The 101,079-nt window shown below is 43.9% G+C and overlaps 1 protein-coding gene across 1 annotated transcript; it reads right to left on the bottom strand.

The window, feature by feature from the left end:
- Positions 1-716: 716 nt before the first annotated feature.
- Positions 717-58,587, bottom strand: LOC142663872 (ovostatin-like). Its single transcript, XM_075842705.1, has 37 exons — positions 58,523-58,587; positions 55,235-55,436; positions 53,163-53,319; positions 53,009-53,061; positions 52,568-52,588; positions 48,680-48,848; positions 46,806-46,890; positions 46,279-46,414; positions 45,677-45,788; positions 44,123-44,238; positions 42,263-42,421; positions 40,525-40,791; positions 39,013-39,070; positions 38,717-38,859; positions 37,450-37,599; positions 35,762-35,929; positions 34,745-34,847; positions 31,595-31,664; positions 30,090-30,321; positions 28,774-28,924; positions 28,428-28,546; positions 27,157-27,208; positions 26,380-26,463; positions 24,883-25,059; positions 24,120-24,198; positions 23,734-23,887; positions 22,809-22,886; positions 22,172-22,334; positions 19,828-20,057; positions 19,507-19,722; positions 18,249-18,373; positions 17,227-17,317; positions 13,916-13,984; positions 13,707-13,809; positions 7,972-8,021; positions 4,476-4,672; positions 717-1,056 (listed from the first exon to the last, which is right to left on the bottom strand). The coding sequence occupies exons 1-37, from the start codon at positions 58,585-58,587 to the stop codon at positions 717-719; spliced, it is 4,944 nt and encodes a 1,647-aa protein (XP_075698820.1).
- Between the last annotated feature and the right edge of the window lie 42,492 nt (positions 58,588-101,079).

The following is a 101,079-nucleotide window of genomic DNA, read 5'->3' as shown; positions in this document are numbered from 1 at the left end:
CCAGGTCCTGTAAAAAGAGTCATGGACCTGAGTACCGGCACATGAAGAGAACCTTATAAGAAAATTCCATAGAGAAAAATCTATGAACCCCTTCCCGCAAATTGACGTGTCTGGTACATCAGGATTGCAGGTAACTTACTGCAATCCGACATATCAGACACGTCCTGAAGATAAAGCGGGCACAGGAGCTATGCTCGCTTAATCTTTAGCGGGTGTAAGCTGTAATATGCAGCTGGCATCCTACTGCAACGGCAGCGACCACAGTTACTGCCGATCGCCGCCTTTTAACCCCTTCAATGCGGTAGTGAATGGCGTTGGCCGCATTGAAGTGGTTGCCAACAGACAACCATTTGTACCTCACCGCACCCCCTCTCTAAGGCAGGACCTAATAGGCTTAACTGTCAGTTGGAAAATAACTGTTACAATACACTGTACTACATAAGTACATACATAAGTAGTGCAGTGCATTGCACAGGGGATGAGAAGATCAGATCTTCAAGTCCCCAAATAAGTGTAAAAAAAAAAGTAAAAAATAAAAAAAGTTTAAGAAATATAAATGAATAAAAGTTTTAAGTCATAAAAACAATAAATCGCCTTGTTTCCCTGATCAAGTCCATTATAATTAAAAAAAGAAAAAAACGATACATAATAGATATCCTCACATTCGGAAAGGCCTGAACTATAAAAAATATCATGTTACTCAGACGTGATGATGCTCATATAAACCTCTTTACCCAATGACATTCGGCTAGCCCAACATCAAAAAAGGAACTCAACGCCGCGATCTGGACCTTCGGAGTACTGCGTCTAAGTAGTTTGTCTATACCCGCCTGTAGGAAATCTAGAATGACTGGTATGTTAGGATCTGTTAGAGGATCTTGTTCTGAACCGACAAACTTAGTAAAGGTCTTCCAAACTCTCAAGTAGATGTTAGATGTCACTTTCTTCTTACTGGCCAAGAGTGTGTCTACTACATTGTCTGAAAGACCCTTTCTAGAGAGAGTTAACCTCTCAAATTCCATGCCGTTTGCGGAGACGCGGATGGAAAAGGGAACCCTGAAAGAAGATCCTTCCCGATGGTAAGAACCCAAGTAGGAGCTACTGACAGGGACATGAGCCAAGTTTTACAAGAAGATACTTTAAAATTTAGAAAAATCATAATTTTTGCAAATTTTCTCTAAATTTTGGCGTTTTTCACAACCAAATTTTCCCACGTATATAAAGTACAATATGTCACGAGAAAACAGTCTCAGAATCACTTGGATAAGAAAAAGCATTCCCAAGTTATTACCACATAAATTAACACGTCAGATTTGAAAAAAAACCGGCTTAGTCCTTAAGGCCAAAACCGGCTCAGTTCGGAAGGGGTTAAAGGGGTGTTCCCATAATCAATATTCATCACCTAAATATCGGATCTCTGTGGGTCTGATTGCTGGGACCCCCACTGATCACGAGAATGGACTTACCTTGCCGTTCCTGGAATCCCCCCCCCCTCGTACTTCGTGCCACTTCACTAACCCCCCCCTCGTACTTCGTGCCACACTAACACACGAACACTAACCAGGGTTGCCAACCTCCACTTCAGAAATTTCTGGACAACTGAGCAAAAATTCACGGACAGACCAAACTTTTTACGGACACATTACAAAATCGTTGCCTGTGCAGTGTTCTAGGAGTGACTCACCAATCACAGCTCCACTTGTAGCTTTCCCCTGCTAACTTAGGTGATGTTTTCTCTGATTAGAGTCATTCACTTTCCCTTTTTTTCTTCATCCGGCCGCTGTGACGACTTATTCCAGCCACAACTCGTCTCTGCAGAATGTGACACAGACATGGCTTCTCGCTTTTCCAGCACCCTCCCCACCTATACCCCATCCTCTAAACAAACTCGTAATCCACAGTGACCCGGATGGTAATAATGATCCCTCAGTGTTCAACACAATAAAAGTGCCCCCTCAGTAACCGAGCCCCCTGCAGATAACACCACACACAGCTCCCCCTGCAGATAACACCACACACAGCCTGCCTTGTAAATAACACCGCATAGCCCCCCTTGTATATAGCGCCACACAGCCCCCCTTGTAAAGAACGCCACACAGCCCCCCTTGTAAATAACGCCACACAGCCCCCCCTGTAAATAACGCCACACAGCCCCCCTTGTAAATAACGCCACACAGCCCCGCTGTTTATAGCGCCACACACAGTCCCCCCTTTATATAGCGACACACAGCCCCCCCCGTCGATAGCGTTACACACAGCCCCCACCGTAGATAGCGCCACACATAGCCCCCCTAGATAGCGCCACACAGCCCCCATTGTAAAGAACGCCACACAGCCCCCCTTGTAAATAACGCCACACAGAGCCCCCCTGTAGATAGCGCCAGAGTCCCCCCTTTATATAGCGACACACACAGCCCCCCCCATATATAGCGCCACACACAACCTTCCCCTGTATATAGCTGCATAGCCCCCTTGTAAATAGCGCCACACAGCCCCCTTGTAAATAGCGCCACACAGCCCCCTTGTAAATAGCGCCACACAGCCCCACGTAGATAGCGCCACACACAGCCCCCATGTATATAGCGCCACACACAACCTTCCCCTATATATAGCGCCACACAGCCCCCCTGTATATAGCTGCACAGCCTCTTTGTAAATAGCGCCACACAGCCCCCTTGTAAATAGCGCCACACAGCCCCCTTGTAAATAGCGCCACACAACCCCCTTGTAAATACACACACAGCCCCCTGTAGATAGTGCCACACACAGCCCCCCCTGTATATAGCACGAAGACAGCCCCCATGTATATGGCGCCATACAGCCACCCTTGTAAATAGCCACACACAGCACCCCCCGTAGACAGCGCGACACACAGCCCCCCCCTGTAGACCGCGCCATACGCAGCCCCCTCCCCGTAGACAGCGCCACACACAGCCCCCCCATAGACAGCGCCACACACAGCCCCCCCCATAGACAGCGCCACACACAGCCCCCATGTATATAGCGCCACACACAACCCCCCTGTATATAGCTGCACAGCCCCTTTGTAAATAGCGCCGCGCAGCCCCCTTGTAAATAGCGCCACACAGCCCCCTTGTAAATAGCGCCACACAGCACCCTTGTAAATAGCGCCACACAGCCCCCTTGTAAATAGCGCCACACAGCCCCCTTGTAAATAGCGCCACACACAGCCCCCCCTGTATATAGCACCACACACAGCCCCCATGTATATGGCGCCATACAGCCCGCCCTTGTAGATAGCACCACACACAACCTTCCCCTGTATATAGCTGCACAGCCCCCCTTGTAAATAGCCACACCGTAGACCGCGCCACACGCAGCGCCCCCCCGTAGATAGCGCCACACGAAGCCCCCCATAGACAGACCCTTCTCCGTAGATAGCGCCGCACACAGCCCCCCCTCCGTAGATAGCGCCACACAGCCCCCCCGTAGATAGCGCCACACACAACCTTCCCCTCTATATAGCACCACACACAGCCCCCCTTGTAAATAGCGCCACACGCAGCCCCCCCTCCGTAGATAGCGCCACACAGCCCCCCCGTAGATAGCGCCACACACAACCTTCCCCTCTATATAGCACCACACACAGCCCCCCTTGTAAATAGCGCCACACGCAGCCCCCCCTTTATATAGCGCCACACGCAGCCCCCCTGTATATAGCGCCACACGCAGCCCCTCCTGTAGATAGCGCCACACAGCCCCCCCCTGTAGATAGCGCCACACACAGCCCCCCCCTGTAGATCGCGCCACAGCCACACCCTGTAGATCGCGGCACACACAACCCCCCCGTAGATCGCGCCACACCCAGCCTTCCCCTGTAGATCGCGCCACACCCAGCCCCCCTGTATATAGCACCACACACAGCACCCTTTGTAAATGGCGGCACACACAGCCCCCCTGTAGATAGCGGCACACACAGCCCCCCGCCCCTGTAGATAGCGGCACACACAGCCCCCCGCCCCTGTAGATAGCAGCACACACAGCTCCCCCCCTGTAGATAGCGGCACACAGCCCCCCGTATATAGCGCCAAACAAATGCCCCGCCTGCCCCTCCCTTAGCTACGCCCCTGCCCCACCGATCAGATATTTATTACCTATCCTATGGATAGCGGATAAATATTGATAGTGGGTGAACAGCTTGAAGCCTCATTCAGATAGGGATATATGATGCGGTTAGCTCAGGTCATTAGACTGATGGTTGAGTCAGGTCTCTAAAAGGCAATTTCATTACCTCTTTCTGAATGAGGCCTTAAAAAAAAAAAAAAAAAAAAAAAAAAAAGGGTTTTCCAGTTGTAATAAATTCATGGCCCATCCAGGATAAGCCATCGATATCTGATCATGGGGGTCCGACTCTCGACCCTGCTGTTTTGAGGGAGCCACATTATTTAATTTCATATTGGTACTCGTTTAGTGTCAGTTAGTAGTGTTCCTGTCCTCCATTTAGCTTTCCCTACCTGTTAACTTCAGGATTCTGACTTGGATCAGCCTGTTCCTGCTTTCTTATATGACCCTTTAGTACTGCATTGGGAAGTTCTGCGGCTGTCACCACAGCAAATGCCTTACCCCAATGATTTTTCCTGTCTCGATCCATAACGATATTTATCCAGAGAATTAACCCCTTCAGTACCACCTCACACCCAAGTCCTTGGGCCTGAAAAATATTAAGACCTAAATCGAAGTTGTGAGCAAAAAAGGACCTATAGGTGAAAGGTGGGATAGGGTTCTCTTTCAATAGTTCTTAAACCAAGAGCATTAATATCGTGAGATACACATTCAATAAAATTTGTGCATCAAGGGAAAAAATTTACACTAGTGGGCTAGACCCTCTAAAATGTATTGATTTTGGAAGTAAAGTGCTGCCCTTCATCATTCTACACCACCGAAAATCCTTGTCAGGGCTAGTTATGGCCATCTCATATCCAGTGGCGGATTAAGTAGACCATAGGCCCTGGGCTGTTCCCCAAACTTGGGCCCCCTTCACCACCACCACCACCCTGCCATGTGCTTGCATTGAAAAATAGGTGTTACTATTCCCCTGGTCAGGGGGCTGCGTCCCTAAAAAGGACCGTCTCCAACCATCGCTGACAGGATCATACTGTGTAGGGACACATCCTCCCGACAAGTGGAATGGTAACACCCATTTGTTTATTAGTCGGGGACTACACAGACTTTGTGGAATACAAGGATTCTCTATAAATCCAGTGACTCACAGTTGCCACTCAGATTCTAGTCATTCTTTTTCTATTTTCTTCTCCATCTGGTCTAGACCTCATAATGACTTCTCCTGGCCGCAACCCATTTCTTCAGAATATGCCACTCAGAGGTCTTCAGCGCCTCACTTTTCCTACATTTACACACCTCTAAACTAAGAAAAAATTCTCATGGTGCTACACACTATGTCCCTAAATATTCTAGAAGCACACACTACAACCCTGAATATAGGTACCATACACTACGCCCCTGAATAAAAATGTGTCAAACACTGTAAAGTAAAGCACCACACACACACACCATATAGAGGTACATAGCGGGCGTCCGAGTTCATAATACTCCATGTGCTGCTACGTACTTTATTCTAAGTTTGTTTAAATTATAATCAATATACACTAGTATTTCTGTAAACTTTCTGCATTATGGTGACCAATTTATCATGGTGCATAAAATAAATATCTCTGCTCCATCTGCAAATAGCATTTGACAACAAGTAAAAATAGACTCAGGAGTTCATAGCCTTTTTGCTGGCGAAGGCAAAAAAAAATTAAGTGGTGCCCCTGCCCATGTGTGGGATGGGAAAGTGTTGGAATGAACTTTATACATTCTCTGCCAAAACAGCGCCCCCTGCAGTCTGGAAAGTGTTATACACCAGGTAAAGTCCTCAGATCATCTTATGGATGGTGTTTCCTAAGCTAAAATAGAGGCTAAATAAATAAGGCTAAGTTCACATTACCGTTACTATAAGTTTACCGCTCTTCCGTCAGAGGAGAGGATCAATACATTAAAACGGAAAGCAGCGGTTCCGTTAGAATTACCATTGATTTCAATGTTCCAAATGGTAATTCTTTTGTCTCAGTTGCTTTCCGTTCGCGAGGTTTCTGTTTTTTTGAACGGAAACAAAAGTGCAGTCTGCAGAACTCTTTCCATTCAAAAAAACGGAAACCTAGCGAACGGAGACAAATGGAAAGCAACCAATACAAAAGAATTACAATTGAAATCAATGGTGGTTCTAACGGTACTGTTGCTTTCCGTTTAATGCATCAATCCCCTCTTCCTCGGACGGTAGGGAGGCAAACTGATCGTAACGCCAGTGTGAAAGAAGCCTAACCTTGTATTGGCATTGTAGATTTATTAGAAAGTGCAATTTCCCAACCCTTGAGAGAGCCCAACATTCCCATGTAGGTCCTGCTTATAACGTCTGACTAAGGAGGACTTCACATGTAGCATTTTTTGGAAACCACCGCATGTGTTTTTGTGGCATGAAACACTGTGGCCAGATATTAGCTGGAAGTCAATGCTGAAATATAGAACACACTACAGTGTGTTTTTAGGTGGCGTTTTATTTCGGCAGTCTTTATCTTTGGGCCGATTGGCAACTTTTTCAAAAACGCAGCAAGTGGTTGGATTGACTTTTCCCAGCACAAGTGTCGTTTCTTCAACCATAGACCATAGGATTTTTTCTCCTCTTTAAAAAACCGCATCAATGTTTGTGGCATTTTTTTTTTAATGCCTTTTTTTCCCTCAAAAAATAGTGTTGCAAAGAGTAATCTTTGAATCACATGATTTGCAATGTGAAAAACGCCACAAAAAAAAAAAGCAACAAAACACAACATTAAAAATAAAACGCATTTACCATCTTATTAAAAAATGTAAGTTCTGTTTAAATGCAGTTTTTTGCCCCCAAAAAAACCGCAACAAAGTGAAGGAGGCCTCATGGACATTTCCATGCATTACCTGAGATTTTTAAAGCCTATATTTGACACATTTGAAAAAAACGAGTTAAAACGCATGTCTGAAGACTGAAATGATTTCACTTTATTTCACAAATATCTGTTTAGGGTACATGCACACCAAGGACTGTCACAGAAAAGAAGTCTACGTGCTCATAGCAAGGAGGGCCAAATGAATTCCTTTGGAGAAAATCCACAGATACAACCGCATGATGAATGCTTTATTTGTTCTTGGTGTTCCAGGCTTATTTTAGGGACGGTCCCAGGTTCATCTCATCGGCTGGGTTCTTGTAGGATCTTTCAGTCTTGCAATCTTCAAACTAAGGTCTAGGGTAACACTACATTTTTCAAAATGCCTAATATTGAAGCCACGAAGGTTACTCCTGGAGTAAGAAATATAACCAGTTACCGTCAGATGATGGTATCTTATTCCACATTGCCCACATAGGTCTATCATATCCAATAAAAAAAAATAAAAAATACAGATCCCTTCCTGAAGACATTAGTACATTGTATAGTAATGCATTAGCAGCTCTATATATTTACTGTTCCGTAGGGAACAGATCTCAAACTTCATTCCTTCTGTATGTAACATGCACCATCTTACTGTTGAAACCTGTGACGTTCATGTGAACTGACCATATAGTTTGTAAATTGGTGATTCTTCCCATCAACCTGGTCTACACGACCAAAATGACAAGGCTTTATGGAGGGGTGCAGCCTACTGACATTGACACCTCAATAAAATGCCAATATCCCCCTTTAGAAAAGTTTTGGATGACATTTACAGAGGTTGGAAAGGGGCTGTATAGATAGTACAATACCTGCCAACTTTAAAAAATTAAAGTCCCTAAGTAAAGACTACAGGAGCAATTTATTATAAGTGAGGCACCAAGGGTCATGTTAGAAGGAAGGACATAAAAAAACAAACTAATAATAATTTAGTCATTTGCAGTACAGTTGGTAGAATTGGTCTTTTAATAACAAGATAGGCGGCATTTCTTACCACAGTGGAGGGTGAGCAGGGGTAGGAGAATTTTGCATAAGCTGAATCATCTGCAAGGAAAAAGGGTCCATGAATTATTTGAATACTGTGCAATGGCCTCAAACTTCGTGCCAGAAAAAAACATTTAGTCCATTAAGTGTATATTAAAATTCGAGAAACATTTTTCACGTCTTATTTTTGTGCCGAAATATCTTCGCTTAAAGTTAAAGGCCCAAAGCCTAAGGATGCACTACTGAATGATTTTGATAACATGTTCTCTTTTGATTTCTGTCCGGTGGAGTAATGTCATGGAGGCCAAATCACCAAATATATCCATCTCCCTTTATATAGACAACTCTTACCAGACTGGACTGGGGCTTCCTGGGCCCACCAGGGTAAAGGATTCTGATGGCCCTCTGTATCTCTACAGAACACGTCCACTTTTTTTTTTTTCAAATATATTTTTATTCAAAACCAGAACAGTTACAAGTATGCAATGTGTATCACACATACAATAATACATACACCAAATAACAATGTGTTCCAGCATCAAAATTATTTTTTCATTTTACTTGTCATCATTAAGTTACAAGGTATGCAGTAAAACAAAACACAACCAACAATTCCCTTCCCTCCCCCCAACTCTTCCCCATCTCGGTGAACATTTTCTTAACTAGCCACCAGCATGCCTAGCGTGCCCTGGATACTCTGTGAACTATACCATGATGTGTGTCGAAATGTGCGCATGAACATCCCTATCTCTGCTGTGGGATAATGTTGCTCTATGAATTTACGCCAAGTTTTAAAAAATTGTTCTGTAGACCTTTCTTTGTGTCTTTCTAGGTCCGTCTTATCATACCCCAATAAAGTCTTGAGAGTAATCACTACCTCCGCAATTTCCGGGACCGATGCCTGTAACCAGTGACGCAAGATGCACTTTTTGATAGCCAATAAAGCCATATGCACTCCTTTCCGGGCCACTAGAGGTGGTCCCTCCCCCCCTGGATCCAGAGGAATATAGTGAAACAACACTGTCTGTGGGCTTGCGTGCACCTCCTCCCCCCAGGTATCTTTAATAAATTGTAAAGCCCGATCCCAAAACGTGCGAATTTGTGGGCACAACCACATCCCATGAAGTAAATTGGCTTTATGTAAGTCGCATTTAGGACAATTACGCAGATAGTGTGCTGGAGCGTCCCTATAGGATAAATTAAAGGCGTATGTCGCTCTGTGCATAAGCCTGAAGTGCATCTCACGCCACTGTTCATTTACCATGACCTTCCTCACCCTCTCCCATCCATCTCGTATTTTGCTGGAGATGTCTGGATCCTCCAGCTCCAACTCCCACGTTCTAAAGCAGGAAGTACTAAAGGAATCAAGATGAGCATTCCGAAGTTTACCATATAAACTTGCAAGACTTCTCCCCGCACCACCCTGCGGCACCATCCCATCAAATGCTCCCCGTATCTCTACTCCATCAATATTGCGGACTTTGTTTTTACATAACCCTGTTATTTGAGCATATTGCAAATATTGATTTTCCCTCAAATTGTATTTGCTAGAGACCTCCTGCCACGTAAGCCATCTCCCCTCCTCAACATTCATGAGTTGGCCCAGGACCTTGATCCCTTCATCTTTCCACTGCGAAAACAATTTATTCTGACTCCCCTGTGGAAACATAGGGTTATCCCACAACGGCCAGAATTTAGAAAGACCATACGGAAGACCAAAAAGCTTCCGCACCGCCTTCCAGGCGCCGATTGTATCTTTCAGCAACAGACTTGCCTTAACATTATTAGGCAGTTGAGCATATGACATGTGTAGCAGGGCCTGCAGCGGAACCGATCCCGCCAATTCCTGCTCCAGCTGAACATTGGAGTACATATTAGTGTTATGTATCCAATCCCCTATATGTCTGCAGATGGCCGCTAAATTGTAGTATCGTATAAGTGGCAGCTGAATACCTCCATCCACTTTGGGCAGTGCCAATTTTTTATATGCAATCCTAGGTCTCTTCCTTTGCCACAAGAATTGTAAAAATGCTGTCTGTAATTTCTGGTTATCTAGGTGCTTGATCAATATGGGTATGGTCTGCATTGGATATAACAGTCGAGCAAAGCTTATCATTTTTAAAAGAGCAGCCCTCCCAAACAACGACAATGGCAATGACGCCCATCGATTTAGTTCCTTATGGATTTTTTCAAACAAGGGTGAATAATTTAGCTTATAGAGAGAAGAGGGAAATTTGCCTATTTTAATCCCCAGGTATGTAATATACGATCTAGCTATTTCCACCGTGTCCTGCAAGGGTGGTCTTGCCCCTGATTCCTTCAAGTAAAGTAATTGACTCTTTTGCGCATTGACTTTATATCCTGAGAAGGACCCGAAGTATTTTAGCTTCTCCAGCACCCCCCCCAAATGATCCCCAGGCGATTTCATAAACAACAAAAGATCATCAGCAAAACATGTTAGCTTGACCTCCTGGCTGCCAACCATAATCCCTTCAAAATCTCTGGATGACAAAAGATGTCTCGCTAGCGGTTCCAAAGCCAAGTCGAACAGCAACGGAGACAGGGGGCATCCCTGCCTTGTTCCCTTCTGTAAATGTATCGGTGCTGACAAAAAACCTGCAGTGAACACCCTAGCTATAGGTTCTGAATATAACGCTTCCAGGTAATTCCTGAACAATCCTTGTATCCCAAATCTATCTAGAACTATCCTCAGCCAATCCCAGTGTACATTATCGAAGGCCTTTTCGGCATCTAACGTTAAAAGTGCTGGCGAATCATGTCCCTCCATATTAGAATTCCTCATTGCGTCTTGAACCGCCAAAACCGTGCGTATGTTTTTGACCGCCGACCTCCCCTTGACAAAACCCACCTGGTGTGGCCCGATCAAATTAGGGAGAAACATAGCCAACCTATCTGCCAGTATCTTTGACAATATTTTAACATCCTGATTTATCAAAGAGATTGGTCGATAGGACCCCGGGTTAGCCGGGTCTTTCCCATCCTTGTACAATACTTTAATATAAGCTACATTGCCCGACTTCAAGAATTCCTTATTTAACAGCATACGATTATACACCGGCAATAAAATGGGCGTGACTTCCTCCCTCATAAGTTTGTAAAAATCACTAGAAAATCCATCTGGCCCTGGCGCTTTGTTATTCGTCAATGATTTAATGGTCGATATTATCTCTTGTTCCGTGATCAATGCGTTTAATGCTTCTCTATCAGAGTCCGAGAGTGATGGTAACGCTACGGATTCCAGAAACTCCCCCCCCTCATTCCTCTCCGAAATGTCCTGTGCATATAGCGCAGTGTAATAATCTCCCAGTATACCATTGACGACTTTTGGATCTTTCTGTACTTCCCCATTCCCATCTCTCAACCCCCCTATGTGAGTCGGGCGAAATTGTCCTTTCGCCATTTTAGCCAGCAGGGAACCTGATTTGTTCCCATATCTGAAAAAATGCGCAGTTGTTTGCTCTCTCTGGAACCTTTCTTTTTTATCCAGCCACCTTTCAAACTCTGCCTTTGCCATGAGCCAGTCCCCCCTAAGCGCTAATGTCGAGTTTGCCAAGTACGCTGTGTATTTCATGCGAAGATTTCTGCTAGACTCGTTATAATGTTTGTTGGTTTTTCGTTTAAGCGACGCAACATAAGAAATGACCCTCCCCCTCAGCACTGCCTTGGCTGTGTCCCAAAACAAGTGGCTGTTTTCTCTATGAGCTTGATTTTCCTGACTATATTCCCCTAACCAGCCCTTCAAGCAGGATTGAAAGGATTCATCAGTTGCCAGAAATGCCGGAAATTTCCACAATATATCCGACCCCCTTTTAAACGTATCTGCCAAGATCAAAGAAACCGGTGAATGGTCTGATATCACCAAGTCCTCTATTCGAGCACTGAGGATCCTAGAGAGGAGCACCGGAGAAGCCATAAAATAGTCAATACGCGACCATGCGGTATGCGCATGAGAAAAATGAGTGAATTCTCTACCTAATGGAAATTGTGTTCTCCATACATCTACCATGCCCGTGGAAGACATTAATGGGGCCAAGACTTTATCATGTGTTCTTTCAACCAACACCCTACCATCCCCCCTTAACACGTCCACTTTTAATTTTACCATAATATTTATTGCAATATATTACCCAAATCGACCCTAGCAGAAAATTGGCTTTAAATGGGGTTGTTATCTGCTGGGCCTTTTGGGCCCATTATTGTGCCAGAGCCTGGACCCACCAGAGGATCCGCTGGTTAATCTGGTGGTCCAGTGCCAGCCTGACTGCCATTATTTAATCCAGGTACATCACTATATGGCAAAAAATACAGCATGTGGACAATATAACACCTACTGTATGGACTTGTTGGACACGACATTCCAAAACAGTTTATATGGCGTTGGGCAAATTTTTTTCGGCTATAACAGACTCCACTATTCTAGGAAGTCTTTCCATAAGATTTTGGCGTGTATCTGGGCATTTGTGCCCATTTAGCCAGAAAAGCATTTGTGAGGTTGGCACAAATGTTGGGGGGGGGGGGGGGTCAGGTCTAAATCGCAAATCTGCATCCCAATTCATCCCAGAGGTGTTGGACTGCATGCAGCCACTTAAGTTCCCACACACCAAACGCCTCACACAATGTCTTTATGGAGCCCACTCTGCGCACAGAGGCACAGAGATGCTGGAACATGAAAGGGCCAAACCCCAAACTTACCACAAAGTCGCAAGTAACAATTTTGCAAAAGGTCTTTGTATACTGTAGTATTAACTTTACCCTTTACTGGAAATAAGGGACCAAACCCTGAAAAAACAGCCCTAGACTATTATCACTCCTTCACCAAGTGTTGCAGTAGGCACTATACATTCTTGTAGGTAGCGTTCTACCGGCATCCACCAAACCCAGATTCCTCCATCAGTGCCAGATAGTGAGACGAGATTCATCATTTTATGCTGCTCTAGAGTGGCGACATGCTTTACACCACTCCAGCTGAAGCTTGGCATTGTGCATGTTGACCTTAGGTTTGTGTGTAGCGCCCAATGAAAACCTATTTCACAAAGCTACAAAACGCAAGTTCTGGTACGGATGTTACTTCCAGAGGCAGTGTGGATCTCTGTAGTGAGTGGCACAACAGAGGATAGGTGATTATTACATGCCACGTGCCCTAGCACTTGGCAGACACTGTCTGTAAGTTTGTGTGGTATACTACTTCGTGGCTGAGCTGTTGCTACTATTAGATGCGTCCACTTCACGATAAGTACTCACAGGTGACTGGGGCAGATCAAGAAGATCATAACACTTACAGGTGACCAGGCCTCGCAGATCAAAAATTCCATGAATGGACTTGAGGCAAATGTGGCATCCGTTGACACCCATACTACTAACAATGTTTGTCTATGGAGGTGGCATGGCTGTGTGCTTGATGTTATGCACCGGTTTGTAATAGGTGTGGATAAAACACCGGATATTGGCCATATAGTGTATGTTGTTGTATTTAATAAATTGAAGATCCGATTCCTGGTTATAAGATATGATGAACTGTAGGATAACATCACTCATTATGTTTCTCTAGCAGCAGAGTCCATAGCTATTATGCTGGTACAGAGGCAGGGAAAGGACCATAGAGCTATCTGTATATCTATGATAAGGTATTTATTCTATAGATTTTGAAGCCTAACTGAGCTTCAGTCACCAAACACATGTCTTGATTTTGAATACATATATACAGTATTGGGTAAGACACATTACCTGTATAAAAATCACGTATGATAATAGAGCTGTCCTGATAGAGTAAGGCCCGTCTGTCTAGGAATGATGTGAGGGTAATGCAGACCTCAGCGTTAACAGCCATCTGTACAAAAAAGGTGATGGTTACACGTTATTCAGATGTGATCTCATTTATTGTGAACATAGAATACAAGGCAGAGGAGAGGCAACGTGTTATCTCGAATACTCACAGATGCTACATAAAGATGCACGTGATTGTCTTTGAAATCAACATCAGATATCGAGCCGGGTTGCAAGTTCTAAAAGAAGAACAAAACAGAATAGACCTTCAGCTGTGTTTATAGTGACCTACTTGTGACAACGCTTGTAGTAGGACCATAAGAAGAGCTCATCTCTAAGGGGCCTTCCTTAGGCTAGACCTTTAATGCGTGATCGGTGGGGTTCCACCCGTGGGACCTCCACAATCAGCAGAACAAAATCGTAACACTTCAGCTCTGCGCTGTGGTGCCTGGCAAATCAACGTCCATAACCATGGCTGGTATGGCAGTTCAGCCCCTTTCACTTGAATTAGACCACAATAAGGATTGAACACGACAGAAGGCCACTCGGGTCATTTTTCACGGCATCCGAGTGGCACCAGATAGTTTTCACTGACCCATTCACTTTAGTGGGTGAATAGGGTCAGTGAAAACTGACCAGACTGCCCCCGATCCATGGAAAGATAGGACACGTCCTATCTTTCCATGGAGTACGGACGGGACCTGGCCAGCACACGACGATCGTGCGCATTAGGCATAAGGGTGTTTTCTTCTAGAATGAATGCCACTCTCTACATCTCTACACACCATCCTACCCCACCAAAAAATGAACAACAACTTTCATCCTACCTTGTTACGACTCTCCCTTCTGTCTTTAAGAACTCTGTCCTGCACAGTCCTATATCTGATCTCTTATCTTTGTATGGAACATGAGGTGCAGGCTTGAACACACACATTGTAACCATACTTATTAGATTAAGATCAGCCGAACAAGCTGATTTCGGCACAATCGGCCGACCATCTAATGTGTGTGGGAGTGTCCTGACTCTTCCCCGACAGTAGATGTTAGCAGAGAAGGACCGGAGAGTTGGATTTCAACATGCCTGATCATTTGGCAACAGTTTCTCCCCTGAGAACAAGAGATATCCAGCAGCAGCTTATTCCCCTCTCCCCATTCAGAATACCAGTCCGTCTCAATTAATTAGAATATCAAAAAGTTAATTTCAGTAATTCAATTCAAAAAAAGCGTCTCTCATATTCTATAGATTCATTACACACAGTCATCTATTTCCAGCATTTTTTTCTTGTAATGTTGATGATTATGGCTAATCGTTAATGAAAACCCAAAATTTAGCCTCTCAGAAAATTTGATTATTATATAAGCCCAATTTAAGAAATTATTTTTAAATACCAAAATGTTGGCCTACTGAAAAGCATGTCCAGTATCTGCCCTCAATACTTGGTCGGGGTTCTTTTTGCATGAATTACTGCATCAATGCGGCGTGGCATGGAGGCGATCAGCCTGTGGCACTGCTGAGGGGTTATGGAAGCCCAGCTTGCTTTGATAGTAATTCATGCAAAAGGAGCCCCGACCAAGTATTGAGGGCAGATACTGGACATACTTTTCAGTAGGCCAACATTTTGGTATTAAAAATAATTTTTGAAATTGGGCTTCTATAATATTCTCATTTTCTAAGACACTAAATATTAGGTTTTCATTAACTTACCATAATCATCAACATTAAAAGAAAAAAAGTGCTGAAAATAGATCCCTCTGTGTGTAATGAATCTATAGAATCTATGAGTTTCACTTTTGGAATTAAATTACTGAAAAAATTTACTTTTTTGATATTCTAATTAATTGAGAGGGACCAGAATATGCACGGCTTGGTGAAGACAAGAGTGCATGTGTATTGGGGGGGGGGGGGGGAATCGGGAGGAATATTTGTCAGCCGAACAAGCAAGCGGATGACAGCTACCTAATGTGTATGGGCAGCCTAAGCCCCTGTAGGGAGTGAGTGGGGCAATTAGAGGAAAAAAAAAGTGTGCCCAGATCTGTGAGCCGGACAATCCAAATTACTATCAAATAAATATTTGCGCTTAGCACCCAAAAAATTCTAGACATACAGCAGCAAGGTGCACCGTTTTAGGCACAGTGTAATGGTTTTATGCAGTATCCAAATTATCAGTTTAATAAAAGTATAGATAAAATTCTAGGCCCTTTGGTGGTCTACTTTGGTGAAGGAGTGTATGATAATATATCTTTGGTGGTCTGGGTTATTTAAGGGGATAATTATAAAATGCCCTGCCTAGTGGTCGAAGGAAGTGAGGCTTATTGCAATAGCCCTGGAGTCCATGGCAGTGAAGGGGCTAATGCCAGCTTCCCTGGTGGTCTGGGGTACTAAAAGGGCTCAATGTCAAAATCCCTGGTGGTTTAGGGATTATTGCATCATACCTGGTAGTGTAGGGGTTAAAGCCAGTCTGTCAGTAGATTTTATGCTACCAAACATCTGACACCGCTAAGTAGCTATCGGTAATAGATTAGGGACAGGTCATGTGCCTTGCCTGCCAAACTAGTAAGTGCCCAGCATCTAGCGCTTCAACCCCTCCCCTGTCCTGGAGGTTTGGCGGGGAGGGCATTTGTCAGAATAAACTTATTTTCCCACTAAGGCAAGCAGTTGCCCGATAGCTTCCTAGCAATGTCAGCTATTTAGTAGCGTAACATCTACGGACAGACTCCCTTTAATGTCGATGCCCCTGGTGGTCTGGGGGCAGTGAAGGGTTTCATGACTGGTTAGTGGTCTAGCAGTTCACCCATCTCTATAGGCTCCAGCACTGAAGCGGTGGCAGGGAGTTCAACACTGATCATTCCGCTTCCTGTTCTAACCACAAACTCCTCAAAAGTCCCTGGAAAAGTTAAATTTTTTTTTAGGTACATATATCACAATTGGATCACAATTGTAGCACAGTCCTTGGCACCAATTCTTAAAGGCTATGTACAGCTTTGAAAATTGCACCAATTACACTGAAAAGTTATTTGAATTACATTTTATGAAATTTTTTTTACTTTGAGATACAGCTGCTTTGTATCCTGTATATAGAGCAGCTGTATCTCACGCTGAGACCTGAATCCGTCAGGTCAGTTATGAACTTAGATGTGATTGATAACAGCCTGATCCAGGGTGGGACACACTGGACCCGCGGTCACTAAACATGTCAGTCCCGCTGACCTGATAGATTCAGGTCTCATCGCTAGATACAGGATACAAAGCAGCTGTATCTCAAAAAGTAAAAAGAATCTTTAATAAAACGTAATTACAATGTTGCACAAATCAGATACATTTTTATTTAATAAAAACAAACCTTTTTTTTCCAAAAGGTGTACACAGCCTTTAATAAAGTGCATTAAAAAGATACATTTTATGGTCATTCCATGTCATTTATAGACACTTAAACTTAACGACTTCCATTACCGTCATTACACACAATCTACGGACACTCACCTGGTAGACTGATCCTCGGTCAATCGAATACCCAGTCAGTTCTTTAACGTCAATAAGTACCATATTAGTTTGATTTAGACTTCCTATGTAACTAAAAAGGAAAATAAAACGGAGACACGAAATAGGAGAATGATTATCTATTATTGACTTCACTAATATGACGTCTTAGGCCTGGGCTACAAGGCAATGAAAAATTGAGGTACAATTGCAGTTATAAAGCCTAAAACCAATTCTTACCTTGCTTTTCTCACCGCAGAGTTTCCACTAACAACACAGACCAGAGTCAAGAATACGACTATTCTAACCATGAACCTATATGTGCAACCCCCAATATGCCTAACCCAATGAGAATGAAGACGGGGGGGGGGGGGGGGGGTGACATAAGTTTTTGTGAATACAATGATTTTTTTTTTACAATGGATTTTTAAAGCAACCAGAGTGAAGTCTTTACACCTGGACAATATGAGATGGAGCTAGCAGAAATGAAATAGATGTGCAATGTATAGACAAATTTGCTGCCAAAATTGAACTCTATTTAGCAAATTCAGGGTCTGAAGAAGGGGGTTGATAAAAAATAATAATTCAGGAGCAAAAATACTAATCAGATATCCAAGATGGGACTTGGAGAACATACAGTCCCTATAGTGTCCTATTTCGAAGGTGTAAAAGGGGACATCTGGTTTGAATTTTTTTTCATTTTCAAATACCCTATTAGGGAATTCTGAGCTATAGGGGGGGGGGGGGAAGAGAGGCTACTGCTCAGGACTCATCTACTAGCCAGTGAAAAGTGGCTACAAAAAAAGCACCTCCTGCTCTGGAGGACCCAGCATGACCATAGATTACATAGGCAGGCTAATGACTGTAGTGTAATGCTTTATTTCTCCTGTGGTGGTGCTGCAGGGAAATATAAAATTTTCTGCCAGGTTACAGCAAATTAAAACCAGCTTACTTTTGGGGGACCCATCTAACAAAACAGGACTGTCCAAATATTCCAGAGTAGGGCAATAACTGCAGAAGTTTACCTGGCACAGATATCAGTGTAAATGACGTGAGCTACACCTTCAGTACAGGTATCAGCCCTTGTAGTAATATTCAGTAAGAAAGGAGCGTCTTCCTCGGTTACCTCCGTGTTGAATTTAGCTGTGAGCTAGAGAGAAACATATGGTCATTCTATGAATCTAGGAAACATTATTGGTGATTGACGCATTACATTTCTGATTATCGAGATTTGACAGCTAATAAATCTGTTAAGGATAAGAGAAAAAGCACAGAAATTGCAAACAGTTTTATTTCAATTGAATTGTTCATAATACAGGAAAATTACAGTAATATTACAAACATTCACCAAACATTAAGACCCATATAATGCTGCCCAATAACACCTAGTATAAAGAAAGTCTGTTTCTAGCATGGCAGTGCCGCCATCAGGGCGGAACAGGAGGTACTGCTATCAGGTGGCCTGCCTGCCAGCTCTCTCAGTAGAAGCCTCCACACATCCTGAATAAAAAAAAAGAAAAAAAAGAAGAGCTCCCCTAGTGGTGGCCTCAGGCAGCCAAAGTTTTCTCATTTGTGTGTGAAGGAAAGCTGGGGATTTGTAGCTCAGCAAACAAGCGCTAACACGGGTGCTCGTTCGCAGGATTAAAGGGCCTTAAAGGGGTGGTCCAGGCATGGACAACTGATGACTTATCCACAAGATAGGTCATCAGAATACGATCGGTGGGGATCTGACACCCAGAGCCCGCATCGATCAGCTGCGGCTGTCCATGCTGGAAGCAGATGGCTCCGGTCACGGAAAAGCGGCCGAGCTACAGTTCTGCAACTCTACTCGTATTCAAGTGAATAGGAGCAGAGTTGCTGTTCTGCAGCACGGCCGCTATGCAGTGTACGGAGCCATCTGCGTCAGATTTAGAATACTACATAACATACTGTGCTTGAAAGCAGCCAATCAGTGCGGGGTCTGGGTGTCAGACCCCCACCGATCATATACTGTTGACCTATCTCCTGTGGTCATCAGGGGTTGCCCATGCCTGGACAACCCCTTTAAGCACTGTGCCTCGTATTGCGGTCACCATTTTCTCTAGGGAAACCTGCAGGCAGCTAAAGGATGGCTTGGTTGTCCTCAGATAACACGGCCTGTCTAAGAAAAGACAGAAAAAGCGAACGGTGGTCAAAGTGGCAGTGTTCAGCCCCGACAATATAACTGTACGAAGCACTGAGATTTCTGTTAGGGTGCCCCTGTGGTGGGTCAATGGAAGTATAAACATACAATTGCAATCTTACCTGTACCAGGGGGTTGCCCGTCCCTGTACTGGACAGTTTATAAACCCCAAATACAACGGGCAGGGACAGTCTTTGAACCAGCATCCTATTATCTTTGTTTACAGTTATACACGCAACTTCATTATCTCCTAGATTCACAACTATCTCAACATTGGTGTCCTCGACGTAGACCACCCGACCATACTCCGTCATGGCTTCAATGGCCGCTGTTGTGTCCTAATGGAAAGATGACAGACACTTACTGTTCCAATTCCATTAGTCAGAGGAGTGAAAATGTACTCTTATCATATTCGAGGGGTCTATATGAAGCCCCCTGATTACCTGTGAGGATGAGTAACCCCCTCGTGAGTTCTGAGAGAAAGACAGCCATATTGCTATTTGGCCAAGCAAATCTATTTTATCTTGAGTTAATTCGGGGCCCTTCAAAATACCAAACATAACGTTTGCTGTGACGTCTATCTCTGCTGAAGAGGGCACAGTGGGCAAGAAATAAGAATAGGACTTTCCTGGAACTGGAGGCAAGTTGTCAGCCTGCCAGTGTACTGTACCATCTGTGGGCGAGACCATAGGAAATGTGAACAAAAAAGGTATTAACCAGTTCATTTTACCCCCATTCATCAGACAAGCGTAAATTAATTTCAAACACACAGCTCTTTATAAATGCCCTTTTCCAAATTACATTCCCATCATGCCACAGGATTGAGCACACATTTCATTCATAGATAGAGTTAAAGATAGATAGAGTTAAAGATAGATCGAGTTAAAGATAGATCGAGTTAAAGATAGATCGAGTTAAAGATAGATCGAGTTAAAGATAGAGTTAAAGATAGATAGATAGATAGGATAGATATGAGATAGATAGATAGGATAGAGTTAAAGATTGCGCACCCTACAGACAGGTAAAGCTGTTAGGGTGCCCATACACGCAGCGGCCCTGCTGCAGCATTATGGCGCTCTGCTAAGAACCGCACTTTGAAACAGCAAGTGGTTGCACTGCAAATTGCGGCGGTTTTCCTATGAGTTTTCAGTCGTGCAGCTCGTACAGGTAAAGCGCCATGAAACCATCTTCATAACCTGTACAAGCTGCGCAGATATAAACCGCATTGCAAAAAGCACAGCCATTTACAGTAAAACTGTCTAGGCACAGGAGAGCTGACTGATCCTCTATACTACACCACACAGGAGAGCTGACAGATCCTCTATACTACTCCACACAGGAGAGCTGACAGATCCTCTATACTACACCACACAGGAGAGCTGACAGATCCTCTATACTACACCACACAGGAGAGCTGACAGATCCTCTATACTACACCACACCGGAGAGCCGACAGCTCCTCTATACTACACCACACAGGAGAACTGACAGATCCTCTATACTACAACACAGAGGAGAGTTGACAGATCCTCTATACTACACCACACAGGAGAACTGACAGATCCTCTACACTACATCACACAGGAGAACTGACAGATCCTCTACACTACATCACACAGGAGAACTGACAGCTCCTCTATACTACACCACACAGGAGAGCTGACAGCTCCTCTATACTACACCACACAGGAGAACTGACAGATCCTCTACACTACACCACACAGGAGAGCTGACAAATCCTCTACACTACATCACACAGGAGAGCTGACAGCTCCTCTATACTACACCACACAGGAGAGCTGACAGATCCTCTATACTACATCACACAGGAGAGCTGACTGATCCTCTATACTACACCACACAGGAGAACTGACAGATCCTCTATACTACACCACACAGGAGAACTGACAGATCCTCTATACTACACCACACAGGAGAGCTGACAGCTCCTCTATACTACACCACACAGGAGAACTGACAGCTCCTCTATACTACACCACACAGGAGAGCTGACAGCTCCTCTATACTGCACCACACAGGAGAACTGACAGATCCTCTACACTACATCACACAGGAGAGCTGACAGCTCCTCTATATAACACCACACAGGAGAGCTGACAGATCCTCTATACTACATCACACAGGAGAACGGACAGATCCTCTACACTACACCACACAGGAGAGCTGACAGATCCTCTATACTACACCACACAGGAGAGCTGACAGATCCTCTATACTACACCACACAGGAGATCTGACAGCTCCTCTATACTACACCACACAGGAGAGCTGACAGCTCCTCTATACTACACCACACAGGAGAACTGACAGATCCTCTATACTACACCACACAGGAGAGCTGACAGATCCTCTACACTACATCACACAGGAGAGCTGACAGCTCCTCTATACTACACCACACAGGAGAGCTGACAGATCCTCTATACTACATCACACAGGAGAACGGACAGATCCTCTACACTACACCACACAGGAGAGCTGACAGATCCTCTATACTACACCACACAGGAGAGCTGACAGCTCCTATATACTACACCACACAGGAGAGCTGACAGATCCTCTATACTACACCACACAGGAGATCTGACAGCTCCTCTATACTATACCACACAGGAGAGCTGACAGATCCTCTTTGAAAACTAAATAGCTTAAGAGGTCATTTTAAATGAAACAAGCTGAAAGTCACATCATGGCTGACGTTAAAGTATAAATCATTTGTGTCGAATTTAGGACAACAGGAAAAAAAAATTCATAAGTCTACAATACCTTCATTAATGGCTCGTTCAGTCAGAATTGCATTCACAGTTTCCCAAATACTAAAGTTTTTAGCCAGAGCTACAGCACTAAATATGTAAGATAATGTATAAGTATCCAGAGTCCCGAAATCAGCAGCTTGGATACAGTTCAGACCACCTTCTATCAATGGTGCCTATAAGAAATATAAGATACAATATGAAACACAAGTTGACCATCTCTAACTTTGCAGCTAGTCGTCTATTGGCATTAAGACTGATCGGTTTATATTGGCGGTATGCTATAATTTTATGGTAACTATGTCTGGTACCGTATTTCATGAGCTCCATTCAGATCAATATCCCAGGCAAAAAAATAAAAAACACAGTATAGACAACTTTTTATCATAGCAGCCCCTAACTAATGGTCTATCAAACTGAATTTCCTGCTATGCTGGTGCGGTCCATGATTTTGGCCAACACACTATGTATCACTACCCACTACATGGATCTCATACCCACTTTAGTAAAAATGTTCGCCTTCTGAAAAAATAAAAACAAATTTAGGCCTCATAAAAACGATAAAATGACTTCCTTTTGCAATGTTAAAAACTTTCCTTCTAGGCCTTATTACATATTGTTTTGTGTCTTGGAGTCTAACATTTACTCACCGTAATGCTGTAGAAATCAGATTGCAGTAATCGTTTTACCACATAAGCTGTATAACGGAGATCATTATTCTCTTTATCCTATGAGAAGAACATTATGGTTATATCCACGAACCTCCAAATGTCAATGTACTGTAGCAGATCGGTTTTCCCTTTACTGGTGGTTTCAAATCTAAGTGCCATAAAATGGCTCTAAAACTAGCCAGGGCTGTATAACCAAAGCCGTAGAGTCCTATAACAAAATGAAAATAGGGCAACCCACTTGCTATTGGACCCTGACCATTGTTCAGACAAACTAATCCTCACATGGCCATCGTTGTGGGTCAGCTAAAGGAGTACTCACTCCTCTCTTTGTTCCAACCAGGTCACAGGCATTTGGCCAAAAACAGAGTTTGGACAAAAACCCCTTAACCCCGAGCAAATCGGTTCATATAAAACATCTTCTGGTCCCCCGATCAGTGGCCTGGCACATTGAGCTGATCTAGGAGTTGACGCAGATCATGCAAGGAGTATGAGCTATTAAATGTAATTTATAAACTCTTCATTTAAGGGGTTGCACAGGATTAGAAAAAAAAAATAGGTCTGCTTTTTCCAAAAATGGCACCACACCAGTCCACAGGTTGTGTGTGGTATTGCAGCTCAGCCCTGTTTAATTCCACAGAGATTAGCTGCAATACCAGACACAACCCATAGGTTGGCACCGATTTTGGAAGAAAGCGGCTATGTTTTTAAATAAGTACCAGAGTTTAGCTAGGTTGATTATTCCATTGCATCCCATATAATAGATAATCCTATAATAGATCGTCTAAGTTCATACATAAGACTCTATCTAGGATACCTTAAGTAACCATGACCAGTAAAAACCTATTTCGTCACTTAATGATACATATCGGAGTTGTCACATCTCACGTCAGATAGGGTCAGTTACCTGGGTGGTAAATAATGACCCAACAGGACGGAAGCAGCCAGTGTCCAAGTTTTGTTTTGCCCCCAGTAGTAACAGTGTCTGTTCTTGGATACTCTCGTCAATAAAAACAAATTCCTTCATCTGCTCAAACGTATAAAAGGTGTTTATATCCAACCTAAAACAAAGAACACCATTATTCCATAAATTTAAAAAAAAATAAAAAAATCCAACACAAGGGTCTTTACTTTAATGAAAATTTGTACGAATGAGACGTAGGACTTTACTGCTTCCAAATTGGTTTCATCTATAACTCAAATTTTTCCACTTTTTTTTTTTTTATCAATCTGGTCCTTACCCTTTTGTAGCAGCACACTGACATTAGGGTGAATGTATTACTCTGCCCTTACCAAGAATTCTGCACATACGAATTACGGAAGACAGAATACCGTCCACCCGTCGTTCTGCAAGCAAGTTGTCGACCATAACCTTTGAATAAAAACATAGCCAATGAAAACCGCTTCATTATTAATGTAACAATTTGCCTACACTGACAAAGTACTACGGATATCATCTTTATTATGGATATATTATAAAAGTGACGAACACATGAAAGCTGCAGCACGTTCACGTAGACTAGGGATCTACTCAGAGGAAAGGTTATAGTTAAACCAAGTCCTAAGCCTTCTTCCAGCTCAACTGAGAAATTATTTATATTGCCTTTAGGGAGGACTCTCTCGGTAACGGAGTCCAACGGAGCCTGTATGGTAATGCAAGGAGGTAGTACAAATCTGTACTAAATGTGCCAATGTGTATGAGCTCTAAAACTGGCCTTACACATGAAATAAGTCAGCTGAACTTGCAGATTTTTATAAGATCACCCGACGATCTCGTGCTTTTGGGGGTGTCCGGACTGTCTCTAATGTCAGATTTCAACATGCTGATCCTTGTTTATTTGGGAGAGTAGCCACCGCTTGGTGTTATAATAGGATTAGGGTGGTGGTCACTGGTGGAATGTTTGGTCAGGGATTCAGTTGATTGTTTCCTTGCCATCGGGAGTACTCCAACACCAAAGAAGTATGTAGACTTCTTTGACTATATCCAAATTTTCCTGTATTTATGCTGCGATTGTGTGGGCATCCTTGGCACAGCATGTTAGAAGGTCCTACTTACCAACACTCAGATAACTTTTTGCTTTTTCATAAAGTTCATCATCTAAACTTCCAATGAATTTGAAATATTTGAGCAAATATACAATAGGAAGCAGGCGTGCCAAGTTCTGTTCACAACATCCATCTGGCAGTGACAGCAGATTAGCAAGATTATCAGCCATAAGACCTACAGTGTCTCCTGCATGTGTAAAAATAAGATTTAATATATTAGTTAGGAGAGAAATAATTCTTAACATATTTCATCACGAATTAAAGCGAATGTATAAAATCGGAAAAGGCCAGATTTATAATGGGTTCTTCTTATACATTTTTGTTTTTTTTCTTGTGACTATCCATACAAAAAGAAAAAGAATCTTGAAATATTTCAGCTTGGTGCACACCAAATAGACTGACATTTATTTTTTTCTGCGACTCACTTGTCAGCTTTGCTGTGTAGAATGGATCAGAGTCAGTAGAGTCATCGCAAAATAATTATAGGGCAGGGTCAGCAGAGTAATTTCATCACCATTAAAGGGCAGGGAATTTAATACACACAAGTAGGGCTCTGCACGCAGTCTAAAATATTCTGTTAGCTACTAATAGCCAAACTGCACCGTATTTTTTCATGCTATTCGGGCTAATCGTGAAGCAGACCTGACCCCATACTATGCTGTCCTTAAACAACGAAGTATAGTATGGTGACAGATCTGTTTAGACAAGGTTGTCCGAGATTAGATTCTGCTTTATAGGGTCATTTTTTTTCCCCCCAGAAACAGTACAACTCATCTTTAGACCATGTCTTACATTGCAACTTTTCCACATTCATTTAAATGCTATAATACCAGACACAGGGGAGCATGGTGGGCTCAATTTGACTCGGGTCACATCAGCATGGAGTTTGTATGTTCTTCCTGTGTCAGGGTGTGTTCACACCCTCAGTAAAAAAACGTCTGAAAATTCGGAGTTGATTTCAAGGGAAAACCGCTCCTGATTTCCAGCCTTTTTTATCAACTCACGTTTTTTTTACGGATGTTTTTGGAGCTGTTTTTCTATAGTTAATGAAAAACTGCTCCAAAAACGGCTCAAGAAGTGACATGCACTTCTTTCTCGCTGGCGTGTTTTTTACGCGGTAGTTTTTCAAAATGGCCCGTCGGAACACAACACCGTATTTCCCATTGAAATCAATAGGAAGATGTTTGCAGGCGTTCTGCTTCTGATTTTTCTGCCATTTACGGCCTGAGAAACATCCGGAAATAAACTGTGTGAACATACCCTAAGGGTTAACCCCAAGTTGTTTGGTTCCCTTGAACACTCCTAAAACATACGCTCTACTGTAGCTCTAATCACAAAATTGTTCAAATTCTTGAGATGATGAAATCAGATTGTGGTGAAGGAAGAGATTAGTCTAAATTCGGGGTTCTGGAATATATTGGTGCTATATAAAGAACAGTAAAAACTTTATATGATAAACAATAGCCTTTTATCCTATTTTCTAAAATTATTAAAACCATTTACTCACCTACGACCGTTAAGTATAACTTAAATGAACCTTCCACCAAGTAATCTGGACTATCAATTGTAACTTCTCTTTCAATGGTTGAATCTTCAAAAAAAAAAATAAGTTACTTTTCTCACCATTAGAAGTGATGGCAATTTGCTAGGATATGCCATCCATTTCTGATTGGGGGAAGTTTAACTGCTTGGACCTCCAGCGATCCTCAGAATGAAGGGGCCGCAGATCCTTCAGATAAATGGGGTTTTGTTGCAAGACTTTAAAAGTACCAGTTCTCAATCTCGGCAGGTATCAGAGTTTGGACCCCCACGGATCATAATGTTATGGTACAAACTAGCCATATACCATTATATTTTCCCACATGGAACACGCCTTTAAAAGACCTTGTTGATGGAATTAAGAATAAAATATCAGTTTTCATGCACAGACTACTATGTAGAATGGGTAAAACTCAGCTTGATGGTAAAATATTATAGAAAGATCTCAACTAGTTGGCAGCCTTTTTCAGTTGAATAGGAGATTAAATGTGGTAAATTAGTACTCCTAGGCCGCGGTACTAGTTTGGCTGCGCATACATTAAATGGAATACAGCTGAAGATCATTTTAATCAGTACACCGAGCGCCTAATGTTATTCAGTTAAGATAATCAATGGCACTCAATGCCAATCAGCAGCTGCAAAAGTAAAAGCAATAATATAGTGCATAAAAAAAGACAGATTAAAAAAAAAGCATGAGAAACCTAATAATGCCCCTCCACAAAACCCATATTAGCCATGTTCTTACCTTTCACGATAGTCAGGTGACTGGATGTGAATTCTCTTTTTATTCCTTCAGCCTAAAAGAAGAATCAAAAGTGGAGACTCAAGAACTTAACTCAAATACATGCTAAATTTCCTAATAATCTGATCACCTCCATTTAGTGAGCTTGCACATTACAGCCGTTAAATAACGCAATTTCTATAGATAAATAAATTTTTGTGCCCTGCTAGATTTTCTGGGTCAACTTTACATCCTGTTGTGAAGTGGTCATATCTAGGAGCAACACCATCTGTAAGCTTGTAGGACCTGCTTTCAGACCCAGACTGCTGTTTGGGAAGCAGTAGGTCCTACAAAAGAGCTGGTCTTTGGGCGCTTCATGGATTGAGGTTCCATGGCTGAGCATTGGCACTCAAATATGAGATCACCATGGCCAAACATCAGCTTGGGTGGTATATAGTATATAATCTTTAGATTGCTCCAGGGAATGAATTCCCTCTGATCTAATGATCCAAACTTTACCCTATGACAGTCTGATGGTCAATCTGGCTTGATATAAGAGGGAAACTGTCCAACTGAGCGGAACCAACACTAAAACTTGGTGTAGGAGAAAAGGAGTCTGCTTTTAAATATTTGCTTCTTCATTCCAGTGAATGCTCTTTCTTATAACAAACCACACACCTGTGTCAACTGGACATCAGGATAGGTTTTAAGCTTCTGAATGTATTTTTCCATTCACTGACAGAAGAGATATTGAAAATGGTAAGAAATTGATAAACAGTAGATTAGAAAGTTACAGGACTTTCCCTACACATTAAATAAGCTTTATTATAAAACTCAAATTCCCCTTCATCTTATTGAGTTTCTAGTCTATGTTTTTTTTCCCCAAAAACGTAGTCTTTCTCCTTTTCTTCTGCAGGATTTCTCCCCATGCTTGTTGAGTGATAACGCTCCTCCTGGGAGGGGTCTCAGAGGTGTGCACTGACCAATCAGAAATCTTCCTCTGCTGATCCCTGTCCAGTTTATGCTATTTCACTGAAACTTTGCTTGAGAAACTACAGCTGCATCCCCCTCCTCCTGGTCTCCTATCCCCATCTAGTATACTAGATATTATTTTTGGTGACTGTAAAGGTTAAACTTCCTCAGAGAATCTGCAATTAGGAAAAGAAAATAGGATCCTGAAAGGTGACAGTATTAAGATATTCAATCCATCTAAACACTACGGATTATGCAAAACTAAAAAAATAAAAAAAATGTATATATCTATCTCAATTGCAACAGAAAAGTTGTACTCCTACCTCTACAATGATGACTTTTTGGACTGTGTCTTTACGTAAAGCCTCAGAAACGCCATTATCTCCATCACATGAATCGGAAAAGTGCGTTATCGAGGCAGATGCTGTGATGTTTATATCACCTTTAAATGACATATGAAGGGACCAATGACTTAGTGTGAATCAACCAAAAGAGAGAGTACAGTGCACAGGTCAAATAATAAAATCCATGCACAATACTCTCTGGGAGTTGTGCGGTTGTCATGGCATCTGTACTGCCCAGAGTACAAGCGCCTTTCTCCCTGCCCAATCAGTTTGGGTAGGAAAGTACAACTGGAAGCACACTTTAATTAATAAGCTAAATTCTTACCCAAAGAGATAAAATCCAGGCTCCACTGCTTAGAAATCCTTTCTCCATTACATATACAAACTTCATCATCGTCGTCATTGTCATCGTCGTCGTCGTCTTCACTTAGAGAATTCAACACAAAACCATCAGAAGATTCAATTGTAAAACGGACCTAAAAGAAAAGCAAAAAAGCACGGACAGTCATGTCTGGAGACTTGTGAATTTAAACAAAACATTTCACATAAAACTTTTATAGAGGATCTGTCAGCTCTCCTGTGTGGTGTAGTATAGAGGAGCTGTCAGCTTTCCTGTGTGGTGTAGTATAGAGGAGCTGTCAGCTCTCCTGTGTGGTGTAGTATAGAGGAGCTGTCAGCTCTCCTGTGTGGTGTAGTATAGAGGAGCCGTCAGCTCTCCTGTGTGGTGTAGTATAGAGGAGCCGTCAGCTCTCCTGTGTGGTGTAGTATAGAGGAGCCGTCAGCTCTCCTGTGTGGTGTAGTATAGAGGAGCCGTCAGCTCTCCTGTGTGGTGTAGTATAGAGGTGCCGTCAGCTTTCCTGTGTGGTGTAGTATAGAGGTGCTGTCAGCTTTCCTGTGTGGTGTAGTATAGAGGAGCTGTCAGCTCTCCTGTGTGGTGTAATATAGAGGAGCTGTCAGCTCTCCTGTGTGGTGTAATATAGAGGAGCTGTCAGCTCTCCTGTGTGGTGTAATATAGAGGAGCTGTCAGCTCTCCTGTGTGGTGTGGTATAGAGGAGCTGTCAGCTCTCCTGTGTGGTGTGGTACAGAGGAGCTGTCGGCTCTCCTGTGTGGTGTAGTATAGAGGATCTGTCAGTTCTCCTGTGTGGTGTAGTATAGAGGAGCTGTCAGCTCTCCTGTGTGGTGTGGTATAGAGGTGCGGTCAGCTCTCCTGTGTGGTGTAGTATAGAGGAGCTGTCAGTTCTGTGTGGTGTAATATAGAGGATCTGTCAGTTCTCCTGTGTGGTGTAGTATAGAGGAGCTGTCAGCTCTCCTGTGTGGTGTAGTATGGAGGATCTGTCAGCTCTCCTGTGTGGTGTAGTATAGAGGATAGGTCAGCTCTCCTGTGTGATGTAGTGAAGAGGATCTGTCAGCTCTCTTGTGTGGTGTAGTAGGAAGAATTGTGGCACACAGTCTATGATTCTATAGTATGGAGCCATTGTTACTCTGTGTCATCATACAAATGGCTCTCCGCTTCCGGAGACCTAAGCCTATATTTCAGTTGAGAACATTTTCCCATCCCCTTCTGAACAACCAACTAAGTCACACGCTGGATGTTCACATTTAGAAGCAGCTACACCTGAGATGGTGTAGAGAGTAACTCACCTTGATGCACCTGTCTAGATAGTTTGCTGCAGTTGTGTCTACTATGATCTTTTCTCCTCTGGTACTATATTGAGGTAATGTGAGCTCCAGAAAGAAAGGTAAAAATGTGGTAATTTTTGCAGTCTGATTGGTCAGACCCACGCCTTCTGCTTCCGAGATGCAAAACATGTCGCTATTCCACTCTGTGATAGTGTCCGGGATGGTGGATATTGCAGTTCCTGTCCCATCAGACCTGAAAGTGATAGAGAAATTCAATGCTATAGTGATGATCTAGTCAAGTTAATGCTGTCTGTACTTAATGAAGAAGAGACGGCAGAGGGAGAAGAGCAACACGACTGAAGGATCAGACTACACACAGTTGGTTTGTAGTCTGTAACTATGGAGACATAAGTTTGTAGATGTGCTGTATACACAAAACCAAGATTGCTTTGATTTTAGATTCATTGGAGTAATGCAAAAGTGTACATATCCTTTCATTCGTAAATATTTTGGGGGTACAGCTACAAGTTTTCCTTTCAAAGAAAGAGCGTTGATAATCAGCTACTATGGTTTGACATGGACCTGCTTTATGCACTGTAGTTAAAGGGTAACTGAACTTTCAGAAAACTTCTGACATGTGATAGTGACATCACTGAGCCCCCCCCACTTATCGCTAAAACAAAGCAGCTGAAGTGCTTGGGTGAGTGCTGGGCCGCTTCGTTTCTGATCGGCTTTCCTCGGAAAGCAGATGTAACCTTGTACGGCCCATAGACTTTCTAATAAGTCCGTAAAGCGTTACATCAGCTTTCTGAAAAAAGCGGATTAGAAACCAAACTGCTCAGCGCTCCCCCGAGCACTTCTACGGCTTCATTTAAGCGATCAGTGGGGGTCTCCGTGCTTGACCCCCATCGATCAAAACTTCTGAGATGTCACTAGGACATGTCAGAAGTTTTCTGAAAGTTGAGTTACCCTTTAAATGATGGGAATTCCCATCATGTAATGTTAGAGCATATGGGATATGCCATAAACGATCAGTAAGGTTTCGACCTCTGAGACCCCTGCTGATCTCAAGATCGAAGCGACAGGTCCCTTCTGCATTTTTCCTGCACAGTGGAACTTCTGGCAACAGACTGAGCAGGAAAAAGTAAGACCGATCTGGTCAAGTGAAGGGAGCGCTGCTGCGCAGGGAAAATTAGTGAAGCAGCTGCAGCACTTCATTAGCACTGCGGCCTCATCTTTCTAAGTATTGGTGGGTGTCCATGTAGTCAGACTCCACACCGATCACCTAATTTAGTTGGAAAATCCCTTCAGTATGGTCACAAATATATGATCTTCGGTCAAACTGGGGAAAGATCACAATAGTCAGGTACAAATCAAATACTATTAAAAGTAAGATAAACATCATCAAGAAAAAAAAAAAAAAATCATAAGCGCAACTTTGTCGAGTCTTTTTTTTGGGGGGGGGGGGGGGGTTCAAAACAAGGCACATATCTAGAATGCATGTATAAGTCTAGTACGTTAGTTACCCTATGAATACAGTCTGCCATCCAAAGGAGTCATCAAAATTGCTGCGAAAAGTTTCAATGGTAGCAGATGCTGTAAGAGGAAAAAATAACCTTAAAGGGGTTTTCACACAAGGGACATTTATGACATATCCACAGGATATGTCAAACGTCAGATAGATGCAGGTCCCACCTCTGGGACCCACACCTATCTCTAGAACGGGACCCCTAAACCCCGCTCTACCTCTGTGTCGGCTGATTTCCGATCATGAAGGTGAATACTGTGTAACTCGCATGCTACGCTGCTTCCATAACTGCTATTCACTGCCATGGGAGTTACGGAAACAGCATAGCTCAGCGAGTTACGCTGTTTTTGTAACTCCCGACCATAAAAAGTCAGAAAGTGGCCGGGAGTCAGCGATAGCAGACAAAGCCAGAACGAGGTTTAGGGGGCCCCGTTCTAGAGATTGGTGCAGCTCCCAGAGGTGGGACCTGCATCTTTATGACATATCCTGTGGATATGTCATAAATGTTCCACGTGGGAAAACCCTTTTAAACAGAGAAAACACAGAGGCATGATGTCATTGTCCTATCATTTATTTTACATCTTTAAGAATTTACTGTATGAAATGACAATCTGTTTAGTAAGAAGAGTCCCCTGATAAGCTGATCACAGGGTGTCCTATTACCATTAGGTTATCAAAATGGATTCAAAATTTGGTGCCGATTAATATCTTAGAAAATAAAAGCTCTAAATGCTATAAAAATATATTAATACAGAGCTCCAAATTGACTGTTTAGCAACAGATTTAAGACATCACATTCTGGCTGCCTACAACGACCACTAGAGGGAGATACAGAATGTACTGAATACTGCCACGTAGACCGCTTACAGTAAGCTCCCCCTAGTGGCTGCTCCAGGAAGCTATCATCTTTCTACCCTATGCAGGGGATTTGGAGCTCTGTCATAAAAACGAAGCAGCAACCACTATAAAGATATATTAAGAATTTAATGAGCACAAGATCATTGGACCGTAAAAACAAAAGATGGAAATAGTTGGGCATTTATTTAAAGGCATTAATAACAGTGTAATACATGAAAAGATAGGTTACGTGGATTTGTATAGAAAATTAAAAAATTTATTTTACTTATATTTCAATTTCAACAATATAGGTGTACACAATAAAAAGTGAAGCTTACCTTTCATGACTGATACGCCATTGTCCATTAGTGCTGAAGAAATAAAGTGATCGAGCGTCATTCATAAGAAAAACAAACCAGAGCTAATCACCCTCATCATCCTCAATATTTATCTTTATGTCTGTAAATGATAGGTTCACCTCTTATCACCATTTTACTGGATTTACTCTTATTTATAAATGTCCACATTGATCATCAGGTCATTTTTAACCCCGGGGACACATTTTGGTTTTTCAATTGTCTCATTCTAAGAGCCCTAATAGGTCAAATAAAACTATGAGGGCTTGTTGTTTGTGGGACAAGTTATATTTTTTAATGGTACATCTAACATAAACATAACAGAAAAACGCAATTCCACCATAGTTTTTTCACGGTGCGGTAAAAAAGGATGTTAACTTTATTTGTTTTGCGTCGCTATATTCTGGGAACCATAATATTTTATTTTTCTGTCGATGGGGTGGTGTGAGGGCTTTATTTTTTCTGACATCGTGAACTTATTTGTTTTTCATTCTTGTGCAGGTTATAGTACCTGATATTTTAATAGTTCAGACTTTTACGGACTTGACTATACCAATTAGGTTTTCATTATTTTTGTGAAAAAGTATTTTTTTTAAAATTTATATATTTTACGTTCGAAAATTAACACTCTTCTTTTTTTATCCTGCACGGATGGCAGACCTGGAGGCCTTCAATAGGGGGTGCTGATCGCACATGTACGGCGGATAGCTCTAGGCGGTTAAGTCCAACATTCTGTGCTGATTAATTCCTTAAAATATCTTTAGATGGAGGGGGGGGGGGGGGGGGGAGTGGCAGCCATGCTGGGAGCTCATTGTGATGGGATCCACAAATTCGAGCTGATGACCTATAATCAGCGAATACATGGGCTTGGGTTTGATAGGACTGAAGCCCAGATAACTATCTGGCAGTAAGAGCCTCGGAATCTGGGACAAAATGTAGGGACGCATGGCTGGCACTCCACTAGATTTTACTAGGACATGTATATTATTGAAAACTGGAGTGGATGCTTTATGGTTGTTGATAAAATGTTGTAAAATGAATAAAAACAACTTTGAGAAAAATATCTTTAGAGCGGTTGGGGCTACATTTTTCAGATCTAGAGCTCCAAATCCCTTGTAATGCTATAGAGCATGGGTCAGCAACCTTAGATACTCCAACTGTTGTGTAACTACGATTCCCAGCATGCCCCGACAACCTTTGGTTGGAATAATAAAGTCTAAGGAGTGTCAAAGGTTGTGTCACATGATGAAATTCTGGCTGCCTGAAGCCACCACTAGAGGGAGCCTATGAGCGTACAGCATACTGTAAACTCCCTCTAGTGGCAGCTGCAGGGAGACTGAATTTTATCATGTGACTATAGCATTACAAAGGACTTGGAGCTCTACATCAGAAAAATGAAGATCTGACCCCTAAAGTTGGTGTCTGAATGGAGAATAAGCAAATGTGCAAAAGTGTTGAGTCACATGATGATGATGATTGCACAAACGTGTTAGTGAACAAGGAGGATCTTCCTCAATACAACTGAATTAATCTCCTTAATTTAATATATTGATCCTATAAAGTGTCAATTTATTGGCTATAGGTCACCTCATTTATCAGCGTTAAAGCCATATGCAGTGATGTCCTCTAGTGGTGGCTGCAGGAAGCCACTTGTTAGCCACTTTTTTCCCTTATACCATATTGTGTGGCTTAGATTACAACCAAATTTGGAACATTTTAAACCACGCCCCTTTTTGCTAAACCACTCCCCTTTCTTGGCACTTTCCAAAAGTGTCTATTGAGTCACAAACATCTAGTTTTTTTTGGCGTAATTGCTTGACGTGACATTATGCACCAGGAATTTTGGCGCTATTTTCACAATCACATTAGTAAATCTGCCCCACCGTACACTGGAATGAAAGATGGGGGGCGGGGGTTTAATGACAAGACGTTATATACTTAGTTCTAATAGTTACCAGCTTCATAGAAAGGAGCATAGTAAATAGTATTGACATTCTCCATTCCGCAGACTTGTGGTTTTCTCACCCGGAGATCACTGGCAAATATCACACTGAATGACTGAAATAAGGAGAAGAACCATTAAAGAGTGCACTGGTTTCTTTTTTTCAGTTGAATTTATTAGAATTTTTTTTCTTAATCCGCAGCTTGTCAATTGCGGGTTTTCTCCATTGAGTTTAAAACCCGCAACAAATAGCAGATGTTGCGTTTTTTGCGTCGGAAGAGCGGCAAAATCTCAACTTCATAAAAAAAAAAGTTATACTTACCCAGAATTCAGACGTTTCATTCTTTGCGACTGCTGCAGCCAATCACAGGCTGCAGTGGTCACGAGATGAATCATCATTCCAGGGTGGCAGTATGTCAGAACATCGGAGGGACGCGTTGCCTTGGTTAGTATAGCGGTTTTGGATTTTTTTCCATTGCGAGATTTTCTGCAGTGGACATTCTGGGCGAAAAATTGCACCACAATTTGTCCGGAATACCCCGAGGGCAACAGGGCGAATATGCGGTGTACATATACTCCGCGTACCTGCCCTGTGTGAACATAGCCTAAAACATATTTTCTTAGATCTCTGCATTGTGCTTTTCCTCTTTTGTTCCTCCTAGAAATTTATGAATCTATTGACAGCTGGGTGTAATGATTCCGCTTGCCAAAGAGGCGTGTCCCTAAAAAGTCTTGTCAGCTATGATTGGACAGTGTTAGACTCTGTAGAGACACACCCCCCAAACTGGTAACACCCAATTGTCAAATTATTCATCAATTTCTAGGAGGAATAACAGAGGAAAGGCATACTGTAGCATTCTAAGAAAAGATGTTCCAGCATTGTTATATCACGGGGAACATAAGTGTTTACTAAAACAGACGTGCGGTCTTCTTGAGAGTACTTCGTCCAGGTCTTACGGACATGCAGATTTTTATTCAAAAAGGTCCTGATTCTGTACAACATGAGGATTCACAGATACTTTGCACTCACCCGGAGGTTGTCGTACGTGTCTCCGTCTGTTGGGCTGCTGACCGGCCGATAATATCTTCCATTACAAAACACTTCTGTGTTTGGATCCTCACAAGGGGGAATTGGATCTTCTAAGTTAAAATTTTGAACTTGGAAGCCATATTGATAATAGCGCAGATAGTTATATATCTGAGAGAAAGATAGAAGAAGGACAAGTTATAAAGATCTAAACAACTGAACTGTGGGATAATAAACATTCACTGCGAAAAACAAAAATATACAAAAACTCAACAAATACAAGGAATGGTGGTCAGCTGATCACCAGATTCACGACCTCGTGGCGATCGCCCGCTTTTGTATGTTGCAGGGGAAATGTGGTGTTACACGCCAGCCATTCAAATAAATGGACGACCATATAATGCATGGAAGGGCCGGGTCCGCCCAAAAAAAAAAATCTAAAATAGCAGCTCTCAGTTCTGGCTCGTAGAGGAGATCCCAAGCATGAGACCCCTCATCAATATGCCATATTAGTGCTTATGGAAATGAGGCAACCCCTTTAAATTTGTCAACCCTTTTAGGAAGATCCTGCATTATACATCTACTTATGATTAAAAGGTATTATCTGGCCCCGACGACCTCCACTTTCATACGAATCTCAATGTTAATCTGACAACCCCCTTGCAAACTGCTGAATTGTGGGTGAAGGGGCTGCAGGCTATTTGCCTTGCGGTGACCACCAAGGGGGAAGATGTAGCAAAACCTGCGGCCTATTCAAATATAATATATGGCCGAGCCGAGTCCACGAGTGTGGGAGCAGCTCTTAGTTGGCGGACACCCTTTCTAGCTAAAAGATGGAAATTCTTAGCGGGGAATCCTTCTGTGACGTCCATATACCTCAATAGGATATACGGAAAGTCGTCCTGAAAACAACCCCTTTAAAAAAATGGTACTGTATATAGACTCTGTAGTAACCACAGGGGATGAATACTAAGTTCACCTAATGCAAACTCTTAAAGGGGTTGTCTTGTTTAGAAAAAACATTTTTCATATACCCCATTAGGGAATTCTGAATTAATAGAGGGGGTCCTCATCTCTAGACAAAAGCGGAGAGCAGTTACAAAGGGTGTCTCTTGCTCTGGAGGACCTGTCCTGTATTACACAGACAAACCATTGATATGAATGGACACTGTGTAATGCTCAATTTGCCCTGTGGTGGCACTGCAGGGAAAATGAACGCTCACTGACCAGTGTACCCACAGATTACAGCTGATCGATGGGGGTCCCAGCATGGGGACACTTTGTGATCTGCTTATTCTCTGAAGGTCCTTTTACATAGGCCAATTATTGGGCAAACGAGCGTTCACGTGAACGCAAGTTTCCGATCATTGTCCTGCCCAGGGAAACGATCAGCCGATGAACGAGCAAACGCCCGTTTATCGGCTGATTGTATGGTTCGTGCAGCGCAAAATATTATCGTTGCGGCAGCACATCTTGCAGACATGATAGCAATGTATGGGGACGAGCGAACGTGGTAACGAGATCCTTGTGAAAGGAGCAAACGAGCGCCGATCAACGAGCGGTCTTGATCGCTTACATGGCCCATGTCGGGCCATGTAAGAGGATCCTAACAAGTAGGCAATGACCAAACCCCTGTAAAGCGTTGTAGGTGATGGAGTTTCTCAGAATGGGTGTATAGCTCGAGTTCTTACAGTTCCAGGGTTGAAATCATCATATGAGCTGAGTAAATCGATACTGGCATCCGATGCTCTTAATCCGCAGAGTGAACCCGGAGCTGCTGACAATTCTTGCTGAACTTCAGAGCCCGGCTTTACGACGGATTCCGAGAAGGTCAAGGAAACCTGAAAACATCATAAATTATATATAAAGAAGTATATTTAGAGCAAATCAAAGTAGTATAAACATATAATAGAGTAATAAAGTGATCATCATAGATGGATAACTGGCCAAGAACAGTAACAATGGAAATCATGGTGGTCGGACCTCCACTTATTATGCAATTAAAGTCAAAGAATATTGTCATGGGACAACCCCTTTAAGATATATAGTACATATATAATCTTGCTACTAGAAGTCATTACTTCAGCATATCTGGAATATATCGATCAGACGTCAACACAAAACAGATTCTTTGGGGCAAAAAACAAAAGAAAGAAATGGGCTACAGAATATCGAACTTTGTGGCGCGGAAAACCTCATTTAGGAGGTAGGACTAATGTAAGGGACTGCCTTAAGAAAAGACGATAAAGTAGCAGTGATATGGCCTTATTACATGGGCCAAGATCGGGCAGACGAGTGTTCATATGGACGCTCGTTCCCAATCACTGCCCTATGTAAAGGGCGACTATCAGCCAATGCTCATCAGCTGATCTGCTCTTTTATGCAGAATTAAGAACCATTGTTGTCGGCAGCACATCTCCCTGTTTAATTAGGAAGTTGTGCTGCCGACATGGTGGAAATGCATAGAGGCGAGCGATCGAGGTAACGAGCGCTCGTCCCTATACATATCCAATCATTAACATGTATTCTTTTAAAGAACATATGTTAATCAAGTATATACACCAAGTACTGTATATGCCTCCTTAGAACACAAAACTATCGTTTGTACATATAAACTGCATGAAAAGTGGAGACGCTTTGAAAAAACATTAAATAATTATCTTGTACGGATCCAGAGTTTCAGCTTGTATTGTACTCCGGAGCTGCATTCACTATTCTGCAGGTTGTTACTGGAAATTGTCAGCAAGCTTGTCAGACACACCCCTAACAAATGAGCTGAACTTCTACGATACAGTGGAACAGTTAAATCAAATCACTGTACATTCCTCCCACCTCTATATCATATTTTTGGGTGTATGTATGCATTGTTTCAAATTGTACAACAATGTACCCACCTATTGTATATATTCTATAACAATGTACCCACCTATTGTATGCATTATATAGCATTGTACCTACCTCATTACGAAAGCAGCCTTTTATGGACAGTTCCAAAGTGTCGGAGATAATTTCGGTTTTCATTGGACCAAAAAACAGGACTTGCGCAATAGTTGCATATTCAGGCGTTATAAACAGGTCTATAGTGAAGGATCCGGTCCAGCCTGTAAGGACAGAAAACAAATGTTACATTCCCATACACAAACCTATAAAATATATTGCCGCGTATCACGGACTTAAGAGTGTCCCCTAATTATTTGTAATATCCTCTAGAACACCTTCTTCAGTGGCATTATGGGTAATATCATAATACGTACTGTCTGTCAAATCAATCTGCTTTTGTCCTTTTAATACAATGGTTTCTTTTGCTTTGACCTAGAAGAAAAAAAAAAATAAAAAAAAAATAATAATTTTTTTAAATAAATAAAATACAAATTTAGGGGGAAAAAAATTTATATGTTTAAAAGATGTAACCTTGGCGATTCCTAAATTGTAGGGGCAATGAATCTCTAAAAAACACCTAAACCCACCCATTCAGATAGTCACGAAGTCTGTAGTTTGCCCTATTTCCCTGCAACATTGGGGCCCTGGGTTCGAATCAGACCAAAGAAATTTCCCCATGAGGTTGTTATGTTTTCCCTGTGTTTGGGTGGATTTCTTTCCACAATCAAAAAACATTCATGGTTTAATTGGCTTATATGTCGGAGATCGATAAATTTGATTGTGAGCCCCACTGGGACAGGGACTGACAAGTAATGAAAATCTTTCTACAGCACTGCGTAACATGTTGGGGCTCTATAAGCAACAGGTTCCAAAACTCAAAATCTCTATTCAATTCTTGCTTTCCAAATAAATTTATTTTTGGAAATAGTGTTGACAATTCATGCAATACTTCCCATTCCAAGAAATCCCTAAAATAATTCTATTAGGGTATGTTCAGATGGAGAGGAAAATTTCCACCACTGACATTGCTGCAAATCTGCAGTAAAAAAAATAAATATATAAATTGCAGAAAAATGTGGATTTTGCCACGGCAATGCAAAGGACAAAGTCTGATATGACAATCTGAACCATGCCCTAGAATCCACATCGCAAATCAACATGGCACCTGCTACACGGGTCAGATCGACACAACAGGGTACCAGACGGTTCTCCGCTGGGACCAAGCTCCGACACAATGGGCAGCATAAGACAACCCCTTTTGGAGGAGATTTTGGAGCCAATCACTAGCCACCAGGGTCTATTTCTAATGGGATGAATCACAAATAACCTATTAGATCTTATTAAGGATGTTGCCCATTACCGGATAACTGATGACCTATCCAGTGGATAAGTCATCAACCTATGATCGGTGCGGGTCCAGCACCCGCACCAATCAGCTACAATGGCTGCCTCCGGGCACCAGATGTTACTGCACAGTATGCAGCTTAGAGAGGTTGGCTCTGCTCCTATTCACTTGAATACTGCAGTTCAGACGCTATTCCATGACTGGAGTCACCTACTTCCGGCATGGACAAGCGGTGAACCTGGAGGCAGCCGATCGGTGCGGGGTCTGGGTGTCGGACTGCACCGATCATACACTGATGATCAGCTGTCCGGTAGTGGACAACCCCTTTAATGATATGTCATCTCCTCTGGTGGGCCTAAGGGACCCCAGTCTGATGCTGCTGTCGCCTCTAAACATGGCCTTATAGGTCTAATAATTTGTAGTCACTGAAGGCTGTGTCATTGTCCAAGGCCTTCAGAGAGTTGAAGCCCATTTAAGAGCATCTCGTGAAACGTTATAGAACATTTCGTGTCTTGACAGACTTTCCATATCGCACACCTACCAGGTAATAGAAACTCGTTGAAGTTACGGCTTCCCCAACTCCGGCTTCCGTCACTTTATATTCCACCTCAATGCTATAAGTATTGTAACAGCTGAGTTCTCCTCGTAACTTCTTTATTTGCAAGAAACTATCCGACTCAGAGAAGAAGCGATAGGCAGTTATTTCAGTATAGGGATAGTCAGAAAAGTCAATATAGTTATAGTAGGACCCTGAAAACCTAGGCGACGCATATCGGTGGTAACATTGATCTTCATTCTGATAGCTGGCCTGTGGAATAGAAAAAAACAAAAAAAACAAACAAACCCACAAATGTATAAAAGGAAAGATAATTGCCGGCACAGTAATACATTTGTATATGGTAATGGCAGACATGAACGAGAATTATAATAATGTAATAAAGCAAGTATACTGCTCCCCCGCAGCCTTGAGTGTGACTATATTGCATGTATTTTAGCATATTTTTACATAATTAGCATCTATAACACTACTAGGGTTATGACTGTAAGGCCCTGTTCAGTTTTCGTTTTTTTACCGTAGAAACCGCTGCAAAAAATACAGCGAAAATCTCACGGGTAAAAGCGACGTGCTCTTTCTTCAGGCGTTTCCGTCTCTGACCTCCCATTGACATCAATGGGAGGCAGAGAAAGCGTTTTTCACAGCTTTTTGCCCGCGGCACTCAATGGCCGTGACCGAAAAATGCGGCAAGCAGACGGAATTTTGAGTCAGATTTTTCTGAATGCAAAAAAAAAAAAAAAACTGTGTCAGCAGGGCCAAAGGCTGAGTTCAGATGGGGTGGATACGCTGCACAAAATGTACACAGCATATCAGACCTGGTAGCCGCAGCGTATTCAGGTAGAAAAGTCACACCAAATTGTGGTGCTGTTTTTTGCCCGGAATGTCTGCTGCAGAAATCTGCAGAATCAGCTGGTTGTCAGGCAGGCCTCCTGAGAGGACGTTTCATCCCATGTGATCGCCGATACAGCCCGTGATTGGCTGCAGCGGTCTCATGGGATAAAAAACACGAAACAAACCATTTTGTAGAGATCTTGCAGAGAACATGTGTTAATCTCCTCCTGATCCCTTCCATTTTTTTTCTGGCAGACAACCGCAGGGGTGGGATTTAAACAAGGGGCGGAGTTTAGTGTTCTAGGTCTCCTATTGAAGACCAAGCAACGGAGGGAGAGCTTCTGCTGCAGTCAGGTGCCTTACAGCCAGACACAGGTTTGTAAGGCACACATAGAAGTATTTATATATTTCTCAGTATTACTTGCAATAGGAGACAAAATAGGATAAAGGGAGATTAAAGAGGAATATTGGGATTTATTTTTTTACATTTTGGGGTATTTTAGATATTTAGTGTTTCTTTAGGAAAATATAAAGGTTTATCTTTGAATTTTTTAGAGGGCGTCTCAGAATCAAAAGGCCTGCCACCAGCCTTTGCCCCATCCCCCAAGTTATCCACAAGGCTGTAAAATGAGACGTTTGCCATCTTGTATTATATTCCTTATAACCTTTTTGGATGATATAACAAATAAAAGGATAGCCCTCTTTGGTATGCAATGATCCTCGGCAAGACCAGATCAGAGGAAAGTTAATGCATAATATTTTGTCATTCCCCTTTACCAGATAAATATTTTTTCTTTAGCTTTAGGTAGAGATATCCATTCCTAATACCAATGACTTTAGATTGGATGTTTCGCCATAATGCGGACTGATATTTCTAAATGAATATACATACGCGGATTGTAATATTTGGTTTATAGTATGGTGTTGTATCTATCCCACATATCCCCCTCCCTTCGGCATCTGTCGTTATGTTCTGGACTTTTGTTCCATCGACTTCTATGATAATAATTTCATTGGGCATTGGTTCACCTTTTTCATTTGTTAATAGGACCTAAAAAAAAGAAAAAAAAAAAAAAAAAGAAAGAAGAGGCATAGGTGAGCGGAGAAACTAGTAAATTAATCTAAATAATTAAATACAAATCCCAAATTATATACCAGGCACATACAGCGCATTCAGAAAGTTTTCAGACCTTCACATTTTTTGTTATGTTGAGTTGTGCCAACATAAAAAAACGCGTTTCTTCATCATTCTGCACTCAATACCCCATTAATGACAGTGAAAACAGAACTTTAGAAATAGTTGCAAATTTGTTCGAAATGAAAACTCAAATTTTGCATGGACATAATTATTCAGACTCTTTGCTATGACACTTGATATTTAGCTTTGTGGGCCGCCCAATTCTCTAGATAATCTGAAATGTTTCTACACCTTGATTGGAGTCCACCTGTGGTAAGTTCATTTGATTTGACATGATTTGGAAAGACACACCCCTGTCTATATAAGGTCTCACAGCTGACAATGCGTATCAGAACAAAAACCAAATCATGAGGAGGAAAGAACTGCCTGTAGAGCTCAGAGACAGGATTGTGTGGAGACAGATCTGGAGAAGGGTAGAAAATAATTTGTTCTGCACTGAAAGTTCCCAAGAGCACAGAGGCTTCCATTATTCTTATATGGAAGAAGATTGGAACCACCAGGACTCCTCCTAGAGCTTGACGCCCCACCAAACTAAGTAATCGGGGGAGAAGAGGCTTGGTAAGAGGTGACCAAGTACCCAATGGTCATTCTGGCTGAGCTCCATAGATCCTGTGTGCAGATGGGAGAAACTTTCAGAAGGTCGACTGTCACTGCAGCACTCCACCAATCTGGCCTTTATGGCAGAGTAATCAGAAAGAAGCCTCTTCTCAGTGAAAAGACAAAAAGCCGCCTGGAGGATTTAAAAGAAAAGCACAAAGGACTCTCAGACTGTGAGAAACAAGATTCTGTGGTCTGATGAAACCAAGACTGAACTTTTTGTCCTCCATTCTAAGCGCCATGTCTGGAGGAAACCAGGCACTGCTCATCACCTGCCCAATACCATCCAGACAGTGAAGCATGGTGATAACAGCATCATGCTTGAGGGGTGTTTTTCAGCAGCTGGGACTGGGAGACTGCTCTATTCATCTTTCCCTCGACCCTGACCAAAGTACAGAGATATTCTTCATGAAAACCGGAACCAGAGTTCTCTGGACCTCAGACTGGACTCTGGGACAATGACCCTAAGCACACAGCCAAGACAACACTGTAAGGCTTTGGGGCAACTCCGTCAATGTCCTTGAGTGGCCCGGCCAGAGACCTGACTTGAACCCAATCGAACATTTCTGGAGAGACCTGAAAATGTCTATCCACCAACGTCCCCATCCAACCTGACAGAGCGGAGAGGATCTGTGGAGAAGAATGTCAGAAAATCGCTGCCAAAGCTGCTTCACCTAAGTCCTGAGTAAAGGGTCTGAATACTTATGTCAAAGCAAGATTTTAGTTTTTCCTTTTTAATAAATAAGCAAAGATTAATAACATTCTGTCTTTTTTGTCATTATGGGGTATTGAGTGCAGAATGGGATAAACTGGAATTCTCATTTTAGCCCAAGGCCTAAATAACAAAATGAGAAAAAATTAAAATGGTCTGAAGATTTTCTAAATGCTTTGTATATGGCCCATATACCCATTGATTTCATTATTGTGAACACAATATAGAAGGTGACTTATACTTACTGTAAATGGCAAATCTAGACCATGTTTGTAATACTGGTAAATAGAGGAATAATCAAGCTGAATATTGATTGGCTGGCTGGTAATGTAAATATAAGAGGACTTTGTATCCAGGACCCCTGTGAAATAAATATTTTGTAGGTATGAGTGATCATTCTTGTGTAGACCTGTAAATATATTTGGCTATCACAAGAGAGAATCAAATATGTTGCACATAGTGTAATCTTAGACTGGCGATCGGTTGTTTCACGACTACGGGGTATTTAGAAAACACCAGAAAAGCAGGGGTGTACCTATAATGGGGAAGAGACTGCGTTCACACTCGGGCCCAAAACTTCACTTTGCCCAATATGAGGAGACCAATTCTGTAAATAAAGTGTGATTGTTTGGGGTCCCGTTGTAGGTTATTGTATCGGGGGCCAAGGAGCTTTAAATTACAACTATGTTGAGTGTCAAAATGGAACTACAAACTGCAATAAGAGGATGCCAGGCAATCGACCCTTAGATTGTCAGACAAACTTGGGTGTCCATTCTTGGGGAAGGTAGAATAGTCAAAAGCAATGAGAACATTTGGCAACCATTACACTTAAATGGGTACTCCCATTTAAGACATTTATGGCATGTCCAAGGGCCACTGCATCCAGGCGCACCTCTCTCCATGCATTACTATAGGCTTTATGATATGCCTGACGAAGACCACAGTGCGTGGTCGAAACGCGTTGCAGCACTGTCTATTTATTGATTTAAACAGTTCATCAAATAAAATCGTTGTTTTAAACTCTGACGATTTTGTGGAAATACCATCCTATATCACACCTGAGCGCCCGTATAGAGGAGCATCTTTTTCTTTCAAGTCTGCTTCATTTCAAAACCACGAGGAAATGAATTCCTGAGATGAATTCACCCGATGCGGTTATGGCTCCAGAGGCAAGCACAGTGTGAACAAGCGTTTACAAGCTACAAAGTCAAGTTGTGCTGGCGACATTGCACAACTTACTAGGGTGAGCTCTATTCTTATCAACATCAATTGTCAATAGAGATCTGAACGATATCAACTTAGAGGAGCGCTGTTCTCTCTTTTTTTGTCTTCTTTTCAAGAATATAGGCTTTATGGGAACTGCTGAGCCCTAATAGAGTTCAGAGATAATCGATTCAACAACCCAAGAGCAGATTACTCTGGTATCCTTTTAAAGCAGCTTTTAGTTTTAGCGTTCAGAGACGTAATTTAAAGCTCCTAGACCCACATTCAAAAACCCAGAGTTGGGTCCCACATCTATCAGATATTTATGACATATCCCGTAGATATGCCATAAATGTCTAAGGTGGGAATAACAGTTTAAAAAGGTATTGTCTCACCAAGACAACCTCTCAACCCAAATGATTTGTCTGGTAATCAGCTGATCGACGCAGGTCTGGCTTACGAAACCCAGCTCAACCCTATGCCGGCCATTCATTGCATAGGGCATATGAAAAGAGTGGTCTTCATTGGACTACCCCTATCATACTATACAACAGGATCATATATTCTTTAGCTTCGATAGTATATTTCATTATTACCTGTTCCAGCTTCTTTCGTCGTCACTTCACAATAAATGAGTTCCTCATATTCAGAAAACTGTAGTTTAAAGGTGTCCAGGTTCAGATTTTCAATGTAGGAGCCAGAGTCCAGCTATAGTGGAATAAATATGAGAGTGCCTTTGAAATATAAACATTCGGCACCTATAAAGCAACTTAAAAACGTTGACATCTCCACAAGACGTCATGCACACGAGTGTATTACATCTACATTCATGCTTCCAGTTGTACGGAGTGGTAATACGGCACGAATAAAAAATAAAAAATAAAAAAAAAATAAAATAGTATGGCTCCACAGATTTCTCTCGTGGATTCAAGTGTTCCATTGGGGCAATATTCCAGAGGTTTTTTTCTCCTAGAAAAATCCTCTAGGGTGTCGGAGAAAATATTTCTATAATATAGTGCTGTACCAAAGCACCATACAGTGGCTCATGAGAGGTCTATGGCTCCTTAATACAGAACCGTAGGACATCGTATTACTTATACAGGCTCCACACACACAGCTTTGCCACGTACATCACACCTGATGGCTTTAGGATTCCAAATGACTATCAAGAAACAAGGTTGATCTTCACATTTAGAACATTTACCTCTCCAGTGAAGTGCACACAAATATTTTCCAAGCCCCTCAAACAATTTCCTTCTCTTCCATAAGGAGATTTTACATTCCTGCAGCACTTTCCAATGACTGTACCGGTTAATGGCTTACCATATACATACCTGGAAGAGTAATTAAAAAAAAAACACGAGTCATATTATACGAATATGCTAAACATCTTCTATTCTTAAATACTAACCAACAGGGAGAATCCGTAAAAATTTGATTCACCGGTGTTGCCTTTCAATTACGGAGGCAAATTGTTGGCATCTAAAGCAATGGAGGCTAAAATAGGACTCAAATTTTCAGATTGTGCTCAGCTCTACTAATCATCACCTTATCAGGGGCTCACACGCATATGGCAAAGCGGAGTGTACGGACTCTATGATGGCAAGCAGAGCCCTTACCGACAGGGAGGGGCTTTATTTTCCAATAGAAGCAATGCAGGTTTAGGCTAAACAATCCCCAACGAAATAAACAAAAACTGTACATGATACGTCAAATATTACATACTGAGCGAATACTTCAATTTGTGCCGATTTTTCCAGAACTGAAATTGTATTTGGGTTGGTGACCTTGGCATCAAATCTTGGTAATTCTGTAATAAAATGGGAAACAAAGATCAGATTCTACAAATTAAACAGTGTAAAAGACTCAAAGACAGCGTCGGAGCTACACATATAATACAATAAACTCATAATGGTACCAGAAAACTATCTGTAGCCGAAATATAGTCTAGCACCATTGACCGACATAACAATAGCCGTAGCAGCTAGACCAGCTGTTATGGGGCCCAAAGGTTTAGGCGACCCACTCAGGGGCAAGGTCCCATTTTTTGCGGGGCATAGCAAGTTGGTGACTTTCTGCTATCTAGTACCATTATGTGGATTCTCTGATATATGGCGCTACTCTCTAGGTGCCGGCATACCACTGGTGCAATGCTGCACAGGAGCCCTGTGGGTAAGGGGGTCCACGGCCATCTTATAAGCAGCTAGCCGCTTCCTACTCTCTATTGGATTTCAGGGACTGAGCTGATAAATAGCATAGCTCACAATTACTGGTGGATGGTTAGAGAGCCATAATGGTGATCTATGCAGAGGTATTCAAGAGCAAGGGGCCCCATATACTGTTCTTGCACAGGGGGAACTCTGTTATCCTTGGTCTGCCCTGGCTATTGTCCACACCTTTAATTTTTGCTACTTCCGTTGCTATTTAGTTTTCCGTTACTAGGTGGTGGGGCCCATATACTATCCTTGCATGGGGGACCCTCTGCTATCCTTGGTCTGTCCTGGCTATTGTCCACACCTTTAATTATTGCTACTTATGTTGCGGTTTTAGTTTCCAGTTACTAGGTTGTGGGGTGCCCACCTCATTTTGCTATGGGGCCCAATGAATTCAAGTTACGCCCCTGGCCGTTGATCTGAAAACGTGGTCACCATAACTTTATCATTTGAAAAAACATCTGCTTAGTCTATGGAAAGAGCTCCTTAGGACTTTTCTACACTATGCTCTATTGAGGATCCTTAGTAATGTGCACATAGACTGCTATGGGCCCATACGGTGCCTCTATGTGGTTCCATATATAGAGGCACACAGAGGATTTCTCTTACAGATCCATGGCATGTTCTATCACATGCCGTACCTCAGAAGTATTCTTCTAGGAGAGAATATGGTTCCTTATAGTGTCTTCGAGTTAAGGGCAAATAAACTTTTTTTAAAAACTTTCCATATGTCAGAAGTTTTGATCGGTGGGGCCAAACACTGAGACCCCCCAATGATCACTAAAATGAAGTGGCAGTTGTGCTCAGGTGAGCATTGCGCCGCTTAGTTTCGGTTTGGCTTTTCTCATAATGCTCAGCAAGCGGTGTATAGGCTCAATAGAAAGTCTATAAGCCTGTACACTTCTCGCACGATCTTCCGAGAAAAGTCGATCAGAAAATAATTCGTACAGCGCTCACCAGAGCACTTCTGCCGCTTTGATTGGTGGGGGGGGGGGGGGGGGGGTCTCAGTGCTCAGATCCCCACCGATCAAAACTGACACGTCAAAAGTTTAACAGTTTTTAGTTACCCTTCAATTTATCAAAACGCAAATTTAAAGTGAAGAGGTCATCCATAGCAACTTGTCATATCACCACTTCCACTTTTTAAACCGCACCTGAAATTTTTTTTAACCTCGGCAATGGGCAGTACTTCCGCTTTTTCTTTTTTATTACTTTTTATGAATAGACTCCTGTCTGGCTGGGAAAAAAAATTATTAACCAAACCGGAGTAGGATAGATTAATAAAACGAAACCTGTGACTGGTTAAGGGTCCCTTCAGAAGAAGTGAGACAAAGACCAACAAAGTGGGAAAAAAATAGAAGTAGAATAATCAACGTCAACACTTACGATATCTCTCCACTGTAAAATACTTCATCACAGGATCACCAGATTCCCTCTCAGATATGATACTGTATAATCCAGGACTGGCATCTTCATTTAGAATAAATTCCACCGATATCACACCATGGTCTGACAATGGTTCCACTATTTGTGCAACACGTGCCCCGGTTGTTTCCTAGAGAAGATTTAGGTCAACAATAAGCAGATCTCAGCAGAAAAATTAAATGCTTCATACACTGATATACACATCAGTGCACTTTGTTAAAAAACAACAGCTTTCAGAACTTAAACTAGGCTCTCTGGAGGACTAAGCACGTCCTTGCATAACATTTCAATTGGCAGCATGTAATACCTTATGTCTCCTGTGGTGGAGCTGCAGGGAAATATTCTTACTTTTGTGTCCTCCTGCAGATTATCTGAACTCTGGGTGCCACAGCAGTGGGACAACCTAAAACCAGCTTATTTTTGGGATACCTTTCTAAGAAATCGAGATTCTAAAAAGTGGACAGCCTCTTTAAAAATTGGGAGACAACTAGTGTGGGATCAGCGATGATTACCATAATGGTTGTCAGATACAACAAGTAACCGGCTGATCAGTTTCTAACAATTTGAAACTGGAAACTCAAGGGCCTTTGTGTATTAATGATTCTTTGGTGTTACTGCTAAGTAAAGATAATTGTATTCTTTATGAAGGAAAATTAAAGTGTCGATAACATGGCTAAACTGTATGTCAATGTAAGATTCCAGGAGACGCTCCATTCAATCCCCACCTCACTGCGGGGGTGCAGTGAGTAGGATCAGAGTTCAGAACCCCCATTGTCGTGATTGGTGGGTCCCAGCGGTGGGGCCTCCAACAAGACAATTAGCACCTACCACCTGTGGATAGGGGATAATTGCCGATTCTGGCACAAACCCTTTAAAGAAGAAGCAGCAGGAAGGTAAGGAGACACTAAGGCTACGCTTGTGAATCTGGTCCGTTATGTATCTTTGTGCTTTGCGATGGTCATGATTTATTCACGCACTGGCAAATCACATTTATTTTTTTTTCATTATTTTCAATTGAAGCGTAAATCACGCACAGCACACGGATGTACGTGAAAAATGCACCAATATAGGTCATGCAGTGTGTGCATGTGCAAATGGCCCCATTGAAAACGGGTCAGTGTGCTGCGCGTGATTTTCACGCACCGCACACGGACGAGTTTCACGCTCGTCTGAATGAGCCCTTAATCAGACATTTTAGAGGCAGTTTTGGCCATCTGAGGTTTGAATCCTCTGGTGGGCCCAGGCTCTGACCCAATCATGAGCCCCAAATGCCCTGAAAAAGTAAACTTCATTTGGAGGGGACTTTGGTGCACTCACTTGTCACTAGGGACTATTTCTTATCCACAAAGATCCCACTAGATCTTATTCACGATATGTCCAGTGTACAACAACAAAAGGTTACAACGCAATTAAAACTTGACATGTCCGCAAGCACGTGTTCACTCCTCGGGGTTCCTATCAGATCCCTTCCAATTACATAAAGGAACACGACAGGGTTGCCCCCTACCACCCCTGTTATTCAATCTGGCATTGGAACCTATGGCTAGATTTCTGGAGGAATCGGATATGTTCAGAGGCATTCAAGTAGGGTCTTGTGCAGTGAAATTAGCCCTGTTCGCTGATGTCATACTTTTTATGTCAAATCCTCAAGAGCATTTAGGGAAGGTTTTTCAATTTTTACAGGAATTTGGGCAATGCTCGGGATATAAAGTCAACATAGCTAAGAGCGAACTGCTGGAGTTGGGCAGGCCATTGCCTAAGACCTTTTGGCAATCCTTGGGTTGCGGGATATCACCGGTTGAGCACTGCATTACTTATCTGGGTATCAAAGTAGGGAGGGTACCAGACACTCTGTATGGCCTAAATTATCCCCCGTTAATTAAAAAAATACAAGCGGAACTCACTAGATGGGGCCAATTGCCGTTGTCCCTCCTGGGAAGATGCCATCTGATTAAGATGGTTAGTTTCCCTAGATTGCTATACCCCTTTCAAACACTTCCTCTATTATTGAAGCATGTGGATGTCTCGAAACTGACGGCTTCATTCACTAAATTCATATGGGCAGGAAAAAGGCCGCGCATAGCACTTACCAAGCTCATGATGGGTAAACAAGAAGGGGGTGTGAACTTTCTGAATGTCAGGGGTTATAACATGGTCTGTCTTTTTCGCCATGTAGTGGATTGGCTTCATGAGACAAGCAATTATTCCAACTGAGATCTGGAAGGGGAGTATGCTTCACCCTGGAACCTAAAAGCTTTGTTACATTGTAGAGTTGCTTCTCTTCCGTGCCGTCTCAAAACCTCCATTGTACTGAGAGATACAGTTCTAGCTTGGAAAGTGGTACGTAAACAGTTTGAGTTACCTCACCTGGTCTCGAAATATATGCCGTTAAGCGGACATCCAGAGTTTTTACCGGGAATAGGCAAGGGGGACGGAATTGCCTTATGGGGGAGGGTAGGCATTGGCAACGCAGGGGATCTTATGCACACAGAGGAAAAGAGGTGGTTAACTGGGGAGGAAATCACCACTAAACTCAGACACATAGCAGGGAGGGTCAATTTTTTGCAAGTACTTCAGGTACGAGCATTTTGCACCTCCAGGCTCAGGGATTTGAGTAAGGAAGCTACCTCACACACTCTGGATGAGGTCATAGGTCCAACAACTGGGCGGGCGACCATTTCAGGGCTGTATAGAGCATTGAGAGATGGCTTTGTTCGGCCGCAATCAAGGATTAGTTTTAAAAGCTGGGAACGGTGGACTCAGGATCCAGGTATAGGAGAGGTCATACTGGGGGGTTGGGAGACGGTACGGAAGAGTGTGATAAATGAGAGCTGGAGGGAAACCTATTTTAAGTTGATGCATTCAGCTATATATGGCTTTAATATTCTGCCTTCACAATCTTTCCCTGACCGCATTACAAGTTGTCCCAAGTGCAATACACCACTGACGAATTTGTGGCATGGAGTGTGGGGGTGTGTACATACGAAACGATTTTGGGGGATGGTACAGAAATATATTGAGGACCATTGGAAAACGAATCTCCCAATGACGCCTCAAGCGCTACTATTCCATCAGGCGCGGCCGCCGGAGGAAGAGGGTGCTCGAGGAGTAAGATCACCTCCCGTGTTGGTGCACACGATTCTACTGGTAGCCTTGAGATGCCTCCTGAGTAAATGGCTAGAGGCAGACATGCCGGGATTAGAAATGATTGTGTCACGGCTGAAACAGTTATTGGTTCTTGAGAGGGTGGAGGTGGAAAGGCGGAAGGAAACGGGAACCAAGAAGCTATTTGATAAGTGGCAAACATTCATAGAATCGCAATGTACAGCAGCCGAAATAGCGGAAATTGTTAGGCCTTTCCAGTACACAAAGTGGTACTGCACACAGCTCTTGGCAGGCACTTTAGGGGGGTTGCAACTCTGAATCAGCTGGGGGAAAAAGGATGAGTAGAAATTTATTGATGACCTAGGTCGTGTCGGGGTTGGGGGAAGTCATGCTTTCGGTCCAGCTGAAGATAGACAATTATGCCATGTTCATATGTTTATATGTTTATGTGTTATGTTGAATTTAATTCCAAGTTCATTCCATGACAGAGTGCTGCGCACTCAGGATGTAACTGTTACGTGAAATGTTTGTAAGAAAATGTGAAAACTGATAATAAAAAGGATATTTAAAAAAAAAAAAACTTGACATGCGCATGTTCTGCATAGAGGGAGGGTGGACCTCAGAATAATTTCCCCTGGTGGGCCCAAGGGACCCCAGTCACACTAGGTTTAGGGCTGCTCCTTAAGTAAATGTGTTTGTGCCCTGACAAATAACTACAGACAAGGATAGATATTAATTTCTTACCACCAAGTAGACTTTGGTGAACTGTAAAAAAAACAAAAACAAATAAAATTAGTTACAAAAATAAATGCATTATAGGGGGTGGGGGGGGGGTCATATCTGACCCCCAATTCACCCATGATTTATTTACTCTTTGCAATCTGCTTCAAGGCCAAGGGCCACATCTAAACCTTGTCATATGCGGAGAACCGCAGGTTAAAATTAGGACTTTTTTTTAGGATTTTTTTTGTCCTAGCAACGTTTCAAAACAAATTCAATATTCCTATATCAGCCATATCTATTTGCCATCCACACCCCATTTATTATCGCTGTCTCAGTGTCAGTAGGCAAATATTGTTCAACAGTTTTATAATCAAACACTTGTAAACTTTTGTCCCGTCTAGTAGTACAGTATCAGATAGGGAAACAGGACCTATTCATTAAAATTAAAAAATTAGAACTTACATTTTGATTAGTGGCCATCAAGTCGCTGTTTAGACAAAACAGTCTGCATCTGACTAAACAGAAAATGGAGACAACCAGCAGTTCAATAGGGACATTCAGCATGGGGATGGTCCACAAAAGTATCGGAGGATCCTCAAGTGGACATTTCACTCACCTGTGTCTCCTGGTCTGTATAATTTTTTTTCCATTTGGACAAAACAAGCTTCTGGCATAGCGTCAATAACAGCGGGCGTGCGCGCCCTTCTCTCTACTGTATTTCCAATAGCGGAAAAGGTCACATAAACCAGTTGCGCTATGTTCACTTTGGGAATCTGAGAAGACATAACAGAGACCACATTGTTTTACGTTTTTATTACTGTAAGATACTACTCAAAAGTGTCCGGAACACCCAGCACAGTTTGCAGTTAAAATAGACCTTTAATTCCCTGGTGATCTGGGGCAGTGTAGAGGTCGATGGTTAAGCTGTGGTGGTCTAGAACAGTGAAGGGGCTAATTGTGAAGTCCCTGGTGATCCAGTGGTTACTCACCTCTCCAGCAAAGCCCTGCTATAACAGAAGGTATGTCTTAGGTTGATCCTGTTCAGATTGTAAGGGGGCAATGCTGCCCCGATAAATATTTGCCCGTTACTGACGGATATTTTTTTTTTCCACATGTACCAATTACTGTTTGTCTTCCTTTCTTCATCCGTCTGCCCTCCTGGTGTGTCCGATGTGTCCATATTCCATGTTAAGATGCTGTGGGGGAGGCCACTGTGATTAGCAGCTTTGGTACTGGGTAATGGTTGGGGGGAAATCATAGCTTTCAATCCAGGAGGGAAAAGGGTGCCAGCGTCACCAGGCCAACGTTGCTTTGCAAGCGCCAGGACACTGACCTTATGGGAATGGAAGCGAGAAGGGAACATCACCTAATGTGCAGGAGGGAGGAACTTACGGACCGATTGAGCGTGCGTGGGAGGGGAAATTGAATGGATATATATGGGAGGAAAGGAGGAGGGTAGTAGAAGCCCCAGCTGGGTTGTAGAGTAGGGACGATGTCTCCTCAATGGGTGACAAAGGACACAAGTTATGTGGGTGTGCGCCGCAGCATGGGCCTATCTACAAGGGGGCTGTGTGGTGCTAGCTACAGGGGGAATCTGTGAGTGGGGGCTGATGGTCCTTTTACTGCTGATTTTCTACAAGTGGTTTCCACCTCTGACCTCCAATTGCAATTAATAGGAGGCAGAAGATACCTGCAGCGCCCATTTGGAGCTTTTTTTCCTGCGTCTTTTGCATTTGCTTCAACGGCTTAAGAAAAGAAAAGGCGGATTTTTTTTGCCTTACAAAAAAGGCTGTGTGAACATACCATATGAGTGTAGTGCTTGTTTTTTTAGCAGTTTTCTTTCTCTCAAAACAATTTTTGGTTGGGGTGCCCTGAGGAAAATTTTATTTTTCAAGTGCTGCCTCGAGTCCGAAAAGGTTGGGAAACTCTGTACTAGGCAATAAGATCACGCCGGCCTACACAAGGATCCTGTTGTAGAGCAGTTCAGTTAGTCGTGGGAACGGGGCCTAGGTGAGTAAAATTTTTGTTTTTGTTTGGGGGCATTGTCTACCAGGGGGAGGTGGCTGTATGGCACGATATAAGAAGAGGTGAGGGGGGGGGGGCGATTATGGCACGGTCTACAGGGAGGCTGAATGGCAAAATCTACAGGGGGCCACTAAGCGGACATACTGTGTAGGGGTACTACTGGGGGCATAATATTGTGGGCACAATTAGAGGTCAAAATACTATGTCCTTGAAGGGGTTGTAATATATAATATTGATTATTATACTGTAGGGGGGCACTAAAGTGGCATTATACTTTTTTTATGGGGCATTTTTTTTTTATGATGGGGGCGGGGCACCAAAAGATAATTTCGCACAGGGCGCTATCTATCCTAAGGCCGGACATAGTGCTCTGCCTGACTATTGGAGCTTACCAAAAATTCAGGTAGCTGCTGGGGGTGCCATCCTCGGGAGGTCACTAGAAAATGGGGACTTTGGGCAATTGCCTAGTTAGCCACCCTGCTAACACCATGTATGAGGATCTCACGGCACTACAGACAGCAACGTGGCTTTGACAAAAATGCTCAGCAAAATTATTATCACATTGCTACCTACTATATTTTACAACAGAGCGAATGTTATCTAAAGCTTTTTAACTAAAACTCTAATACAACCCTTTAATATTCGGGATATAATAGGACTTACTGGAAAACCTCTGCATTCAAAGAACGGAGAGCTGATTTGATCGCTGAATATAGGTACGATGGTCGATAGATGTTCCAGTGTAACTTCTAATTGTATTTCTTCTTCACACTCAATGTAGACACAGACCTGTCCTGTCTTATCACTTGGCAGCATGGGCTGGACGGTCATGATGTAATGGATGTTGGCCTCTTTGCCAGGCACACTAAGTAGAGAAAAAACATTTTTTAGGGACTGTCCTATAGTCACCGACAACTATCGAAATAGCCTCATGTTGTCTTTTACAAGTGTACACCATACGGAATTTATTGAATTATTGGAGCGCACTCTGTAACATGTTTTAAGCAGGGGCGGATCTACAAGGGGTGCAGAGGTTACGGTCACAGCCAGGCCCTGGAGCCTCTATCCCATATGAGTAAACTAGTATTATAAATGGCACATACTGGAATAGTTGGTGGCCCCATTACAGATTGTGCATTGGGGCCCGGATGTTTCAATATCTGAAAATGAAGGCGTCAAATCAATTTTTTCTTTAATAATTTTTGTTTTTAGGTCACTACCTTCTACTAAATGAGCACATCCCATTGAAACCAATACTGGTTGAGCAGAATATATGGTGAAAATATATGCTTCCCATGTGGAGCCTGATGAAGCCGCTATCCGTCATTCACAATCCCACCAATCACAATGATTAAAATGTAAAAAAATTATCTTGCCATCAATGCCACTAACACGCATATACACTAACACAGAAGGTGAGGCCATGCCAAAAGCTCCAGTTAATAAGTCAGTAGCAGTGAACGCTGGGTATCCCCTTGCTCCCAGGCTCCATAGCAGTGAAACGCCTTGTCTCTATGGAAGGCATACCACAAGTTTTGATACTTTTGTTGTAAAAAACAAATATATACTGGTGAATGCGAAAGGGAGGTAATGGAGACATCCCCTAGCCCTCCCCCACTGGGCAAACTGGCCAGGATAATGGTCAGGTTAAAAACTGATTCAACAACTGCTGTACATTATGGGTACATAATGTGACATGTCAGATAAGTCATGAGATAGCATTGGTGAGGGTCCGGGAGATGGGACGCCCCCACTGACCGCTAGAAGACACAACCCATGGCACTGTAGCCATTCAGATCATAGCTCTGAAATTTCCCGTACCATTAAAGAGACGGTCACCACATTATAAGTGGCCTATCCCCTACATAAGGAGATCGGCGCTGTAATGTAGGTGACTGCAGGGCTTTTTATTTAGAAAAACTATCTATTTTTACCACGTTAGGAGCGATTTTAGCTTTATGCTAATTAGTTTCTTAATGCCCAAGTGGGCGTGTTTTTACTTTAGACAAGTGGGCGTTGTATAGAGTGTAAGACGCTGACCAATCAGCGTCATGCACTTTTCTCCATTTAGTCAGCGCATAGGGATCCTGCTAGATCACTATGTGCTGTCTTATACTGACATATTAATGTTACTGAAGTGTTTAGACAGTGAATAGACATTACTTCCAGAAAGGACGGGATGACTATTCACAATCCCGGCACGTTTCTGTGGTACTTACAGCAGAGCAAGCGTAATCTCGCGAGATCACTCTGTAAATGACAGGTTACAGCGAGATTACGCTTGCTCTGCTGTAAGTACCACAGAAACGTGACGGAAGTGCCGGGATTGTGAATAGACATCCCGTCCTGTCTGGAAGTAATGTCTATTCACTGTCTAAACACTTCAGTAACGTTAATATGTCAGTATAAGACAGCACATAGTGATCTAGCAGGATCCCTATGCGCTGACTAAATGAATTGGGAGAAGTGTATGACGCCGATTGGTCAGCGTCTTACACTCCTCTGTACAACGCCCACTTGGTCTAAAGTAAAAACACGCCCACTTGGGCATTAAGAAAGTAATTAGCATAAAGCTAAAATCGCTCCTAACGTGGTAAAAATAGATCCTTTTTCTAAATAAAAAGCATTACTGTCACCTACATTACAGCACCGATCACATTATGTAGGAGATAGGCCACTTATAATGTGGTGACAGAACCTCTGTAAGCTAAGCTGTTGGGGCTTTCCACTGACCATTGAGTGATTGAAGGGGGTCTCAAAGCCCAGATTACCATTAATCTACTGACCTGTATGAAAAACTTACACCAAGGTAAACATTCCCTTTGAGAACACACACACACTGGTTTTCTAGAAGGCTTCAATTAGTTTTTTTTAATTACCCCGATTGTCTCTATTTTTTTTGTTATTTTATTTCAAAATTTGAGCTTTTTATAAATGCCTATACAAGGAAAATGTCTACCTCCTTACCCCAAGCTCTAACTGCATCAGGTCCATTTAACATTTCAACCTCTTTAAGGTTGACAAAAATTTTAACACGTTTGGGGCCACGTGACTTTCCTAAATATATTTTTAATTGGGAGTAGCAAATCATGGTGACAGCTCAAACAATGACTATAGGACTGCATGAGACAATGTCACTCATGTACCACCAGCCTGATAGAGAAGAGCTATGGGTACAAAATAAAAACAGAAACTAATGGACTCAAATAGAACTTTTTTTTTTAAAAACAGGAGACCCCCAAAACTAAATTTTGAGTACTCGATATCGATATCTCAATATCCCAGTGGAAAAGGTAAAGGCTCATCTATAATGCTAGAGAAATGAGGTTAAAGTGCAAAAAAAATAAAAAAATAAAAAATAATGTTAACATTTAAGAGTATTGGAGAAATGAAAAATTGGTTTGTTTTTTTTCCAAGAGAAAAATCGTAATTTTTTTTTTTTTATTATGCTAAAAAAACTGACTAATGAATGGAAAAGTCGGAATGGGACTGAAGTATAAACTTGGAACAGTTTAGTGGTTTTATGAACGACTTCTTATTAGTGGATTAGGAATTAATTACTGATCCTTCTTAAGGGTTATTTTTTTTTTTTTTTTAATAACTCCTTCCCAGCCTCCTTGACCCTTCGTGGATTCTGCCTTGTTTTGAAAAATCTGAGACAGACTGGTTACTAGGGATCTGCTGCCTGACCAACTGTGGTTGTTAGGCAGTGGATACTTAACTGTTCAGCTCAAAGCTTAAAAGGTACTCAGTCTGGTTGCTATGTTGGTGAGCAGTCCCACAATGCCCAATCTCATCTAGAAGTACTTTTTCTATGTCCGGAAAAAATTTGAAGTTTTAGACCGTAAACAAACTGGTCACCGTTACTTGTGGCTGTATGCTACAATATGTAAGCAAATCATCATATTTCTTAGCTGGTTAGTAAATACCTTATATCAGCCTATAACTTACGTTTGTGATATGGCTCCGCTGATGAGACCCAGCAGGAAGATGCTCAGAAGCTTTTTCGGCCACATTGTGGCAGATCGGGATCACTGAGAGAACACCCTTACGAAATGGTCTTTTATAGACAGGTCTGAAGACATCCCACCCACTGCCAAGCACTAGATTCGCTACTTCAGGAGCCAAAATTGCTGGAGGAAATTTTCCAACATTAGGCGTTTGTTAAATTTATTGTGTAATGAAGAACCTTCTCTTCGTATGAATAAAAGGTCAACAAAGTAAAATAAAGAAACCATCATAACGCCCAGACGTTTTCCCTTATAGCCCTAGAACCATTCCAGCTTTATAACGACGCAATTAGAGAGACAAGGCTAAGAAGTCTTCTCATTCCTACAGAATAGATTCATAAAAACATACGCACTTACTGGTCAAGATTAGAGCCCACATAATTGTAGCCCCCATGTCGGCGCCAGACAGATTGTAGTCCATGCTCAAGCGGAACATACCTCCCAAGTCTTCTACAGAGGAAAGATCGTGCCATACGGTGTTCACATTGTGCCAAACTGTGCCCAGAGAGCACCAAACTATACAAACAAAGCCATATTTTGCTCAAATACAGTCAAAGTGTTCAAAAATGCTTTAGTGTGCACACAAAAAGAATAAAATTGTTCCCACATAGTGCCAATAGGGCTCCCAAGAGTCCAAAGCAGTGCCCACATAGTACAACACCGTGTCGGATAAAAAAATATTGTATTATGGTGCCTACAGCCCCATAGTCCACTATCAGAGCAGAAACCACCTTATAAAGCCCCTCGCCATCCTTGAGTATGCTTCTGAAACTGTTCAATTCACAGTTGTGCTGTACTCTATTGCAGTTACTGTGCACTATATGGCGGTATTATTTGTGCACTGTAAAGTGAGATTATGAAGGCATTGAAAGAGATTATTATTCAAAGAACTTTATGGTGCCATTGTTGAAGCACTATATGGTGGCATTACTTAGCATTGTATTTAAGCTGGTGGTATTATTTTGCCGCTCAGTTTGGACTTCTCAAATACCATAGTGCCATACACTACCAAATAGTATCAGACATTGCTGAGTGGCAATATTTATGAACTATAAATGGCATTATACACAACAGCCATAACATAAAACCACCGGTGTGAAGTGAATAACATTTATTATCTGGTTACAATGGCGCCAGACAAGGGGTGGGATATATTAGATGGCAAGTGAACAGTCAGTTCTTGATGGGTTGGAAGCAGGATAAATGGGAAAAGGATCTGAGCGACTTTGACAAGGGCCAAATTGTGATGATAGATGACTGGGTCAGAGCGTGTCCAAAACGGCCGGTCTTGTGGGCTATTCCCGGTGTTAGTACCTACCGAATGTGGTCCAAGGAATGACAACCAGTGACAGGATCATGGGCACCTGGGATAGAGATGGCACCAGGATTCACTATGGGAAGTAGACAAGCCAACCGAGGTAGTGTGATGCTCTTGGCAATGTTCTTCTCTGGGCAATGTCCTCCTGGCATTCATGTGGATGTTCCTTTGACACGTACCACCAACCTAAACATTGCTGCAAACCAAGTAATGGCAGCGGAATTTCCTAATGCCAGCGCCCTCTTTTAGAGGGATAGTGCCCCCGCCACACTGAAAAAATTGTTCCGGAATTATTTTAGAAACACAACAAAAAAAGAGTTCAAGGTGTTGACTCGTCTCCAAATTCTCCAGATCTTAATCTAATCGAACATCTTCGGGGTGTGCTGGAAAACAAGTCCGATCCATGGAGGCCGCACCTTACAATGTACATGATATTAAGGATCTCTTACTAACGTTTTGGTGCAGATACCACAGGAACCTTCAGAGGTCTTGAGGAGTCCGTGACTCGATGCATCAGAGCGGTTTTAGCGACACGAGAGCGACTTACATAATATTAAGCAGGTGGTACTGTAGGGTCATATAATGTAGCATTGAATTACGGTATTTGGCATAATATAGGAGTCTTATTTGAGCACTGTATTAAGGCATTATGTAGCCACGTATGGCGGTATTATACACACTACGGTAGTACTGTATTAGCTTTCTGTAAGGCAGAGCACGATATACTTTATGGTAGTCCAATTTTTACATTCTCTAGAGGTATTTCTTTACTACGTGGCCGTTTTATGTGAAAACTGCCTGACAATGTTACTTCAGCAGTATTAGGTGGATGCTGTAAAGCGCTTCTTTAAGAGATATATACATATGTATTTAAAGATAACAGGCATGGGGGTGACCCCCCCTCTACCCTGGCCACCGATACACTTAGTCCTGATCTGAGTGATAGGTTTTCCACATATTTTTAGTGTAGACTCCACCTGATGTAAGAGACTGAGTAACACTCAAGCACATAAAACGACACTACATAAAAACATATAAAATATATACCATGGTAAGGACATAACACTATTACCATGGATGACTTAGGCATCAATCCCACTTCAGTGAGCTATTCGTTTTTTGTAACGGATAGCACACTGACCCATTAGTTTCTATGGGGCCATTCACACTTTTGTTTTTTTAGCAGAACCATGTGGCCGTTCCGTGAAAAATTAAACAGGTCCTACGCCTGTCCGTTGTTTGCGGATCAGTCTCGGCTTTTAATTTGGTCCATTAAAACAACGGAATCCCTGATTTGCGACCATATATTTAGTAACGGAAGTGTTTCCTTTGGCCTAGGTTTGTCTTCTAATGGATGAGAAAGATGGATGGTGGAAAGCGGCTTAACACTGGATAAAATGTCACCAGTGTGTGTAGACAATTGTTGCCTAGTCCAGACACCTTCTCATACTTTATAGGATAAAAAAAAAAAAGGTGAGAATCAGAGGAAATCATACAGTGAATACCTCCAATGGTGCATGATCATGAAGGATAAACGCCCTTTTTCACAGGCCAAATATCAAACAGGCATTCAAATGAGCGCTCGTTCCGGATCACGGCTCTGTGTAGACAGGTCAACGACCAGCCAATTAATGAGAAAACGCTTGTTCATCGGCGGATCGTATATGCAGCCGAAAATATTATCGTTGTTGACAGCACATCTCCCTGTGCAAACAGATGTGCTGCCGACATGATGGAAATGTATGGGGACGACTGATCGTAATTACCAGCGCTCGTCCCCAAACACAGCTTCTTGTGAAAGGAGCAAACGAGTGCAGATCAACGATCTGTTTCATTGATCGCTGCTAGTTTACACAGCCCATTCCGGGCCATGTAAGAGGACCATTTCTGTGCATACAGTGCTGTATAAAACAGAACCTTTTACAAATCGCACATTACTATTGGCAGGTATAGTGCATGCAGTAAATAAAATTTAAAAAAAAGTGCACAAATACAAAACTTCTGTGTCCTCTATTGCTATAGTTGTTAAATAAATTATGTAAACTCCATTTATTCTAATTGTGCTTTTTGCAGTAGGTTGATACTAAGGCTAAAGGGAAGCAAATACTAAGGAAATTAATTTTCATAAGCGAGGCTTGGAGTCTGTGAGAGAACAAATATCCTCCACCTACTGTTTGCTTGGCAGATTTATATGTGTATGTTTCTTCTGCTCTTACATTATTCAGCAATATTTCAGTAAGACTAGTCAGTTCTTTCCAGTCCTATCAGGGACCTTCCTCTGTTATCTGCTCTGACTAATAAAGAGTAGACCTGACCCGTCCATATATTTCACGGTCCCTTTCCATTTGACTGGCCGCCATACAATGCTACATTTCCTAGGGCTGGGTTCGATTTTAAGAGGTTCTCGATGAGAATACCTTAAGGGTATGTGCACACGCTAGCTACCTTTTACGTTTGAAAAGACACTGTTTTCAGGAGAAAACAGCTGCGTTGTTTCAGACGTAAAAGCTCCTCGCATTTTGGGAGGCGTCTTTGACGCTCGTAAATCTTGAGCTGCTCTTCATTGACTTCAATTAACGGCTCAAATTACGTTGCAAAGAAGTGCCCTGCACTTCTTTGCCGAGGCAGTCAATTTACGCGTAAATGACAGGTTGTCTGCACTGTACGTCGGCAAACCCATTCAAATGAATGGGCAGATGTTTGCGACGTATTGTAGCCCTATTTTCAGACGTAAAACGAGGCATAATACGCCTCGTTTACGTCTGAAAATAGGTCGTGTGAACCCAGCCTTAACATCAATGGAACAAACTAAAGAGACTTGGAGACTTTTTTAATGGCAGAGGGAAGACCTGACTTGTCTACATAGTTTGCATGGAAGCAGGGCCCCCACCAGAGGAGTATGGCAAATACTGTTTTCAGGGGCCCGTCCAGAAAAAATAAATAAAACAAAAACCGGGGCCATACCCACCGCTAGAATGCTACTTCAGACCTTGTGAGCAGGACCCCAGTGTCAGGAGCTTGAGGTGGCCAGAAGTGAAGAAGCAAGATGACCTGAAGCATGGGGTCTGAAATGTTTTCCTAAGCCTGGTCTGGGTCTAAATTAATTTAAGGGTCTGGTCTGGGAAGTGAATTAATTTAGGGGTCTGGGTCTGAATTAATTTTGGTATCTGGTCTACACCGGACACGTGGCTGCCATGTTTGAGGAGACAGAAACTATCTAGGCAGTTGGTAGGAGATCTTAAATGGGGTTTGCCAATGACAAACTACCCATCAATATCCATGCCAATGCAAATTGTAAATCACTTCCCTTTCCAATTTTTTTTCCCCCATTTGGCAAAATGCCTTTTCTTCCACTGACATCACCCATAATCTTATGTGGGTCTGTGTACAAGCACGTCAGCACCGTCGTCACAATCAGTGGGTCGGCCTTTCAGCATCTTCCTATCGGCTTCCCAGACTCATACTCCGTTTATATTCCCATTGCGCCAGTGCCCGTTCTGCACTAGAAGCGCCCGCAAAAGGTATTTTGGTGGGCTTTGGAGGGCACAAGTTTTTTGGGTTTTTTTCAGCTCTCCTGCATGAATACTGCCAAACAACCCTAATATCTCAGGGACTCTGCTACATCTGCGCAGTACTAAAAGATCTTTTTGTTGGCAGGGTTCTCGCTTTACTTTTTGGGATTCCATTCAACACTAGTGTCATGGCTGATAACAGGAAGTAACAAAGTGTAACCAATTACATTGAAAATTAAGACAAGATAGAATAATAGATTTACTGTCCCTTATTTTCCTATTTCTTAAGCCACTACATCCCGTCTAACGTGTGATTAATGAAAGTAGCGCAATTTTCCTCCAAACAATACAGCGTTGTTCACAATGAATTCTGAAGTGTGGAGAACATTAGCCAATAAATCTTCTGTCACTTCAGCCAAACAGGAAGTCAAATATTCAGACGTCCTGTTTGAGCGAATGACAAGTTCTCTGTTTGAATAAAGCTAAATAGACAATATATGTTTGGCGTAAAGACAAGCTGTAAACGTGGTCATAATCCAATTAAGTTATTAAGAAGTAGCAGAGAGCACATTTTGGGAACGGAGTGCAAAAAATTATCCAATGCGTTCGGTTTAGTGCCGGGGCTGAGGGGGCGGAGCATGACCGGGATTCTAGCTATGGTGGTCTTTGACTTTGTGTCACGCTCCTCCCCCAGACCCTACACTTGGTAAAACAGTATGTACTTTAAACAGTGTTCCTTTAACCCCTTCGAGTTGGAGCCGGTCTTCATTATTTTTTTTTTCAATCGATTACAATAAGCGTGCACGGTTTGCAGATCCACCATATGGACAAAGGTTTTGGGACACCTTCAGAAGCTTCTTTGACATCCCATTCTATATCCATAGACATTAATATGGAGTTTGTCCACCCCCCACTTCGCAGTAAATCAGCTTCAACTCTTCTGGGGGCTTTCTACAAGATTTGGGAGCGTCTGGGCACATTTTTTTAGGTCAGGACTGTGCGGCTACTTCAATTCTTCCACACCAAACTCTCCCAACCAACCATGTCTTTATGGACCTTTTATAGAGATGAGCGAACCGGGACAACCGAACCCGGTTTCGGTCCGAACATCGGGAAAAGTTCGGTTCGCAGCGAATCCGAACTTCACCGGGTTCGGTCGAACACGTTTTGACTGAACCCGGCGGAGATGGTCACTGTCCAGGGTGCTGAAAGAGTTAAACGATCGGCAGTAACTGATTCAACACCCTGGACAGTGACTTCCGATCACAATATACATCAACATGTAAAAAAAAATAGAAGTTCCTACTTACCGAGAACTCCCTGATTCTTCCTCCAGTCCGACCTCCCGGCATGATGATTCAGTCCAAGTGACCGCTGCAGCCAATCACAGGCCAATCACAGGCTGCAGCCAATCACAGACCAATCTCAGGCTGCAGCGGTCACATGGACTGCCGCGTCATCCAGGGAGGTCGGGCTGGATGTCGAGGGACGCGTCACCGTTGCCTTGGTGACGCGTCCCTCTCGACATCCAGCCCGACCTCCCTGGATGACGCGGCAGTCCATGTGGCCGCTGCAGCCTGTGATTGACCTGTGATTGGCTGCAGCGGTCACATGGGCAGAAACGTCATCCAGGGATGTCGGGCCGGATGTCGAGAGGGACGCGTCACCAAGGCAACGGCCGGGAGACCGGACTGGAGGAAGCAGGAAGTTCTTGGTAAGTATGAACGTCTTATTTTTTTTTTTTACAGGTTGCTCTATATCCTGATCGGAATTCACTGTCCAGGGTGCTGAAAGAGTTACTGCCGATCAGTTAACTCTTTCAGCACCCTGGACAGTGACTATTTACGGACGTCGCCTAGCAACGCTGTCGTAATGATGGGTGCACACACGTAGTCACCCGTCATTACGGGAGCTCCATTGACTTCTATGGGCTTGCCTTGCCGTTATTATGGCCTGAAATAGGACATGTTCTATCTTTTTCAACGGCACAGGAAGGTACCTGTGGCCAATAGAAGTCTATGAACCCGTTATAACGGGAGTTTTTACGGTCGTGTGCATATATGCAAATGAGCTTTGAAATGGACAACTGCGCGTTTTTTTTCGTTATGTCCAACTGGGCGTGTATTGTGTTTTTAACTGGGCGTGTTTATGTGTATGACGCTGACCAATCAGTGACCAGTCAGCGTCATACACTCCTCAACATCTGCACACTCCTCTCCTGAAATATTCTGTGCTGCTGTGAACTCTGCTCTTACCATTACGTAGTTCTCAGTCTGTTACCTCTCCTCTACTCCTGTCCTCAATAACACCTTCACATGATTGGCAAGTCACCACCCCGCACAAGATCCGCACGCTCATCTCCTGAAATACTCTGTGCTGCCTTAAACTCTGTGGACAGGTCAGGATCCGGTTTCTTTTAAATGCTGCTGGGGAACCCGCTCGATCCACTATATGCGCCTCCATCCTCTTCTGCCCCAGTCACTTATTCCCAAGCACTGTAAACTTTCAGATTGGTTGCGCTGTGAATATTCGGAGAACGTGATTGGTTTATGTGCAGGGTAATGAACATACAGACAAGCAGAAGACGACTGAATTCAATGAAATGCTCAGCCCTTAGTCAGTCTTCTACTGCTTGTCTGTATGTTCATTACCCTGCACACAAACCAATCACGTTCTCCGAATATTCACAGCGCAACCAATCTGAAAGTTTACAGTGCTTGGGAATAAGTGACTGGGGCAGAAGAGGATGGAGGCGCAGCCTTATATAGTGGATCGAGCGGGTTCCCCAGCAGCATTTAAAAGAAACAGGATCCAGACCTGTCCACAGAGTTTAAGGCAGCAGAGTGTATTTCAGGAGATGTGCGTGCGGATCTTGTGCGGGGTGGTGACTTGCCAATCATGTGAAGGTGTTATTGAGGACAGGAGTGGAGGAGAGGTAACAGACAGAGCTACGTAATGGTAAGAGCAGACTTCACAGCAGCACAGAATATTTCAGGAGAGGAGCGTGCAGATGTTGAGTGTATGACGCTGACTGGTCACCGATTGGTCAGTGTCATACACATAAACACGCCCAGTTAAAAACAATGTGTGTCTCTACGGTAACCGATTACAAACAAACCCTGTGATTGGCTGCAGAGACCGCGGCAGCCTGTGATTGGCTGCAGAGGCGGTCACGTGACGTGCGTGACCGCCAGTACAGCCTGTGATTGGATGCAGCGGCGACATGGATGAAACGTCATCGCTGGAGGCCGGACAGGAGGAATGCAAGTATGAAAGTATTTTTTATTTTTTTATTACATTAAAATTGTATTTTCCGCGCGCCGAGCATGGTACTGTCAAGGTTGCTGAAAGAGTTAGTGCAGCCCATTAACTCTTTCAGCACCCTGGACAGTACCATGCTCGGCGCACGGATATTACAGGTCCGGTCCGAATCGAACTTTTTCGTGAAATTCGGCGAACCAAACTTTTCATAAGTTCGCTCATCTCTAACCTTGTACACTGGGGCGCAGTCATGCTGGAACAGAAAATCTGAACCCAGAACTGTTCCCATAAATTTGGAAGCTACAAATTGTCCAAAATGTCTGGTATGCTGAAGAATTATGATTTCCCTTCACTGGAACCAAGGGGCTGACCCCTGAAAAACAGCCCTATAGTATTACCCCTCCTCCAACAAACTTTACAGCTGGCACAATGCAGTCAGGCGAGTAACGTTCTCCTGGCATTCACCAAACCCAGACTCGTCATCAGACTGCCAGATAGAGAAGAGTCACTCCACAGAACACATTTCCGCTGCTCCAGACCATGTCAATCACAGAGGAATAGACGCGCTGACAGAGCTGACTCCGTGATGCTGCAACACCCGATGACTCCATGTTTGATATCTATGATCAGCACGCGCAGTTAAAAACTTATTCTGCAAAAAGAGCCCCCTGGCGATAACAAGGGCATGGTTGGAATAGTGTTTGAAAGTCCTACAGCGCCACGCCAGCAATTTGATGGGCAAAAAGCTTATGACTGGTTCCCTTTAAAAACTTGTGCTGCCTTTACATGCAAATCCAGTTATCTAATGGTTACGGACCTTTAATGTTCTTACTGATCCTAAGACTGGGCACCGCAAATGGCACAGACTCCTGGCAGTATGGAGAGCGACTGGGCATGTATGTCCACCAACACGCAGCTCATTAGGTGGACGTGCACATTCCTATACTCTTCAAACACCAGGTGGCGCCATACTATGTACAGTAAGTAAAGGTCATATCTCTTCTCTGAATAGTTTGCAGAACAGCTTGTAAATGGAAAACATTGTTCATTTTTTATGATCTACACGATAACTATATTAAATGGTGGAAGAAATTCTTTATTCATATTATTAATAAGGATGGTGCAGTTATTTATTTATTAACTAGGACCATTATTCTTATAAAATGACTGACCTCTGTTTTTTTTGTTTGTTTATCAACAGCTACAAATCCCCTGGTTCCCTTCACACATCAGTGTATCGAATTCTGTGTTTCTGCAGTTGCCACTAGGGGGAGCTCACGGCTTAGGAATTTTTTAGCGCTCATTGAACTCCTAATAAATTCATATGCACTGAGAATTTCAGCTTTTAACAGATTTTTTTTTCTGAACAACTCAGAGGGGCTTTACATGGGCACTATATGGCAGTAATATATAAACTGTGTGCACCTGTAGCCCTTTGTTTTTTACCAGTCTATTCAAATACCTTGATCTGACTCAATATCAGTGTATGAATCATAACCTCTACATGTGTCACAAGGAGTTGTCTGTACCATATATATATATATATATATATATATATATAAAATAATTAATTAGAGTATGGATTACACCGTGACTATTCTGGGGAGGTGTGACAATGTATCAGTGGATCTGCTCTACTGATCGGTTGTTTGAACGGCAGTCCGACCAACTTAAATCTAGATTTTCTGACAGGGGGTACAGCACACGTCTGATTAAATCAAGGTACAATAGGGCTAGAAGAACACCACGCTGTGATCTATTACGAACCAAAACTCACTCAAAGGTTGATAATAATATTCGTTTTATTACAACCTATAACAACCAGTGGGACAAAATGAGACTGATTCTTGGGCAACACTGGTCTATTCTGCTATCGGAACCATCTCTAGCACAGTGCTTACCCATGAAACCCATGATGACAGCAAAAAGGAGTAAGAATCTAAAAGATCTCCTAACTAAAAGTCACTATGTACCCAAATACGTAAATCCCTTTAGCACAAGAGAACCCAAAGTTGGATGCTATCCATGTGGTGACTGCAGTGCCTGTTGCAACATCAGCAGAGCAAGTGATTTTGCAACAGCAGATGGAACACGAACCTTCAAGATTAGGGATTACATCTCCTGTAGTACTACGCACGTATGCACTCTGTGGTTGTCCCAAAATCTACGTAGGTCTGACCTCTAGACCGCTAAGGATACGCACTAGAGAGCATGTCCGTGACATCGCTGGAGCCAACGCAATCAGCGATTCCACACTGCTCAAAACACTGGCAAGACATTTTAAACAGTACCATGGATGTAATCCAAACTCCCTTAGAATTCGCGGAATAGAACGTATTCATTGTGGCATCAGAGGGGGCAATTTGAAGATGATCTTGGCCCAAAAAGAGTGCATGTGGATCGTCAAATTGGGATCCCTGACTCCAAATGGCCTAAATGAGCAACTAAATTTCGCCTCTTTTCTTTAATGTTTTTACCAATACATACCCTACCTTCATATGTTTTTATCTTTCTTTTAACCCTGTGTCTCTTGTTTATGGTATATAGGTGTTTGATGCATCATTCATATCCTCCCTTGGACAAATGTATGATTGCAAAACTGGAATACCCCTGAAGTATCGAGAGAAGATGCATACATAGATATTTGTACATGATACATGTTGTTGCGTGATAATTAACCTTTTTTTAAAAATTATGTATACATTGTCTTAATATATATTTTTATTCTTTTCTCATCACCCTAGTGCGTGTTTACTACACAATTCATGTTCCACGATCGGTATTCATAATAATTATACGACGACATGGAACATGCTGTATCACTTTTGGGGTTACTTTTACAGTGAACCCCTGTTCTATCAAATGTGTCTAATGAAACATTTTTATGCACCTTGTTCGTCCCTGGGAGTTTATCTTCTCCCCTTATCTAATCTTGCGGTCCTGCACCGCGATATTAGTCATATTCTATGTTGTCCTGTTTTTATATTTATTCGTTTTTTCACTTTTTGATATTAATAAATCGCCTTTATATATTTCCTGGCGTGTATTACACATTGTCATATTGGACTTTAATAATATAGATGTTTATTGTTTTCTGGCACGCACTGTTTTGATAAAATTCCTTTTTCTAATATATGGATAATTTCTGTATATCAACACTTATTGCCGATCACTATGTATGTTACATGTTAAATACTTACCTCCGTGTATTCCTGTTTGCTTCATGCCCAATGAGGAGCGCGCCTCCTCTGTACGTCACTGATCTGCGTCTGGCCCGGTCCATGCCTCTTTAGCGCACTGCGCATGCCCGGGATCCCTGTACGCGTCGGGGATCCTGGGTGTGCGCTACGGCGCTGGAAGTGGGGCTTGCCACACTTCCGGTTTCGACGGAAGATGCGCGCCAACAAACTCCTGGCATTTAACAAACACCCATGTCAGCTGCTGCCTTGTGTATTTAAGGCAGTAGCTTACTTGACACTACAAACCCCTTGAGGAAGCACAACTGCGAAACGCGCGTTGGGGTCCTGACTGCACTATCAGCTATTTATGGGTAAGAGACTCTTTCTGTAATAGAGTACTAAAACTTTTTGGCTTTATCTGATCATTTAGTGACTTATTCATTCTTTAACATACTAGTTCTTTCCCTGCACACTGTTTTGCATTACTGGCATTATGCCATGATTGGAAAACTTGCGCTGTTTATATGAATATCGGCCATACTCTATAGTCACATTCTCGAAGTCTCTGATGTTATTTACTTGCATTACTACACAGTCTGCCAATACGTGCCTTTTCCACTGTAATTGTAATAGTGTCCTCCTGTCCTTTTGTACCGGTTTTTAATACATTTCGTGTAAGTGTTAATAAAGTTATATTTTATTGTATAGGCTCGTATTCTCCTTTTTTCTTCTGTGTTTAAATGTATCAGTGGAGGTAAAAGCCATCAGCCGGGAGTACAGGACATGGGATTTGTGTACAGAACATGTTTTATCAGGACTTCGACCCTGTGGCTTAGCTATTGGGGTCGTAGCAGTTGTATGATGCCGTCTGCCGGGCCCTGTATTCATACTTCCCAACTTTTGAGCATCACAAAGAGGGCCAACTGATGCGGCGCGCGCAGCGTCAATTACTCTTCTTTTAAGCCATGCCTCTAATCTCACCCAATCCCCACCCATACACACAAGATACAGCCCACACAGTATCATGCTCCCATAGTGCCTCACACACAGTATAGTACCAAATAGCTGCCCCTACACAGAATAATGCCCTCTAGCTGCCCCCATACAGTATAATGCCCCATAGATGCCCTCTTATAGTATAAAGCCAACACATTCTCCCAAGCAGTATAATGCCCATAGAGGTCCCCATAGCTTCCCTCATACAGCATAATGTCTTGCTGCCATCGTACAGTATAATGCCCCCATACAGTATAAGGCCAACACAAATGCCCCCATACAGTATAATGCCCACAGATTCTCCCATGCTGTATAATGCCCCATAGATGACCCCAACAGCATAATGCCCGATACAGTATAATACCACCAAAGGTGCCCCTAGTGCCAGTGCCCTCGATAGTGCCACAGCGCCCTATATAGTGTCAGTTTCCAGGTTGATCGTGCCAACCCCCTGTATATAGCGCCATTGGGATTCCTTCTAGGGGTGGAATCCCCAGCCAGAGCATAGGCCGGGGTTTCTGCTAGAGGGAAGCCACTTACGTCACTGTGCATATATGGACAGTGACGTCAGTGGCTACTCTTTGAGCGAATCCCTGTTGGAGACTGGCCAGGGATTCCGCTCCGGAAGGAGCCACTGACGTCAATGTCCATATATAGACAATAACCTCAGGGATTTCCTCTAGAAGCGGAATCCCCGGCCAGATCTGCAACAGGGATTCCGCTCAAGGAGTAGCCACTAATTCTGAAGCAGGGAACTATCAGCTCCCTGCTACAGAATTAGTTCAGAGCAGAGCAAGCTCCTCCGCTAGCTGAAGACTCCCTGGACACAGAGCTACTTTAAGCGCTGTGCTCGGGGAAGCCCTTGACGGTACTGTCCATAGATGGACAGTGACGTCAGTGGCTAATCCTTGAGCGGAATCCCCGTTGCAGACTCTGGCCGGGGATTCCGCTCATAAATGGACAGTACCGTCAAGGGCTTCCCTGAGCACAGAACTTAAAGTAGCGCGGTGTCCGGGGAGTCTTTGGCAAGCGGAGGAGCTTCAGAATTAGTTTGACAGCGGGACACACGCCCCCGGCCGCCTGTGACAGCGGGACACCGCCTGGAATCCGGGACTGTCCCGCTGAATCCGGGACAGTTGAGAGCTATGCTGTATCTAAGCCTATCACGTATGATACCGTCTGTTGGGCCCTGTATCTAAGCCGCTCATGTATGTTTTTTTGTTTTTGTTTTTTTTAAATACTATATTTTGTGGGGGCAAAACATGTCTCCTGTCCATTGTGCCGACTGTCTTAAGACCTTAACAAGGTCACTGGCTGCATCTATGGGGCACTTAGACCCAGCAATGCAGCGGAGAGCTGTCTGACATGGAGAAGTTGGGGGGCCCCCTATGAATTTTTTACACCGGGGCCCCCAAGCCTTTGGCTACGCTTTTACTTCCACCCAATGACGACAATGCCGGATCTCTACAACATGGGAGGTAAATATTTACCTCCATGCAAGAACAGGGTCATTTATATATTATGCAAGATAATTGCAATATATAGATGTAGCAGAGCTTAAGTGATCAATTAACTCTTACCCAAAACAATAACTCCATGATGAATTAATACCTTGTGGTCTAGTGGTTTACGGACCTCACCAGGCTCAAGTGTCCTGTCTCTACCGTGTACATTGGGTTCAGCTTTCCTTCCAGCCCTGATACTACTAGACAGCTTACAAGTAAGGTCCGGTCCTCATATCAGTCTGGGCTGCCGCTATTTCTCTCTGTTGTCACATAGTGCCGCCACGGCTAGCTTCTTAGTAGTCTACAACACAAGTCCAGTAGAAGGGCAATGCAGATCTGAAATAAAGCAGAGCATCAGCTAACATTGTGATAAGAGCAGAGCTGGCTTTAGGAGGGGCAAACAGGGCAATTACTCAGGGTCTCCATTCCCATTGGGTCCCACCAGGAATCTGGGGCAGAGGCCCTGTGCTCCTGGGGATCGCCACTTTAAAATACATCTGCGTCCTCAGCTCAGATATTTGGAAGAGCAGGGAACAAAAGGCCAAGACCGCTTTAGGCCTGCGCCTTACAAGAAGACAGGGCACCAGCATCTCAATAGCATTACGACGCCTTCGCTGGGCTGCTGACATCACAGGCCAGAAGAGATCTCAGCCGCTTTGCTTGTCATAGGGATTGTGGTTAGGTGAGTATGTTTTATTATCTATAAAAAGGGGCACGGTCACCTATAAGAAGGAATTGTGCAGAAGGGGGGCACAGTTATCTCTTAGGGGGCAATATTATCTATAGGAGGACACTTACCTATTCGGGGGGCTCTTATACCTTGGATAGGTAGTTTAAACAACTTTATTAAACGTTATTCAGCCACATTTTCGTCCTGCGAGGGGACTCCCACTTATGAATGTTCCCTACAAATAATACGTTGGGATACCTCTATAATGTATTAGTGTCTTTCAGCTTTGCCTTTCGCCAATAATGTCCCAACTGCTTCAGGCAGAAATTGTCCTCGGTGTTGAAGAAATCATTAAATATTCATTACACAGGTGTTGGCCCGGTCCGTTGTTGGCTCGGTTACAGTATTACTAAACTCGTTTGTGACAAGGGACATCTGCCAATAAAATGAGCACATCTCACATTACGCAACTACGCCTCGGTTGACATTAAATTTGTTGGCGCCGTTTAATAAGTTACATAAGTACACATGCACACGTCTGTGCCCGTAATCACGGGCCACGACTACGGGCATGGCCGGCCGCGGACAGCCACCCACATTCTCGGCCCTTGCTCCCATACAAAGTATTGGAGCACAGCCCGTAAAACTTGATAGGACCTGTACATTTCTATGGCCCGGACACCTTCCCATAAACAGGAAGGTTTCCGTGGACAATAGAAGTGAACGGGTCTGTAATTGCAGACCGTAACTAGACTATTTTTACGTTCGTGTGCATGGGGCCTTAGTCTGTTGAAAAGCTTAAGACATACATTAAATGGATGCCTGTGGTGTATTCCATACAGTGAAATGTTAAAATATGAAGAACCGTGTGTTATACGTTTTTTAAATTAGATTCCATAGAGTAATCTTCTATGCTATTCCATAATTTTTTTTTGAGGTATACTAACATAGAATATTGGCCTCCATCGTGCTATTGTAACCCTATTTACATGTTTAGCGTATACACCGGGAGCTTTACTAGCGTACACTCCAAGCTTTTATCACATTGATCTTCATTATAATCTTCTACAACATGGGTGGCCGGGTGACCATCTTTGGGAGAGACAATGGAGAATGGAGCTTTGGTTATAAAATATGGGAGGTACATAGACGTATTTTTTTTTGACCTCCACTGGTGCCCCATTTTATTACCATGGCCACTTCTCCGAAAGCAATCTTGATTATAATTTCATGACAAGTGCCACCAGTTATGCCCACAAATTGTTCCAAACTCTAGTGCCACAGCCGGCTGGTACAAATCTCAGATGTTCTATACCAGTGCTTAGACAGTACTGTAGGTCATGAAGCAATGCCAGCAGAGTAAAAGTCCACACAATATCACACATACCATTGGGCCCACTAGAGATGAGCAAATTTCCCCACGTCATACAATGGAGGTGGAAAAATAACCCCAAAAAAACAACCTGCATTTTAGCTGCAATTGCCAGTAATAGGAAACTCACCCATCAAAGCAAATGGTCACATATTTGCTCAAGTCTAGTGCGCCAACCACATGGCAGGGACAATAAATATATCAGTGTGCACAGAGTCCTAGTGCCCATATAGCTTAACAGATTTGTCACCATTAGGGCAAGTTCACATGTGGCGTAAATACTACGGCTTTTCCGCAATGGATTTAGTTGCAGAAGATCCGCGGCATAATACAGTAGCAGCAGAGTGGATGAGATTTGAACAAATCTCATCCACACGCCACGTAAATGAGCTCAGAAATGGACCTGCGGTGCGTTTTTTTTTATCCGCAGCATGTCAGTTGTATAATCGCTGCATATTTGTTGCGTGTTTTGCCCATTGAATTCAATGAAGGGGCAAAAGTATGAAGCTTTTTTTTTTTTTTTTTTATGTGCAGTCTTCTGCAGTGGACATTCCGGCAGAAAAACTTCTACAATTTGGTGCAGTTTTTTGGCGGGAATTCCCTGTGGCGCACAAGACGGATAAGCGGTGTGCTTGTACACAGCGTATCCACCCTGTGTAAACATACCCTAATGGTTCTGGAAACTTGCATGTCAGAAACCAATCTGCCACCCTTCGAACTTACGGTAACATTCCTACCCGTGCCAAACTCTACAGTGCCCCCCCCCCCCCGTACAACGACAGTCAGGTTTAATCATGGCACGGTCAAAGGGTTTCCTGCCAGTATGGTACATAGAGGCGGTACCCGCAAACAGAGTCCTAACGTCATCAGTTTGCTGCCCTGGCCCAGAGTCTGGCCAAGGCAGAGTGTGTAGTGTAGGTGCCCCCCTGGCGGCGCAGCACATGCCCATCAGCTATGCCCCACCTGCACCCAATATTACGTCGAGGTGCTGAATAATGATAAAATTAATCTGATACGCATGAAGAGAAAGGCAGAAAATACATTTATTCAATTCATAAATTACTTCTCTATACCGAGGTGTAACTACAGGGTGTACACAGGTGGTATTTGTAAGTCGGCTTTTGCCCATCCTTTATAACAGTGGAAACCATGACTGCAAGTGGCATGTGATAGTTAGGAGGGTGCTGCCATAGATTTTTATTAGGGACCCTGGAGCTTCAAGTTACGCCTTTGGGTATATATTAGTGTGTAAAAAAATAAATAAAAAATAAAAGAAAAAAGTCTGCGACATGTATCTAGAGCAAGTTATTTAATTGCCAGAGTCGAATGACAGATTTCATAAGTTGAGATCACCACTAAAATACATATATATTTATATTATATATTTTTTGCTGTAATAAAACCACAGGAGGTTTTCTTGATAATTCACAAGTTTACACACAGCAACACAGGGAAACTGTGGTTAGATTAGGAAACTATCGAAAGTGGTTTATTTCATTACAAGAATACTTGCGCATGCTACTGTAACCAAGGCCATTCATTCCAAACCTTTTAACCATTAGGGGAGCCCCTAAACAAAAAACAAAACACCTAGCCTCCTAAGGATTCCCTACAACTGCCCAGCCCCTCCTGTGAAAGTGACAACTGTTTTTCAGTCTTCGAGGGAACCTCAAGGTCAACATTCCACGGAAGTTGGTCGGACATAGAATGAGTACGCCACCGCTGATGTTTCTACAGGCCTCATAGTTGGTGTGGGGAGACATCAGGACACTGAATATTAGAAACATGAAAACCAATCTGTTTACTGCTTATGGGACCAGGGGTATAGCGGATACAGAGGTAACAGCCATACCCAGGCCCAAAAGACCCCTCTACCACATAAGACACCAGTATTATAAATGACACATATATGTATGAGACTTTAATTTTGTAGAACCCCTTTTTTATTAAACACAACCAAATGAAAGATTCCAAAAACATTTTGAGCCCTTTCGGCTACTTAGTTCAGCAGTAACATTATTTATAGCTTCTGAAGTTTATCGGTGAGTAAGTCTCACTTGACATATTGGTAGAGTTACTTTTAATATCAACATCTTGTGGCCATCCACCGTACATTTTCTAGCTCTATGCACAAAGTCCCGTAAAATAACAACATGGGGATTGTGTCATAGAAGCTGTGCTCCCACCATCCACAGAGGGGGTAATGCCTATATATGTTACAGTTGACACACTCTGATCCCAGCTATCTAACCCCTCAGATGCCACAGTCAATAGCAGCCACAGCATCTAAGTGATAACGGTCACCTCATAGGCGCTCCCGATGTATGTCAGACGCAGGGCCTAATAGGATACCGGTCAGTGTTACACTGATGGACATAATACAACGCAATACAGAACAAGTCCATTGTATTATTGAAGTATTATTAGTATGTTTTATTTATTCTCCACTCCTGTAAGAAAAATGCTGATCAAATCCAATTATAAAAGGTTTTATTTCATACAATACATAGAAACGAAAAATAAAGAAAGCTGTGAAGGTTTTCACAGCCTATCGACCTCTGTAAGGGGCTAAAGTCTAAAGAGTTTCTATGAATGAGAATGTTTAAAGATCATGATTGGTTTTCTCAAGTCACGGGTCAGGTGTAGGAAAGTCCTTGGGCACAAGTGTCACAGCGGGTCTCGTGTACCCAGTGGCCCGTAGTCAGAAGGGGGGCTGGCTCTGAACTTCTGCTTCCTGACAGATCCATAGCGTTTTGCAGCAGCCACGACCAGGGGGAGCTCAGTGCATAGAGATTTTTACAGCTTCCAATGGTAGCAGGAGAAATTCATATGCATGAAGCTCCCCCTATGGGTGGCTGCATGACCCAGATTTGTAGAGGGAGAGTCCTTAGAGCTAAAAAGTCTGGCACCACACCGCTTATCTGCATAGCATTTTTACCCCTAGCCGTCTCCCCACAGGCTCAGGGGCACCGTCATAACTGCAGTTGGCGGACATAAAGTGCAACCACTCCCCGGGAGATCACCCAGCAGGAGCCCATATTGACCAGACCACTAATCAATAAATTCAGGAGGGACCATACCCCCGATGAATTCCCCCTCACCAATTTACCACTAACTCCAAGGACCCCCAATCCACCACACGAACATACTTACACAACCTTTAAGTATGAGAGCCCCCATCCAACAGGGCACGTTCTATTCCCTCCTGAATACGAAAGGCCCAAAGGTCAATTCCAAGCGTGGTAAGGTGGGTGCCGTCCCCTAACCAAAATTCCTTCTTCAAAGTCATAAAGGTCAGACAAAATACCTAAATTTTTGACCACGAAACCAGAAATCGCTTGGTTAAGTTTAACCAGTGCCTTGAGACGCGCCACAGAGAGCATGCCGCCAGGACTTTCAGGGGACAACTTCCGACCAAACAACCACCACACCGGTAAAACAGGACCACAATTGGAGGAGATCATACTTCATATTCCTAGTTAGTTCCATGAAGGGGCAAATACCCAGATCATTGCCCCCCACGTGCAACACCAATACAACAGGGGCTCTATCCCACTGGGCACACGGGTGGATGTTTGGCAAAACACACCTCTAGGGCCTAGCCAGCGAACCAAGACCTCAGACAGCTGAAACCCCAACTGTCGCCCGTCAGGATTTACATTAGCCCTCTCCGCCCCCCAGTACACATTGGTGTGGATACTCGGACACTCCTATCGGGAGGGGAGGGGATCTTATGTCAAAAAGAGATGGGAAGAAAAAAAAAAAAAGGGGGCGGAGATGGCAAATACTTCACACCAACAAAATGAAAATAAATCACAAAAACTGAGGGCGCACATAAGGCTGAAACCTGCAAGAGTCCCATTGGCCAATGCATTTCACCACCTCAGACCCCAACCCCCAGGACACCGCCTCAGTCGTGGCCCTGACGCAAGAGGAATGGGCAGCAAATAGTGACCCGTGCAGCCCCCTTTCAAACCAGCCAGCTATACCTCCCAATCCCTCCACGCCGTGTCATAAGCCGACCAAGTGCCAGGCGCCAGGGAAGACCGAGCCAATCCTCCTGTGGCTCGTAAACCAACTCCCATAGACATTCTTTATTCAGCCAAATAAAATGGTGAGGGGGGGCTTTTATGCCAGTTGCTCCAACTTAATGGAATTAATCGCAATTCCAAGAAAGATAATGCAAGAGCTCGGTCCTTCTGTCTTTTCAGGGGCCAATGGAACACCAAACTGTTTTGCCACCCGCTCAATCGTGTGCAGCAGAGTAGCGCACACAGGGGAACCCACAGAGCCAACGCACAAGAAATGGTCCAGGTAATGGATAACTGACAAGACACCAGCCACATCACGAATCCCCCACTCCAAGAAAGAACTAAAAGACTCGAAGTAAGCGCGGGGGTGGGGGTGGGGATTTAGATTTTTTTTAAAAAATAAATAGAGCAGCCCATCAGGAGGCATTGATGCACGAAATAAGACCCATCCCAATAACACCCCAACAGCCATAGGCTATCAGGATGCACCAGGAGGCGGCAAAACTCTGCCATCAACACACCCCCGCCGTAACGTCGCACCCACTCAACTGCTGCATAAAAAGACGTGTATACCACGGAGCAGAGTTCAGGAGCGATACCATTGTTGACCGACTGCCCACGCAGGTAAGATAGAGAGTGGTGAGACCATGAGGTTGGGTAAAGGGATATCAACAAAGGGGCCAGCCATCCTACCCAACTCCACCTCTTTCCACAACTTATCCCTAACCACCTCCGAATACTGCAACACCGAACGCAGCTTATGCAACGAAAATCGGAGGGGATATGAAAACCATCTAACAATAACGCCCTTGTTCTATCTGGAAATCTATTTAGGTAAGGTTCCATTTCTAACCACATCACCGGGGTCAGGCCCCTTGGTTAGCTCCACCAGATCCCAGTCTCCCACCCTTTTTAAAACACTTTGCAGATCTGTGTGAAGTCCCACCGAAGCAGGAGCAACTATGCTTAAACTTACAGCCCGGTCCAAACTTGCACTGGCCCTCGTTAAATTGTCAGGAAAAAAAAAAATAAGATCCCCCCCCCCCCCCCCGGCCCAGTCGCCCCTGTACCGTAGTGTGTGGAGGGGCCAGCGGAACCGGCCCCGCCACTGAAGTACTGGCCAAAATTAACAGGGGCCATGATGCGCAAACACAACCCTATATCTTTGTCCCATCTGATGTTGGGACGCACCGCCTTCCGCTGGTGAAACTGTTCATTGTAGCGCAGCCACGTCTGCCCCCCCATAAACCCGGTGCGCTTCGCCAATAGCATCCATGTAACAGAAGAGTGCGGAGCAATGCTTCGGCGCCTTCTCCCATCACACTTGCAAAATGGCGAGTGCCTGAAGCCAGTTCACAAAAGTTTCGGGGATCAACCGATAACGACACTTTTTGCTCGCCAACCGCTTTCCCTTATCCAGTTTAAACTTCTAAGGGGAGTAGAGAGAATACTTAGACATATGCATCTCCATATCTTTTCCCTGACCTCTTGCTTCAATTGTGGGCCCTCAAAGCAGACACACTTCCCCTTTAGCCTTATCATCCAATTGCACTGCATCCACTGCTTTATTCTTATCCATCTGTACCGACACTGCCACCCCCACCTCCTTAGCCAGCCCCCATCCCATCTCCTGCAGGCTGACTATCCACTATCACAGGCCCAACCGACAGCAGAACCCATGCAGGAACTGAAGGGGAGGCCGCATCAGGTAGGACTGCTGCCGCAGAGGGGATTTCACCTCTTGATGACTACTACACTTCTTGCATTCAGTCTCTTTTATAGCATAGTACAACCGAGTCATCTAGTGGCAACAGCACAAACTGCAACATAACTTAAAGAGATTGTCTTAGCAAAAGCAATTATCACCTTCCCTCAGCCGTCACAAACAGTGCTCCCGGTTTGAATGGAGTGATGGAAATGCATGTGCGCTTTCGCATCATTCATTCTCTATGGTACTTAGAGGTAGCAGAGTGCTGTACTAGTCCATTTTCGTGGATAGGTGATACAGGATTTTGGTGGAACAACCCCTTTTATATAAAATCCATATGCACATTTCCTGTGTCGAGCTACTGCATCTGGTCATGGAAGCGGTGCAGTGCATTGCAACCTAGTGACCGGACAACCTGCAAGCAACCGGACAAGTAAAATGGAGAAGGGCAGCACATATAAAGTCCAATACATAAAAATGTACAAAGAAACTATTTTCAAAAAAATTAAATTAAATTAATTAAAAAAAACAAAAACAAAACAAAAAACATGGCAACACATGGGCTGAAAATGGAGAATTCGCTGTTCATCCTTCTTAGGTTGGATTCACACGAGCGTGTGCCTTTTGCGCACGCAAAAAACGCGGCGTTTTGCCTGCGCAAAAGGCACTTGACAGCTCCATGTGGCAGCATCATATGTTGCGCGGCTGCGTGGTTTTCACGCAGCCGCCATCATTATGACACTCCATTTGGATGTTTGTAAACAGAAAAGCACGTGGTGCTTTTCTGTTTTTCATCCTTTTGACAGCTGTTGCGCGAATCACGCTGTTCGCACGGAAGTGCTTCCGTGTGACATGCGTGGTTTTCACACACCCATTGACTTCAATGGGTGCGTGATGCGTGAAAAACGCTCAAAGAACGGACCTGTCATGAATTTTACGCAGCGGACCAACCCGGCGTAAAAATCACGCACATGTCTGCACAGCCCCATGGACTAATAAGTCCGTGCGACGCGCGTGAAAATCACGCGTGTTGCACGGACGTAAATACCGTTCGTGTGAATAAGCCCTTACATTTAGGGATGGGCTGCAGAAGCTAGGGACCATGGGTGTCTGTGCAGCAAACTTTGCATTTGTCTGGAGAAGTCGCCATAGTGGTCTGGGTCAGATTGAGAAAAACAAACAAAAAGGAGAGTGATTATTTCAGAGAAGACGTCACCTGTGAGTGTGATGTAATTGTTTATTCTGTCTGATCACTGCTGTACTAACATTTTGAAGTTGCCAAAAGAATGAGAAATTGCCCAATTTGTTTTCATATTTATTTTTTTCTAGTACAGGTCACTTATTGTATATTCCACCGTTAATACTTCCGAAAATGGGTTATCTAAACACTGCCTTAGGCGTACATGAAGTTTAACAATGTGTTTGCGAACAAGGAAACTGCTCCTGAGGAAATAACTGGTTTCCGCCACCATGATGTAAGAGGTCACTATGCAAAGAGCCTAAGTGTAAAGTCACGGAACCTCCACCTTTAAGACACTTAAAAAAATTTACATTAACCAAATGTTTTAATATCTTTTATCATTGGGATCACACTGATGGAGATAAGAAAAAAAAAAAAAAAAAAGACAAAAAAATACAAAACACAAAATTGTTACCCTTTAGATTACCATCTGCTAGAGACCAGCAAAATCTCCGAAATTCATGTCGGGTGCAATTTGGCTGTAAGACTGTATCCAAAGATTTAAGATTTTTATATATATTTTTTTTTTAACACCAAGCTAGAATTAGTAATGCAAAAGCAACAAATATGGGTAGAGGAAAGGACAACCACAGAACAATTTGGGAAGGCTGCCTGCAGGGCATTATGTGGAAGCCCGTCCGAGGTCATGTAATCACTTTTCTAATCCGTGAAACGACAGCCGGAGCGTTGATTCATGCGCTTCGAACACCAAACGATTTAGTATTTGCTGAATGCTAAACCATTAGGAAATTCAGACTGAATTTGATTAGTGTAGAATCAACTCATTCACCTCTGACTGCTGCTCAACACAAGACTTTTTGAAAAAAACAAGGCCCCATTAATACCAATGGATGTCTACTGACCCCCAGAGTGTCAGGCTTGGCATGGCTCTCAGATTGCACGCCAACTTTTGTCTGTTTCTTGAAGTATACAGTCAAAAATGAGGACAAAAACTGCACGCCTTCAATGTCAACTTTATCTTTCAAACAAGGAATGTCCTAGGTTCTCGGAGTTGCCTGGTTTAGACATCAACAAAGCACGTGAAAGAAATAGTGGGGAGTTCCTCACTTAAGACCTCCCTTTAACGACCAGAGCGGAAAGCTGCTACATGGAGCTGCGCTCCTCGATGCATTACACAGACAACCCATTGATTTTAATTGCATCCATGTCTCATTTCCACTGGGGTAGGTTGCATGGGAAACTGACTCAGCGGCAGCTTTCCCGGCTTATTGGTTTAGTAGGAGGTCCCTGTAGAAGGGCGCCATATGATCGCCACATTATCAGGGACCTGCTTTGTGCTAGATTGTGATAACACCTTGTTAATTCAGTATTTGGCGGAGGGGGGGGGAGTAAGTGAGTAGCGGTAAAGGGGGTATATAGTAGCGGCAGTGAAATTTAGGGAACAAACTGAAAGATTGAACTTTGTCTGGAGAACGGTGCATTTCATTGTACTATAGGAGGGGTCTCCAACTGGTGACGTAACTACAACTCCTGCTAACCTGCGCTCAATTCTCCCAAATTCATATTGAGATAGAGTTGGGTTTATACCCTAACTGGGGCCAAGTGTACTACATATTTAATAATGTTCACTATTCCATTTTTAGATCCAAAATTCTGTACTAATCACTTCATAATATCTGTATAGGGAACTATGTTTTTCCGACTTGATAAATGTTATAATTCTGCCTGAACGCAGTCACCACTAGGGGGAGCTTACTACATATTTATATAGCTAGTATTGAACTCAATGGGAGCTCTATTAACATGTCTGCAGTGAGCTCCCCCTAGAGGCAGCTGCAAGTAGGTCACTAAAACAGTGTCAGGTAATAAGGGAAGCAGTTCGATGGTGGACCCCGCTTTCACCACAGCCAATGTCTGTATGGTACATAAAACACACCAATTTCTTAAGTGTCAAGCCATATAATATTCAGATAAGGGATACTCATGACTCAGTTGGGCTACAGTCCAGCTATGTTCTGATGTAGTCATTGTTACAACGGAGAACATTAATTATAGAGTATTAGCATGTACGTAACGGAGTCGATAATTAGACCAAGTCATTAAGATAAACTTCCTCTAAAGCAAATCTGTCGATCCTGACTAATGAACAAATTCTATAAACCGTACCAACTAAAATTCTTGATGTACTTTTCGTTACTCATTTTGTCAAAACCACATTCTTAGATCTAATTCACACGAGCGTATTTCACGTCCGTGTTACGTGCGTTAAAACCACGGATGTCACACGGACCTATGCAATTCAATGGGGCCATTCAGTGATTTTCATGCAGCGTGTCTCCGCTGCGTGAAACACTGCATGTCCTATGCTTGTGCGTTTTTTTGCGAAAACCACAGACAGCACACGGACATCATCCACATTCTGTCCGTGATTCACGCAACAGTTGCTAAAGAAATGAGAAAAAGAAAAACAGCTTAAGTTTTTTTTGTGGATGTAAAAAACACGCGACATACGGATGAAATCCGCGTGTAAAAAAATGCAGACACGCACCATACACGGATGTCACACGGAACTGCAACGCAAGAAAAATGTTGCGTTTTTTACGTGCGCAAAACTGACATTTTCTTGTGAATAAGGCCTTCGGGCTGTGGCAGAGCTCCTTCTCCCAAACTTGGCACGATGGCAGTTTTCACCTCACACTTTACTCACATCAACCGATCAGGGTCTCATACCCATAACTCGTAGTTTTACATACTGTGGAATTCGCTCTGTAGCGGTAAACAAAATGCAGCCAGACACAGAATTTTTTTTAGACAGGTGCTCTGCCTGTTCTTTATTTTGTGGCAAAAAAAATATAATAAAAGTACAGCCGTTACATTCTGGCAAAAAAAAAAGTGAACTCTGCTCGGCTGAGCGCCAATGTTTTCCCTCACTATACAAGCGGTACACTACCAACCACCCGACAAGACCAGGGTCCTCGGGTTACCTCACACAACGCGCAAACTTCCAGCGGAATATGTTGCGGGAAATCCGAGGCAAATACAGTAGAAGCAAAGTGGATGAGATAGAACAAATCTCATCCACGCACGGAGAAAATGCGGAGTTGAAAAAAAAGTTCAGAAATTGACCTGCGGTGCGTAATTTTATCCCGCTGCATGTCAATTATATTTCTGTAAATGCTGCAGGTTTTCCCCATTGTATGCAACCCCACTACCAAGCTGGCAAACATTCCTCAAAAATCCGGGCCCGAACTTATAAATTATCAAAACTGCTTTTTGCTAAGGAAACTCCACTTTCCCAGGTTCCTTTAGAAACGTCCAGGAGTCCAAATGGGGACAGACCTGTGGAGGATTGCGGAACTTCACGGGTTGCAAACATTAAATAAGGCAAAAGGCCATCCAACCCTTCCCAACCACTTCAATATGCCCTTTAGCATCTTATGGAGCCTCCCAACCAGACCATCAGTTTGTGGATGATATACAGGGGTACACAGGTGTTTCATTTTCAAAAGCCTGCACATTTCTTAGGGGACCTTAGACAGTAGAGGAGTCCCCTGGTCTGTAAGAATCTCCTTGGGTGTTCCTGTACGAAAGAACATGTAAAAGAGCTCTTTGGCAATTAGTTTAGTTTAGGTTTGTCAAAGGCACGGCCTCAGGGTAACGCGTGGTGTAGTCAGGGGTGTAGCTGAAGGCTCATGGGCCCCGATGCAAAGATCCCACCCAAACTTCTCATGAAACGTCAGGGGAAATAGCCCCAATACATATACCCCCCCAAAAAATGTGTGCGCGTGTATGTAGGAGACAACCTATCTATAGCATCCCGACCTTATATCTATGGATAGGATTAGATACAGTGGCCCAGCAGACCGTATCACACATGATAGGATTAGATATAGGGCTCTGCTCGCTGACATTGCGGCTCCAGCGCTGGACCCAGGAAAGGTAAGAATAATAATTGTTTTGCTTTTTTAGGTCTTCATTTTTTTTGTGTGTAAGAATTGTTTTACTTGTGTTAATTTTTTTCTTGTGTTTGTGTTTTTTTACAAGTTCGGTTGTTGGACTAATTCGGATTCGGACTACTTCGATGGCAGCATTTTTTTTTTTATTCTCAATAAAATGGATAATGGGGGTTGTGTGGGGGATTTTTATTTCAATAAAATATTTTTCCTATGTCTTTGTATTTTTATAAACTTTATTACTACCACCTTAGGAATTGCTGCTGGCTGATAGAAATGGGCGTTGTCAAAGACAAGGCTTAATGTTAGACATGAAGAGGCTAACTCTAAGCCCCATTATTACCCCAGTACCCACCACCACCAGGGGTACCGGTAAGAGCCGGCTACAATCTAGTACCCGACCATCTGTAGTGTTGGTTGGGCACTGGCGTGGCCACAGGCTGATATTATTAGGCTGGGAAAGCCCAAAAACAGTGGCCCTTCCCACCCATGTAATGCTAGGCTGCTGGTGCGTTGTATCTGGCTGGTTATAAATATGGGGGAACCCCACATCGTTCTTTCCAATTATTATTATAATTTTTTTTTTTAAAGGATGTGGTGTCCCCCCCCCCCCCCCATTTTTCATAACCAGCCAGATACAACACAGCAGCAGGCCAGCATTACCAGGGTGGGAAGGGCCATTGTGTTTGGCCTTTCCCAACCCAACTATGCCAGCCGGCGATCACTGCAGATGTTCGGGTACTCGATCGTAGCCGGCTCTTCCCTGGCACCCCTGGTGGTGGTGGGTACCGGGGTAAAAACGGAGGTTAGTGTTAGCCTCTGCACCAGCTAACACCAAGCCCCATCTTAGTAATGGACGCGGTCAATCAGCCAGCAGCCATTACGAAGGCAGTAATAAAGCTTAAAAAATAAAAAAAATAAAAAAAAAACATAGTAAGGGCCTGTTCACATTACAGCTGCCCTTCCGTTGGAGGTTTCCGTTGGGTAACCCCTCAATGGAAAGGCAAACAAACCTCAGCTTCCGTTTCCCTCATCATTGATCTCCATGGTGACAGAAACGTTGCTAAAGGTTTCCGTTTGTCACCGCTGACAGGGTTCCGCTGTTTTGACGGAATCAATACTGCAGAACACTGTCACAACGGTAACAAACTGAAACCTTTAGCAACATATCCATCACATTAGAGATCAATGATGAGGGAAACTGAAGTTTTAGTTTGCCGTTCCGTTGAGGGGTTACCCGACAGAAAACTCCAACGAAAACCCCTAAACGGAAGGGCAATGCTGATGTGAACACAGTGTAACATGTATGGTAGGCTTAGATACAGGGCCCAAGGGCATGTGTGATACAGTTTGTTGGACCCAGTATCTAAGCCTAAAGTAGGCTGCCTATCAGCTGTTTTGAAGGGGGTGCAGCACTCGTACAAGCGCTGCTTCCCCTTCATTTCCCTTACTTGCCCACACCGAGTTGCTAACACATCCATGTCGGCGATTGTGTGTAAAAAATTGGCCGTAACGAAGGGGAAGTGGCACTTGTATGAGCGGCTGCAGACCATTCAAAACAGCTGATAGGCAGGGGTACCGGGAGTCAGACCCTGTCCCATCAGACAATGGTATTAAACTCACCCTCTTCGGCAGAGGTCTTGACTCCATCTAGGGTCGGGATGTTGTGCGCAGCGCATAGCGTAGTGATGTCAGGCGCTGCGACATCAGGATATCCACCGGGCTCTGGAAAGAGGAAGGTAAGTACTGTACGTTACTAAAGTAACGGGGGCCCGTGTGGTTTATTACATAGGGCCCAGTTACTATAGTAAGTTTTCATTGATGTCGTGCAGGGAGCTTCGGGGCACGGTCGCAATTGCGACCGCTGCAACCCCTATGGTTACGCCACTGAGCATAGTCTAAGACCCACAGAATATACAGGTGTTCCCCAGCGGACTTTACTACAGGACCAGCCAAATCCATTGCCAGCCTTTCAAGTGGTACCAAGGGACTCCTAAAACGTGACACAGAAGCAGTTAGTTGCCACTCTGGGCAGGACACCGTATTTCTGCAGAACCACAACAACCCCTGGCCAAAAGAAACGCTGCAGGATGCGCTCGCTGTTTTTCTCAAACCTGACGGGTCCGCCTAGCACGTACTTGTGTGCCAGATCTAAAACCACTCTGATAATGTTGGGGCACCTCCAGTTGCTCAACGATTTCCTCATATATGGTCTACCCGATAGAGTAGATCCAGGTTAACGGAGTTGTGGCACACCATTTAACACCTTCACATTTTCTTTAGCTTTTAACAACGTGGGATCTCAGCGACAACGTTCACGCGACACCTCTAAGGGCGGATTTACACAAACGTGTAATACGTCCCTGCAACGCGCGTGCTTTTCACGCGCGTCACACGGACCTATTCTAGTCTATGGGGCAGTGCAGACTGTCAGTGAATGTCTGCTGCGTAAAACTCACCACATGTCCTATGTTTCTGCGTTTTTCGCGCATCACGCACCCATTGAAGTCAATGGGTGCGTGAAAATTATGCGCACCACACAGAAGCACTTCCGTGCGAACAGCGTGATTCGCGCAACAGCAGTCAAAAGTATGTTTGCAAACAGAAAAGCACCACGTGCGAAAATCACGCAGCCGCGCATGATTTGGTGATGACATACGGAGCTGTTAAGTGCCTTTTGCGCGCGCAAAAACACACATCCTCATGTACATCCGCCCTAACTCTGGCATATCAGGAACTGTGTCTTGCTCTTTCCCATCTCCAGCTAGTACTGCTAGGGGAACATTTTCTGGTTCATCAATGGTCACCCCTACTGCTGGTACCTCACTAAGTCACAGGGCACACAACATCAGTAACATGTTCAGTATAAGTTACACTTTTTCCCCCACCATAAGCCCCAGAATAGGGGGAAGTCTCTTCCCAGTATCACATGGTGCAATAGTGACATCAACACACCTACGTTGTGAAAGTCTGTACCACAGGTGTCTCTATTGTGACCACAGAAGTACAGTACGCTCTAGTTTCTCCACGTATGAACAGTACCACAATAGTATGTCCACTGTATGACCCAGGGTCTACCAGAGAGCTCTGTATTAGGGTATGTTCACACGCTTAGCAAAAAACATCTGAAAACACGGAGTGGTTTTCAAGTGAAAACAGCTCCTGATTTTCAGCAGTTTAAGCAAACTCACATTCTTCACGGCCTTTTACGGAGCGCTTTTTCTATAGAGTCAATGAAAAATGGCTCCAAAAATGGCTCAAGAAGCGTTTTTTTACGCAGTCTTTCAAAACAGCCGTGTAAAAAAAAACGGCCTGTCGGAACAGAACGCCGTGTTTCCCATTGACATCATGGGGCAGATGTGAACATACCCTTAAAGTCACTAAACTCCCAGAGTCCAGCAATGGAACGACTCCACAGCCTCCTATTACAGTACATATTGGGGGCTCAGACTACGTCTCCGCTAGGTATACTGGTTGTGCAATCAGAAAAACCATGAAGGTGTTGCAATCCATCAGCTTAGTCATGAGGGGACAATTTGCCACATGCCCAAATTTCTGGCACCGCCAACACCGTATCTCTATCTTGAGACCCTGGTCTGGACCTCAAAGTCCCACAGGCCACTTGGACTTGCACCGCCTCTAAGCCACCTCCATCCAAGACATCTCTCAGCCCCCTCCTAGTCTTACCAGTTGTCCCAGGTGATTTGCGGTCCCTGGGGTTGGGGCATCCAGGAAATTCCTGGCATAACTCCTCTGTTGAACTTGACCTCTGGGGTTCACAGGCTGGTCAACACTTGTAGGTCCCACTTGTACTGCGGAAGGGATCACTCCTCAAGTTTCCCCAGAACCTCTCTGGTCCAACATCTCCTCCGCAAGCCCCAATAACACTTCCAGCAGGCGATTCATCTCATCTCGCTCGGCCCAGGCTTGTTGCTGCCATTTTTCAGCCTGAGAGAAGTCGTTGCTGAATCATCTGCGGTCGCTGAGGAATAGCTTGTCCAAACTCCGCCATTTCAGCAGTTCTCCCGCAGCTTTTACCCAGAACACAAAAAGGAAACTCCTTGCAAAAAGTCCTTTTAATGTGTGTGCTTCTTGAAAACTGCCCACATCCAAAACACCATATGTGGGAATTAGCTCTGTAGCAGCAGGCAAAATGCAGTCAGGGGCAGCGACACCAACGGTTTTTTTAAACAGGCGCTTTGCCCATCCATTATTTTGTGGCAGAAAATAAAATAAAAGTACAGCCTTGACATTTAGGCAACAAAACAAAGTAAACTCTGCTCGGCTGAGCGCTAACTACACACATTTCCCCCTCACTATACAAGTGGCCTACTACCAACCACCCAAAACAAGACCAAAGTCCACCAGGAGGCCAGCACCCCCTCAGTCTACAGACAGCCTTGTCATGTCCTCCTCACATGGTCTTTCTTAACCTGCAGACCTTCTAAAGCCCAATGATGAGCTGAACGGCAACACCTGAGAGCTGCAGAGAAAACCCGTACTGGCCGGTAAGGGAATGGTAGGCCCCACTACCAACCTGCCCATCATGCCACAAAAATCCAGGCCTGAACTTCGCAATTACCAAAGCCCTTAGCAAAACTACTCCTTGATTTCTTGGATTCCTTCTATCTCACCCAGCTTTCCCTGGATGAGACAGATACTTCCTGGAGCCTAGTACACATATGAGAGGAATCTTGGGAAAATATAGTAATCCCCTACCACTCATCCCGTCACTGTCTCACGTACATACAAACAATACAAACGTTATATCCACAAGGGAGAAAAGAAAACCTGTGCCGCTGCAACACAGAACCTGCAACGGGAGTAACCCAGGAGACCAACAGCACCCATGCTGCCAGTCTAGGCTCTGGACCACATCCCCCCACAGATACAGCACCAAAAATCACCACATAAAAGTGAACAGATGGTGTTGCGGTGTTGTGTGGTGTGCGTTGTTGCAGCGGAACTGGTTGCCATGCGATACTGCACTTGATAGAGTAGGAACCCACTTAAAAGTGGTCGCCATGAAGTGGCAAGTGGGCTTATACACTTTGATCACAAATGCACTTCCAACTTTTTGTACCCTCAACTTCCCCATGACGTTGTGCGGCTTCAGCACTTGATCTAAAAGATCAACCCCTTCCATGTTCTTATTAGGCTTTGTTCACACAGGGAGGACTCGCTGCGTGAAAGCACACAGTGTATCTGCCCTGGTCGCCGCAGGGAATTCTAGCCCAAAAAAAACCCACCAAATTGTGGTGCACTTTTTTTTGCCGAAATGTCCGCTGCAGAAAACTTCACGTAAGACTGGATTCACACAAGGTCATTACGTCCGTAATTGACTGACATATTTCGGCCGCAAGTCCCGGACCGAACACAGTGCAGGGAGCCAGGCTCCTAGCATCATACTTATGTACGATGCTAGGAGTCCCTGCCTCGCTGCCGGACAACTGTCCCGTACTGAAAACATGATTACAGTACGGGACAGTTGTCCGGCAGCGAGGCAGGGACTCCTAGCGTCGTACATAACTATGATGCTAGGAGCCCGGCTCCCTGCACTGTGTTCGGTCCGGGACTTGCGGCCGAAATACGTTAGTCAATTACGGATGTAATGACCTCGTGTGAATCCAGCCTAAAAAAAAAAAAGTTTCATACCCACGACAAAAAAGGAGCTTTTACGCAAATACAATTGACTTGCTACAGGGGGGAGACATCCTGAGGGGTCATTTCTGTGGGCTGACCCTGGTGAATTCTCGCACGGCTTAGGCTTCGTTCACATCTGCGTCAGGGCTCCGTTTATGGGTTCTATCTGACCATTCCGTCAGGGGAACCCATGAACGGAATCCAAACTGAAACAAATGAAAACCATAGGTTATCATTTGTATCACCATTGATTTCAATGGTAACGGATCCGGTGCAAATGGTTTCTGTTTGTTACCGTGGTGTAAGGGTTCCATCGTTTTGACAGAATGAATAGCGCAGTCGATTACGGTATGGATTCTGTCAACACGACGGAACCCTTACACAACGGTGACAAACGGAAACCATATGCACTGCATTCGTCACCATTGAAATCAATGGTGATGGCAAATGATAACCTATGGTTTTCGTTTGTTTCAGTTTGGATTCCGTTCACGGGTTCCCCTGACGGAATGGTCATACGGAACCCATAAACAGAGCCCCGACACAGATGTGAACGAAGCTTTAGGGTATGTGCACACGACCTCTTTTCAGACGTAATGGAGGCGTTTTACGCCTGGAATTACGCCTGAAAAGACGGCTCCAATACGTCAGCAAACATCTGCCCATTGCTTGCAATGGGTCTTACGATGTTCTGTGCAGACGAGCTGTCATTTTACAAGTCGCTGTCAAATTACGGCTCGTCAAAAGAAGTGCAGGTCACTTCTTGGGAAGTTTTTGGAGCCGTTTTCTCATAGACTCTATTGAAAACAGCTCCAAAAACAGCGGTAAAAAACGCTAGTTGCTCAAAAAACTTCTGAAAATCAGGAGCTGTTTTCCCTTGAAAACAGCTCCATATTTTCAGACGTATTTTGTTAAGCGTGTGAACATACCCTTATACATCTTCATGCCATACCATGCCGTCTTACTTGGTAGGTACTGGCGGAATGGAAGCTTCCCTTTTATATGTACTGATGAGTCATCAAAAGAAATGCAATTCGAGGGTTTAAGCCGTGGCAAACTTGCCACTGAAAAGATCTACGAGTGCCTTAGTTTTAAGCAAGTGGTCAAAACTAGGGTCACCTCGGTGTAGGCACTACGTAGTATCATTGTAATGTGGGAATCTCAGAATCGCTGCTAAGCGTTCATATGGCCATGCGATAGGGTATGTTCACACGACCTATTTTCAGACGTAATTCAGGCATTTTACGCCCCAATACGCCTACAAACATCTGCCCATTGCTTTCAATGAGAATTACGATGTTCTGTTCCCACAAGCCTTTATTTTACGCGTCGCTGTCAAAATACGGCGCGTAAAATGTCGGCTTGTCAAAAGAAGTGCAGGACACTTCTTGGGACGTTTTTGGAGGCGTTTTTCATGGACTCCGTTGAAAAACAGCCCCAAAAACGGCCGTACAAAACACAGCGAAAAACGCGAGTTGCAACAAAAACGTCTGAAAATCAGGAGCTGTTTACGCCTGAAAACAGCTCCGTATTTTCAGACGTTTTTGGTCACTGCATGTGAACATACCCTTAGATTGGGATGTGGTAAAATATATCCGTGCTCCAGTAGGACCTAATGCTCGTCTTCTTCAATATCCCCATGTTCAATACAAGGTCCAAAATTTGCATCTCCACTGCATCTACGGGTGTCCATCTGTGGGGTTTAGCATAAATTGAACTCTGATTGTGGGATTGCTGGCAAAATCTTCATCGGAAAAAAGACCCTTTGAAAAAGTCCAGCTCTCCGAGCCCCACTGTGTTGAAATGTATCCCGGAGTTCCAAGTGAACTAAGGGATCTAAGGTACAAAATTTTCCGTGGGTTACCCAAATGGGGACAGGGGCCGCTTCATTGACAGTCCCGGGACACCTTCTCAAATGGTTCTTCTGAGTCACTACTGGATAAGGAGGGTGAGAAGAGGAAAGGAGCGTCCTCCTCGCTAGATGACTATATGCTATAAAAGCCGTACGCCTCCTCGTCAGACAAGTTTTTGAACCATATTACCAACTGAGGTACGAATTAAAAAATTATAGGTGTACAGATAATGGGGGTGATGCCGTAAAGTTTTCACAAGGGAAACATAAGGAGATGACCACTTTCATGATGGGGGGGGGGGAATCACAAACAGGATGGGAGTGCTGCAGCCACCACTGGAGCTCATTCGGCTCCCATTGAGTTCAATAGTAACTGTATAAATTCATTATTCATTAAGCTCGCACTAGTGGAGGCATCATACAACCACAATTGTATTTTTTATCTCTATGACTCAGGCTACCGGATCCCGCATATGTAAATATCCCTAAAACATTATCCATAGGATATAATAGATATATGTAAAATATGTTTTCTCCTAAAGACTTAAGTAGACAAAGCCCTAATGCAGTAGCCAAATCACCTGGCCAATTGGGGGTCAGAGGACCCCCGTTCTCTCCATTGGGGAAGACTAGGAAGCTGAGATATGGGGAGTTGTTTGATCGGGTGCTAAGACTGGAGAGCAAGTGATCGTGTAGACGGGTAGGAAGGAACAGTTGGATCTCCTAGAAGACCTTTACTGGCTTTCTCACTTCTTGAACTGTATTAAAATCCACCCATTTAGTAACTTATACATTTGGGAGTAGCAATTAGAGCACTTTCTTAATGTAAATAAGGTAAAATAATTGTTTAGGAGTTATCTGATAAAAGAAGGAACGAACAAGGAAATCGCCACAGCTTCCTTGTCAGGAGGTAGAGACACAAGTGACTCATGTCCTATGTTGAACCTATAATTTAAGAGATGAGGTGGCACTAGCGGTTACCTTTTATTCTGGTGGCACATTGCTGTGTGACCTTTATCTCTCAGGTGGATCTCATGAACCTTGGTGCTCCCATATTTTTCAAAACCTCAACATACACTACATACACAAAAGTCTTGGGACACCTACACGACCTTTAATGACATCCCATAGACATTATTATGGAGTTAGTCCCCTTTGCAGATAAAACATCTTCCACTCTTCTGGGGTCTCTCTACAAGATTTTGGTGGGTCTGTGGGAATTTTTGCTCTTTCATCCAGAAGAGCATTTGTGAGGTCAGACACTGATATTGGGGGAGGAGGCTTGGCTCGGAATCTCCGTTCTAGTTCATCCCAAAGGTGTTGGATGGGGTTGAGGTCAGGACTCTGTGCAGTCAGTCAAGTTCTTTCACACCAAACTCACAATTGTCCAAAACGTCTTGCATGCTGAAGGATTAAGATTTCCCTTCACTGGAACTAAAAACAACCCCATAGCATTATCCTCCTCCACCAAACTTTACAGTTGGCACAATGCAGTCAGGCAGGTAACGTTCTCCTGGCATTCACCAAACCCAGACTCGTCCATCAGACTGCCAGATAGAGAAGCGTCACCATTGAAATCAATGGTAATGCAAACGGAAGCTATGGTTTCCGTTTGCCTTTCCATTGATGCATTCTTCCTACGAAAAGTTTTGAGGGAACGCATCAACGGAAATCGAACGCTGTTGTGAACAGGCCCTAAATTACTGTACGAGGCTCCTGGTGACATTTTGTCAACTTTTTACGATAAGAACTTTTTGGGTATTGTCCTTTAAAACAGTGGTGTCAGGGGTCTAACCTATTAGTTCTTAATCTGGATCATTTGTACTAAAGACCATCATCTCCTAGAATTACCAGTCAATATAATTCAATGAGTTGTCCCCTTTTTGTTGTGATAAATTCTACAGAAAGCAGTGGTTCCATCTGGACCACCCTTTCCATGTATATACATTATCGAGCGTGCACCCGGGGACCCTCCCTCCATTAGACAGAACAGAGAGCCATTGTAAATGGTAGATAAGGGCCTCACAAAGCTTCCCCGAGAGTTAGAGAAGCAGGGCCCAAAGTAGGGGCAGCTTTACTTTAAGAAGGAGCTTTCCAAGATGGGACAACTCCTTTATAGCAAGTAAAAGCTAACAACCAATGTGACCTCCGTTAAAACTCCAAAGATCATGGCCATCTTTATTCCTAGAGTCTTGAACAACAAATATTTTTAGTTATGCAGCGATCCATCCTCTATTCTGATGTAGCTCATTAAATTTTGGAAGCCGTTTTGGTGCTTATACTAGTCAACATATTGGTTGGTATAACTTCTATAAAAAGCTAATTCTGTAACAGGACTCCCCACCTACCCATGTGCCATTTATAATATTGGGGTTTTTCTAAGTGGCAGAGGGGCATTTGCACCTGAAGTATCAGGGCCTGGGTGCAAATGCGACCTCTACAAGCCCCATATTTGCATTTCTGCTTGACAAAAGTGGAGAACCCAAATGAAATAGTTTAGCAATAGTCACAGCCTTCATAGAGCATCTATGTAATGGCCGGAAGGAGGTGAAGGGAAAGTGAGCAATAATCTACCCACCGCCCTGTCCCTGCCTACTTGCAACGACTCGCCCTAGGCGACGAGGTACAACTGGGCGGCGGTCCCTACGCTGTCTAAGTGCACAGGAGAACAAACAGGGAACATGCAAGGGAAGGGGCAGTAGCCACGGAACGCCACGAGGAAACGGAGCGGCGAACGGACAGTCAGGACCAGGACGAAGTGAGTACACCCAAGCGGGCAAGGAGACAGAAGCAAGCCAGGGGCAAAGCAAAGCAGGTCAAGCAGAACTGCAGCAAGGCAGAAGCACGGCAGAAGCAGGCTGGAGCAAGCAGCAGTGGGGCCAGGAATCCAAAAGAATTACAAGCACTGAGGGAGAGAACAGGGCAGGTAATAAAGGACAGGGGGCGGAGCTAACTCCGACAGACCAGGCCGCGATAGGCTCTCCCACTCCTGAGCCTGCCACCCTGGTTGGTGGGAGATGGTGTCAGTCGAACAGGTCTGGCCTCAGGTGTGGATTGATTAATCCCAGGAGTATACCTAGATGAAGTACCTGGCAGATCCCTAACAGTACTCCCCCTTTTATGAGGGGCCACCGGACCCTTACTAAGGGGACCCGGTTTAGTGGGGAAGAGAAGGTGGAACCTCCTGATCAATACCCCAGCGTGAACATCACGGGCAGGTACCCAAGTCCTCTCCTCCGGCCCGTATCCTCTCCAATGGACCAGGTACTGGAGGGAGCCCTGGACCATCCTACTGTCCATAATCTTGGCCACCTCGAATTCCACCCCCTCAGGGGTGAGAACGGGAACAGGAGGTATCCTCGAGGGGGACCAGGACGGGGAGCAGCGTTTAAGGAGGGAGGCATGGAAGACGTCATGTATGCGAAATGATGGAGGGAGCTCCAGACGGAAGGATACAGGGTTGAGGACTTCAATGATCTTATAAGGTCCAATAAATCGGGGAGCAAACTTCCTGGACGGGACCTTAAGGCGCAAGTTCCTGGACGACAACCAGACCAAATCCCCGACGACAAACCGGGGGTTAGCAGAACGTCTACTATCCGCCTGAATCTTTTGTGCGCTCTGGGACGCCTCTAGGTTCTTCTGAACCTGGGCCCAGACGGTGCACAGTTCCCGATGAACATCCTCTACCTCAGGATTATTGGAACAACCAGGGGAGACGGAGGAGAATCTTGGGTTAAACCCGAAATTACAGAAAAACGGGGAGACCCCTGACGAGTTACTGACCCGGTTATTCAAGGAAAATTCAGCAAGGGGAAGGAATGAGACCCAATCGAATTGACAGTCAGAGATGAAACACCTTAAATATTGTTCCAGGGATTGGTTGGTCCTTTCCGTTTGGCCATTAGTTTCGGGATGGAAGGCGGAGGAGAAGGACAGATCAATCTCCAACTTTTTACAAAAAGCTCTCCAAAATAAGGAAACAAATTGTACCCCTCTGTCAGAAACGATATTGACTGGGGCCCCATGGAGACGCAGGATGTGTTTCACAAACAAAGAAGCTAACGTCTTGGCGTTAGGTAGCTTCTTAAGGGGCACAAAGTGGCACATCTTGCTGAAGCGGTCGACTACCACCCACACCACCGACTTGCCCTGAGATGGAGGCAAATCGGTGATAAAATCCATGGAGATATGGGTCCAAGGTCTCTGGGGAATGGGCAAGGAACGTAGTAGGCCCGCAGGTCGGGACCTAGGGGTTTTGGACCTAGCGCAAACCTCACAAGCGGCGACGTAAGCCCTAACGTCTTTAGGCAACCCAGGCCACCAATAGTTTCTGGTAATGAGGTGTTTGGTGCCCAAGATGCCAGGATGACCAGATAGAGCGGAGTCATGGTTTTCCCTGAGTACCCTCAGCCGGTATTGCAGGGGAACAAACAGTTTGTCCCCAGGGACGTTCCCGGGAGCTGCACCCTGATCAGCCGCGATATCAGAAGCTAAATCAGAATCCGTGGCAGAGACGATTATACCAGGGGGTAAAATACAAGCAGGATCCTTCTCAGAAGGAGGATTGGCCATGAAACTACGTGACAGAGCATCAGCCTTAATATTCTTGGACCCAGCCCTATAGGTAACCAAGAAATTAAATCTGGTAAAGAATAGTGCCCACCGAGCTTGTCTAGGATTAAGCCTCCGGGCCGATTCTAGGAAAACCAGATTCTTGTGATCCGTAAGGACCGTTACCTGGTGTCTGGCCCCCTCCAGGAAGTGCCGCCACTCCTCAAAAGCCCATTTAATGGCTAGAAGTTCGCGGTTGCCAATATCATAGTTACTCTCCGTGGGCGAAAACTTCCTAGAGAAGTAAGCACAGGGGCGGAGATGGGTGAGGGAGCTGGTACCCTGGGACAAGACGGCCCCCACTCCCACCTCGGAAGCATCAACCTCCACAATAAATGGCTCCTCTTGGTTGGGCTGAATCAGCACGGGGGCCGAGATAAAGCACTTCTTGAGGGTCTCAAAGGCCTGGACGGCCTCAGGGGGCCAATGGAGGACATCAGCACCCTTGCGGGTAAGGTCCGTAAGAGGCTTAGCGACGACCGAGAAGTTGGCAATAAATCTCCTGTAATAGTTGGCGAACCCTAAAAAACACTGTAACGCCTTAAGGGAGGCAGGTTGGACCCATTCCGCCACAGCCTGAACCTTGGCAGGGTCCATGCGGAATTCATGAGGAGTGAGGATTTGCCCTAAAAATGGTATCTCCTGTACCCCAAAGACACATTTTTCAGTCTTAGCAAACAGATTATTCTCCCGAAGGACCTGGAGCACCTTCCTGACATGCTCCACGTGGGAGGACCAGTCCTTGGAAAACACCAGTATGTCATCAAGGTACGCAACAAGAAAATTACCCAGGTACTCTCTCAGGATTTCATTAATAAAATTCTGGAAGACAGCGGGGGCATTACACAACCCAAAGGGCATGACCAGGTATTCGAAATGACCCTCGGGTGTGTTGAACGCAGTTTTCCACTCATCCCCCTCTTTGATGCGGATAAGGTTATATGCCCCCCGTAGATCGAACTTAGAAAACCATTGGGCTCCCTGAACCTGATTAAAAAGATCCGGAATCAAAGGAAGTGGGTACTGGTTCCTTACGGTGACCTTATTCAGGTTACGATAATCAATGCACGGCCTAAGACCACCATCCTTCTTCCCCACGAAGAAGAAGCCAGCACCTACAGGAGAAGTCGAGGGGCGAATGAAACCCTTGGCCAGGCATTCTTGGATATATTCCCTCATAGCTTTACGTTCAGGACATGAAAGATTAAATATCCTCCCCTTAGGAAGCTTGGCACCAGGCACCAAATCGATAGCGCAATCGTAATCTCTATGGGGGGGCAACACCTCGGAGGCCTCCTTAGAAAACACATCGGCGAAGTCCTGAACAAACTCAGGAAGCGTGTTTACCTCCTCCCGGGGAGAAATAGAGTTAACAGAAAGACATGACATAAGACATTCATTACCCCATTTGGTGAGATCCCCAGTATTCCAATCAAACGTGGGATTATGCAACTGCAACCAGGGAAGGCCTAAAACCAGATCAGACGATAATCCCTGCATCACCAGTACAGAGCACTGCTCCAAATGCATGGAGCCAACAAGGAGTTCAAAAACAGGAGTATGCTGAGTAAAATAACCATTAGCAAGGGGAGTTGAGTCGATTCCTTCTACAGGGATAGGATAAGGTAAATCAATACAAGGCATCTTTAGAGACATAGCAAATTCCGCAGACATGATATTAGCAGATGACCCTGAATCCACGAAAGCACTGCCCGTGGCAGCCCAGCCAGCAAACGAGACCTGAAAGGGAAGCAAAATTTTATTGCGTTTCACATTAACGGGAAATACCTGTGCGCCCAAGTGACCTCCCCGATGATCACTTAGGCGCGGAAGTTTTCCGGCTTCTTATTCTTGCGCCTGGGACAGGTGTTCAGTAGATGCTTGTCGTCCCCACAGTAGAAGCAGAGACCATTCATTCTGCGAAACTCCCTACGTTGTCGAGGGGACATGGAGGCCCCGAGTTGCATAGGTACCTCCGAGTCCTCCGTGGAGGGGCGAGGAGACGGGACCTCGGGGGGGATCGCAGAAAAGTCAGAGGGGAGCACACTGAAGCGTTCTAGCTGACGTTCCCTGAGACGTCGGTCAAGTCGTACTGCTAGGGCCATAACCTGGTCAAGGGAGTCAGACGAGGGGTAGCTAACCAGCAGATCCTTCAGGGCGTCAGATAATCCTAACCTAAACTGGCACCTTAGGGCCGGATCGTTCCACTGAGAAGCTACGCACCACTTCCTAAAATCAGAACAGTATTCCTCAACCGGTCTCCTACCCTGACGTAAGGTCACCAGCTGACTCTCGGCTAAGGCAGTCCTGTCAGTCTCGTCGTAAATGAGTCCGAGGGCAGAGAAAAAACGATCAACAGAGGAAAGTTCAGGGGCGTCAGGAGCCAAGGAGAAGGCCCACTCTTGGGGCCCTTCCTGGAGTCGGGATATGATGATACCCACCCGCTGGTTCTCGGAACCTGAGGAGTGGGGCTTTAGGCGGAAATACAGTCTGCAACTCTCCCGGAAGGAGAGAAACGTCTTACGGTCCCCTGAGAACCGGTCAGGTAACTTGAGGTCGGGTTCTAGAGGTGAGGTGAGGGGTACTACTAAAGCAGCGTCACCCTGATTGACCCTTTGGGCCAGGGCCTGGACCTGTAGGGAGAGGCCCTGCATCTGCTGGGCCAGGGTCTCAAGGGGGTCCATGATAGCGTCAGCGTAGGAGAAATGGTAGACTAGGTAAAGGCTTGTAATTATGTAATGGCCGGAAGGAGGTGAAGGGAAAGTGAGCAATAATCTACCCACCGCCCTGTCCCTGCCTACTTGCAACGACTCGCCCTAGGCGACGAGGTACAACTGGGCGGCGGTCCCTACGCCGTCTAAGTGCACAGGAGAACAAACAGGGAACATGCAAGGGAAGGGGCAGTAGCCACGGAACGCCACGAGGAAACGGAGCGGCGAACGGACAGTCAGGACCAGGACGAAGTGAGTACACCCAAGCGGGCAAGGAGACAGAAGCAAGCCAGGGGCAAAGCAAAGCAGGTCAAGCAGAACTGCAGCAAGGCAGAAGCACGGCAGAAGCAGGCTGGAGCAAGCAGCAGTGGGGCCAGGAATCCAAAAGAATTACAAGCACTGAGGGAGAGAACAGGGCAGGTAATAAAGGACAGGGGGCGGAGCTAACTCCGACAGACCAGGCCGCGATAGGCTCTCCCACTCCTGAGCCTGCCACCCTGGTTGGTGGGAGATGGTGTCAGTCGAACAGGTCTGGCCTCAGGTGTGGATTGATTAATCCCAGGAGTATACCTAGATGAAGTACCTGGCAGATCCCTAACAATCATCCCTTATGATGTCTCATCATCACCACCGTCACAAATTAGAGCACACTGACTAAATACCACAACTGCCTCGGGCAGAGATTGTCCTCTGTAGATCACAAAGAGGAAGAAATGATTGATAATTAATTACAAAGGTGTTTTCCCCAAGGACCATATTACTAAACTCAAAGAATTTAACACCATTCAAGAAGGGGAACATGTCCCAATAAAATGAGCACATTCCACATTGTGCAACTTAATTTCATAAGCCTGTAGAACAAAATCTCCTGTCGAGGTTGTCAACACTTCTGCATATTGGATAAACACCAACTCTCCCAAAAAAAACAACCTAAACTAGAGCACCATAGAGCAAAAAAATTCGGTACAATAG

The sequence above is a fragment of the Rhinoderma darwinii genome, chromosome 11, assembly GCF_050947455.1.
Source record: "Rhinoderma darwinii isolate aRhiDar2 chromosome 11, aRhiDar2.hap1, whole genome shotgun sequence".
NCBI lineage: Eukaryota > Metazoa > Chordata > Amphibia > Anura > Rhinodermatidae > Rhinoderma > Rhinoderma darwinii.
The sequence above is the reverse complement of the archived record's forward strand: the minus strand, read 5'-3'. Positions and strand labels throughout refer to the sequence as shown.

Coding starts and splice junctions, on each gene's coding strand:
- LOC142663872 (XM_075842705.1), bottom strand. CDS start 58,587: ATGTGGCCGAAAAAGCTTCTGAGCATCTTCCTGCTGGGTCTCATCAGC. Junction 55,437..58,522: donor AGCGGAGCCATATCACAAAC/GTAAGTTATAGG, acceptor TTCTCTACTTAG/TGTGCCTGGCAAAGAGGCCA. Junction 23,888..24,119: donor TCGTATGTGCAGAATTCTTG/GTAAGGGCAGAG, acceptor TCTTTGTTTTAG/GTTGGATATAAACACCTTTT.